This window comes from Amborella trichopoda, chromosome 13 (assembly GCF_054954075.1).
Source record: "Amborella trichopoda isolate Santa Cruz 75 chromosome 13, AtrichopodaSantaCruz75HAP2 v2.0, whole genome shotgun sequence".
NCBI lineage: Eukaryota > Viridiplantae > Streptophyta > Magnoliopsida > Amborellales > Amborellaceae > Amborella > Amborella trichopoda.
In genome coordinates, this window is record NC_142348.1 from 778144 (window position 1) to 920758 (window position 142615).

Sequence of the window (142615 nt, forward strand, 5' to 3'; positions counted from 1 at the left end):
GAGAGAGAAGGAATGAGTCAAGAAGATATGAGGGGGAAATATAAGTCTTCCATAAGAAGGGCTAGAGGGAGATCGATGCTTTTCTCGAGGCTTAAGCATGGATATGCCAATCACAAAGAGAACCGTAGAAAGTTGTTTCCTTGGGGACATGATTGGGATAAAGAGAAGGTAGAGGTTGAGATAGGAGAGGAAAGGCCAAAAAAAACTCATAGAAGATGTAGATCAGGTCAAATTGATCATGATTCTATATTGAAGGCTCTTGAGCAAGCACTTGAAGCAACTGAGGTAGCATATTTAGAAATGACCGACAAGTTTTTGGACGAGAATCCTGAGCTTGCTTTGATGGGTTCTTGCTTATTGGTGATGTTGATGAAAGATGAGGATGTATACATAATGAATGTGGGTGATAGTCGTGCTATTGTAGCACAATATCAACCAGAAACAAAGAGTTGTAATAGAGTGACAAAAGAGCAAGAAGGGCATGTGATAGAACTAGAGGGTATTGTTGAAGAGGCCCCCGAATCTAGTGAGAGAAATGAGAACTTGGGAAATGATGCTTCTCCCGCGGCCCCGATGAAATTGACTGCACTGCAATTATCAACGGATCACAGTACAAGCATTGAAGAAGTAAGGTTTATGCTCAATGCAATTTGAATAAATACATTTATGATTTGGAATGGGTGAACTAGGTGCAATATAAAACTGAAAAATTGATTGATTTTGCAGTCTCATTTCTTTTCTGAACACTAGCTCTCAAACTTGATATTTTGACGCACAGATTGTGGTTAATGTCATAGGACTAAACCTTATTTGAAGCAATGCTTTATGTTTTGGTGCAAAGTAATATCAATTCAAGCATTGTAGATATAGACTATGGTTGGTCTGTATATATGCATACATGTGCACATTTTTCTTTATGATGTGTTACCATGGTTTGCTGGCTTAGGACTTAGGCTTGCGACAAGTCCAACCAACATTGACTCTGGCTAGGTGAATCACAAAGGCATGACTTAGTATTTTTGGAACTTATTTTAATACAACAGTATCTTTTTTTGGCTCTACCTGGTTTGTGATATAAGACAACTTTCTAAGATTGGTCACAATTTAACACTGAAAAAAAAAAAAGAAAAGTTCACAATTTCACATCTGCTTTAGAGATTTCAAGTGGACTAATCATATTTTGTAGAAATTTTGAGTAGAGTAAGGGATGGGAGTTTGTTCAGATCTCGGAATATTGAGGCTGGGGAGAGACAAGGGTGGCAAGGGGCACTAACCTTGCATAAACTTTGATGGGATTTAAGGTACTATTTATCAGGCTAAGGGATGTAACTGGGATTTAGAATTGAGATGAAAGAGAGTTGTGGTTTATTTTATCTAGCAAAGGGATGGGACATTGATATTGCGAACTTGCCAATGCTGGCAGTTTGTATCTATTGCTTTACTGTTAGTCATGCATTAAAAGCTGGAAGTGTAAGCAAGATTTAAGTCTTCATACATTCAATGTGTGTAGGCTAGGCTCTTTTGGTCATCATCTTATTTCTAGGGATAGGTTTCTCCAAGCTATACCTCCTCGAGGGTGATTTTCTAATGAGAAAATTTCTTTGGTTTGGTGGATTTGTCCTATTGTTGAATGTTGACAACTAACATTAGAGAATGATAAGCTATGCTTTGGGTTATTAGGCTTCCTCAGCCATAGGTTTTCATAGTAATTACTATTTGTTATCAATGAAACAGGAAAAATTTAAAACTTAAAAGTGAGAAGTTTAGGGTTGTGTATGATAAATACTAAGAATAACAAAAGAATAACTTGACTTGGTGTAGATCAAAGATAGTGTATAAACATGTGGACAGTGCAAAACTAGGAACTAGATGCGAAATAATAGTTCTTATTGATGGAATGTTGGAGCCCTCAGGGATTGCATTAACTAATTTGTGAATGATGATTAGACCATAGTTGTTGGGAGTGGGGATTAGGATCTTGAACGGGGGATTGTGAAATGCTAGAAGATCTCTGTGGTTGGAAGCACATATGTAAAATGTATATGTTAGGGATCTAGAGCCTCAAATGTTAGGGATTGAGATCCCAACCTTTTGGGGATCTTGATCCCGACCTTTGGGATCTTGATCCCAACCTTTTGAGGATCTTGCTCCCAACCTCAACGAGTGTGTATAATCTAGGAATATATATACTCTTTAAAGTAAGGATCTCTTTATTGGAAAAGTTTATATAGAGTTGCAATCATATACTTTGGAAGTAAGGTGCACCTTAAAATTCAGTAAAAAAGAGTATTCTGCAGTTGGGAAACCTTCCAAATAATTATCTTGACCTCGATATATATTAATATAAAGAAAAAAAAGGAATTTCATGTCCTAAGAATAGTACATCTTGTAAGAAGTTATCTGGACGGTCTATTTTCAAGTGTTTATTGATCTGTTTGATCTACATTGTTTTTCGAAATTTAAATTTTAGAATTAGAGTTGAACATGAATTTTCAAGCCATAGTAAAGTTATTTTGAAACTGTTAAGTTTGTATTAAGAGAGAGAATCCGCAGGTTGCAAAAAATAGGCATCCCATAGACTGGGTGCTCTGTACAAAATCATGTGAAGTGGTCACAAAAAATGTTATACAACCAGGTAAGTAATTATTCTTAAGATACAAATGGTTTTAGGAACCGGGCTAAAAAAGGCGCCAAAAAGGTTCGATGTTGGTCCTCAGATGCTCCTGCTTCCATGAGGGCAAATTTGCCTCACACCACGTATGCCTCCATAAGACTTATATAGGCCTGCAAATGTGGAAAATTTCGTCGAAGATGTAAACCAATCTCTAAAGGCAAAGACTAGAACGTGAGGCCCAGGAGATAAGAGAACACTTTTCCAAAGGTAAAGAGTAGAACGCGAGGCCCATGCGATAATTTATTGGGAGCTTCATTGCAGAGGGTAAGAAACCAAAACCAAAGCCAAAGCCACAGATCTGAGAACCCTTGTCAGCTTCAGCTTTCGAGCCTACCCAAACGTCGAGCCCACATTCTCATGGCAGCGGCATGAGCGGTGAGGAGTCTTTATGGGGTGGTGCAAGCCTTGTTAGCCCCCACCAACTAAACCAATCACAACCAAGCAGTACCAACAATGGCTACTATGTCCAAAACAGGCCTTCCTCTTACTCAACTGTGAAATGGCCGAGCTCTCAATCTGCAAGAGGCACAACTCCAGCATGAAGGTGCCCCTCATTGGGTTGTTGATGCTATAACTATCTCTTCCTCTCCCTCTCCCTCTCTCCCCCCCCTCTCTCTCTCTCAATACCTTCAGTTCTTCAGGTTAAACTATTGCCATCTCCTGGTAAAATTAGAGGTATGCTTTAGTTGTATAGTATAAGGTGGACACATTACACAAACCTAACCCTGCTTTATTTATAGCTAGCAATCCATGCAACTGTATTAAAAGTATAGTTGTGTTGCTAGCTATTTACCCCAAACATAGTTGTGTTGCCAGCCCGCTGTAAATAAAGAAAATCATCAGTTTGGTTGTTGTCTTTAAGGTTGTGATCGAAATCCTTAACGGTAGGAATCGGGATCCCTAACAATGGGATTAAGATCCCAAAATGAAAAATTCAGGATCCCTTGAAGATCGATTTTCCGGCGTGCCGAAGTGAGATTCCGAAGCGGGATTGCCACCTATGTGGGGATCCCGGTAACTATGGATTGGATTGCTCTTCATAATAACTAAGATGACATGTATTATGTGCAACTACATGCTTGTCCTCACGTGATGCACATTAGACAAATATACCATCTAGAACACATGGACAATGACCATGTATTACAAGTTACACACATATGCAAGATAAGGCGACTTCAAGAAATACTAATGCATGATAAGGCCTTGGAGCATCCTGACATGAACTAAACTTTAAACATGAATTATTTGCATAATGTCGAGGTGAACAATGGTGAGGTAAGAAGGCTGCCCATGAGCTGACAACAAGCACCTCTTTATTTGGGCCATCCCTGAAGGTTGAGTGCCTCACTTAAGGTTTAGTGGTGTCATCATTGTTTTGTCGTTGTGACATGTTTATATAACACCAGCATCCTTGTAGTCCATTCAAGACCCTTGCAATATGTAGTCACCTCTCCAATACATGTGTGCTTTGACCTTGTTAGAGTTCTGTTGACCTTGGGTTTGATTTTATGATTGGGGAATTGGAAACAATGGCCCATGTTGGGACCATCATTATTTTGACATGATAACATGTTTTTGGTATCAAAATTGGGAAGTTCCTTTAAATTAGAGGACTAAATCTGATAAGGTAGGGTAGCAAGAGGGTTAATTTTGGGAGAGTCGATCATCTTCAGATGCATGACAGGTATAACGTTTAAAGTTTTGGAATTCTCCAACTCAGATTGCTGTGAATGTGTGCTTCACAAGATTAGTGGACCAGGAAGGAGTAATATAAGGATGGTGATGAAGGTTTTAATCAAATGGAAAATTTGTCATGGTAGGAATGAAAATTTGTTCTGGCTGCGGTAAGCGACAAGAAGTTGCACTGAACTTTACTAGTTATATAGTCAACTTCTCAGTCTTGTAAAAAAACAGTAAAAGAGGTACGTGTATTCATATCAAAAGGATTATGAGGCTTTGATGCTAGTTGAGTGAGACTGATTAAATGACGCTGGCCTGATTTGTGATGACAGTTCCAGTGTGGATCCTGGTTGCCTATTCTTGAAGTTTAATCTCGAATCTTTAGCCATAAATGCTCCTCTTTTGAATTAACTCATGCTTTTATTGTCCGAGTTACATTGCCTAGAATCTAGAACATAGACCCTGTGAGAATGCATTTTTCGGAACATACTATCTCTGTAATCATGAAAAATCCTTTTATTTATCTGGGAGACCTAACTAGAGATTGGCCTTTAATTGATATTCAAATCAAGGCATGCCTGCCAAGAAATGAGTGTGCTGTTCTCTGCCTTGTGTTCTATGCAAAAAAATTCAGTCAGTGCCATCACAAGAATGGTTTTCCTTTTCTTGTTGCTCCTAACTTCTATTCACTTTAATTAGTGCAAAAAAACAGGTCACTGCCATCATAAGAACGGTTTTCTGTTTCCCTTGTCTTGTTACTCTTAGCCTTTTCTATTCATTTTCATTAATGCAGTTTTTGAGTTACCTAGTTCTCATACTTGGTTTCTAAGATGTATCGATAATATATGCAGGAAGTTTTAAGAATCAAAGAAGAACACCCTGATGACAGTGAGTGCATTGTCAATGACAGGGTGAAAGGTCGATTAAAGGTTACCCGTGCATTTGGGGCTGGATTTCTCAAACAGGTATCCATGGTTATCTCTTTCTGTAAAAATGGTTGTCCTTTATGTTTCAGTTTTCCTTTAAGCAGGATACTTTGTTCTAAACTATATATATATATATATATATATGGAAAATGCTGAGGCTAGCTCACTAACTCACAACTACATATAAGCCCAATGACCCATATTGAATCTGGGTCGATTTGATGGTCACGACCTCATTTTGTATTTGAATTTTAATATTTTTTTTACAAATTCAGGCGTTCATTCTTCTTATCAAAGCGCACCTAATAAAAATATTAAAAAAATAATTCGAAACACTTAAAATTAAGCAAAATATCCTTGAAATATTTCGAGGATATTTTGGTCCATTTAATTTTTTTCAAATTAATTTTTTGATATTTTTATTATATTCCTCAATTTTAAAAGAGTACACGCCTAAAATTTCACATGATTTAGATTTGTAGAAAAATTAAAATTAAAATACGAAATGAGATCGTGGCTGTCAGATTGGTCTAGATTCAATCTAGGCCATTGAGCTCATATGTAGCTATGAACTTGTGGGCTCACCTCAGCATTTTCATATATATATATATATATATATATATATATATATATATATATATATATATATTTATATATATATATACACACACACACACAAACACACACACGTACGTGTGCATGTGTGTGTGCTATTTCTTTTAAAAATTTCATGAAAAGTGCTGCGATAGTGTTTTAGAGAGAGCAAATTCTAGTCATAATGCGAAAATTTCACCTTCTTTTCTCCTCCTGTACATTTTTTGAGAAATAAAGTGGTACTTAAACTAAAACATAACTGTATGCTTTAATTTTTTAAGTGTATGAATTTCAATTTACACTTAAAAGGATATCAACCTTATATTTAACTTTCTTTTCTAAGCATAGGTTATGAATTAAAAATAGCATGAACGAACTTTGTTGAGTTTTCTAGTAGTTCAGATGTTGCTAACTCTTTCTATATTTTATCGTAAATAACAAGAAACTTTTTCCAAAAAATTCCTGAGAAAACCCAAAAGTTTTGAAGACCACCCAATGAATAACCTGGCTAAGTAGCTCCCATGAATGTTCTTACCCTATTCTTCTGCTGGTCTAAAGGAAGAAACCTATTGTTTAAACCTTAAAGGCAATAAACTCAACCCCAGAAATAGGCAGTGGTTGCTATAGTATAAAACTTTAATCTTTAGATATATCAGTTTTTGCTAATCTTTTTCTTATGATCTTTTGCAAAATGGCAAATTATTATTTTGCAGCCAAAGTTGAATAATGCATTGTTGGAAATGTTTCGGAATGAGTACATCGGCTCTGCCCCATACATATCCTGCTCCCCTTCACTTCGTCACCACAGACTTGGTCCAAATGACCAGTTCTTAGTCCTCTCCTCTGATGGCCTATATCAGTATTTGAGCAACGAGGAAGTGGTTTCTCATGTTGAAAATTTCATGGAGAAGTTTCCAGATGGAGATCCTGCTCAATACTTGATTGAGGAGCTTCTATTTAGGGCAGCCAAGAAAGCAGGTAATTTTTTATGTTAATTAGTATTCCCTCATGTCTCTGCAAATTACAAACTTTAGAAAGTTCATGTACAAGCATATGAAATTTCTCAATAGAAAAAAAAGAATACTCCAATGACTATGGACACAGTCCTAATCGATGGCATGGAGTGACTGTCTGACTAAGTGGTGGACAGTAGCAGAGAGAGAGTGTGTGTACCCGCCACTACTACATAACCCGCAACGTAAGTACCATTCTCTCTCGGACTGTCATCATGTCCATTCCATAGTCCCAATTGGACTATGGTTTCCTGTTGCCGATTCATGGTTTTCCAGTCTTGGACAGTTGGACCTATTTGGGCACAGTTGACCAATTTTATTCATGTAAAATGGTAGTCGGATTGCGTCGAATACCTGGTGGGTTGGGTCCGGGTCTAGCAGATCCCGACCCATCTGGGTCTCGGTTTATGCTAATCCAGTGGCATCCAGGTTGTTATCAACTCGAACCATTTAAAGCTCGGGTTAGATCAGTGAATATTGTGATGGTATCGTGGAATTCAAAAGAACTGGAATTTCTATTGTAGCATCACCTGATTCCTTGAACATATGGCAAATTTTATTGGTGAAATCTGAATATTTTATGCATAACCCATGTGGGTTCTTTTCTGTAGCATAGTCTTCCTTGATTGCCCTAGTTATTTCAGCCCTGTTCTGTTATTATCAAAATAAATAATCAATCTTATGAGCATTATATGTTGATCACCTTAATGTTAGCAGGCATGGGTTTCCATGAGTTGTTGGACATACCACAAGGGGACCGTCGAAAGTACCATGATGATGTTACGGTCATGGTAATATCACTCGAAGGAAGAATATGGAAGTCCTCGGGTAAATACATATGAATATCTTTAACTAGACGGTTCTTTTTTGCCTGCCATCGAGAGAGAGAGAGAAGATGAAGACCGCATTATTTTCAAGTTTGGACCTCTGAAATCTCTGATACGTGGCTTCAAGATAGCAAAGTTGGGGATATCCGTCTTCCAATTGGCTATTTATCTCATCCCCTTTTCTGGGCCTGGCCCTGGCCCTTGAGGATTTATTTGTGGGTTCAGATGTGGATGAAGGGAAATTTTTGAGAAAATGCCAGAGCCGTTTGTTTGCTATTTACTTGAAAATGTGAGCATTCTCACTGTTAAATAAAAGTTCAGAAATGGAGATGGAGAAAGCAAGATGAATATGGTCGCAGGAGCTTCTTGGAGGAGGTTGCTGATGGGTTTTGTTATAGGGAGCGCACAGGGATGCAGGCTGTCCATCCGGGCTCTCTCTCTCTCTCACTCACTTCTAGAGATGGGAATGTCAATCTAGAAGGGAATATCTGTTGTCCACGTTCCCTGTTTGTTAAATTTTGAGCATTTAATCATTGTGGATGGTTTTCATAGAGCTGTTTAAAAAAAAAATCTGAGATAAAAGGGGGAAAAAAAACTCAATTGTGTTGCTCAAAATTTCCCCAAAATTATACACCAGTCTCAAAAGCTACCACTCTCTCTACTTCTTGACTAAGCACAAAGTTGAAGAATATGTGCGTTATCTTAAACACATTTTAACCTTCTCACTTTGATAACTCATTCATGAGAAAGAGATCCGCAAATTATATTCATCTGCAGCATCTTTTTGTTATGAATAGTTATCAGGTGGGGCTCTTGCCCAACCAGGTACGTATTTTCAGCTAAATTTACCAAACTCCAATTCAGGGTTATTCTACTTCATACTCGTTTACATGATTGACTCATACATGGTTACGTAGAGGTGCATTTACAATGACAAGATTGTTGGGCACTTTGTTGAGCCCCAAGTGATTTGAGTGGTCATGCAAACTTGGATTTTATGAGAATTTCTTTATTTTATTAGGTGCCCTTCTAGGGACTACCTGGTTTATGGAGATTAGAGAATGTTGTCTAGATATTTGTGGACTTCCTTTCAAGCTGGTGATGCCAATTGTTTGTGTTTGTCTTTTTCAGTGTGGGTGAGAGAGTGAGAGATAGAGAGAGAGAGGAGAAGAGCTACAGTATGAAAAATAACATATTTAACATAGAGGTCATGGAGCCTACACTTCTTCTGGACTATCATTCCTGAAAGGGAACAGATGAGATCATGCCTGTCATTGAAACCAAATAAACTCTAAATTTAGATGCCGTTATATAAGCTTGAAGATAACATACAGTGTTGCCACAATGCCACAGGTATAGTCTAATTTGTTCTGCGAACCATAGAACCAAGTGTTCTCAACACTAATACAAGTGCCGGTAGTTTAACATGAACTTGATCTGCAAAACAGCCGAATGAGATCTAAAAGACCAATTCAGAGACATGGGAAAGAACTAGAAAGAACAACTAAGATAAGCATTGTACACATCTAGATTTAGATATCTAAGCAACTAAGATGAGCATAGTACATCTCTCGATGTAGATATCCCAAGCAGGGGAATTTGAAAATCTGATAATCCAATTGTACTCTTACTATTTTGAACCGCAGAGATTGATTCATTCTGTTTAATGGTTAAACCAAAAGCAGCACCACCCAAACCCTCCTCTCTTTGCTTTGAAATGAAATCTACAAACTTAATCTTGCTCCTCCCATCTGAATGCCCCTTCATGTTGTAGCCAAAAGAGACTTTGAATCTAAAGACCGAACCCACAAGACCACTTCCTCTCTCGCGGCAACAAACCACCCCGCTCTCTCCTCGCTCTGCTGAAACGGGGAACCCATCTTCTTCAAATGCAAAGAGAGAGAATCAGCCAACCCTTGAGACAACTTTCTCCCTCCTACACCAGTATGAATAGCAAAGCACTTTGGCAACCGCTCGTTGTGTTCAATCCCTTCAATCAATGCCCTCAACCACTCCTCAAATGCAGTGAATGCAGCACCAACTGATAGAGACCTAAGGTTCAAAGACCATTCCATCTCTGTCTTCGTGTTTAAGTTTGAATACAACCCGAAAAGGTTCCCTAAATAGAGCAATTCATGTGCTCTCTTTGTGAGACCCCTATTGCAGCAAATATCAATCAAACAATTACAGTAAGGTCTCCTAACTTCCACAACTGATTCGTTAAGTATCTCTCTGAATTTTTCTTTAACCATATCCAGAGTTGCTTCCTCTTTATCAAGAATATCAATAAAGTGAACCAACCTTCGATTCGCTTTCTCTAAGCAAATCAAGACACTCCCAAATTCACCATTCTTGGAAAATGTGAGCACTGAGAGAAGGCAGCCACAAAGCCTATCATCAGGTCTGACTCCTCTCTCTACCATTATATTGAATACCTCCACAACATCATCAAACCTCTTAGCTCTTCCATAACACTGGATCAAGCAAGTGAAACTCATCACATTGAGCTTATTACCAGATCCTAGCATCTCTCTAAAAAATTCATGGGCCTTCTCCACTTCCCCACCATTGCAATATATGTTGAGCATTGCAGTATAGCTCCAACTATCAGGCTTACACAGCTCCGACTTTTTCATATCATCAAAGAGCTTCTCAGCTTCTTCCTCTCGTCCAAGATCGGCACACATGCTGAGCAATGTATTATACAATATGAAATCGACAGGCCAGTTGTTTGATTTGATCTCTTCCCAAAGTTCAAAAGCATCCCTAGCCCACCTAGCCTTCCCATAAATCTTAATCAGAGCAGTTAGTGTGATCACATTAGGCTGTAAACCAGAGCGAATCATTTCATCGAAGAGGCTCCTTGCTAGGCCTGGCTTTCCAGCCTTTCCCATGGCCTCTAACAAAGTATTGTACACAATCAAATTGGGTTTTATCCCAATTCCTCTCATTTCTTGGAGAACATATTGAATTCCATCATAATCTCCTATTTCACCATACATTTTGCCCAAAACCGAGAATGTCACTGCATCTGGTTCCCACCCGTCTGCTCGAGCTCGATCATATAAGCTCAAAACCTCTTCAGTTTTACCTAATTTCGCATAGACATCGAGAATTGCAGAGTAGGTCACCTCATCAGGCATCAAGCCAGTCCTGTACATTCTCTCGAACCATTCGATGGCTTTATCAAAAAAATTGCATCTTTTAGCACAGGTGATAATGGTGGAGTAAGAAACATTATCGAGCTGGATACCTTTTTCAATCATCTCCATCGCCAGTTCCTCAAGGACTTCCCATTGCTTCCCATTCCTCAGGCTCTTCATCATAACATTGTAGAAAATGGTGTCCATGGCAAGGTCCTCCTGTTCCCTCAACCAGTTAAAAAAAAAGTGGGTTTTTTGCCATGTTTTCAACAAATTCATGATCAATAGAGCATTATCTTTTGTGGGTTTTTCTCCAAGCTCTGATAAAACCACTCTGAAACCGTCTTCAGAGAGTTCAGTCTCACCCAGTTTCTTCGCCAAGAGCCGGAGTTCTTTTAGGTGGGGGTTCCAGGTATAGCCAGGGCGTTTATGCCTTTGCAGAGAGAGAACAGAGGGTCTTGGCCTTGTGGGGTTTACCCATGTGGACTTGGGTTTTCTCACAGATTGGGGAGATGGGTTTTTTGCAGAGAGGAAGGACTCAGAGAGAGGTTTTAGCTGTTCAGAGAGAGAAGGTGTTGCTGTGGTTGGAGGAGGTTTTGGGGCTGACTGTGTAGGGATGGACTGGCAAAGTACGCTAAATTTGGAGGAAGTTTTCCTCCTCCATTTTTGTGGGTTTTTGAGGATGGATTTTGGGGGATGGTTGGAATGGAGATGGGTACCTGCAGGGATTGAAGCCATGGTTGGATTCCCTTTCTTTAGAAAAAGAAATAATTTTGAGAAGTTGGGTAAGCTGTTCAGTGGGTCTTTAGATATGTTATCACCTGCAATTGCTGAATGAGTGTGTTTTAGAATTTGGGGTCTATAGATGTGTTATCACCTGCAATTGCTGAATGAGTGCGTTTTGGAATTTGGACACGAGATGTCTAGAGAGACAAGATTTCGTTCTCGGTCGAGTCGAGTGAGAGATTCTAATGGTTATCCGCAATACTTGAATGGGGTCTCTAGTGGACTATAGAAGTTCAGACAGAGATACTTCTGCTCTGTTTTAGAGAGAGAGTGATTGCTCATGGTCCATATAGGAAGAGATCTTATCCTGTTTCCCCATGAGGCCTTATGAGATATTTATTCAACGTTTTTTCATTATGCTACCTGTTTATATCTTGCTAAATACGAACAGATATCTCAACCATCCATTATCAAGGGTGAACGGCTGAGGGGCTTCATACATCATTCTTGAGGGATTTCAGCAATGATAACATGTGACAATCTATGGAGTTGCTTATATCTATGCAAATATAAAGAGGTACTATCTTATAAACAAGAGCGGGGACATAATATGTACTTAATCCCTTAGTCAAAAGATTTACTAGGGAGGATATTTTCAATCTTAATTTTTGGGAACTATATAAAAATAACTAGATGATTATTATCAAAAGAAAAAATTTGAAAATTGAGTTTTTTAACACTCAACTTCTAATAATTTGACGGTTTCTATTCAATCTTGAGATATTTTTCTTTTCAAATACATAGAGGGTGCAATTAGGATTTTAGTTTTCTTCTATTGAAGTTAATGTGCATCAGAGTGATAAAAGCCATGTCTTAAATAGGTAAACCTAGCTGAAGAAGGTCTCATGACATTGGGCACCACTCACATTTAGCATCCGTTTTGGTACATAAACAAGGACGCGGTTAGCATGCGGGCCACGGACTCACATTTAGAAATGCGGGCCTCTTAATAATTTATTTTTAAATAGAACTTGTTCCTAATTTTTAGGAACTATATAACTTTTAACATGGACATTATTAGTCTGTGAAAATAAATAAATTTTAAAAACTAGAAATGATATTTTTTTGGAGAAACTATTTAAACCGTTGATTTTACTTTTTATTTGGAGGACTATTACTAAAGGGACCCGGTTTTGTTGGACGGTGTAGATCTCTGGCCTGCATAGTAATAGGAGCGACCTTGGCCACATTAAACAATTTTCCTATAAATAAACCATGTAATTTCTATTGGAAAAATAATTGGCAACGGCAGGGCTTTAGCAAAAAATATTGCACTCCTTCATTTCTCTATATTTTGGATGATTGAGGATCTAAATTCAATGAATCTTCTTAATCCTCAATATTAAGTTGTAGAAGAAAATTTATAATTTGTGCCCCCTACCCCCCCCACAAAAAAAAAAAATAAAATAAAAAATAGAACTCCTTCGTTTCTCTATATTTTGGATGATTGAGGATCTAAATTCAATGGATCTTCTTAATCCTCAATAATAAGATTTGGAAGAAAAATTATAATTTGTAGCCCCAAAAATGCTCTATCTTGAACACCATTTCCACTTGCAATCCAGATATCTAATTAAATAAGTGAAGTTATTATTATATTGGAAACTCAAAATCCTTTTTTCGGAGCACAAATGGATTTGCAGGGATTTATACTTTAAAACGATTTTTTGTCATCAATCTATGGAAAATATAGATTTTTGAGAGGGCTTCATGGTGTTACATGAGGCAGGGCACTCATGCTAATGCTCCTGCCGCACGTACCTTGAATTGCATACAACAAGAACGTTAGCTTTCATATATTAAACTACCCCAAACTGTCATTTATAATGTTGGACAGTTAGGGTGCATCATTTCTTTTCATCAATGGAAAATGTTTTCATACTTCAAGTGCAGTAATGGTACAAATTTAGTTGCGTGATTTCATATTTAACGACTAAAAGTGATTGTGTCCTAACTCATCAAAGTTAAAAAGCAATTTATTTTCTAGTGTGAACTGCTGCTCTTCATCATTATCATATCTCTTTGTAAATGAAGAAAATCCAGGCCTTTAACCGGCTCTAAAATGAAAAGCAGCAAGTGGGCAATTGGATATGGATAGAGGAAAAGGTGAGTTAAAGGAATAATAGTGCTCGATCGTTATATTACATACCTAGTAAGAGAAAAGTATAAAGATTCTTTTGCTTTATGAAATAAATAAATAGCTCCAAAGATATTAATAGAATCTAATCTGTTGAATATCTATTTGTTTAATCGAATTGTATTTTTCTCTCAACATCACCATAAACTCCATCTTTCCAATTATAGTAAGAAAGAAGACTTAGGGGAAGATATGAATCTAATATCTTTTGAGAGAGAGGGGGAAGATGTGAAATTCATATATTGAGAGAGAGAGAGAGAGAGAGAGAGAGCATGAGGCATATAAGTTCTATTGTACTGCATGGGCTAGGAAACCATAGTCCCTTGAGGCTATCACAATGATGCATCACAATGCTAGCAGTAGATTGAGAGAAACCAAGGCGTGGTGCTCTGGTTCTCACTTTCTTTCTTTCAAGGTCCAAGGATTTGGTGAACATTCATGACCCCAGTGACAAAGTTTTCCATAGTCCATTGAACTATAGTGGGTTTTCATGGTCCACTTTATGATTTACTTTCACTAGAAATATTGGCTTAAGGAAATTACCACAAATTATGGCACTATCAATCTTAATCTAAATCCCATGTGTCATCATTTTCATTGAAGTTTTTTTTATGTGAAATTTATGAAAATACACAAGTGATGAACTAGTTAACGTTTTCTTTTGATTTAATTTCAAAATACTCAAACTGCATGTAACGACGAGTTCGAATAGTTGAAATAGAGTAAATTGTTAAAATATTTAAAAATATAGGTGTGTTTTGACAAATTTCCTTTTTCAATTCATGAGTATCACTTGAGAAAGTAAACAATGAGCATTTTTTTTTTTTTTACCACTCTCAATAGACTGTTTATCTTTTGGTACAAAAAGGTCATAATTGTTTTTAGCTGTTGAATTTAGACACATCGGGCTGTATCGTTTACTATGCTCAAAATCTGAAAAAAAAAGAAAAGAAGAAATAAAAATAAATAATATATATAACAGCAACGACCGTTATATCTGTTCTATAACAGCAACGACTGTTATATCTAGAAAATCGCGGTTCTTAACCATAAAAAGGTTAAAGTCGACAAAACAAAGGGAGAAGCAGATGAAAATATTCCAAAAAAAGTCATAGGAAAATATTCCAAAAATGTAGCATTTTATTTCTGAAATAAACTGAGAGTGTAAACAACGGCCGTTATTTTGTTATTTTATAAATAAGCTGTTATTTCCATGCATTACTTTTATTTAATTATTAAATTTGCAAACCCGATATCACAAGAATTACCGATATCACGTGGTGTTGAAAATTAGAAAATTAGAAAATTACATTCTGGGTTCGTATCCCATGCCAACCTACTCGGACACAAATTATCCAGCATTGTTTTTATTGAATAAAAATAGTTGTTTTTGCAGTACAGGTCCCATATATAACACAGGCGCGAGCCACTAACGTTATAACAACCGTTATTTTCATTTTAAGAACTATTTCTTAGATTTAGACAGATATATTTTTTTGACGAACTTATTTTATTTTATTGGTTATAAAAAGGAATAATACAATACAGACATACATGAATCAAATCCTCAGAGACCATCAAGTCCGCCATGTTAGACCCTCCTTTAGCAAGACAATCAATTCCGCCATGTTAGACCCTCCTTTAACAACATGCTGAAATGACACCAATGGATTCTCATACGTCTTGTCCTTCAGCCCAAATTATCAATAAACCCATGGAGCCTACTCACTTTTTTGCACCAATTCACCACATTCAAATAATCACCTTTCGCAGTACATTACAAAGCAGGCCATCTGTCCTTAATGATTTTCAACCAGGTAAAACGGCCCTAAATTCAGCCCCTTTAGACCATGCTTAAGATATAATCTATTATTTATTTTGTTAAGAAGAAGGCAACATGGTCAAGGGAGGCCATAGCAACAGAGTTCTCAACATGTTTTCTCCCAGTCAAAATAACTGCAGTTTACTGTCTAAAAAGTTGCAAATTAAAGTGAAAATGTTGTGGGTTCATGAGGATAGCACGATGATGAGAAGCCACTGGTTCCTTGTTTTTGCAGTACAATGCTTTTTTTATCATCAAAGAAAAAGTGAGACTAGAAAAGGTCACATTATTGGAGTGCTCTATCACAAAAGCACAGTTCAAGAAAACGCCAAAAATGGGTACATAACGGCCAATGTTGATCAATTTGATGTATTTTTGAAATTTGGAAAACAACAAAGCTGTCAATTTCAAGATTGATAGCTAACGATGATTATCACCTCCTGAATGAAAAAGCTCTAATAGTATATAATCCATTTTTTTAATATGCCAAAACATATATATAGTAATACCATGTTATATTTGGTATTTTTGAAACATTTTCAGTTAAATTGTTTGTATTTTTCAAATATTTCCCGTTAAAAACCCAATATATTTAAAATAATTATTATTTTCTTTTTGGTGATGAAACCATATATATGTATATGGAAAACACTACGCAACTCCTATAGGTGAAAATAAACAATGATTTCGCCTACTTCCATCACTGTTCAAAATTCATCGTGTGGTCACGATTGTCCGGTAGTGCTTCATTTTTAATTTTTTTTTATATAAATCTAAATGACCTGAAATTTGGAGCATGTATTCATAAAAAATAGAGGAATCTTCGAAAAATATAAAAAAATATTTTATATGAAAAAAATTGACCAAAATACCATAGAAACTTTTCGGAGGTATTTTGATCAATTTTTTTTCGCGGATAATTTTTTTTTATATTTTTATTAGATGCGTCTCAGAAAGATGTACATACCCTCCAAATTTCAGGTCATTCCGATGTATATAAAAAAAATGAAAAATAAAACACTATTAAACAATCGTGACCGTACGATGAAACTTGGATGGTGATGAGGGTAGGTGAAATCACTATTCATTTTCGCCTATAGACGTTAGGAAGACTTTTCCCCTATCTATCTATCTATCTATCTATCTATCTATCTATCTATCTATCTATATATATATATATATATATATATATATATATATATATATATATATATAAGCTGATGCCACCGTATATTCGTTCTGGCCTCAATTGGTCCAACCATTTATGCATATATTTCGAACCTTTTTGGAACCATTTCTTGATAAGAAAATGTTTATATAAGTTGTCAACCTTAAATTATAGAATTGAGCACCTCAAAAATCATATAGATAGCACCGTATATTCGTTCTGGCCTCAATTGGTCCAACCATTTATGCATATATTTCGAACCTTTCTGGAACCATTTCTTGATAAGAAAATGTTTATATAAGTTGTCAACCTTAAATTATAGAAATGAGCACCTCAAAAATCATATAGAAGAGAGTTTTCTAATATTGGAAAACCCTCCAATTGATCTTATTGACCTTGAGATATATGGATATGATGAGAAAAAGAATTTCAAATTTTATCAATTGTGCATGTTTTAATGAGTTATGTAAACTATTTATTTTCGAGTGTTATGAATTTATAAGATCTGTACTATTTTTTAAATTTGAAATTTTATAATTAGGAATAAAAATAGATTTTCAAGCTGTCATAAAGTTTATGATACTGGAAGTCTAGAACTATACCTCCTAGCAAAATTAGAATATGTGCAAGCGCCTTACTTGTAGAGTACAAAGAGGGTGCCTGATATAAACCTCACCCTTGTCAAATATTGCCCATTAAAATTTTATATTTTAAAAATAATATTTGATTTGATTATCACACTAGACATCGATATATCGGCGGATAACATCGGTTCGGGCCCCACCTGGTCGAAACCTTTATACCAGTAATTTGAAGTATAGAAACTACTTCAAATTTGGAGAAACCTTTATACCAGTAATTTGCAATGTATTTTACCTCAAAACATTGTGAAGAAAAAAGAGAATCAGAAAATGCTTCGTATGCAAAATATCAATATTAGATTTCAATTGCAAGTGTACTTTATTGTTCTAGTTTCTCCATGGAGGGTTAAGGATATGGGAGTGGAAAGAGTTCTGATTCTCTTTTTTCTTCACAATGTTTTGAGGTAAAATACATTGCAAATTACTGGTATTGTTCTAGTAATTTGGAGAAACTAGAACAATAAAATACACTTGCAAATGAAATCTAATATTGATATTTTGCAAACGAAAAGCATTTTTTGGTGTGGTGTGGTGTGTGTGTGAGAGAGAGATGCCATTTGTTTTTAGCATGGTATCCAAAGCTTATCCATCTCCCCTAGTATCTCAATTTGAGAGAAATTGGAAAAATGACTTTTAATAATCACCCAAGTTTCTCAAATCTTCAAGATTCAGCATTTAATATGAAACAAAATGAGAGGGAGGGAGATTGAAAAATAGGTTTTAATAATTACCCAAGTTTCTCAAATGTTAAAGATTGATTTGAGCATGGTGTGAAACGAACCCATCTCTCCATTAGAAAGCCACAAGTTGTCACTTCTCGTTATCCAAAGAAGGACTTTTTCTGTATTCTTTTTTGTTACTGTCCATTCATACCCACGTAAGCCACCAACTTTTGAAAGATGCCACCAACTTATTCCACATAACATTGAAAATTATCAATATGGTGGTCGGACACCTTCTACAAATAAACTAGGTGGTCAACTAAAGTCATTTATAAATAACATGGCGACATTTTACAAACTATTTCATTAAGGTACCTCTTGAATTTAGTGGTACCTTATTCCACCAACTTATTCCACATAACATTGAAAATTATCAGTATGGTGGTCTAACACCCTCTACAAATAAACTAAGTGGTCAATTAAAGTCATTTATAAATAAAATGGCGACCTTCTACGAACTTTTTCATTAAGGTACCTTTTGAATTTAGGGTTGGAAACCCATCCGGACCTGGACCGAAAAAATGATATGGGACTCGAACCTGGATCCGACCATACCCAAAATCACTAAACCCAAACTCGGACCCAAAAATATATTGTGGGAATGGACCCAGACCTGGACCCGAATAGTGTTCGGACCCAAGATTTGGACCCGAACCCGACCCGTTGGGTCCAATTTTTGGACCCATACCTGGATCCAATCAAGTCTTCCCCCTCGGATCTTGGGTCAGGTTCGGGTCCATTGCCACCCCTACTCCAAAACCATTTTATTCGAGTTTGTTTGGATGCTGTCGTTATCATTATAATTCACTATTTCAATAAAATTAATCTTGATGATGAGTTATCCATCATTTAGCAGCTTGGTCGTGAAATTATCTTTGATGGACCTTTAGGCAGTTTTATGTATAAATTTAAGTTTTTGGAAATTTATTTTTATTCAAAAGAATTCACAAAAATTATATTTTTTGGCGAGAACTAACTAAAGATAGCTAAAAGCCTAAAACCATGGAAAAGTTAAGTAATTGAATAACAAGCCACGGTATTTACAGGACTCCATCTTTTGGTCGTGCGACTTAATGGGAATAAGGTTTCAAACCTTGAGCAATATTTTTTAACTGTATTTCACAATGTGGATTGGTGGGGCAGATAGATCACCTGCAAATTTATGCCAGATCATTGAATCGGCAATCCGAATTGGGTTGGGTTCGGTCCGAATAAGTGATATATAAAAGAATAACTGAAATAAAATGAATTAAAATAGAAATTTATGGGGCAAGGGCTTGAGGGTACCTAAAAAGGCATTAGATAAGCATTCTTTTAATAATAATAATAAAAAAGAAATATGTAAAGCATTTTTGAGGCAAAATTAGACGAGACCTATACCATCCATAACCAGTTTAGTACCGATCAATTCCCATCTAGATAGACAAATCCGGATTGAAAATTACTAGGTTTTAAAATATTGTCTTTTTAATAAAAAGCAATTTCTAAGTTTTGGACTCAAGGATAGAACAAGTAAGGATATTTAAATCAATAGGCTCAAGTGACTAAAATAGATCAAATTATCAAAATGACCTAAATCTTGTTCTACTAAATAAACTTGGAGCAATGATTAGGATCATAAACATATAACACAAGCAATTTGAGCATTTTTTTTGACTAAATTCTAGAGGAGGTGTCCAAATGAAATGAATTGTTAAGGGGAATCATTGTGTCGATAAAATTATCGATTTAACCACCTCGTTGATTTTTTTTGAATGGTTTTACTTCTTTTTTTTTTTGGATATTTTCCCATAAAATTACCAAAAATGAAATTTCATGAAAGTGAATTTCATATTTTCTTAATTATTTTTCTTTTTATTTTCTTCATTTTTTAAATATTTTATATGGCCATTTTTGGTGATCGTTGGTGGCACATCTCACTAGGGAAGTGGGAATTGGACAAAAGACCGAAAGTTCACATCCAATGGTGACAAGGATAAGGTGCTTAAAGTCCAAAAGAAACACACAATTAATAATATTTTGAATATTATATACTTCAGTTGGAATAAAATCCTGGTTTTATAATAAAAATTGTATGTTCATTGTTAATAAGAGGGAGGCTCCCAAATGAGTTTGTCTTTTTCCAATAAATTACATCACACATTTACCTCTTTTTCATCTAGGGGCAACACTTCTTGTGGAAATAACAAATTGCCCTTCAAGAATCTAAATTAATGGAAAATTAATATCCTTGGGAGTTTATATGTAGTTATTGTACACCGCTCAATTTACACATATATTTTGAATTAAAATTCATTGTGCCAAGCCTTCTTGTTGCTTTGGATCATTTCTCATTATGTTTTCCAAATTTGTGAACAATATTTTTGGATAATTATTGGTCTCTTCCATTTAGTGACAAACAATTCTCCCATCAAGGAAATTAGTCATGAAACTGAGATATTATCATGGCAAAACAGTCCTGAATTAATTTATTATAACACTTGATCCTACAAGACTTCAAGTTTTAGCAGAGTGGGAAAGCCTGGCTAGTTCGACTCGGACTCGCCCAAGTTAATCAGACTCAGCAAAGTCCTAATCCAAAATTAGACTTACGGAATGAGCCGAGCCTGGCAGGTTATCAACATTTTACTATTATTTTTTTGTTTGGGCTTGGCCCAACTCTGACTCGGAAGGCAAACGATTCGTGACGAGAATCCTCGTTTTACTGCACTGGAAGTTTTAGCATCACTTCATTATATTGGGATTAAATGGAATCGGTTATCTTGTAAATTGCAATTAATTCTTCCAATAATTATAAGAGCAGTAATGATAAATTCCAGCTATGGAGGGTGCATTTAGAAGCACACAATCCTCATTGTCTAATAACGTCTCACTCTAAAAGAAAGTGCATGGAAGCTTTCTCTGTCTCTCTCTCTGTTAAGAAAGTAGAGAGAGAAAAAGTGCATAATAGCTTAGACTGGCCGGTAAAAGCTTAGAGGCAAGTAAGAGAAAGGTACCAGCAATGCAAATAAAATATAACAGAAAAAGAACCATAATATGACAAAGAGAAGAGACTGAGAGTGTGAACTGGGTTATGGTTTTGGCCCACTCTTATGGAATTTTTAGTGGCTTAAGACAAGAAACCTGCAACTTTCGGCCTTGGATCTCATATACCCATGCTTATATAAATCCCCATGAGTTGCTTAAATACTGGCATCAAGCTTTGGAGTTTGAATATCTCTTCTAGGCCATTTGGGTACCTTGGTTTTTGGGGTCTAAAACTGATCTTCTTGTACCGTGTGCTGGAAAAAAAATAAAATTCAATTCTTGGAAGCTTTGAAGTTGGTTTCTAGTTTCTGCTATTGAGCTTCAGTTATCTTTGTTAAGAATTTTAGATATCTGAGTACTCTGTTTTCTGAGGTCTATTGGTGTTTGTTTAATTAGTGTAACTGTAACAGAAGTGCTCCCATATTTTGAAAATTTTGATTGTGATTTGTGCGGATGCTCAGCTTTAAAAGATTCTGTTTTTGAGATTTAGAAACTGTTTTTGTTGTTTGGGAAGATTGAATTCCTTGAGAAATCACTCTGTGCTGCAAAAAGATTCCAAGATTGGAATATTTGGTTGAAGTTAGCAGAACTTCTTTTGGTGCAAAGAACAGGGTTTACTATTTTTGGCAACTCTTAAACTCCTTGGGGGCAAACAATGTATTATATAAAGTATCCTTTTCTAGAAATCATGAATTGGTATTGGGTCTTCATGTTGTTAAGAGCTTCCCATTTTGGAAATATCAAAAATTTGCAATGGGAGCTGTGGGTCACCAAAATTTTCTAAAATTTGGGTGAACACTTGCAAATGTCAAATTGTTTATAGTGGTGGGTCTTTGTTGAAGAGAATTTTATTTTATTTTTTGGGATTTGATTTATTTTTTTGAGGGGTTTTTCAAGAATGGGCCCTATGTCATTGCCTCCTGGTTTTAGGTTTCACCCCACTGATGAGGAATTGGTGGGTTATTACTTGAAGAGGAAAATTGAGGGGCTCAAGATTGAGCTTGAAGTTATCCCTGAGATTGACTTGTACAAGTTTGATCCTTGGGAGCTACCAGGTAGGTCCTCTCTCTCTCTCTCTCTCTCTCTCTCTGGCTGACTGATGAATTATGAAGTATTTCTCATGCAGTAATCTTTTATAATACCTGCTCATTGAAAGATATTTTTGAATTTTACAGTTTTAGAAACCATTACATGTACTTAAAAACAGAGTGAAATTCAGAGTTTTTAGTAGTAGCAAAATACTAGTTTTTTTTTCCAAAGCACTGTAGTTTCTTGGGGATTCTCTGTAATAGATTTTAATCTATCTTCCTCTTGTGATGTTATGAACACTTTCTTATGAAATTTCAGACAAGTCTTTCCTTCCAAAGAGAGATATGGAGTGGTTTTTCTTCTGTCCTCGCGATAGGAAATACCCGAATGGCTCTCGAACAAACAGGGCCACTTCAGCTGGGTATTGGAAAGCTACAGGTAAAGATCGAAAGATCACTATGTGCCATTCTTCAGTGACTGGGTTCAAAAAGACCCTTGTCTTCTATAGAGGGAGAGCTCCTGCAGGAGATAGGACTGATTGGATCATGCATGAGTATCGCCTTTCTGAAGATTTGGCTCGAGGTGCTTCTTCTGTTCAGGTACTCTCTCTCTCTCTCTCTCACACACACACACAAAAGGGGGGAAAAACTTCATGTTTTATGATTTAATCTTCATTCAACTTCATTGGAAGTTATGGAATCTTTTGTTGATATATTCACAACTTTGTGTCTGATATATTTTTTTTGGGATATAGAGTGGCTAGTGAATACCTAAGTGCATCCTATCTCTTGCATTATTTGGGTCTTGGGATATTGAATGCAAGTTATTTTTAATCGCCTGGTTCACATCCGTGCTCTCTGGGGAGAAACATTTATTTGTATTGCTTCTTCCTTAGTATAACTTACCCTTCTACTGAGAAAATAAAAATCCGTATTTAATTTCAAAAACTGTTTGATTGCACAATTTGCAGAAGAGATAAACTAAAGAATCAGCTTAAAAAAGAGACAGAAAGAGGGAGAGGGAGAGAGTAGGATGTGGATGGGGGAGGGGGAGGGGGTAATCATATAAAACGATTAAACTACCAAATTGTTTGATTGAATATGGTATTAAACAGGGGATGGTTGGTTTCTGTTAGTTTCAGGATGCTTTTGCGTTATGTCGGGTAATTAAAAGGCATGATCAGGGGCAAAAGGGTCCTAATCACCAAGATGAGCCCAAAACAAAGAGGACTGCCATTCCCCCTCTCACTCTTGATGTTAATAAACCCCTTATGGAGAAGCCACTTCAAGAGTGTCGACAAGGAAGAGGCCGCATCGTTAAAAATCCCCGGAAGACTATTAAGAATCACATTTTGCTTCAACCAGATAATCCTTCTGACATATCACAGGTCTATAGCGTGTGTGTGTGTGTGTGAGAGAGAGAGAGATGTGACTGTTGAAGCTCTGTTCTCAGTGGCTTATTACTTGGTGTCATGGCAGAGTGGATATGCTGAGTCATCTCGAATTGGGTCGATGAAGGAAATGCATTCAGGTGATGTCATGGAGTTGCCTAGTGGTTTTCCCTCCCCAAACATCTCAGATGAAAATGAAATAACTAAAAACGATCCAGCTGATCATTTTGAAGATATGGACTGTTTGTCACTCTATTTCAAGCCTACTCTTGGTTTTGGAATGTGTGGAGATGAAGATATGGGGTTTCAAAGCCACGAACTCGAAGACAACATTCCTTTTAGCACTGGTATTTCAGGTTGGCCCTCAAATCTTATTTTGTATGTGTGTGTGTGTGTGAGAGAGAGAGAAGGGGGCAGGGGATACTTTGGTTTAACAGAGTAACCACTGCTCTTTAGGGAGATTAAAAGTTTGAGCTTTCTTATGAGTAGATGGCTATTTTACAGAACTTTTAAAACAATCTGTTTAATGCAGGTTTCGAATTTCGAAACTCCATACTATCCCCCATTTGTAGACAAGCCAGTGGAGATGGAAGCACTGGTGAGCTTAGCAGTTTATGGCAGTTAGAGGATAGTCAAGTCATTGTGATATGAGAGAGAACTTCACACCAAGTTCTTAATGCTGTCATGGGTAGTGGCCTTTTTGGTGTTCAGAAGTTATATACCACCTTTTAACCGTTGTGCTTGGAGAAGAAGAAGAAAAATTCTCAACCTTTTAAAGAGTCATATGTAATATTTGCTATTGCATTAAATAAATACAAGTCTCCTGGTGGAGGTAGATCTATATTACTTGTTATATGGGCCTAGCGGATTGTAAAACTCTTGGAAGTATCGATGGGTACTTCTGCATGTTGTAATCATATTGCTCGAATTTTATATGAGCACTATTAATGGGGGTCTTCCTGTTCTTGCATATTGAACCATGACATCCTTTGATATCTCTGTCTCTCCCCCTCCAATGTCAAAAAGATTGATGTTGCCTCGCTTTCATGCATTTACATGGATATAACTTTTTATTATTCGATGAATAAGTTGGGTTGCGAACCTTTCTTTTTTTCTTTGAAATCTATCATCATTGCATTAACTCTCTCTCTCTCTCTCTCTCTCTCAGTCAGTTGGAAAGCTGGATACAGGCCTTGGATGTCTGAGTTTGATGGGCCTATAATGGTCATGAACTTACTTAGGATGATTCGATAAACTTATAAAGCAGTGGGAATAATTCAATGAAGCAGTGGGAATGGTTTTACAGTGGGGTTTATTCATTACAAAAATAAATGGGTGATTAGTTGAATCAAAGTGGGTGATGAATGTTTCAATAAAAATGCTTTGTCACATTATGTTATGGGTGCAGTGTGCATACGGATGCATCCGTAGGTGTAGGGGTAAGGTGCACCTTCAAATTTTATCATGGTATATAATTTTGATGGAAAATGTTCTTAGGATTATCTTCAAATCTATTTTTATATCTAATTATAAAATTTTAAATTTCAAAAATGGCTAAAATCAAGTAGAACTATAAACATATGAAAATCTTGAAAATAGATGGTGTAGATAATATGTTGCAAAATGCACTATTTCTGAGACTTAAAATCTTTTTATTATTCATAGTCATACATCTCGATGTCAAGATGATCAATCAAAAGAACATTAAAAGTACCTTTTACGATGGATTTTTGAGGGGGCATCTGTAGTTCTACATTATAAGGTAGCATCCTTATATAAACTTTTTCTTGTGTTATTATGTTTTATCTGTAGTTCTACATTATAAGGTAGCATCCTTATATAAACTTTTTCTTGTGTTATTATGTTTTATGACATTATGTTACTGAGGAACAGAGCTTTCCCTTTTGTTCTTCTTGTTCTTCTTATTTTTTTAAAATCAGCTACCTCGGGTTGATTATGGATTTTATTCTCTCATTTAATCTTTTTCCAAAACCGTGACTCCATTAATCAATCTAGAAACTACTGCTTTTTCTGATCATTCCTAATACTTGAAAAATGGCTCGTTTTATTGTAATTTTAATTTATGTAATTCAACTTGAAAGCTTCCTTATAAAGCCATACTGTCTTCATAAAGTCCCTAAAAATATCATTGGTGCAATTTTCTCAAGCTTTTAGGACTGTAAGTTCATACCATTCATGGCTCCCTTACATGTGCATCTTCTTCTCCCTCCACCTCATCTCTCTTCTTTCTACAATTGAAGAATCAGTGTCAAATTTTTAAAGGTCAGGTGCCCTGTAATCCTATCATTCCATTAGCCCTGCCATTTGATTTCAGTTTCTCTCCAGTACTTTCTCTTTTTCATGGAGGTTTTCCGGTTCACTTAATAACTCTAACTGTGTTTTATACTGTGTTTTATCTATCAGACTTAAATGTTGTCATTTTTCTTATAATTCGTACTTTGTAGTAAGTGAAATGTTTTTCTTCTCATGCAGTTTTTGGAGCTGATGGTGGAGATGGATGGATTTCATAATGAGAGAAGGGTGAGGAAATGTCTACCAATCAATGGTTTAAAAAACGGATCGGTGACCCGGATAGGGCTTCCAAAAAACCGATCCGGATCGGCGAATCGGCGATCCGGATCTGAAATCGGGTGAATCGATCAAAATAAAGCTTAAAAAAAATCCTAAAAAATTATTAAAATTCATTATAAATATTGTTTTTTAGGAATTCAATAAGAAATGAGGGTACTCCATTAAGAATTTTCATGTTTTTGAATGAATATGCGAATATTGATATGTTCTTTCCCTGCATGAACCGCTATTCAGCATTTAATTTACATCACACAAAAGGATAAACATAGAATTATCATGGAATAAGTATATCAACATACATGGACTACAATAAAGCATAAAATTAGTAACATATGATCTAAAAATAAAATGATAGACGACGTTATTGTTCTTCTTGGTCACGCTGGTGCCATTGATTGAATTGGTTTAACAATTCATTGATTCGATCTAAAAACGAATCATCGATATTAGCAGGCGTCTGACTATTCTCAAATCCCTAAGTGTTAGTGTTTTGTTGTGTTCCCAATCTAAAATCCCCGAAGATTGTCCATCTTTCATGCTCACCTGCACTGTCGTGCTCATCCCTACACTGTTGCTGTTGGGACTTGATATGTGAATAATATGGCTGGGATAGGGTGGCCTCAGAATCATCATCTCTCTCATTTTTTCTTTGAATAATATGGATTAAAAAAAAAAAAAAAACAAATTTTCAAAAAAATCGATCATGGATTAAAAAAAAAAAAAAAACAAATTTTCAAAAAAATCGATCATGGATTAAAAAAAAAATTCGATCATGGATTAAAAAAAAAATCACAAATTTTCAAAAAATTCTATCATGGATTACAAAAAAAATTTGATCATGGATTAAAAAAAAAAAATCACAAATTTTCAAAAAATTCAATCATGGAGTACAAAAAATTCGATCATGGATTACATAAAATTCGATCATCGATTACATAAAATTCGATCATGGATTACAAAAAAAAAAAAACAAAAAAAAACAAAAAATTCAATCGTGGATTACAAAAAAGAAAAAAACAATTCGATCATGGATTAAAAAAAATTCAATCATGGATTACAAAAATCTATCATGGGTTACAAAAAAAACAAAAAACAAAAAATTCGATCATGGATTACAAAAAAAAAAACAAACATTTCGATCATGGATTACAAAAAAAAAACAAACATTTCGATCATGTATTACAAAACATTCGATCATGGATTACAAAAAATTCTATCATGGGTTACAAAAAAAAAAAAAAAAACAAAAAATTCGATCATGGATTGAAAAAAATACAAACATTTCGATCATGGATTACAAAAAAATCGATCATGGATTACAAAAAATTCTATCATGGGTTACAAAAAAAAAAAAAAAAAAAAAAAAAAAAAAAAAAAAAAAAAAAAAAAAAAAAAAAAATCCGTACGGGACTCGCCGATTCACTGTACTGACTTGCCGATCCCGTACAGTGAATCAGCAAGTCACTGTAAAGAATCGTCCGGCTCTCTCTAGAACCGGACGATTCCCGTTTTTTTCGCCGATTCGATCCATCCATAGCGATTCTCGAGTCGAACCGGGCGAGTTCGGTTCGACTCGGCGTTTTTTTAAACGCTGTTACCAATGATAAGGGGCATCCAATTTTTAATTGTTTTTCTTTTTTTAGGTTTTTTTAAGCATTAGACTCAATTTGAGCCGTTGGGCTAACTATTAGTTAGTGGACTAGCCTCAGCTTTGACTGCCACTTTTTAGTGCCACAATTCTTAAATGGGGATATTTCCGTTGGCTCTATTCTCTTTTTAGATTTTTGCATCTTGTCTTCAAAGCAAGATGACCCAATTTGAACTAGGACATTTTGTTATGCACAAACACTGATTTCCCAAAACAATATCTATAATAGTGCCTATACAATCTATATTGCAAAAATTTCAGAAGAAATCTCAAACAATCCTTAACAGATAAAAGAGACGTCATCAAGACTGCAAAGTGCAAATTGTAACTAATAAACAATAAATATTATTGGGAGGCAATAGTGCAATAAGAAAATTCTTTTGCAAATTATGGATAACAGATTGAATTAAAGAAAGACACGCTATTTATAGAAAGACACATATCAAATTAGAGCAGAAAACAACATTCATATAAAGTAATAGATTCAATAACCCAATTATTTGAAGTTTTGTATAAAGAAGAAAGCAACAATTATAAATGAGCACAAAAAACCGAACCATTGCACCAAACATAGGATCAAAGCAACAAATAGAAATGGGCTCATAAAACCAGAATCATTGCACTAAATATGGAATCACAAAACAAATTATTTCATTATAAGAAAAGCTCTATATAAACCCTCGTACCAGTACAAAAGTTTCACAGTAAGTACATTACCAGCCTTAAATCAAAACAATATCCTTGAAAAATTTTGGGTAAAAAATTCAAACTTCAAAATTTGGGCATATCACAAGCATCCTAAAATTTGCTCAGTTCTAAATTTATTTTTGTTTCTGCATATCACAGAGTTTGAAACCTAATGGTTTACATAATCAAACAAGGCACTGAGGCCGACAATAGAGACCCCAATATATAACGCAATAACCATGAGAATTATCACGCAGCCTAGTTCACCCTTTCTAATAACAAGGTACACAAGAGAAAAGAATACACCCACTTATTTGTCCTATTGATTTCCAGGAACAAATGCCCACATAAAGAAACTATAAAAAATGAAATGGGTAACCAGCTAATTTCTTGTAAATTTCTGAACTGTTGCTTTCACTTCATAACAGACAATGATAATGATAAAAAAAAAATGAAATGAAAAGAATAAAAGTTACAGGTTGTTATACATTATAACACCACATTTTATTATTTCAGATGCTTTTATTAAGGACTATGGTCCCCATTGCTCTAGGTGTCCCTTCTTCGATAAACTTAGCACAAAGAGAAACTGATACCCTAACCATATGTTTCTACAAGACTCAACAAAAATGAACAATAATAAAAATCTGATTTGAATAACAATAATTAGGAAATTTTGGAAATCATATATTTCTCTTCCTCAGTAAATTTGCTTTTGCTTTTGATTTTGAAAGTAGCAAGGTCAAATGATTTTTAATAGAAGTAGATAAGTTGTTTTTCTCATGTGATTAAATCAGTTGCAAGGAACTTGTATAAAGAAGAGAATCAGGGAAAATCCTATTTTTTTCTTCCATCTAATCTATATATCAAAGGAAGGAACTTGTAGAAAGAGAAAACTCCAAAAATTTGAGCTTTTGGATCCCATACCTGAAATCGATCGAGAGAGGTCCCTGGCTTTGACACCCATAGGATTTCTCTCTGTATGGCTAAGAAGGCTTCAATGGCCGCCAGGGAGACATAGGGATGCCCAAGCGCATGGGTTTCTGGCTGTAAATAGAGACAGAGGGATGCGCAGCTGCTGCAGCTAGCGCGAGGGAAGCCTTGCATAGAGAGGGGAGGTCGTAGAGAGAGTGCGCAGTTGTTGCAGGAAGCTTCGCAAAGAGAGTGAGGGGAGTTTGACAGAGCAAAGAGAGGGAAGGGAGCGATCGAGAGTGAGGGGAACTTAGTAGAGCAAAGGAGACAGGAGGGCAAGCGAAAGAGAGTGGAGGCATACAGAGCAGAGGAGAGGAAGCGGGAGGAGAGGCAAGCTTAATTTTTTTTTTGGGGTTTGAAGCATTTCATGAATCAGATCCCTTAGATTTCAATTTCCTTGAACAGACGGTTGGATAGGGTGGGGCGAAATCACTATAGATTTTCGTCTATAGGCGTTTGTAAGGATCACCATTAAATTTTGACACAGATATCTAAAAAAGTTATCAATAAACCATTCACCCAAATCCCACACCCATGTGATAACTTTTCTAAATATTTGTGTCAAAATTTAATAGTGATCATTTAGGTCCTACTCACATGTATGTGGGAGGGTTTCATAGTGTTATATATATATATATATATATATATATATATATATAGAGAGAGAGAAAGAGAGAGAGAGAGAGAGAGAGAGAGAGAGAGAGAGAGATTCATGTATGTGATTGTTTTCCAGTAGGGGTCAAAAAAAGTGGAAGTAGAATTGAGGTGCAAGAAGGTGGTGGTGAGAGGACATGCAAACAGTTCCAGAATTGTGAAGGCTTTGAGGAGAAATGGGTGCAAATCTGATTGCCTGAAAAACTGAGATGCTGCTCAATGCTCATGTAAGTCACAGCAGCTTCTGGTTTAATTCCCATGTTTCTTTCTAATTCATCTTATCATCCCATGCTTAAAAAGCACCAGGTCTTCGATTTTCAATGATGTTTCCTAGTGGTTGAATCGATCCTTAGTACTTCCGTGGGTTTATGTGTGTATGAGCGCAGGTGCGTGTGTGCGCATGTCAGAGGGAGAGACAGCTCTATTTTCAACTAAATTTTATTTGGTTATATTGGTCCTAAGGATATTAATGATTTATTGTGTGTGTGTGCATACGTGCATGTGCTTTGAGAGAGAGCTCTACTTTCAACAAAATTTTATTCAGTTGAGTTGATCATTAGGATATTAATGATCTATTGTTTGTGTATGAATTTTTATGATGTGTTTTGTGTGAGGGAGAGAGAGAGTCCAAAACATGAAATTGCATTTCCCTCCAAGAGCAGGAAGTGTTTTAAGTGATATGAGGTTTTGTTTAGAATAAATAAACTTTAGGGAATCAGTTTTTAGTGAACAAGACCTTTCAAGAAGTGTGCTTTTTCTGTGGTTTCATGAGTGTCTTAGAATGTTTATTCACTAAGGTCCTTCTCAGTGGGCTGGCTTGCTTTTGCTGTGATCAGTAGCACTCACAAACAAGAAATATGCCCCTTTGATTCTACTAGCTTTCCACCTTTTCAAGAGGCTTCTACAAGGTTTTACTCAAAAGGAACATTCTCAGCCTCCATTCCTAAGTTCCTATTATTCATCACAAACCCTCGAAAGTTTTTGATTCTAGGCTGGCCCCCATAGCTTTCTGATAGCAGGCTAGCCTGACTAATTCCCATCTAGATTGACAACCCGGATCGATAATCGTTGGGTTTTAAATTGATATTGGGTAAGTAGGGGTGGCAGATGCCAATGGACTTGGACCCAACCGAGTTCCACATATGGTCCAAAAATTGGACCTAACGGGTAGGGTCCGGGTTCAGATCTTGGACCTAATCACCATTTGGGTTAGGGTCCTGGTCCAATTGGGTATGGTATGGTCCCGATTCGGGGCCCATAATATTTTCTCAAGTCCCACTTTATAAAAATATTTAAATAAAATCAAAGGGCACAGTTTGTGTAGAATCGAGGTTCTAAACAATCAAAATAAAGCACACCTTCGAATGGTATAAAAAAATATAATTTCAATATTGAAAATGTTTGTGATAGCTTTAAAATATATTTTCATCTTCAATTATAAATTTTAAAGCTTAAAAAATAGTGTAGATAGAGCATATCTATGAAAACTTGAAAATCTTAAAAATTGACGGTCCAAAAATACATTACAAGATGCACTATTTCCAAAACTTGAAATCTATTTTTTTTTTCTTATGTCCATGCATCTTGATGTCGAGATGATCAATTTGAGGATATCTGAGCATCAAAATAACCTCTTCTAATGATATTTTTGAGGTGTGTCCTAATTTGATTGTCTAGAGCCTCGTACTTATATAAACTTTTTCTATAGTTAAATACATGGATATTTAATTTTTGGATCAGGTCCGGGTCCCGACTCAAGTCCCAAGTCCAGGTCCAGGGCCAGGACCAGGACCTACAATATATTTTCAAGTCTGGCCGGACCCGGACGGAGACCCGACCCGTTGGTAAGTGAGGTCTTCAGCCTCCTTGGTTGGACCTCTCTTTCTCTCTCTTGAAGGGCAATTTAGTCCTTTTGGGTTAACAATGTCGCACCCCGCTCTCTCTCTCCCCAGGTATCACTGTACTGACATGGAGGGGGCGAGTGCAGTGCTTTACGCAGAACGCCATTGGAGAAATTCAAATTTTACAGCCAAGAAAGTCTCCATTTTTTTACCTTTGGCAACGGCTATTCGTTAGCAGTTGAGATGCGGCGTTCATGGTGGACACAAACATTTAACTGACCAAAAAAAAACCCTAAAAAGCCTCCCAATTTCTGTCTTTTGAGCCTTGTCCTAGGGTTTACAGGGAGCATCCATGGAGTGAGCACTTTACTTTGTAACAACGCCATTGAGAAATTCCACTCTTTCCTGGAAAAAAAACATTTTTTTTGTTGTGCTCGTCATGGCTAGGGCGAGTTTTGCCAGGGGGTTAGGGTTTTCTGTCATGGATGCGTCAAAAGGGGGTCGAAGCTGGTTCACTCCTTTGATGGCCACTGCTTCTCAAGCCATTATAGAACGTTTTCCTTTGGTTGACTACATTTTGGAAATTAGGGATTCAAGGGTAAGTCAAGATTTCTTCTTTCCTTCTTTTTTTTTTTTTTTTTATCTTTTATTAAATGTGTTATTTGATTTCTTTTGTTTTTTGTTAACTGATGCTATGAGCTTTGATATGCTACATAATTAACAGTTTGGGTTTCTTTGTATAAATGTTGGTTATGGGCCAACCCATTTTTGCAAAACATTTTCTAGACTAAGGGTTCTTTGCTTAAATTTGATGAATGATTAGGGCAAAGCTTCATGGATTAAAGTGCTCTTTGTGCTTTTATTATATGTGTATACAGGTGCCATTTTCATCTAAATACCAAAATTCTCAACATATTCCATCGAAGTCTAGGCATTTGGTAGTCTTAAACAAGAAGGATTTAGCTAGTCCTTCACAAACGCAGGTACCCACCTTAGTCTAAATTTCTTCTTTAATGCTTAATGTTATATGAGTATTTGAATTTTCATCTTCCGGGGTGTTCCTTTTTTTTTTTTTTTTGCATTATATATTTATGATATGCCACCAATTCAAGAAATGAAAGCGAGGGCTTGAAAATATTGGTCAATCAGAAGATTGATTAAGGACTTGTTCTGTTACTAAGATAGATGTGAATCATCTTAGCTCCTAATGTTGGATGCCTGGCCTGCTTTACATCTCTATTGACCATTTCTTGCTTATTTTTTTCATAGCATCAATGGATTGGTTTATAAGTGTTAATAGAAATCAGAGATTGAAAACTCAGATGAGTCCAACCGGACTCAGCTCTTTGCCGCGCGGAGTACTCAGGTGCAACTTGTGCCATTTAAATTTTTTTAAAAAATGTGGAAATTATATAAAAATGTTGAATTAATGCATAAAAATTATATGTGATTTGGATTTTTTTACGATGATTTGTGAATTTTTCTTGTCATATGCCCTTTCTTTATATTTTCCTCTTTTTTGAATTTTTTTGAAATGTCTCCAGCCATAAATCAAATTTCTTAATTCCCTATTTTATTTATCTTTTAGGATATTTTTTGTTTGTCTTTGGTTTTGTTTCAGTTTTACAATTTTTTTTTATTTTTAAACAAATGTTTTGAATTTTTTTAAAATTTTTAGGGCCTTTTGGCCCTGTATACTACTTGGCTGCATTCACTCGGACTTGGCCGAGTTACTGCCTGAGCGAAGTTTGAAAACACCGGAATAAATGTTGATCAAGTACTGAACTACTCATGGTTCTCTTTTTCATTATTTCTTTTTTTTTTTATAGTTGACAGAAAATACTAATCATTGTTCTCTGAAACTTCTTGTTCTCTTAGAATTGGATGAGGCATTTTGAAGGACAGAACTACAATTGCTGTGGTCTCAATGCCCACAATAAAGATGATATTACAAAGGTACCTCTTCGTCTCATAAATAGAGGCATGTGGAAATAGGTTTCCCAGGTCCTTAGCAAAGGTGAATGGGTTCTCTCATTTATATTAGGGGGTGTAATCCTATTATCAACTTGTTCCTTGTTTAGATGTCTGCTTCGTATTCGCTTTACTATTGACCTTCCTGGAAAAAATTATCTTATGTATGGTCAGTATGGAGCTTTTGGAGATTATCTCAGGGTGCCTCATTATTATGGTTTCATTGTTGATTTATGAAGAAGGTTCTTAAAATGTGTTGTCATTACAGAAACTAGATAGACTTTTTTTTCTTTTTGGTTTTTGGAAGTTAGATTCATTAGTGCTCTAATATTGGGATATTTCCCTGATATTTGGGTATTGTTGCTGATATTTCCTGTTTGTGTTTTGGGTAAAGTGTTTCGTGTTGTTTATGCAGTTGCTAAATTTTATACAAGCACAAGTAAGCAAAATGAATGTTGATCGTTCAAAGCCTACGGCAACTATAATGGTCGTTGGAATTCCAAATGTTGGGAAGTCAGCCATTGTTAACTCTCTGCATCAAATTGGTCGAATTAGTTCTACGGGTATCCAACTTAAATTTGAGACTGGTGTGAAATAGAAAGTAAGATCCAGGAATATTAACCCCTTGTTGGATTATCTTATTTCTGACATGTCTTATTCTTTCTTGCAATTTGTGCTTTATTCTATTCCTAGAGAAGGGGAAACTGAAGCATACAATAGTGAGTCCACACCCAGGAGAAACAAAAGATATTGGTAGTTTTAAGGTGTGTAATGGTTTTTTCTTTTTATTACTGGTAAAATTGTGTTATATTTTTAAATAGTTGTTTTGTTGCCCAATCCTTTCTTTGTGTACATCCAATATTTAGGGGTCATCCTAGACAATATTTTTGAGATTTGAGAACCATTGGCCATCTCATATCATCATATCATCGAGGATGCCAACAAGGTCCCCAGTTCCTTGGTTAGGAGGGTTGTTCTGGTGAAGCCTTAACATTTGAGTACTCTCCAGCTATCTTAGCACTTACCACTATTCTACATGTAGATCTTGTGTAAGAGATCAGTATGTACTGTCTTGACAATCAATAGTAAATTATAAAATTTAAAATATTATTTAAGTTTTCAAGTTGAAGAATCTAATCTACAAATATAATTGAGGTTTTACTTTCAACGTTTTATACTTCTTAGCTTGAGGGGTATGTTTCCATGGCTGCAATAAATGGTGATTTTGATAGTGCGCAAGTTTAGCTATTACTTGTATCTCAGTCGGTCTGTGACTTTTTTTCCTAAGTACTTTAAAGATATCCTATTACAATCACAGGAAGTATTAGTTGTTATTTTATCCCTGCAGATAGCGAGCAAGCCCAATATATTTGTCTTAGATACGCCAGGTGTTTTGGTTCCCGAAGTTCTGAACATCGAGATGTGCTCAAATCTTGCTTTAACAGGTGCTAATCAATTTCTTTTAAGAATACCAAACATTTGCAACTCCTGGCTAAGTCACTAATTGTACTTAGGGAAAGACCTTAGCAGTGTTTTGTTTCACCTTGTATGGATCAAACTTTATTAGATTGAAAATATTGGGGATTATTCTTCCAATTAGTAGTATTGGTGCCGTGGAAATTTTCATTTGACACAGGTTCCACTCCCTGTCCATCATTGATAATTGTTTCAATGGATGGCAATGACGTAATAGTTTGGTTTCTTTATAGTTTATTGGATTATAACATACTTTCTGCCTTTGAAAATCCAAAAAAAAAGATTGCCTTTACAAAATTTATGGGCTCAGATATTTTATTTCATTTTCTATTTGTTTCTGCAAATTAATTTATTGTGTTGTTTGCATCTATTATGTGTTCACGTTCTCAAGTTTTATCAATACCAGGTGCTATAGAGGATAGTTTGGCTGGAGAATATCAGATTGCAAAATATTTTCTGGCCATCCTCAACAGTTCTGAGGAATACAGGCACTGGAAGAACTTGAAAGCCCAAGAGGATAACAATGGGCCATCTCAGAATCACCTCTTGGGCAGAGATTCAGATAGTGCTGAACCAGGAAGGAAGAAAAGGCAGTACCCCACAGATCACACTCAGGTATATCAAAGCTTTTCTCCTTGATTTCATTTGATGGTTCCAGAACCTTGATTGATATGTTAATTTGAAAGAATATATTATTGCGTGTATGAAAATAGAACTTGTTGAGATGAAGGAAATGAGTCTGGATTCCATGGTTTAACAAGTGTAGTTGCAAGTCCTCGAGTTGGGGCATGTTGATCCAAAAGTTAACATGTGAGATTCCTCTAATTTTATTGATTGGAATTATTTTGTCTGGTCATATGAAATTATCTGATCTTTCCAGTAAAGATCCATGTCGATATTCTGATTCTTGTTTCGCAGATGAGGCATTTTGTGTTAGATATGGTGGGGGAGGAAGAGAGGGAGGGAGGGATATGGTGCATTATTTTTTGTTCCTGTCTAAAATTAATTTTATCATTTTCATATGTGCTTGTGTGGATGTGGATGCATGTGTTATTACCCATTTTGAGCCCTTTACTATTGTTGAGTTTTATTTTGGAAATGCTGTCTACTTCAACTCTTTGCCTGACCCAATATTGGAATTTTGAAAATACACACTAATATATCTAAATGTCATTTCTGAATTCGGAAAATATCTCTTAATATTGAATGGAGACTAGACCGCATTCTATTGGACATTCAATTTGAGCATTAGAAAGATCATGAGATATTGACTTCAAACATTTTAGAGTGTTTTCTACGTTTCTCCTCACGGGAAACATGTAGTTATTTTTCCCTCTTGGAAATATCAATCAGTTTCTGATAATTTTGCATCAGTCATGACATAATTGGTTGAATCAAACTGCCATTGAAATATCAAAATCTAGGAAGTCGAATCAGAGAGAATGTTTTTTCTCCCCTTTAGATTCTTTCAAAGTTTTCCTTTTTTTCATCACTTTGATTATAGCATATGGTTGTTGCAATATTGAGTTGCGTATGTACATATTTCTTACAGGATTTCATTGTGAAGGATGTACGTCGCGTCCTGTACAACACAATCTCCACTTTCCAGGGTAATTTGGAACATGAGAGTCAAATGATGCGATTGATTGAATCTCAGCTTCTTGCCTTGCTTGAGGCCTTTCGAATACCTCCAGATTCAGGTAACGATAAGTTACACAGAGTTTCCACCAAGTTAATAAACTTGTATAGAACTGGTAGGCTTGGCCATTACACTTTAGAAACTCCTCTTCCAACTAGAGATCAACACACAATTGTAATTTGAATATATTAGTTCTATACTTTTATGTTTATTTCTCGCTCTCTATCTCTCTCTCTCTATATCATATAACTGTCAGATGACATCACATAACTGCAATACATACCCACACCATACATTGGATGCCTCATTTTTTTGCATGCATTTATGTAGTTTTGTCTCAGTACAAGCTTGCAATTTTAGGGCTACAAAAGACCTCCACTTCTTCTAAGGTTGTCCTATTATCATCTCCAAACAATGACTCCTTCCCATCCTCTCTCTTGGCATAAGACAACCCCAGTCTAGACTTGGCCTGCCTAAGGTCACCGATGCCCGAATTCGTGTCGGGACCTGCAAACCCTCCCATTACGGGTGCAAGTGGGGGCCCGATCAAAAGCCCATCTGCCCCAAATTGGGGTCCACCTCTTGCATAATCAAATAGGGCAGCCCCACTCCCCCCTATTTTTCGCAATTTGATTGGTTTCTCACTCTCTCTAACATTTCCTTTGGTATCTCTCCAATAGAATAGGAATGCATCAAATGTGTCATAGTAGTCATCCGTGCTCCTATAGCCCTCTGGGTTGAAGGCACCAAACTTGAAGGACTTGGTGGTGTACCCCATTATCACACAGGGTCCCTTGAAGTCGCAGCATGCATGGAAGTTGGTGGCACTGAAGCCATCAATGGATGCCTTGTAGCAACACTTCAGCTCTCGACCTTGGGACCATGTTTTATTTAATTTTTATTAGTTCTTAAGAACCAATTTGATTATCAATAACAAAAATAGAGTTATTTCTTCTAGAATTCAAAGAAAAAAAAAAAACAACGTTTCAGCCTCTTGGGTTAGTGTTTTGGGGCTTACTCACCCTTAAGAATGATGATAATGATGATGATGGTGGTGGTGATAGTGATGGTGACGATGATAAGTTACACTTTATAGTAACTTATGAATATAAAATAAAAGCACATATTTACTTAATGCAATTGCTATTAGAAAAATATAAGCTACTAAAAAATGTGCAACATCTTTAAGTTAATGTATTTGTTTTGATGCAATATAATGAACTCACTAATGTATTGCATTAATTACTTTTTGTGTCTCTGTAACCTATGTTTAGAGAAACATGTCACAGTGGAACACAAATTATTTTGGATGGTTAGAAGGATAGTCTCGAGATCATTTTGAGAGGGACTTTTTTTTCCCCCTTTCCTTTGGGATTTTATAGGTATTTACATGTTGCATTAATTACTTTTTGTGTCTTTGCAACCTATGTTTAGAGAAACATGTCGCAATGGAACACAAATTATTTTGGATGGTTAGGAGGATATGCTCGAGATCATTTTGAGAGGGACTTTTTTTCCCTTTCCTTTGGGATTTGTTTTTGGCATTTTCTTTTCACTTCTAACTTTGATTATCTTCAAATATACTCTATGTCTTATATTGATTTCACGTTTTCTATGGTTTCCTTCTTTCATTAATTTTCTCTAAGAAACCTGAGAAAACCCAAAATCTAAACTTGTCCTTTTTGAAAATAATATATTACTGAAAAACAATTGAGATTGTGGGAAAATATGTTTGGAACATAAAGTTGCATGCGGCCCATAACATAAAAACGTTTCTATTTTTTTATTATGAAAGAAAATATATTGAACCTCAAAATGTTTTTACACCTGTTAGCATTTGCCTCTATAAAACATCTGATTAATAGAGGCCTAGACAAAATATCTGTTTGAAAAGTTGAATCGGGCTCTGATTTCCCAGGTTCTCAGTCCAATTTGCCTGGTCTGACTTGGCCTATTCCGGAGTTGGACTGGGCCATATTTAACAAAGAAAAATCTATAAACTGGGAGAATCTAGGGTTCCCCAAACTGGAATCACCTGCACCCGAGCCCGATCCAATTCCGAATTGGGTCCACAATTTTTAAATGACTGCTTAAATTTTTGCAGGAAATAAAACATATTTATCATCATTTCTATGAAATGTGTCATTTCATCTTATGTATCTGAGTTAGAGAAGATAAAATTGGATGGTTTGGAAACTCCAAAAGCATAACATGGAATTCCTATCTACAATGTAGATTTTCAGTCTATTTAACAATCGTGACTGCCCATTTGAATTATTATTATTATTATTATTATTTTGGTTAATTTCGATATAGACTTGAGTGGCCACCACAAAAGAAAATGAAAAAGAAAGAGATGAATTGATATTATTAGTTGTGGGGAGCTTTACCTGCTAAGAAGGTGCCTTGCAGAAGTGAAGGAGAGAAGGGCAGATCAATTTGATGGTATTTGGGCTCAGGTTTTTGGTCTCTCTTGTTTGTATTCCATTGGAAAAAACTGCTAATTCCATTGATTTTAAATGTAGAACACATGAGGGAGCCAGGGCGTCTTGAGCACTTTTACATGTCGTGAGAGAGGGTTCTTGAGCACTTTTATGTCGAGAGAGAGAGAGGTGTTGAGCACTTTCATATGTCTTGGGAGCCATATGAGCCTTATCACATTATCTGCTGCTCCTTGGGGTGGGGCCTACTAAAAACCTATAAATTTTGTCAATAGCTATTAATGTCGATACAGCGTATCCATTCGAGGAGGAGTTACTATTGATTAGGCCAAAACAATCACACGTACTCATCAATCACATTTACCTCATCGATTTATCCCAATCTCATTTGTTTGTGTAGTCCTGATGTCTCATATGTATAACAAATTTCTACCAAAGTATAAAAACATAAATATATTGACATACATACCCAACTCGCTAAAGGGAAAAAGTTTTGGGTGTGATGCGGGGATGCATCTGGTATTGTCCGAGATCTGCACTGTTAACAATGGGCAGCAAGGCCAACCCTCTCCTCGTCAATCTATGGCAACGCTCACCGTGTGACTTAGCAGTTTCTTATCGTTCTTCTCTTTTGGCTTCTCACACTCTATTAAAACCTCACTGACCGGTGCCTCATCGATCTCTTGAAATCCGGCGAGCCTTCCGAGCTCCTCCGCCTCCTCGACCACACATTCGAGCCTTGCAACTGTTTCCACAAGCAATGATACGAATGCAGCGAGAGGCAGGGCCTCCGAAAACTCAAGGGTTGTAAGCATGATTTTACTGAGTGTTGGCCTTAGAACTCTTGGACTTGCTGACTTTTCCCTATCCCTATTCCAAGAAGTGAGCCTCTTGCCTTTCCATTCGAGCAATGCAGAGGTGTCAGTTTTCACTGAGGGTAATGAGACTCCGGACTCTCTAGTCGGAATTTGGCCAGCATGAGGTGAATTTTCTTCATCTCTGGATGAAATTTTGCTGGCGTGAGGTGAATTTCCGGTGTCTTTGGCTGACATTTGGTTGGCATGAGGTGAATTTCCGGCATCTTTTGCTGATATTTGGTTGGCGTGAGGTGAATTTCCTGCATCTTTGAGTGGAACCTTGACTGCAGGGGATGATATTCCCATGTCCTTGATCGGAATCCGGTTTACAGGGGATGAGGCATTGGCATGTTTTGGGGTTAGTTGGTCAACAAAAGATGAAAACCGTGGAGATTTGCGATCAGAGTGGCCATGGCCTGAGCCATGGTTGGAGCCAACGAAGAGGCGGGGTTGCGATTTCAAGGCAGTGTTGAGGTCCTGTAAAGCATCGTGTAACTTGTCCGAGAGAAGTTGCGACGAACACATGCGCTTATTTCTTATGCTGTCGCCCAGCGCATTTAGCACTTTCGACACCTCTCCGGCAAGCCGCTTGCATGGCTCTTTGAACAGTATGCACACTGAGCGTGGTGTCTGGAGAGCACAAGTATTAACTCCAATTAGTAAATATTTTAAATGTGTGATTATAGCATGGCTCAGAAAATCTTACTTTCACTACTATAAAACGGTAGGGCCCCTAGCCGTTATGACCATTGTAACATGTTTTTACAGCCTGTTTCGGTGAACATCTAAATGCTGCACAGTGCCGGCTTATATCTGGCCTTATATACACAAAAAGTCATATAAGGCCGATGGTGATCTCTCTTACGGCGTGTTTATTTTTCAGAAAGTATTCTTTTAAATAGTATTCTTTCAGATTTTGATGTTTCACAATTTTCATGAAAAGTTCAGAAATTTTCAATAAAAACTCACATTACTGTGTTAAAAAGTGAAAGGTTAAGTTCTTAAGGGGTAGGAGTTTAATCTTCTATAATTTTTTTATTGATCACTATTCACTATACATAATATAAATACATAATATTAGTATTATTAATATGATATAATATAATATAATATTATTATAACATATTATTATATAATATATATTGATCATATATTATATGTAATATATAATATTATTAGATATTTATATTATATTATATATTCTATATATTATATATTAATTATATTTTTTATAATATATAAATATTATATATATTTGTTATATTCAATATATATTATATTTATATATTTTATATAATGTCTTTATATAATTATATTATAAATAATATATTTATTATATTAACTAAATATTAAATATAATATAATAAATAATAATATAAATATTATATACATAATATACAAATATATTTATATTATATGTTATATATGATATAAATATGCATTAATAAAATATATTATATTATATTATATATTTATTTATTTATTTATGTGGTAGATATGTAAATGTTATCAAACATAGTACCCAAATTTTTTTTAACATATATATATATATATATATATATATATATATTTATTTATTTATTTATTTATGTGGTAAATATGTATATGTTATCAAATACAGTACCCAAAACTTTTTTAACATTCCAATCGGTTATCAAAGACAGTACTTAGAACTTATTTAAACAGAACAAAGCATTCAACTTTCCAAAAGATTTAAAAACATTCAACTTTTTAGAAAATATCTTTCAAAAAAACAAACACACTTTTAAGGAACAACATTTTGTCTCCTTCGAAGATAGGTCCACAATGTGCTGTAGGTAACATCCTCACATCCAATTACCACATTGTGGTATCCATTCATACTGTTGATAGCTCCAATTAATACTTTCAAAATGTAACTCCCCAATCTATTAAAAAAAAGGGCAGGGGGCTGTTTTCCCTACTCAATTACTCAAAAAAAAAAAAAATTTTTATTTTGTACCATAAATGTCATCACCATTATGACTTTTTATAGTGGTAGTGGTCCTGGCTATTATTCCTTAAGATAAACATTATTGCTTAAGATAAATGTTCTCATTGTATATATTTCTGTTACTTGAAAGTAACGTTACCTTGAAATATGCTTTGGTTTTTCATTATTAGTGGGCCACATTTGTTCTACTCTTGCCCAAACATGCTTTCTTTTGGAACCTTGAGTTTGTCTCCGTGCAACCTTACTTATCGTCACAACCTTATATAAACTTCTTCTTTGTTCAAATGTATTCATGTGTAACATATATTTTCCAATTTTAGAATATGGTTTGAGGTAATTCAAAGGAAAGATTTTGATATTTATTTGTGTTTTTACCAAAATTTGAATATATCAGATGTATTTTTTGAATCAGTACCAACACCTTGAAATAATATCGACAAGTGATTTGTTATCCTTCTGTTTAACTATGAAACTTGATAATACCCATCCTTAGTTATGGCCTATATTTCATGCAAAACAAAATGGAGAAAAGAAGAAAAATGGGAAGAAATTTGATACCTGAATTTCTGATTGAACACAACCATGCAAGGCCACTGTTGTGTATCCAAGGTGTCTGAGGACAGCTCCAAGCTTAACATACTGTTGCCCTGGATATGGATGACAACGTCGAGAATGTCGAGGTTCCCAGCTCGCAAACAATGCCTAAATATCTCAAAATTCAAAATTGGGGTCGAGAGCTTTCTTGATAAATAAAATCATAAACAGATAATGGGATCATATACTACAAGACCATGCACTTTAAGACTCTTTGTATGTTTGATACAGGAAGGTTATGACCATCGTTAGCTTTTCTCTTTCAACACAAAGTTCGAGCAATACTTTATGCAGACTGAGTATGGTCGATGACAATTAAAGATGATTTTGACCTTTTGTTATTTACCTTTAGTAAATAACAAAAAGAACAATGATCTTACAGGACCCTCTCATACTCATGTGTGTAGGACTTCAAAGGATCATCATTAAATTTGGCGCAGATCTTTAGAAAAGTAAGTTTCACATCCATGTGATAATTTTTTTAGAGATCAATGCTAAATTTAATGATAATCTTTTGGGGTCTTACGCACATGGGTGTGGGAGGGTCTGATAGGATCATTACTCATAAATAAAAAATAAAAAAAACACAAATTACCAAAGATTCATCTGAGGATTTCGACTCCAGAATGGCTCGATAACCATTGTATATGGGATCTTCTGAGGACTCTGTGCTGATAATTTCTTGGTCCGGGTCCTCGAAGTACTTGTTCACGCAAGCTGCAAGAAATTCGAAATTTGTCTCAAGGATTTTTATTTGCATGAGAATATAGCACAATAGGGTTCATAGGTATTAGATTCTTGTGAGAGAGAGAGAGAGAGAGAGAGAGAGAGAGAGAGAGAGAGAGGTACCTAGACTCCCCTTTTATCTTTTCTATATCTTTTTCTTTCTCCACTTCAATGTCTCGAGGTATTTTATGTGTTGATACATCAAAAATATTTGTCCTAAGTTTGGATAAAGAGAAAATATACAATGAGATCATTTACCTTATGGTATAAGGTTATAATCACTCTTAGTCATCAAATGAGGCAGCCAGAGGTGAGGCAGCCAGAGGTGTACCATTTGTGTGAACTTTATGTAAAGAAATGATATATCTTGAATAATTTGGTTTCATATTTGATAGTTCAGTGTGATTGTGACCTTATCTCAAAGGTAAATGGCTTTTAGTATACAACACAATAAATTTTGTTAGGAGAGTTTCAATTACTAATATTTGTTATTATATAACTCTCATTAAGGTACTAATGAAGTTACTTTTTATCAAAAGAAATGGAGATTGAATTGGATTAAAAAGTGAGTTAACTTAATTCTGAATTTGTATGCTCTCTTCAATTTAATCGAGTTGAATTCCTTGTGTCCCTACCTTTAATTGTGGCTTAGTATATATACAGGATATATCCATCTTCACCGTTTATTCCAAAGGCTTCTAGAATGGACCAGCTGGTTCTAGACTAATAGTATACACCCTCTAGTTATAAATTAAACACTCTAAAAACATAAGGAGGATTAGAACTATTAATGGCAAGGCAAAAAGCACACAAAACTTTACCAAGATATTAAAGTAAAAACAAAGAAAAGAAATTTAAAAGAATGAAAAGAAAATGATTAAACAAGGGAAAATATCCATATGATCAATAGAAACTTATGGACATAAGTATTATCACCATTCATTCAACTGATGGAGGGTGATGAAGGCAGAGTTGGTCCCGGTAAATGGTTCATCTGATGTTCTTCTGGCTCCCAATCTCTCTCCATCACCATCCTTCATTTGATTGTTGGCGTGATGCATATGACCACAGCTTTTCTATAACCATATGGATCATAATATACTTTTCTGTAAATAAGAGTCATAGAAAATTTGAAATCTCAGACCTTCAAGTGATTTCGCGAGGCCTTCGAGCTTCGAAACAGTAGAATCATGGAGGTCTTGGCCAGACCAAATGGGGAAGACGAGGAGGCTCATCAGAAGACAGAGGCCACAACCTATGGCGATCGTATAGAAGCGTTGGTGCGCCATTTGTAATATGTTATGCACTCGAAAGCTCGAAACCGTAATTAAATTGAAGGTAAGCAAGAAAATTACGACGCCATAGTCATAGTTCTTCTTTATGTAAGGAACAAATCTGATATAGGTAGCCGCTGCGCCTGGACAAAATTGCAAGAAAAATGGAAAATCAGAAAAACAAAAACCGTTTAAATTTGAAAGTAAAAAATGCTAATAGTGTGTCTATGGCCATGAAATTCATTTACTTTCTCTTGTTCTGTATTATGAAACAGATATCTATGCTTCATTTTCTTTTTCTTTTTTCTTTATTGTTTTTTTAGTAACATTTCTCTGCTCAAAAGTCAAAACTAAAACTAAGATTGGTAAAGTAGACTTGTTTTTGTGTATTTCATTTATAAGATTAGCAACCCATGAAAAAACTTCTTTTTCTAATAAATGACAAATATTCCTTGTTTTAGATAATGGAAAAGAAAAGCATCCACTTGTAGGAAAACATCAATATTTGTCTTTAATATTTTTTTTCATCGCTGGAGAAACTTCCAGCTGTCTAATAAAATATGAAACAGTATTTTTACTTATCCATGGAAGGAAGACAACTCATTTTTTAGTCAATGCAAAAGAAAGGCTTCAATGTTGTACAGAGATGTTTGTATACTGGATTTGGAGTTTTCTATGTAACCCTTACTCCACCTATTGAAGATTCCTTCAATCTTTATAGATATTTTCTCAGAAAAAATCTCTCAAATTTTCTGATGATGAATGAGGAAACTGCTGACCAGAAAGATAATTGTTTTGTACCTATAAGAAACACTGCAATGCCGATAAAAACAGCTCGGCCGACCGTTCCCGATTTCTCTGCAATGAATTCGATGAAGAACGCCAACGAACCCGCGATAAGCGTCCCTAATCCCCTGTTTAATCCTTTGCATAATGTTGCACCTAATCCAAAATATTCAAAAGATAAAACAAATATGAAATAAAGTACTCTGTTAAAAAAGAAAATCAGTAATCCAACTTAGGGTATGATTCAGGAAACGACTAAATGATCCAACCCAAATGAATAAAATGCAGAAACAAACTATCGAAATGGATTAAAAAAAATCTGATGAAACAAACAAGTAAATGATCGGCCAAAGTAAACAAAAATCTTTTTTCTTTTGGGTAGTTCAATGGAGAAAAAAAATTTATTTAGGCAGTAAACAAATCATTTGATTTGAATGTAATATAATAAATTTGTTATGTACCAGCTGTGAACTCGAGCACTACAACCACAGTCATGACTGCCCAAATGGAATTCGCCCCTATGCCTTCAAACAAAGGCTCCATGAGATACAAGAAAGAAACTAAAGTTAGAGTTAAGCCAACTTTGAGAGAGTGCACCACCCTTCTTGGGTCTTCTTTCCCAACCTTCCATACGTTCTTTGCTAATATTTTCGGCATTTTTCGGATCCTCGAAACCCATATCGGTGCCTTCGATTCAGTAGCCGGAAACTCGCCGGAAAATGTTTTTCCGGCCATCTCCAAAAGCTAGACAACCAAGAATACTGTAGAAGAGAGGGGAGGCCTTTAAATAGAGCCCATATACTCAGTGCTTTATAGAGGACAAATTTAATGGTTTTATTTATTGTAAGTAAAAAAATGGCAAAAATAATAAGTATTTACAGGGTTCGTACTGTTTTGCCTTTCCCTTTCACCTGAAACTGGGCTTTATGCACATGCCCAGGCTTGTGTCTTATAGGGAGATGTATTATATTAAGGTAGTAGTTGTAATTTAGGGGATGTTAATTATGTACCCATAAGGATGTGCCAGCATTGCATGTGTTTGGTATGTATGCACGTGACATGAATCCATATTACATCATGCCATGTATGTATGAACACCCACTTTCTTATTTAGGAGGAAAGACCCTATGTTGGTGCAGGCCCAGTTAGAGAGAGAGAGAGACATATTTTGTAGAGAAATCTTTCTTGGAGAGAGAAAGACCTTAGTAGAAACAGAAATTTTTATAGAGAGAGAAAGACATTCTTAGTAGAGAGAGAGAGTAGAGTGTGTGTGAGTGGCATGCTTCTTGGCGTGTGGACAAATAAGTACTTTCAATTATTGTCTCTTCCTACCACCTTCTTTAAATTTAGAACTTAAGAAATTTATCAAAGGACAAAATTTATGTAAGATGTCAACTTTTTGCTATTAATTTACATTTTTTTGATGTTGAAAAACTTTTAATTTGATCCCAGTGTATCCTGTAGCAAATTATGTGGACTGCACATTTGTAAGATTTTCAAGTCTTTATAGATCTGCTTGATTTTTGCTATTTTTAAAATTTTAAGTTTCATAAATAAGTATAAAAATCGGTTTCAAGCCAACATAAGTTTTTTGACATTGGAACTACATCTCTAGGCAAAAGTTAGATGTACACCTTATTTCTACAGTATAAAGAGCGCGCTTTGTAGAGAATTGAGTGTCAAAATATCGTGAGAGATAAACCATTTAATATTTTACCTATTTGCAATTACTTTAACTTAAGATCATGTATTTTTAATAGACATTTTGAAATTAAATAAAAAATATTGTTGAAATGATAAATTGTTCACCTCTTATGTGGATTTTAGTACTTTAAGCATTTGTCATAATACTTTAAGCATTTGTCATGGAAGGTTCATGATTGAGCAGTAGGAAACGACCATCATTGAAAGTACCTCTATTTATCTTTTCCATTGAAAGAACCTTTATTTTCATATCTTAAATAGTCCATATACAAGTAGAGCCCAATTACAGGAAATTGTCTGTTAAGCCATTTTCCCTCTCTCTCTCTCTCTCTCTCTCTCTCTCTCTCTCTCTCTCTCTCTCTCTCTCTCTCTAGGCTTGTTTGTTAAGCCATTTTCTCTCTCTTTCTCTCTCTCAGCCCTCAGCTCTCTCTGTATCTCACTCAGTCTCATACATACTCTCTCTTCAGCCATTACTCTCCCTCTCTCTCAGCCCTCAGCTCTCTCTGTATCTCACTCAGTCGCATACATACTCTCTCTTCAGCCATTACTCTCCCTCTCTCTCTACACTCACTCATAAATCTCTCTGTCTCTCTGGCCATTAACTCTCTCTCTCTCTCTAGCCATTAACTCTCTCTCGTGAACATAAAAGTCCTAACTTGTGTCATATGCACAATACGAGTGCATCAGTGCCTAGCCTCTCCCCTTCATACTTTTTGCTCATGGTGTCTCCATCACATGCCTTGCATGCATGAGTGTGAACATAAATCCGTGGATGACACTCAATGCAGGCTCATGCTTACGTATGTGTGTATAGATATATGCTTTCCATGCATGTATACATGCATAGGCATCACGTGACCAAGTGCTAATCCATCCTCATTACTAACCCTAAAAAAAGTGACACATATTAAGTCCTTTATGGTTACCGGCTCTTGGTGCAACCACAAAGCTACACCCCCTCCCTCTCTTTTCACTTCCATTTCACGAGCATCTCCTCACCATCAATTTAATTATTTTTTTTTTTTTTTTTTTCTTTTTTTCTTTTCCTCTCTTTTTTTTTTTTTTCCGGGTAAGTACCTACCTTCACTTGTTTTCCCAAGCAACATATGGGAGTTCACCTTACATGTTGACACTGCCCCCTCCTTTTTCCTCCAATTTTGACTTTTTTTTTTAACGATCCTTAGAGTGCCAGTTGGCATTGCAACATCATGACAAGTAGTCGAACCCCCACAGTCGTCGAAGCGTCACGGTTTGCCACTTGGCATGCACGTGTGAAGCCTTCTGTTTGGTATTGAACAATAGGTGGCGGCCACTTGGCACATCTGGAGAATGGTAGTACTGCCCGTACTGAGTCTTGAGCAAGTTCCAGAAAAGCTCTGATCAAAATCAGACTTGATGAGTAGGTATGTGGGCGATTTGGGTGTCCCCCATAATCGTTTGATATTATATTTATATGGGATTATCTATAAAGAGACCATTTATATTTTGTACATGTACGTTACAATTATTTCCACTCATTATATGTCAAATTGGATGGCTTGGGGTGAGTCAAGAAGTCTCAGATTATTATTTTTTGGAACTCTGTGTCATTCAATGATACTCTTACAACCATCGATTTTGAAATTTAAAAGACAATAATTATTGTGACCTCCATGTACAAAAGATAAATTATCTCTTTATAGACAATCCCTATCTATATTAATATTTTCTATTGATTTTATCCAATTTAGGCAATCCAAATCAATATACTGGGTGGGTGATCCATAACCTGATTCTGAGTTCTAAAACACTGGTATGAGCATAACATGTGACCTCTCCAAAGTATTGTTGTTGAATTCATTTGGGCTTCTGAAACCTCACTTCAGTCATTCGGTTTCCAAATCCACGCTGTACAACAATTTTGATAGCTCATCGAAATCATATATTAACGACTCAAAAAAAAGAAAGAAAGAGAAAATAAAGAATTCATATGACATGGGCCAAAGTATCTAGACTAAGAAACAAATCTGACTCTGAATGACTTAATCAAATTTCATATACTTCATTGAAAAGGAAAACTAAAAACTAATTTTTTTTTACTTTTGTGTAAAAAAGTTACTGTCACCCTTAGTTGTCATTTGTTAAATGGGGGTGTTGTACATACTAGTGACGGGGCTCAAAGCCTCAAAAAATTTCTTTGGACTTTGTGGGGGTAACGACAACTTGGCTATCCTGTGCATCGAAGTGCTGACGGTATTTGTGACCTTCGTGTACAAAAATAATGACCTCCATCATATATACAATTCCAATGGAAAACACTAGAAATGCCTTTAAAATTTTGTTTATTTATATGTAAATTTAAAGTTATTTATTATTTCACCATATAGCATTAGGTGTAATGGCAAGAGACAAAAGATTGTATTAATCCAGCTTTAGAGGGAAACAAGAGCAACAGACTCGCTAATATTGTTCAGGGAAAGAATGTGATTTGTTTGAATTCGCTGAAAAACATGGAGTTTTAAAGAGAAGGCCCCTGCATATTGTACTTTTGTGCTTGCATGTAAGAGGAATGATATCTAGAAAGATAACCTTTTAATCATTTTACTTGTAAAAGTAAGGTTGTGATGTTTTATATTAATTTTTTATTTGAAATATGTAGTTGTATTACTATCATAAAAGATGTGTCATATTTTGACATTATCTTAAAAGACGTATCAAATCTATACCGTCTAATTAAAATATATACTGTAGAATATTAGCAACCTTACTTCTAGAAGTGAGGCTGCAACCTTACATGATATGTACCCTTTATATGTTCATATTTGGTATAAGAAGTTCAGAATTACTTTTAATTGTTAAATGTGAAATTTAATAGCTTGGATGTACTACAAAGTTCAAGAGATTCTTTTGGGTTTTTGAGCCTAAACAACGGCACAAACCCAAGTACCCAATTTTATATCAAATAAATAATGGAAATTGTGACCTTTTCGTACCAAAAATAAATGATCTTATTGAATATTTTTTTTAATAGTGAAAGTGACCTTTTAGTTCTAATACAACTCAAAATATAGGGCCATTTTTCACGCACATGAGTCAAAATCAATGAAACATGATCAAGCGTTTCACAATGGATCGAAATAAATAAAGGAAATTACGAAGATATAGAAAATCAATAAATTTTTGAAGACATCTTTATGACATCGTGAGCTCTTTTATTTATTTACTCAATAAAGGAGCTCACGATGTCATAAAGGGGATCCTTTATTTATTTGTTTATTTATTATTTCACAATAAAAACTTTTGTTTAATTATGATTGTGAGTTCCTTGTTCTCTCTGACCCCGCCGATGCGCCTGAAAATGCTTTGGCCATGATGCTCTCTACTTGGGATTATTTCAAGGATTGGGGTAGGTTGACCTTCAAAGTTCCCTTGATGAGTGTCACTCATGAACAAAGGAAGTTGGCCCTCGTCTTGGCTACTTTCCCTGATATCCTTAGGGTCCCCCCCTTCTGCTGACTAAGTCTCCCACATTCTCTGATGAGGAATTGCCTAAAGATGTTGCGAATTAGTCGATCAAGGAGCACAAGAGGGGAATGGCTAGGATCTACGTTGTTAACCTTCTAGAGGGAATGAAAGTCAAGTTTAAAGGGGAGATCAGGCTCTTGGAGGAGACCATCGCCTCGGAGGATATCCCAGCTCTGTGCCCAAAATGAAGGTTGAGCTTGCTGCGGGTTAGAGGTTTAACCCCCTTACTTTTGGTGCTACAAGTGCCACGAGGAGGAGGAAAGGCTTCCGTCCTTAATGATCGTGCTCTCTTGGAACGTGCGTGAGCTAGAAGGAGGAGGGTGCTACGTCAGCTTCTTCGAAGATATAGACCTAACATTTTGTATTTGTAGGAAATCAAGCTCACCTCTTTTACTTTACCTCTACGTAGATCTTTTGGGGGTTCTCCCCCTATAGACTTTTTCTTTTATGCTTCTAATAGCGTCGAGGCCTTTTAACTATCTAGGACCCTTTTGTATTATCGGGGATTTTGGTTTGTTTATTTTTTTGTCACATTGTTGTATCTTTTACAGACGTTGATGGCTTTGCTTTCTGTGTATATAATATTTATGACCCTAATGTCAATAGGGAAAATGAGGAGTTTTTAAAATCCTTATTGAGTATTATCACTTCGTGTGGGACCTCGTAGTGTAGCGCCGGTGACTTTAATATGGTTAGGAGCCCATATGAAGTCTCTACTTGATCTACTCTCAACCCTTAGATGCTCTTGTTTGATTCTTTTGTTACTTCCCATCGTCTGTTTGATTATGAGATTGTCGACACCAAGTTTACTTGGTCCAACAACTCCTTTTCTGACCCGAAGATGTCCAAATTGGACCGCTTCCTTGTCATAGAAGGATGGGATTCTCATTTCCTGAAATCCCTGGTTAAGGAATCCCCTCACCTTGCGTATGATCATGTCCCTATTCTCATGGACACTTCTGCTTTGGTCTTTGAACCATCCCCCTTCCGCTTTGAATTAATATGACTGGAAGATAAAACTTTCTTTGATATGGTTTGGATATCGTGGGAGTCTATTTGGATCTCTGGCTAGCATGGGTTTATTCTATCTATGAAACTTAAGGGGCTCAAAATTAAGCTTAAAGTTTGGGGGAGAAGCAACTACGGTAATATTGGTGACAAGATCAACTCAGTTGAAAGATCTCGTTTCTCAATGCTCTAGAACAGCCTGTTGCTGGACTGAGCCAGGACCAGTGCCGTGATAGGGAAATGAAAAAAGGGGACCTGCAAAACCTTCTTCATATGGAAGAAATTTTTTGGTTCCAAAGTTCTAGATCCAAATGGGTCAAACATGGCGATTTAAACACCAAGTATTTCCACTCCATGGCCAATTGCGGGCATTGATCTAACTATATTAGCGGTTTATTGATCCTTAAGATTGACATGGATAGCCCTGAGCATATTTAAAATTTCATTGTCAATCACTTCCATACTGCTTTCTCTTCGGAAAGCCGCATGCCTTTTAATAATCAGAATGTTGCTTTCAAAACTCTATCTGCTTCCTCTGCCGAGAGTCTTGAATGTGGTTTTTCTACTGATGAATTTAGGAAAGTTGTCTTCGATATGTCCAAGGACAAAGCTCCTGGCCCGAATGGTTTTTCCTTTGCCTTCTTTCAAGATTTCTAGGAAGTAGTCGAGTTGGATGTAATGGTTTGTATTCATCAGTTCTTTTGGGAAGGCTTTGTGAGCAATGCCATTAACTCCACCTTCATCTCCCTCATCCCCAATATGATTTCCATTGAGTCTCTTCAGGATATGAGGCCTATCAGTTTGCTGATAGCCTTGTATAAAATTCTTGCTAAAGTCCTAACTGACTTTGCAAGGTTTTGAATGAGGTCATTGAGGGCCTTCAAATGACCTTTATCAAGGATAGGTATATCATGGATGATATTTTCTGGCCCAAGAGACTATCCACTCAACCTAGTCTATAGGCTTGAAACATGTGCTTCTTAAGCTTGATTTTGAAAAAGCTTACGATCGTGTGGAGTAAGACTTTCTTGACAACAGTATGCAACTGATGGGTTTTGGGCTTACCTGGCGCAAATGGACATCTGGTTACCTCTCTTCGGCCCATTTCTCTGTTTTCATCAATGGCAAAGCCTATGGCTATTTTCACGCTTCCAGAGATCTTTGTCAAGGAGAACCTTTCTTGCATTTTCTATTTACTTTGGTAATCGAGGCCTTTAGCAAAATGCTTCAAGGGCTGGTTGATAGCGGTATTGTCCAAGTCCTTCTTGCCTGGCCAAATGGAATCATTCTCAGTCATTTGCAGTATGCTGATGACACATTGATTTTGCTTAAAGGCAAGGATGACAACATCCATAAGATCTGGTTGTTTTTAAAGCTCTATGAACTAATCTCTAGAGCAAGGATCAATATGGGTAAATCCAAAGCACTGGCAGTAACTGCCTCTCGACAGAATTGCGGACTAGGCTTCGTTGTTGGATTGTGATGTGGAATCCTTTCCAATTAAGTACTTGGTCCTGCCTCTCGTTAATGGCTCTTCTCCCAGGTCCCTATGGGACACTCTTATTCAATGAGTCCAAACCAAGCTTGATGGCTGGAAAGCGAGGTCCCTACCATTTGCATGTAGGTCAACCCTCATCAAAGCAACTCTCTTTAATCAACCGATTTATTAGCTGTCGCTGTCTCAGGCTCATGCTTTAGTGATCCATAAGATGGAAACTTTACAGAATTTTCTTTGGAGTGGGTCCCATCATAAAAGGAAATTTCATCTTGTCAAATGGACCTCTGTATGTCTCCCCAAGAGAGATAGGGGTCTAAGCATCCGCAGCTTAAGGGCGGTCAATGAATCTTTATTAACTAAATGGTGGTGGAGATTAGCAACTAACAAAGATCAACTTTGGCCGAGGGTTATTTTTGGGAAGTATGGGATGGATCCCAACGGATTCATTGCCAAGAAGTGCATCAGGTCGGACCGTCTTTCTCTTAAATGGAAAGGGATTCACGGTGTGAGATCTATATTCCTTGGCTTCTCAAGGATCCTACTTGGCGATGATCATCGTATTGTTTTTTGGCATATGTTAAGTGGTTGGATGACTACCCTCTGAAACTGCAATACCCTGACCTGTTAAATGGGTCTTCCCAAAAGCAGGAGCTTGTTGTTAATAGGGTTTCCTTCTCTGGGGCAAATGGTGTGGAATGTTTGCTTCAACATCAGAAGGGTGGACAAGATCGTGGCAGACCAATATCAGTCATTACTTGCTAGACTGTATAATTTTTGCTACCAACCCCACATCGTAGATAAGATTATTTGGAGTTTGGAACCTTGTGGAGTTTTCTTGGTGTGCTCTCTCTACAATGTTATTAGTAGATACCAATATTGAGGACTATCCTTATATTGCTAAATTTTGGAATTGCAATGTGCTTCACAGAGTTAAGACCTTTTGGCTCCTTGCCCTCAGGAGACTGCTTACCATCGACGACTGAGACGAAGGGAAATGATCCTCACCAATGTTTGCATCCTATGCAAATCGGAGGAAGAAACCATAGACCACCTCTTTATCCACTGCCCTTTCGTGCCGGCCTTGTGTGACTGGCTAGCCCTCACTACCAACTGAATTGCCCCAAGGCAAGATAACATTCTTGCCTTTCTTCAACCGCTTTGGGCTCCACCTTTCTCGTCCTTGGGCATCAAATTATGGAGAATTGCTACTGCAGCAGTATTATGGAACTTGTGGAAGGAACGAAACCTAAGGACCTTTGAAAGTCGGAGACGTGACCTCCCTACCTTCCTCCTGACCATCTAGTGATCCATTATGACTTGGGCTTACACTTTCTTACCTGTTAATGTCATTGCCAAGGAGTTCTTCTTTGCCCATTTCAAGAATCTTATAGTATTCAAATCTTCTTCTAGGTCTTTGAGAGGTGTATGGAAGCCTCCCCATGAGGGTTAGGTTAAGCATAACTTTGATGACAGGTTTGGCTGTGGGTTATGAGGGCTTTCTTCGTGATCACTTGGGGACCACAATTTGGACCATCCCAGGTCGACTTCATTCTTGTGAAATCAATGAAGCTTAACTTTGGGCCTTAACGATGGGAATGTTACATCTTGATCATTCTAACCTCAGAGTGCTTATTTTAGGTGATTCGACTAATCTTATAAATTGGTCCCTCAACCCATTTTCCACCCCGTGGTGCCTACATGCACTCATGCATGAAATCTTGCTCACTTTGAGAGATTTTCAAGTCCAATTCACCCATGTTGTCAGCGGTTTTAACTTCGATGCTGATTCCTTAACGAAATTGGCAACCTCTTGAGCTTGTTGTTGTTGTTGTTCTCTTTTCTTTCATTTCTTTTGTCATTTTTTTCTTTTTTTCTTTGTTTTTTTACTTGTTTGTATTTCATTTCATTATCTTAATGAAGCTCTCACTTACTCGAAAAAAAAAAAAAAGACAAAAATCCATATCACTGACACCAATGTATTATATATTTATTTAGGGTGAGGTTTGTGTAGCCTTAAACAATCAAAGTTACGCACACCTTTAAATAGTGCCAAAAGATTTTTTTTAGTATAAAAACTCCTTGTAATGGTTCGACAATCTATTTTCATCTCTAATTTTAAAATTTAAAGGTTCAAAAAATAGTGTAGATCTATGAATACTAGAAAATCTTAAAAATTGATAGTTTAGATAATATGTTACAAGATTCACTATTCTTAGGATTTGAAATCCGTCATTTTTTTTTCACACTCATATATCTCAAGGTCAAGATGATCGATTGGACGTTTTTTTTGGCAACAAAACAACCTCTTTCAATGAGTTTTTAAGATGCGCTTTACTTTAATCATCTAAGGTTGATAGCTATAAGAAATAGATCATATATATTCTATCGCATAAATTATGCAGAACATAGTGAATCTAGGCCATAATGAATCTAGGCTGCTAGCTTACCACTACAGAAAACACTCAATAGCCCATAATGAATCTAGGCCGATTTAAGAGTTGCGATTGCATTTCGTATTTAAATTTTCATTTTTTTTATAAATCCAATTCACTTGAAATTTTGAGTGGCTATTTTTAATCTAATAAAACTATTTAAAAGTAATTTATAAAAATAAATTGATCAAAATACCCCTAAAATTTACATGTGTATTTATTTTTTGTGAATAATTGTTTTACTATTTTTATTAGGTGCACAATGATGAAAAGAGTGGACAATTTAAATTTCAAGTGATATGGATTTGTGGAAGAAAAATTAAAATTAAAATACAAAATACATTATTCCATCAACCACCAAATTTTACATCTAGTGGTCAAGATTAATTGTGACCACCTTGTACCAAAGGTAAAAATGACCTCATTATTTACTTTCCCATATAACAAATCTCATTATATACTTTCCCAAATAATTGACAAATCAAAGTATTTATGTAAAAAAACTAAATATAATTGTGCCTGATTTCTCTAATTTGTCTGGATGGGTGCAGTCACTTAAAAAGCGGGTGTCAAGGCTAAGGTTTAAAAACTCGATGGTTCGACTTGGAGCCGCCGGAGTCGTACCTGGCAGGTACCTAGTCCCGATTTTTCTCCCCAACTTGGGGCCTCAGCCTAGAACACCAAGAAATTATATTAACAAAAAAATAATAATTCTAGGACTACAATTTTTAGGATAAATTACAAGCTCCTAAACGTTGTTTAAACATTTTAAAAATGTAGAAATTTTGTTGCATTGTCTTATGCTTTCTGACATTGTTAGAAGTAGTGAGAAACTGAAAATGATATGACAACTTATAACCTCACTATGAGTATGATCCTTGATAGAGTAAAATAACGGACCAAGGTTTATATGACCGACCCCAAATAGTTAGGAAAAAGCTATGATGATGACAATAATGCCTCATGCTCTTTAATTTGCGTGAGTGCTAAAACCGGTGGGTGACCCATCCAACCCACTGGTCTGATTTTTTAAACACTATAACGACTATACCACTTAGTATATTCTATCAGTATGGTAACTATCATATTGTTACTATCCTATTTTGCTTCAATACTCCTCATGAAGCCTCTCAAAGGAAGAAATCTATCTATATCTATTATCCAATTGGTAAAGCAAATCTGAAATATTTGTTGAAGCCTCTCAAAGGAAGAAATCTATTCTATATCCATTGTCCAATTGGTAAAGCAAATCTGAAATATTTGTCGAAATCCAACTGTAATTCTCATTGTACAAACTCAACAAGAATGGCAGAGCTACGAATCGGACATGGGCTTGATTGTTTAAGGTGCGTCGCCTGCAATGCTTCTTCCCAAGTTTGAATCCTACTGTTGAACCGCGAAAGAACAGAAGATAAGAATGGTAGAACTTGTAATCCACCTAAAACTTGGCTGACGAAATCTAGTCATACAGTTTCCGCTAAATCAGTATTTGAAAATAACAGATCCAGAATGGGACTCAACTGATCCGGATCAGAAATCAGTGTTCACTGGTCTAATTCGTGGACAGGATCAGAAATCACTGGTCTAATTCCTAGACTAAGTTGGCGAGTTGGCCCTATAGCTGGTCATATAAATATATTTACAAATATCATATCTTTTATTTGAATATCTGAAGTAATCAAGGAAACACATGAAAGAGTTTCCCCCCCCCTTAATTATCGCTTTTATTTATTTATTTATTTATTTTCTTCATTGGATATTGAGGTTCCCAATCTGGATCGTTGATCTAGCTGATCCAGATCAGAATTAGTTAATGAGTGATCCCCCCCACAGATCCGTGTTTTCAAACACTGCTCTACATTGTTCAAAAAGAAATCCTCTGCATCTCCCTTATCCAAACCTAAGGCCCCTGTGATTGCAAATATCCATATTTCAAGATAAAAACACCACAGGTGCAATTGAAAAGGACCCTACTTTCCACACTTCATAAATGCTCACCACCCTTCCATATGATCACCCCATCTCCTCTCTTCTGTTTGAAGTCCCTCATTGCTTCCATACCCAGGCATTTATCAAAGTTAAAAAAAAAGAAAAAAAGAAACATGAAATGCAAATAATAATAATAAAAATCATAATAATGAAGAACATGCTATTATCAATTTGACTGCACACACACGTACGCGCATGGGCACGCACACACACAAAATTTTGCACACCATGTTTCACATGGATTATTGCCAAATAATTAGATCCTTTTTAGTATTTGAGTAAACAAATCAACTCAGAGATGACAAGCATCTCGAGAAAAGTTGTCATCATTTGCAATGCATAACTCGAAACGTATGAGCACCAACTAATTACCATAAGCATTTGAGTAACTTTTGAGTCTTTGACTGTTGAAAAACTCAAATAATAATAAGCATTTCAGTTTACTAGTTGCATGAGTCGTCCAAATTCCCTCGAAACTAACTGAAATATCAGCTGTAGACTAAATTTTCTAACGATAATAAGGTTTAGTTTTGTAAAATTTAAGAGCAGGGCAAAAGCTCAACATATTTGCTAAACTTGCACAAGAGGTGACAATCATATATTTTTCTTTTCTTGTTATGAATGGCATAAAGCCCAAAGTATATAACAGAGCAACTTCACAGGATTGTATAAATGCATGTTCTCTTCAGCCAATTTATTATAGCATTTCCTTCACCAACACCACCCATATCAGGAGCAAAAGAAAGGATAGAGATACCCACACAACTATAGGTTTTAGGGTGCCTATGAGGTTACACCAAAGACACGGATCCTCTGATCAATCAGGACACCACAAGAAGGGCAACTCTTCTTGGCCTGTTTCTCATGTGATTCACTGCAATCCGCACACAAGATTTGATGGGCACATGGCAAGAAAACAACTGAGACTTTGTCTCTCATGCAAATTAGGCATTTCCTCTCGCGACCCACTTCCCCTTTTGACGATTCTTGAAGCTCCCAGAGTTCTTGAAGTATCTGATTGTCTGTTTCTTTCCATGCCTTTGTGCCATCTCTATCAGAAGAGTTTTTGGAGCCATTCATCTTAGCAGATTCAGCATATGATTTGAGGCGTGAATGTTCTTGTTCCAATCTTTGGATGTCATCCTTGTGTCGTTGAAAGTCTATCTCTATCTTACGACGCAAAGCCTCTTGCCTTCTTTTGATGGAAACCTCAGCCGCTTCCTTGGCCCTTCTCACCTCCTCAGCCTGTGCAATTGCTTCTTCTCTGGCCTTCATGTCCAGCTTCCATTTTATCTGAGCAGCAATTGGGATTCAAAAATAGGTCCGAAGACAGCTCCAAAACCATATAAGTGATGAACCTTTGCAACGGTTCTCAAAGTGGCATTGCATAAAGCAATAAGATATTATATCCGACTAGGAGAAAATGTGTGGAAACAAGAAATAGCTAATATTTTCCAACCTCAACTCAGCCCAAAACCCTGAAAAAGAAAAAAAGAAGAAGAAGAAGAATTGCAAACATCTAGATCTAGACAAGTGAAAGAAAAAAGATGAGGAGAAAGTGGATTCTCCTGCAATTCATGAACTCGCCATGTCTGTGCCATATCTTGTATCATCTGTTTCTGCAGGCACGTGTGTGTACATGTGTGTGTGCTGTATTTATTGCTTGTTAGCATCCAATATTTACTTAGACATAGTGAAGGTGTGATATCTCAAGAAACCAATTTAGAAATCTTGCCCAAGAAAGAGATCCTTTTAGACAGAAGGAAACAATCTTATGCACAAAGTGTTGCAATCAAAGAACATGCATAACATAAGCAAACATATGAACTAGCAAAAACTCATGAATTTGGGAGTTAACATAAAGAAAATAAATTTCTTGAGTTTGTGAGCTGTGACTTGATTGACTCACCTCAGTTTCTTTATGTAACTCCTTCGTGAGAGACAACTGCTGCTGCAACTGTATGATCTTCTGTTTTTCTGCGGCAACCTCTTCCTGCAACTTAGTCTTTTGTTTCTCCCATGCCAACAGCCTCTTAAGACACTTCTTTTCTCTCTTTGCAACCTCTAAACAAGTAGAAACTGACTCCGCTGCACTTAATTTTGATGCCTCCATTTCTGCCCTTATCTCTGCATTCTCAGTTTCTAATTTCCTCACAGCCGCATTTGCTCGATCAACCTGAGCGCTTGCTTTCCTCAGGGCATTTTCGAGGTCTGAGAGCCTCTTCATGGTTGTGTCCTCGAGAGCCTGCTTTTGTCCTTTCTTAAGAAGCAAAGTCTCATCCTTCTCGATTCTCAGGGTTTTAAGCTCTGTGAGATCATTGCTCAGCTTTCTCGCAGCTTGCATTGCTTTCTGATGAGCCCAATCAATCCTCTCTTTAAGCTGCCCCTCCAAATCTCTTATCTGATCCATCAACTTCAATAACATCTCATTTCTGGGGTCATCTGATCCATTTTCTAATTTCTCATCTAAATTCATGTTCTCTAAGCTACCCAACAGGTAATTCACCATATCTGAGAACGAATTAGCCCTTGATTGGTCATTTGCGTCTGGTAAATCATTATCCAAATTCTTCATAGGGATAGAATTCTCCTTGCCAGAAGCCACCCATGTCTGTACTTTCTTGTTTAAACAAACAAGAGGAGAATGCTGGCAATTTGGCGACGGATTCGAGGAAGCATGAGCTCCCAACTTTGAATCTCCTAAACCTCGATGATTGTAACTTGCCATGGTCCTTTTCAATACAAGCTTCATATGAGGTGATATGCAAAAACTTAGTGGGAATTCAGTAAGAGCAGTACGTTTAAAAGTTGAATTACGTGGAGCTGAACTACTCATAATTCCATTAGAAGGAGTTGGAAGGGAATCAGGCTGTTGGGTATTGCTGGTTGTTTGAGAATGCGAACCAAGGGAGGAAGATGGGTTCATTGGTAAAGGAGCTGTAGGGGAATCCAAATTATGGGTATCACAAGTCTGAGATTGGGAACCGACTGATGAAGATGGATTCATTGGTAATTGCATCAAGTCCCCATTTTCAGGGCCTGAAGTATTACCTTCAGGTTCGAGAGTGCCCCTATTGGTACAAGGGGGAGGCAAACATGGTATGTCAAGAGTGCTTGCACGACCCACATGGAGATCACTCATGAGTAAGCACCACATTGCATCTCCCTTGCTTAATTGGGGTCGGACCTGTTGAAGCAAGCACACCATGCCTGCTAAAGAGTACTCCTCTAATTGCTTTAAATCCGCAAAAACCAGTTCAGATTCATCAGTGGTTCCATTACTGTTCAAATACGATAGAGTGTTTTGAAGGATATTCGATAGCACATCCGAGCTTCCATAGCAATGGCCTTTCTGGAGAACTGCTTTCAAAGCAGTTTCTTCATCATATCCTAAAGAAACAAGCTTGCAGAGAGCTTCATTGTAGAGGAACTCCAGATTTTTCAGTAATAGGTCTTCTAATTGACTCTCAGTGCAGTAACCCCAGTCGCTCTCATCCATTTCACTAAACTCATGCTTTCTTTCATTCCCATCTCCAATATCAGTGTAATTAAACAGTTTGGGCAGGCCCATGTCCAATGGAAATGAGGATTGTTGCAAACTCGATTCTGATAAATTTGAGGAGCACAGAAGACCCAATTCTGAAAAATTCGAGGAATTTTGAAGACCCATTTCTGATAAACTTGAGGAATTTTGAAAACCCATTTCAGATGAATTTGAGGAATTTAAAAGGGAAGGATGCAATAAATTTGAGGGTTTTTTGTCACTTGTAATGGTTTCATTGGCCTTCATTGCTATACCTGAACTCGGTCGATGTTTTCTACTGTTTCTGATGATTTTCTCCCTTACTGTAATACCCATTATCCTCAAATACAAAAATTTTATTCTTTATGAATAATAGAACCAAGAAACCTGATAAAACCAAAGAAAACAGATCAGAGATGGAAATGAGTTTGTAACTGATATTATATGAAGAGAAACTCAAAAGAAAAACTCAATATCCGAATTCCCCAAGAAAAACAGGAATCCTTTCTTATTTATGAAGAAGAAGCTTAATCCCCCAAAAACTCGATTTATTCAGATTAAACTAAAAAATCCAAGACCAAGATAAAAAACGCAATTCAGAACTGATTCTAGAAAATACAAATCAAAATCACAATCGCAAAGTCCCTGACATTACTGATGGATAACAGGAACCAACATCAAATCAAAAACGTCAATTATGTTTCTTTATCAAAGATATAATGAACAACGCCAAGAATTAACTCATTTTCTAATCAAATTAAAAAGAAGAAATGCCGTCAAAATATTCACTTCTATGACGATCAACAATTGGGGCAGATAATCATACCTATTGAGCTCGAGATCAGTAGATAATTCTACGGATTTTTGCTGAAATCGCAGAGAAAATCATTCAATAATTAAACCAAAATTTAGAGACAATAAAACAAGAAAGTTTTCAATAAACGCATCAAATTCAATGGAAACTTCAACTAAGTTAAAGAGAAAATAAGAAGAAAAACTTACCGGTAATGGTTTTGAGTATGAGAGCGAGACAGAGAGAGAGAGAGAAAGAGCATGGATGGGGAACCCTAAAAAGACGAGAGACGCAATACAATATTTACACAAACATTACCGAAACTAGCCATAAAGAACCAATCTTGTCAGGCCCATTTAACAGGACAAATAAAAGGGTACGCACCTTGAAAAAGACGACAATGCCCCTCACATGTTGGGCTTTTTAAGCCCCAGAACCGGAAGCCCATTTGTTGAGCGTTATTGCCCTCAATAGTTAGGCATTGAATTTGCTTAAAGCCCTTTGGGCCTTGGAGCATTCGCCTTTGTGTTGGGCCTTTGCTAGAGCCCTAGGAAAAGGCTCATATTAAGTGCATGCATGAATGGTGTGGGTACACAATAAACTGGACTGAGCCAATGTGTGCGTTTGACCTATGAATCATGCAAGTCGGTCTACAGTGTACATGCCAACCTCTTCATTTTGTGTCGTCTCTAGCCACATCTTTATAGCTTCAACGTCTTGGTCGCATCGATTACAATTTTTATTTTCTCATAATGTTTGGTTGCAATAGTTCTCGATTACAATTTTTATTATCTCGTAATGTCTTTGGTACTATTGGATGTTCAACATTATAATACTTATATACTTGCTAAATCGCATGCTTTATCTTTCTCTGGAAATAATTTCATTCCATCTTTTATATTTAATCTTGTAAGTCCTAATATGTGGGGTCCTGCATCTATTCTATTCTAAAGAACGCATGCTCTCTCTCTCCCCCCTCCACTACAATTGCATGATGTCTAATGAACTCTTCAATCTCTGTATGAGTGCAAGAGCTTTCTCTCATGTTTCTCTAGGAATGCAAGATTTCTCTCTCTCCACACCCCATGAATGATCCTATGAATGCTTGATGTCTCTCTCTCCAAACACCTATGACTGGGTGACAACTCTACTCTCAAAGAAAGAATGCATAATATCTGTCTCTCCATGAATGCATGATCTCTCTCACACAATGGCTTCTCTCTCTCTCTCTCTTTTTGAACAAGACACTCATTTGAAAGCTAGATGGAGGCCTCTAACCAAGTAATACAAGTCGGGTAAACATGCTCAATAAGGACACCATGACCTATGGGTTTATCGCTAACAAATTTAATACGTTGCGATGCAAAGAAATAAAGGTTTCTTTCTCTCTGTTTTTTTGGTATTTTAACGGAGGGAATGAAGGGTGGGACGTTATCTTGAGGTATCAGCTCCCCTAATTACTTATGCCTTAACTCAATTCCTGGAAGTAGGGGATTTTTTTTTTTTTTTTTTGAAAAGTACGCAATAGCTAATTCATTAAGGTAATGAAATTACATAACAAGTACCAAAATGAAAAGTAGGGAACTATCCATTAGTTGAAATTTATCCAGTAGGACTCTCTCTTCCAACGTGCCACTCAACAATTGATAAGACAGTGATAACCACTAGGTTATAAAGTTTTTATAACCATATGCTTGCTTCGTATATTCGGTGGGGCCTCGTAAGGCATGAGCTCGTCCAATCGAATATTGACAAGTGCACAGAGCACCTATGCGCTTCAAAACATTCAGGACTAATCAACATTCGGACCCGAATGTCATCCAGGAATGTGTTTCATGAGCATACATGTTGAAAACTTGAGGGAATAGATGGACCTACTCCCAAGATTAGGGGCAGTATAGTGAGACTATCGATTGCAGCGATCGGGCTTTTACCAGAACTATGAGAACTCTATAAATTTCTGTATCTCTCTCCATGGCCATGAAACCCTTCTTAAAGAGAGATGGAGGAGGTCGTCCTCCAACGTTCGGCTTCATCCTGAAATCTCTGAGAAAACGTGGCCCTGTAATCCTGGGAAGTGGGTGGTTACTTTCTAGCTGTTCGATAACGGCACTCTCTCTCTAAGAAGCCTCCCTTTTTAAGAGATAAACATTAAATTATAAGAGAGAGAAATATTGGACGTTTAAAGGCCCCATGGCCACACATACGTACCAACATCTCTCACTTGACCATGAACGCCAGATATATTGAAATATTATAAAGTCTTTACCACTCAATGAATTTAACATTTATGTGCATATTTTTGTCATGAGGCTTTCACGCAAGTGCGGTTATATATCTCATAACAAAAAATATTCGAAGCCATGCCATGGTTTTTTATGCTAATGTAGTTTTTCCTCTCATGACTAAGACATCAAAAAATATCCCATTTAGGAGTTCCTGACTTAAATATTTTCAAGTTCCATCAAAGCTACATACTTTGAAAATATTTCTGCACTCAATCCCTTTGTTAAGGGGTCTACAATCATATCTGAAGATGACATATAACTTACAGTTATTTCATTCTTTTCAATAATATCATAAATATAATGATAATTAATTTCAGTGTGCTTACCTTTGGAACTATAAGCTCCATTTCTAATTGATGAAATAGCAGCCTGATTATCACAAAAAAATTTAACAGTTCCGTCAGCTATATCCTGCTTCAAATCATTTATGAAGCGTTTAATCCAGACGGCATAAGTTGTAGCAATGCTACAAGCAATATACTCGGCTTCCATATTATATCGAGCTACACAACTTTGTTTCTTACTAGACCAAGAAACACATTCACCTCCAAAGAGGAATACAATTTATGAGGTTGATTTTCTATCATCTGGGTCTCCTGTAAAATCTGCATCAGAGTACCCAGTAACCTTTAAGTTGTCAGCTTGGAAGCACAACTTGTAATTTTTAGTTTTCTGAATATATATGAGTATCCTTTTTACAGCTTGCCAATGAGCTATCCCAAGATTACTCTGAAATCTACTTACAAGACCATATGCATGACTCAAATTAGGTCTTGTACACAACATGACATAATTTATGCATCCTACAACTTGAGCATATGGAATTCTTTCCATTTCAGCTTTGTCACTATCATTTAATGGACACATTTTCTTTAATAATTTCAAGCCTTTACAAATATGTGTATCTATGGGCTTGTAATTTTTCATCTTAAATCTCTTTAAAACACATTCTAAATTATTTTCTTGAGATAAACATAGAAGTCTTGAACTTCTTGTTATATTAATGCCCAATACATATGAGGCTTTTCCCATATCTTTCATCGCAAAATGAAACCTTAGCCATGATTTGGTATGGTTAATCATGCCAATATCATTACCGGCAATCAAAATGTCATCCACATATAGTGACAATATAACAAAATTGCTCCCACTATTCCAGACGCATATACAATGATCTAACATATTGGCTATATAACTAATTTCAGTGATTGGATTATGAAAAGTAAAGTACCAATGCCTAGAAAACTGTTTTAAACTATATAAAAATTTATTAAGTTTATATATATATATCATTCTGATTGTTTCATGTATATATCTTTCTTTAATTCTCCATTTAAGAAAGCTGTTTTGACATCCAACTGAAATAATTCTAGATCATAATATGCAACTAATGCAAGAATGATCCTAATAGAGGAAAATTTTGCTACTGGAGAATAAGTTTTTACATAATTTTTGCCCTCCCTTTGGATAAATCCTTTGGCTACCAACCTAGCTTTATATTTATCAATAGATCCATTTGCATTAAGCTTTTTCTTTAGGACCCATTTGCAACCGATGACTTTTCTATCTTTAGGGAGGTCAACCAACTCCCAGACTTGATTTCTTTTAATAGAATCAAGTTCATCATCCATGGCTTGAGTCCACTCAGCTGAGTCATATGAGCTAATAGCTTCACTTTAGCTACAAGGTTCATCTAATGTATCATCACTCATTGAAGAGTAATTATCTTCATTCATAAATACATAAAATTCTTCTAAAGTCGTAGGTGGGGCTATAGTTCTTTTAGGCATATCTGGTATACTTGATTCAATTGAATCATTCTCACCAAATGTAGAGGGAGTCTGAGAAACAGGGTCTTCTAGACCCTTATCTTTATCAATTTCATGTAAGTCAATAAACTTATTTAAAATATTTTCATCATCTATATTTTCTAAGAAATGAGCATCACGACTCTCTACTAATGATCTAATATCATGGTTATAGAATCTATACCCTATAGAATTTTTTGAATAGCCTATAAAAGAGCATTTTATAGTTTTAGTTTGTAATTTATATCTATTTTGTGGTGGTATAAGCACATGTACTCAAAAACCCCAAACTTTCAAGATAGTAAGGTCAAGTTTCCTACCTGTCCATAATTCATATGGGGTCAAGTCTATAGATTTAGTTGGAACACGATTAATGATATATATTGCAGTGTTGAGAGCATCTCCTCAAAAATGAGGTGATAAATTTGAATGGCTCATCATGGACCTAACCATGTCCATTAGAGTTCTATTTCTCCTTTCAGCTACACCATTTTCTTGTGGTGTATGTGGCATAGTTGTTTGGTGAATTATACCATACACCTTACAAAATTCAGAAAATAACGTGAAGCAATATTCACCTCCCCTATCTATTCGAAGAATTTTAATATGTCTACCTAACTGATTTTCTACCTCAACTTTATATTCTTTAAATGTTTTTAATGCATCTGATTTCTTACTAATTAGGTATACATATCAATCGTCTATAAATGTTATAAAATATTTCATACCTTTATGTGTTTTCATATTTAATGGGCCACATATATCAGAGTGAACAATACTAAGTAGTTCACTAGACCTTTTCCCTTTAGGAAAAGGCTTCTTAGTTAATTTACTAGAAATACATGGCTCAGATGTTTTGAACACAATTTCTCCTAAATTGGGGAGCAATCCCCTTTTAACCATTTGATTCATTCTGTCTTTATTTATATGTTCTAATATTAAGTGTCATAAATATGAATCATCCATACACATAAAAGCATCAAAAGAAGCATCAATATAACCAGAAAATGATGAACTTTCATTAATATTCTGTCGGTACAAATTGCCAACTTTAGTACTGCACACCAAAGCTCTAGAATGCTTCCCAATAGTTACCTGACCAGACCTGAACCTTATTTTATAACCCTTGTTGTCTAGCTTTAGGACAGAAATCAAATTGCACCTCATATTTGACGCATACAATGTATCAGTCAATAAGAGATTTGTTCCTCCTGGTAAACACAGCTTGAAAGTACCAACACCTAGTACATCACAGTATGTGTCATTTCCTATATAAATCCGCTGATTACCAGCTGCAATCTCTTTCAATTCTGCGCATCCATCATTGGTACTTGAGACATGTCGAGTGGAGGCTGAGTCGACCCACCAATTTCTTAGGTCATGATCGGCAACTGTTGATTCTAGGACTACGCAGATCAAATCATTTCTCTTATTTTGATTATTTCGAACATGGTTGTTATTTTGGTTTCTATTTTTATTTTTCAGCTTAAGACAATTAAACTTGATGTGGCCAATTTCCTTACAATAAAAACAGGTCTTCTCAACCTTATCCTTTTGACTTTTAAAATTTCTCCTCATTCCCTTATACCTATTATTTTTCTGATAATTGAAAGGTTTCTTGAGGATCTGAGAAGATGAACTTTGGGCAAAGTGGAGCTCATTTGACTTCTTCCTTAGTGAAGCTCATTTGACTTCTTCCTCATTCTTCTCTCATCTTTAATACTAAGATGCATAGGAAGATTTAACATGGTTATCCCTTGTGCAGAATGGTTCAATGCAATTACAACAGACTCCCAAGATGGAGGGAGACTGTTAAGGACAATGGACACTTGCATGCGATCGGGGACAGGATTCTCAGCTGCAGTAAGGTCCTTTGCGAGCACTCTCATTTTATTGACATGCTCGGTTACTGAGTCTGTTTCTTTCATTCTGCAATAATTGTATTTTTCTAACAACAATTGTACATGGGCTTCAGAAGTGGTCCCATACTTTTCAAATAAGAAGCCTATCATACTTTGAGCTATGGTGTAATCCTCAAAGACTTTAATTAAATCATCTTCCATAAAGCTCAACATAGCAGTCCTAGTTACTTTGTCATCTTCCGGAGTGCATTTTACAGATGTCGGACTGCTTATTTAACAGTGAACATTCTTCGGAGTGCATTCAGAAAATGCCGAAGTGCTTCTTAGTTTTGCCGGTGCGGGTTTTTTAGATTCCAGACTGCCTATTAACAGTGAATCAATCTCCATAGTGGATTCAAGAAACGCCAGAGTGCTTTTTAATTTTGTCGGAATGCTTTTTACATATGCCGGACTGCTTTTTTATAGTGAACTAATCTCCGAAGTGCTTTCAAAAAATGTCGGAGTGAGTTTTAGTTTTGTCAGAGCGCGTTTTACAAATGCTGGACTGTCTATTTTACAGTGAACTGATCTCCGGAATGCGTTCAAAAAGGTCGGAGTATAGCAAAAAGGACTCAAAAGAATGTGGAAGCAAAAAATCTTTTTCGTGAACTTGAATAATCTTTTACCAAAAGGGCTGATGTATACAAACGAGTATAGCAACAGTAGAAGATTGACATCCATTAGTGAATATGCTGGGATGGATCTTGGCAAATGGACTCAGAAGAATGTTAGCTCCCTTACCGTGTCCTTTGAAAAAATCTGTTGGAATTATTAAATCTTTCTATAATTTTTATCCATATTAATCATCAGCAATCAAAACACGCGACAATTTAAATGAAGGCATGTACATTTAGCCCCAACCTTTAATATCCCTCTATGTTTCTTAAGCAAATTTTTGGGTTGATGGACACTTCTTAAACCATCTTTCACCATCCGTTATGAATCAAAGCTCCACATTCCGAAATACAATTTCCAAAGCTAAAGGAAGAATAGTGGAGTGCAGCATTTATTTGAGAGAAATGACTATGCTAAAAGCCGTGTTTCCACTGCCTAAAAATTGAATGATTAACATATTATGAACCTCTAGAATTCCCCATTTGTGTTGAAGGAATTAATAGCCAGTTGTAATTCTTAACATAACAATGATAGAATCGCGACCCCAAGGGAGAGGCTTTCATACAAATTTCAGCAAACCACTTTGCCCAGTGACCCAGCAACTGAGATAGCAGCCTGAAGACCATCAGCTCTTCAACAAAGAAGAAAGAAAAGAAAAAAAAAAACCACCTCAAAATTAACCCCAAATAGAATAAATTAGGAAAAAAAAAAAAAAAAATGAACCCATTAAAGCAAAAAACATGATGAAACTCCACATACAAGAATATAACCTTTTTTGATCTTCTCTAAAGTAGCCAAGGGAGCCTTTCTCTTCGTCCTCTGCAACCACTACACAACACAGGAAAAAAGAAAAACAGAAGCAAGAGAGAGAATCAAAGGAACAAGAGTAATATATAACTCTTACCAAGCCAGGGGAAGTCATGTCAGGGGGCTAATGAAGCTAATTCAGATATAATTCTTACCACTCTAACATGAGAGACCCCCACAGTTGAGGTTGTTATGTGCTCAAATGCAAAAGCCAAAAGGCAATAAAACTTGATCGAGATGAAGTTGAAGTGCTTATACAATGATCTAAGAAAGAATATATTGGCATATGCTTATGCAAAGATGAAGTGCTTATGCAATCATATCAATCTTTATAAACTCATTCATAAAGAATGGCATATGCTTGACCAAGTTTCAAAGCAGTTTCCATTAACATAATGACATCAAAAAGAACTTTAAATGGTATTGATTCCATTAACATAAAGACAACAAAAAGATTGAATATTTCATTAATTGGCTATCATGATAGAGTAGCTTCAATTGTACAAAAATAACTTAACAACTTAACATTAGTTTCAATCTCGATACTCAACTTCTATCTTAAAAAGTGTTCATACTTTTTAATTTACATTTGTTCCAAAAAAATACATCAGCGTTCACTTTCTTAGCCTTAACCATTTCTTTGGTCAACTTGTTATACCCTTGCCTTTATCATTTTTTCTCTTTGTACTTCTTTCATTTTCCTCATCAATCTTGATCTCTCTTTTCTTATCATTTATTCTCTTCGTTCTCCTCTCATCTTCCTCATCAGTCTCGCACTCTTTCCTCATCTCCACCATCGCCCTCTTTAGTCTTGCTTTCCTCATCAGTCTCGCTCTCGTTGTCGTCATCTCCACCATCTGTCTCCTCGCCCTTACTTCCACCATCTCCTCGGCATTATCATAGGAGTGTGCTGCATTAACAAATCGTGGGTCGCCTGTACCAAACGTATCGATTCCCCTACTAATACTTCACCACCAAGTGCAGTTTGTAGCATCCTTATACAGGTTAATCGCTGCAAGTTGACAATCAAATCATATAAATAACTGCTTTGAATAGATAATTATTTTTTTAAAAAAATAAAAATATATAAAAATAATAATATACCAATCTCCTCTCGTCATCATGACCTGCGAGGGGGGCACATTTGATTACGACTGTGAGGGGACGCACAATGGAGTATTTCCATATCTATGAGTGAACATGCCGCACCAGACCATATAATCCTTTGTATGCATTCCACCATATTTATCTATGGCTACCTTGACAACATCGCATTCTCATTGCCGTCAGTCGCTTATCTCGCTAGCCAACTCATCAATCCAACTAGTGGGGTATAGACTCACCTTCTCCCTCCTCTCCCACTTAGGAGGCCCCATGAGAATAAGTTGCGACTTCCCAAATTGCCGTAGCACATGACCCGGCATATAATACTGTACAATGTGAAAACTTATCAGATATGACTGGCACAACGTGTTCTCTTTATTAAGTGTATCTAGTGGGGTGTACTCCTCATATAGTTGTCAATTCACCTACAACAATAATATAACACAACACCGTTAATGGGTCTTTGCATTAAACACTATCAAATTGAGATGTCTTAACACTAACCATATCAATTGCGATGTCATGAAATGCTGCTAATGGGTCTTTGCAATGTGGTTGTTTCTTCCACTTGCAAGCTTTAGGCATTTCTATGGTGATAGTTTTAGGTTTGGTGCCTATAGCTGGGAAATACTCATAGAATCAACACTGCACAAAAAAAGAGTAGAAGTATTAGTTTCAAGCTAAAAAGATTGTAAATATGTAAATATTGACACAAATATGTAAATATGTAAAAAAAGGTAGAAGCATTACCTGTAGTAGTGTTGTTGACCCACTAAAATGTGTATCATCGTCCACGACCTTAAACAGTGAACGACACAGGAAGGCAACTGTTGCTGCACCTTATGCATACTTCCCAGCCTCATCGAGATCTCAGAACAGTTGTAGGTAACTTGTAAGCTTGGACCCTTGAGATGCATCGGCAAATATCGTTGTGCCGACCAAATATAAGAGATATGCTCGAGTTTGTTGAATGAGTTTTAATTTGTAGGCTTTTTTGGTAGTTGACCAAATTTCATCCTCAACCAAGTATGTTTAATATGGAATAAGGTATCGCCTTTAGGGCAATCTCCCAAGTACTCCATGATGAAAGCCTTGTAGTCTGTAGGTCTGATGCCGGTTACATGCTCTCCAATCACGGGTATCCTCAATATATGATACACATCGTACAGGGTTGAAGTGATCTCACCAACAGTTAAATGTGCAGTATTTGTCGCCTTGCACCATTTCCCCATGAAAGCCCTCAATAAACTGCAATCGATATTGGAGACCCCAATGTCTATCAACGAGCTTAATTTGGTCTTCTCGACCAAAGCTACCTGTCATGAATCTAGCTCCTATTTTCCTAAGGTCTTAGTTGATTCATTAATACGAAAAAAAAAAATTCATCTGAAATGAAGTTCAATAAGAAATGGCATACATTAGTTATAAACAGTATAAGAGTTATCTAAGTAATGTAAATCATGAAATAGAGTAATAGACTATCGTACCTTTTCCATATGATCGAACGAAGTGGATGGGTCCCTTGTTCCTCTTAAATATTCTTGGTCTTGCATCGTTAAATCTATTTTATATTCTCAGAGTTTTACTTGTGCATATCACATCAATTAAGAGGATATGTACATATGAATTGACAATAAAAACAAAAAAGAGAGTAATAACAAGAAAAGAATATTAAATGTGCCCCAAAAGAATAACAATGAAAAGTCTATCAACAATAAAAAGTCTATCAACAATTGGATGGTTGTTGCCAAATCTTGATGCAATAATATGAAGTCTATCGACAATATAATGGTTGATGCCAAATCTTGATGCAACAATAAGAAGTCTATCAACAATAAGAAGTCTATCAACAAAAGGATGGTTATGTCAAATCATTGGGGCACTAGCAAAATGTCCTTTCAATCCAAATTTTGCAATCAATAAAGAGCCTCTGTGTATACATGAACTATTGGTTTTGATATCAAGTTCACAATGCAAACTCCTTTAACTATAGATAGGAAGAAAAAACAAACAAGGAACCATTTCCTAGATAAATTGAGAAAATAATAGCTCAAGTCACATGGTGTAAGACAACATGGAAAACAAATGGTATAGAGAATATTGTTTGTATTATCTCGGAAAGCTAAAAACACATCCAACTGCACTAAAAAAAAGAACTATTTATGTGCCCCACAAGCGCAAAATTTATATAAATAAAATAAATTCCAGTATTTCTTACAAAATGGTTGCTACAAATTAAAAAAGACCAAATAAAAAAAAATAAATACAATCACCTGCCTTCAAGTAGGTGTTTTACATGTTGCACTTTTATGACCAGTTCTTTTGCAACGACTACAGTGCATAGGTCTCACAGGTCGATGCACTTCTTAAAACTCAATTGCCTTTTTTTTATGTCGGTCAAGGGGGTGTCTTAGGTGAGGTGAAAGCACTCTTACTTCCTCTAGAGAAAGCTGTCCTCATAACCTACACCCAAACAAGCCGATCAAGGTAACTGGCATGATAACTACAGAATATGTTTCACAAAATTTTGCAACTGTGAAATATTCTTGACAATAGTCAACATCCCTAATCATTACTTGAAGGGCTTTACTAGCATACTTACAAGGCAAACATGTTATTTGTCAACCCCGGCATTCACATTCTCATGTAATAATATTTATCGTATGATCCATGCGATCACCCCTTGCTTCATACATTGCTCCATATGATACCACAGTTACCCTCATGGAAAGGGATTGCTTAATGATTTTTTTAATTCGTTTTGAGCTTTTGGGGTAAGTGTTGTACTCCAAGTTTCAGCTTTCAAACTACGAGTGACTATTAGATTCATGATTTGTCTCCTAATTAAGTCAACACACTGGAGAATTGGCATATCTCGTGCTTCTAGAATCCACTTATTATATGACTCAACCACATTGGTTGTTACTTGGTCATAACGATTACCTCTGAACTGTGATGTGGCCGAACAATTTGGTGACGCTGTTATGAACCACTTGAATGCATCCTCAAAAAATGATCTAATTTTCACCATCTTATCAAAATACTCTTGTTGCGTATATGCTCTACATGCTCCGATAAAGTCACATACAACTGCCTTCTTAACGTCATTAGGTATGTGTTTGCATTCTTTCTTGAAATTCTCCGCTAAATGACGCTCACAGAAGGCATGATGAGCATTATAAAAAACTTGACAAACTGTATCAACTAAATCAGGGTGTCTATCTGACAAAAAAATGATTTCACAATCCATCCTAATAGCAATTTTTAGAGATTCCATAAACCATAACCAGTTATCGGTACACTTGGCGTCCACAATTGCGAATGCAACGAGAACATTTGACCATCCCCATCAATTGAGTTTGCAACAAGTAGAGTCCCTAGGAATCGTACCTTTAATGATATCCCATCAAGAAATAGAAGTGGACGACATCTATTTTTAAAGTTATGTATTGACCCATGAAAGCTTAAAAACAATCGATGAAATCTACCACCTAGTCATACTTGTCATGTCCCATAACTACCAGGATTCGTCTCTAACACACGGTTTACATATGCTGGTAACTGGTTGAATGCCTCCTCTTGCGAACCATGTATGTATTTGATGGCCGTTTCTTTTCCTCGACAGGTCTTCCAACAGAGTACTTCTAACCCATAATCTCTAGATAAATCATTCATGATTTCTCTAGCCTTGTAATGTGCAGTGTCACTTAATTTATCCTTGATTCAGGATGCAACAAATTTTCGTGACGCTCTTCTCTGTACATCATTGCTTGTCTAAATTACATGAGTGATCTTTTGTTCATTTTTTTATTTGAAAAACATTCGTCCTGTCAAGCTTCGTACAATATATCTCTCATTTGTATCCATCACCTTTGCATTTTGCCCTTGTGCGATACCCCTCTTTTTTAATAAAACGGTATACGAAATGGTTTGCCATAGCAAACTTGCTAAGGCCTTTTCAAAAATCTTCTAAAGATTCAAACTGTTGTCCTACCCCAACAAGTGCATCCTCCCATGTGCTAAGCAACCTTGGTACATTACTTTGTTCCGAGACAGATACTAAAGCATTAAAGGGTTCTGGGGGTCTGACCTCTTTGACTGCCATAGTATTACTTGAAGTACTTCCACCCCTACGTTCACTCCCATGAAATACATACATGAGCACTTGATTCTCGCCTTCATGGGTGTTCAATATCCTAACAATATCATCATCAATGAATAGGTTTATCATAACTTAGTTCTACAATCAGTGAAAAAGGTAAATGCATTACCACCGATAAAATATAAAATCTCATCGCTATTTGTTCGGAGTTCTCCACAAAAATATGCAATAAATTAATCTGCTGTCACCCATTTTCTTTTGTCCTGCACAATATTTGTTAGAACATCACCACCAATATACTAGCCTTGAACTTGCCCTATGTTTATTCAGAAAGCTTTTGTAACAAGAATTGGTACTAAATTTTAACAAAAGAAAGATGATGAGCCATCATTTACAAGTTCAACAAAATGTAGTAAAAATAACCTAAAAATTATTACCATCAATGGGATCCATACATTAAAAATTGTTTTCTAACAATAGCTTGATAAATTTTAAGAAAGTTTTTTGTAACAAGAATTTGTACTAAATTTTAACAAAATAAAGATGATGGATGATCATATACAAATTCAACAAAATGCAGTAAAAATAAGGAAAACATTATTACCATGAATCGCATCCATACCTTAAAATGACAAATATAAATACAACGACAATATCCATAGTTTACTAAGAATAATAATCAATACATCCTAAGCCATTATCAATCCATTCCTTCAATTGTTATTGACAAATTAAATTTTAACAAAAGCTACGCAAATATTAAGAAAGATTATTGTAAACAAGAATTGCTAATAAATATCAACAAATAAATAGTATGGAACAACATCTATAAGATCGACAAAATACAGTAAAAAATAAAATAAAAAACCCAAAAATTAGTACCACCAATAACATTCATAACTTAAAATGACAATAGAGACACACTGACAATATCCATAATAATTTTAAAAGAAAATTAATACAAGAATTACCTATCAATTCCTTCAATTGTATAACAAATTAAATACATACAATGTAGCTATCTTTAACCCAAACTTGATGTTACAATATTAATATTAGATAAAAAATATTTTCAAATATTTAATTGAAATATTTTTTCATACCTGGGCCTCAAAAATCGAGCTCAACCTGTGATGAAGCTCGTTTCAAGATAGATGTGCTTTGTGGGACTTTTGTAGACACTTGTGGGCCTTCAATTGTAGAGAAAGAGGGATAGAAAAAATTCGTATAGATAGTGACGCCTTTGATTGTAGAGAGAGATTGGATTGTAGAGAAAGAGAGATAAAAAATGGGTTCTTTCTAGGAGAGAGTGAGTGAGTGGGCCTTCATAGAGTGAGAGATTGAAAGAAAAATAGGTAGAAAGTGGTAAGTAGGGCCTTGGTAGGTCAAAGTGAGTGGGCCTTGAGGAGTGGGGACTCTTTCATCGTGATGGAGGAGATAAGGGATTTTTGCACCGTAATAAAAGATATAATGCAGGTAGGAGAAGGGCGTGAGGGGAGATAGAGGATAGAAAATAGAAAATCACCATAGAAGAGGGAAAGGGGAGATCACCACTTGCTGCTGAGAGAGAGGAAGCCGCAGAGTAAAAATGAACGCGTAAGAAGAGAAAAGGTAAACTGGGAGGTTAGAAAGGGATTGAGGATTAATTTGTCCTTTTTTCATTTTTTTGGGGTTGGGGGGGTATTAGTCATAAAAGTCATATTTTATAAAATTTATGTGAAACAAAATTAAAGTGGGGGTAAAGCATTTAGAAAGTACAAACTGGGGGGTATTAGTAATTTTCCCTTAATCGTATGTTGAGGACTTTAAGAGTATACACCACCAAGTGGTGTAACGTAGAGTATACACCACCAAGTGGTGTAACGTAATAAAACCTACATTATTAAGCAAAAGTTAAGGGGTGGACATGTGTCCCAAAAATAAGAAAGAACCATAATTCTATGGAACCCTAACTCTATAGAGGTTGTAAGAGACATTCCCAAATTTAAGGGATAAAAATATTTTTTGAAGAGAGAGAAAGTCATATTTTATCCTAAAATTAGTGTGTGGAAGAGAGAGACTTTTTGAAAAGAGAGATGTTAAGGGAAGAGAGACTGACTAAAAAAATACTGTGTTGAAGAGATATGGGGAAAGATATCTTTTTTCCCAAAATTATGCGTGGTACAAACTAAACATATTATTCTATATCTAAGGGAAGAGAAAAAGTATACATCTTTTTGAAGAGGGAAAGTACGCATATGGGCATCTATCCCCAACTCAAATTCAAGAGAGTAAGATATGCATACATATCTAAGATTATAATAAGAGATAGAAAGTAGAGATTTTAGAAAGAGAGAGATAGAGATTGTTTCCATATTTGAATTTGAAAAATAAGAGAAATTTTCTTTCTCTATTTTTTGGTTCAAACTTTTTAAAATGAGCACCTATCCCTAACTTATATTTAAGAGAGAAAGATTTGTATACATATCTCATATTGTTTCGATATCCAAGGGGATTCCCCATCCAAGATCATGATAACCCCTCTCAATGCATGAATGCCCCACTCTCTCTCTCTATATATATATCTCACTCTCATTAGTTAGGGTTTTGATGTTATAGAAGTTAAAAAACCCTAAAGCGGATATGCCCAAATCATTTGATCAAATAAACTATATTGGCTTCAACCTAACTTTTATTCTCTGTTTCTTTTCTCTTTGTTGGATAGATCTTCCTTACTCTCAACCAAGTACGTATCTTTTGCTTTTTCTCTGGTATCAATATTTGTGGCAATTTAGTTATTTTGTTTTCTCCATATCACACGATTCATTAGTTTTAGTGTAATTCTCTATTATACTTTTCATGGCATGAAATATTTTAGGTATGGATTGAAGCAAGAGAGAGTTTATATTTACAAAAATATAAAAATAAGTATTCATTGCCAAAATATTTTTTAATCTTAGTCAAAATGATAAAGAATGCAAAAAAAATATTACAAATAGATTTCTTATTTTAAAATTTTTTAAAAATATTCCCAAGTTGGGCCAAATTTTTTTTCAATCTTTGCCACAATGATAGAAAACATAATAGATTTCTTATATATATAGGGTTTGGCAAGAGTTAACAACCCCTCAAAATACAAAGGTTAAAGTTAGAAGGGGTTGTGATGGGTGTATTTATAAAAAATATCATATTTTTTTGTTTAAAAAATTATTTTAATAGGCAACTTAATTATTAAGCAAAAGTAAATTTTAAATTTTTATAAAAGTATAATGGCATTTTGGAAGTTAGTGTCCTGAAATTTTATTTGTAGAGTACCTTTGTCTTTTAGTAAAAATTTCAACTTTACCATTTATGAAGATGATAAAAGTACCCATTGTCTTGTAGTAATATTTACAAAATTTCCCTTACTTAATGATAAAGATACAAAAAGTAATTTTTTTAAAAAAAATAGACTATAAAATTAGTAAATCTACTCGTCACAACTCTATCTATCTTTTAACCTTTGTAATTTCAAGGGTTGTGAAGTTAGATTATCCTATATATATATATATATATATATATATATTGTTTAATAACCTCGAGTAGCTTCTGATCAAATGAACAAACAATGGTAATTTCTTTGCTTTCAAAAGGTATGAGGCAGTAGTAGTAATAAAACAATGAAATAAAGTTTTTGTTTTTTTTTTTATTGTTTGAAATAAATTTTTTGTTTTGTGTTTTATTGTTAAATTTGTAATGATGTTATCTAATAGAAAATAGATCATAACTATTTATTGAATTACTGTTCTATGCATATTCAAAATTTGTAGCAATTATGTAACAGAAAATGGGTCGTAGCCCTAAAAACCATGCAAGAGTTTTTTGTACAAAGATCAACATAGAGATGCATGTTAGCACTACATATTTATATAAAACACATGTAATACAACTAGTAGAGATAGAGTCCTTGTTTTGGCTAGTTGGGAAAATTTTGAGAAAATAAATTTAAAAGAGTTAAGGAAAAAACTCATTTGCAATTATCTGAAAAAAAAAATAAAAATAAAAAAAGAAAAGAAAAGAAAATGTAATCACTACATTGTGATTTCGATTCCCATCGATACCACTTTATTAACCCCTTCAAAAAAACTAACTCTTGAACTATTTGAAAAAATGGGGAGGGGCCCATTTTCCTTAGTAAATTATCCCAAAAAATAAAAATAAAAAATATTAAAAAATTATGAAAATTAAAAAGCCCTGAAGTATAGCATTGAAAGTTCCATCTTCCATGTGCCTCTCTCATGTCTAGTGATTAAATAATTATTTCCCAAAAAATATTAAAATAAATATTGATTACCAGAAAATAGTGATTAAAATATTAGTTGACTGTTGTTTAGTAGATGGCCAATGACGTTATCCCACCATCATTTCAAATAAATTAATGATCTTGAGTAACTCACCAAGTGTTTAAAATTCCAAGGAATTTCATTGGAATTTGCTTCCATGGTTTATGTAAATTTGGATTGAAATTTGAAACCCGTTTGTTATTTTTATTTTTTATTATTTATTTCTTTACAAGTTTGATTTTGTAATCTATTTAACTTTCCCTAATACTTTGAAAGTTTTACCCTTTTGGGGGAAATGAATTTGTGTATTCTATTGAAATTATTGCTAAAATTTGTCAAATATATGAAGGGTGTGGAATTCAATTAAGGCGCATGTTTAAATTTTATCATACCATGTAATTTTATTCTAAAAAATTCTTAGAATTATTTGAAAAATTTATTTTCATATCTAATTATAAAATTTTAAACTTCAATGTACTATTTTTGGGACTCAAAATCTTTTTTTTTTTTTTTTCATATGCATACATCTCGATATCGAGATGATCAATTAGAGGGTACCGATGGATTTTTGAGGTTCATCTTAAATTCTACCTTTTAAAGTTGTAACCTTAAATAAACTTTTTCCATACATGAATTAATGACTTCGAACAAGTGTAATATCTTATAAAATGGGCATCTTCAAAATGTTTTAAAATGAGAATAAGTACATTTTGCTCTCAATTTGGCCTTTTTTTTTATTTTTAATAAAATAGAATAATTTTCGTCCCTTTTTGGCTTTTGCTTCTTAAAATACCCCTTTGAAAGCATTGGCATAATTCAATTATAATGTTCAGACATTCATTAAGCAAAGGTATCATCTCAATGAAAGAGTGAGATTTTGCGTCTTTCTAAATAAATAAATGAACATGTCATATGAACAACATTATAATATTACAGTTAATTAAAAAATGTTACATTGGGTGGATCTCAGTTCCAATTAGTTAAAAAGAATTTATTTAAATGAAGTTAAGGATCGTTGAGCCTTCCAATTCCTCGGCAAAAGCTAGGGTGCTAATTAGCGTGTAGAGTTGGCTTTGGATAACCTTCAAATTTTCCATTTTCTTAGGTCCCCTCTTTAGATACCACCCACACACCTTCCCGCCCCCCTCAAACACAAACACACAAATAAAAAATATAAAAAGAAAAAACCACCTCCACAACCCCTCAATTTTTTTTGTTTATTTATTATTTATCAATATATTTTCAGATCAATGATTCGGACGATCCAGATCAATGACCCAATGATTTGACAAGGATTTGTGAGTGACGATCAAGTTTGTTGATAGGGGTTTTGAAACACTGGTATACAATTTGATAAGAGGTGGTTTACCATACAATGTTAAGAGTAGGTGAGGATTACTAGACGGGTCTGGATCGGACCTGAATTCACTGGACCCAGACCTGAATAGTGTTCGGGTCCAAATCTTGGATCTAGACTTTACCTGCAAGGTTTAAGTTTTGGACCTATGCCCGGACCTGGATCCGGATGGGGTTTAACGTTGGTACAAGAGAGAGAGAGAGAGAGATATGTAGAGTGGGGGTGGGGGGAAGGTCTACCAAAACCTAGGAAACCCATGTCATTAGAGCTGCTACTTTTAACATTTGACAAGACCTAAGACACATCTAACATTGGAAATACAGAGCTATATTTGCCGGGTAATTGGTCCCGAGTAATTGCCGACTAAAATGACCAAAAATCAAGGGGAAATACAAAGTCTGTGGCAGCTCAACCGCCTTTGAACTCATTAAATATAAAAAGTCGCATTCCTCGCCGATGAATCCCAAATTCAAAGGCTTCCAATTTTTTTTTAACAAAATAATAATCTGTTTTTATGAAATAAAAATTGCAATAAGAAGATACGAGGTGGGTTTAGACCAATAAGATATGGGCCAAGCCACAATCAAAAGTCAACACCCAAGAGTCACTATTTATTTAGAATTGAAGTTTCTATAAGGCCTAGGCTTTATAAAGACAAAATAAAGCCTATTTCAAATCTTCATTCGAAAAGCATTTTCAGCAATAGAAATCTCCGTAATGGTTCTAAAATCAATTTTCAATATCGACAGTAAATTTGAAACTCATAAAATATAAAAAACTGTCAACTTTTATTTTTAGGGTGAAATAGACGGTCTAGATAACCTGTTACAAAATATGCACTATTTTTAGATCTTAAAATTCTAATTTCTTTTCACAATCATAATATTCAAGCTGAGATGATCGATGTAAAAGTTTTTCAATACTCAAGTTGCAATTTTTGATGAGTTATGAGATGAGGCTTTACTTAATTTGATAGGGCTGCAGCCCTATCAAACAATTATCCATTTATGGCTAAAAGTAGAGGGAGAAAGCGAGAGAGGCGTCTAAAGAACTCTACTTCTTTCTTGATTCATCAAGCCATGTATGTCATGAGATTGGATTGGGACTAGTAAGATATCTGACTTTTGATAAAATTAATGAGAGAGAGAGAGCTTAACCAATTCACATTTCAGAGAGATAGATTAACCAATTCACATTTCAGACGATATTCAAATTTAACTTACCCCACAAAGTATATTTATACTATAATAATTCTCCCTGGCCATTAAACCTGCAACCAATGTATATATAAATCCATTCTGTGCTCCCCCTGATCTTAGACAAGGAAAAGGAAGAGAGAGAGAAGGGCCAAAGCCATGGAGAAAGGAGGAGAAGCCATGGAAGAAGCTCCACTGCTTTTCAGGTGCCCCATCTCCATGGAGATCATGAAGGACCCTGTAACAGTTTGCACAGGGGTCACCTATGAGAAGAAGAACATCGAGAAATGGCTCCTTGGCTACAAGAAGAACACCTGCCCTGCTACAATGCAGGCCCTTGAGACCCTTGATCTCACCCCGAATCTCACTCTGAAGCGCCTCATTCAATCATGGCACTCCTCAAAGAGCCTCGGCCCTGAGAATTCGCCTTCGAAAGCCACAATTAGCCAAGAAGAAATAGTCGGTCTTTTGAAAACCATCAATTCCTCGCCTTTCAAGGTCTCAGCACTCAAGAAGACCCGATCGGTTGTCGAATTCTCCCCCGAGAACCAATCCCTTTTGATAGAAGCAGGAGGTATTGAAGTCTTGTCTAACATCCTCCTCCAGGTGCTATTGGATAATCCTGATAATTTTTTATCTTTTCGTGCTTGTGAAGAGGCCTTAAGCATCTTGAACTTATTGCCATTCACCGACCACAGATCGATAGCCATTTTAACCAAACCCGATAGTGTTCGATCTTTAGCTGTTGTGATCCAAAGCGGGGCTGCAGAGTCAAGGCTCCACGCCCTCTTGATCTTGCGTAAAATCGCCAAGAATGGATGTGATCTGGGTGCAATCTTTAGTGACCATGATTTGGATATACTCAAGGCCTTGTTAGAGATTTTATCAGATGGGATCGATAACCACGCCATGAATGCTTCTCTAGAGGTTTTGATGGAGCTTATCATAGTTTCAAGGAAGAATCGATTGAAGGCTATCGAGGCCGGAGCTGTATGCTTGATCATTGAGCTTCTTCCTGATTCAAATAGGCCTAGATGTGAAAAAATGCTAATGGTTTTGAAGTTACTGTGTGAAATCTCAGAAGGGAGATCAGCCTTGGCTGATCATGCTATGGGAATTGCTGTTATATCGAAGAAGATTGTAAGGGTTTCGGATATGGCAACGAAGTTGGGTGTAAAGATTTTGTGGCTAATTTGCAGTTTCTACCCTACCCAAAAAATTCTTGATGATTTATTGCACTTCGGGTCGGTTTCAAAGCTCTGCGGGCTTATGCAGGCTTATGGAAATTCATCAACAAAGGAGAAGGCTCTGAAGATTTTGAAATTGCATGGGAAATCATGGAGGAATTCAGCTTGTTTTCCTTCTCAGTTGCAGGATTATCTCAAAATGAACCATGAAAATATACCTCATTGTTGATAATATAGAGAAGAAAAGAAATGAGGTTTGTTTCTCAATGTATTTTGTACTGTATTAATTATCATTTGTTGCATGAAATTTCAATGTATCATTCTTTTCTCTCCTTTCTCCCTTAAAATGTATTCCTTTTCATTTTTCATTGTTGTTGTGGTAGACACCATGTTTAAGTGGACATCTATGATTATGCTTCTTCTTTTAAAGAGAAATTTATGAACGAATGGTCCATTACAATTGTTGCTTTAGTTTGAGTGCTTTAGTGACACATCATTTTAATTATTAGTGCAAAAAGAGAAGGAAGAAATAGGAAAAAAAAATGATTCAACTATATTACTAGTATAATAAATTACTATTACTTCCATTAAAATGACCTATTGAATTCATTTTTTGTTTTTGAGATTATTTCCTATTTCTAGAGGAGAACAGGTGTATTGATTTATTCTCTAAATATGGCTTAGTTCTTTTTTTTCAAATGGTAAACTTATTATTAAGTACTAGAGTTCAAAAAAGAAACAAAAATATGAACTTAGAATTAGAGAAAAATGGCTTTTAAGAAGACCAACTTTTATTAGCGTCTAGATTCATAACCACAATGACTGCTATAATACTTATTCGTTTTGGGAAAGAATACAATGAGGCTATTTACCTTGCACATACAAAAGGTGACAATCACATCAAAGACATCAGATTTGAAATCTGGCGGCTAAGGATGCACAATTGACAGCTCTTAAAGCTCGAGAAAATATTCCTTGTTAGCACTATGTAGAAGAATACTCAGTACTGAAATAGGAAAAGAAAATAAGAAAAACCAAAGGTTACTTTCAAATAGTGTAGATTGAGATGCCACTTCATGTGGGTCAAGGTAAGAGAATATTTGATGTTAAAATAAGTAAAAATAAATAAAATTAAGCCGTAATTTCAAAGAGTATGTTGAGATGCCAATTTAAGTGGGTTGTAAGTAGGAACACTTGAAAATTGTAAAACAATTTTATATATGCAGTGATGAAATAAGAAAAGAAAAAATGATGGATTTTCTACTTGTAAGATGATGCCAAGTCTAGGAATCCGTTGTCATTTAACATATTATTTACAATTTTAATCATAAGATAAAATAATGCCCTCTTGAGAGGCCGACTAAAGCAAAAGAACTTACCTTTTTTTTAATAGGCTTGGTGGAATTAAATTTTTTTATTCAGTTTTATTTTCAAAGTAAGTGAAATACTACAAGTATCTTGAGATGCCCACTAAAGTTGAATTCATGAAGGGTTAATATATAAAAATAAATAAAGATTCGTGTTACTAAAATGAATGAGGTAACCATTTTTTTCCTTATTTTTTTTCAAAATAATTTTTTTGGGTGGATGGGGTTTAGGTTCTGCCCTTCCAAATTTCATCTTGAGATGGGGTTTGGATCCAAAATTTTACGAGTCTAGCATTTGGACAATTATGATTATGAATGATGAAAAAAGATACTGAAGAATTTTGAGCCTACAGAATATTCCGTGAACTTTGCTGGATTTCTAGATAATTCATTATATATTCTTAAAGATTATCGGATTTGTACTATTTTTGGAGCTCAAAATTCATGTATTTATGGCGGAAATGGATTTGATTTGATATAAGACAGCATTTCGGGTCCTAATACATTAACTAGAAATTCTTCCTTTCGGAATAAATTTACTTAAAAAGATAAATGATAGGGTTTAGGTTCATCTATGGCCAACACTTGTTGCATTGAGTCCACCCTTCCAAAATCATATATCTGCATTGTTCTTAAAGCTCCAAACTCATGGATTTTATGTGAAAATGAATTTGCAGTAATTTGGAATACGTTTCACACCATAAAACCACTGAAAACCAAAGCTGTTATGCTCTCGAAAGAGTCACCAAAAATTTTTTTTGAAAAATAAATTACATGCTTTTTTCTTAGCTTCTCAAATCATGGGGGTAATTGGGAACGAGTTCAAAGTCAGGGTGACAAGTGCTACAACATGATGCCTTGAATTTTATTTTTACTACATATAAGAGATTCTTTCAACTACCCTCAAAAAAATACTTTATTCGTATTGTCTGATACTTGAGTTACATAAAACTATGCTAATTGCACTGTGCAGAGTTTGATTGAATCATCGAGACTATTCATATGTTTTTTGGATTTTTAATATAGAGTAAGGTGCATTTATGCAGAGGGTACGGAACATTAAAAGCCCAAAAAACATGGACCTAACTTCTTTTAATGCCCTCATATTTGACCATTTTGGGCCATAATTGTAGGCTTGCAAGGCTGTCACCTGTAGTTCACACGCCTAAAACACAAATCCATTTGACTCGGAAAGCCAACACTACACCATCTTATTTTAATTTTTGTATCATGGTTAATCTGCACAACCGTCAATCCTTGACAAGGGATGGTGGATGTTCTTGTGGTTTGCTGTATATTTCTTTTTCTGTTTTTTGGCGATTGCTGTATATTTTATATACCACTAGTTTATGGTCGGTGTTCTATAGCTTTTGCTTACCTTAAAAATCTAGTATGTATTATACACTGCCTTAATCGTCTATCTTACCCTTTGATATTTGCCTTTCCATCATTTCTAGACATAAATATAAGTAGGGGTGGCAATGGGTCGGGTCCAAGCCGGACCCAAATTCACTGGACCTAGATCCGAAAAATATAGTGTGGGACCCGGACCTAGACCCAATCAGACCTGACCCAAAAATTAAAATATCTATGTATTGACCTATATTTAAATATATCTCATATATTGGAACCCGAAAAGATTATCGAACCTAGTCCCAGACTTGGACTTGATCGAACCTGAACCAAGACCCTATAGGACTCGGACCCAGACCCAGATCCAGGCAATATTTGAGTGCTAGATTTTGGACCCAAACATGATCTGCACTCCAATTTTTGGACCCATACCCAAACCCGGATCGGGTCTACCCCTTAGGTCCCAAATTAGTTCCGAGTCCATTGCCACCCCAAAATATAAGTATGTGTTTGGGTGGATAAGTATTCTTTAGGTCATTTGGCCTACATAACAGCCGGGAGCTGGATGATATATATATATATATATATATATATATATATATATATATATATATATATATATATATATATATATATATATATATATATATATATATATATATATATATATATATATAGGTTTTGTTAGGCTACACCACTTGTAGTGTAGACCTTTAAAGTGCTCAACATTTTTAGACATTTAGATACCATTATCCTATAATATAGTAACTTTTTGTTTATGGGTATTTTAAGTAATTAGTCAATAGAAAACTAGAAATTCTTAATAGAAACAAAAGCATTTATTAACAATAGTGGACAATGATATCACCGATATGATGTGTGACATCACCATGAGATGCATTAATTGTTTTTAACTGCTAATAGAATGCCACTATTTTTTTTATAAAATATCCATTCTATATTTCTAAATGATAAAAAATGCCCTTACTTAAAAAAATTCGTATTACAATTCAAAAAATGTCAAAAAAATGTTGAACACTTTGGACCTAGACCACCAAGTAGTGTAGCCTAACAAAACTCTATATATATATATATATATATATATATATATATATATATATATATATATATATATATATATATATATATATAGCCATTGGCTGACAACTATAATGTTAGTCAACGGCGCATATTTAATCTGTATTGTTCTGACGTTCATGGCTTCATTTCGTATTTGAATTTTTATTATTTTCTACAAATCTGAATCACTTAAAATTTTAGGCGTTCATTCTTCTCATCATGACACGCCTAATAAATATATTAAAAAAATAATTCACGAAATAAAAATTGACCAAAATACCTCCGAAGTGTTGGGGGTATTTTAGTTGATTTTTATTTTGCGAATTATTATTTTTTATATTTTTATTAGATTCTCCTATTTTTGAAAAATAGACGCTCAAAATTTCATGTGATTTGTATTTGTGTAAAAAAAAGTAAAACTGAAATACAAAATGAGATCGTGGCCATTGGATCGGACTCAGATTCAATCTGAGCTGTTGGCTGACACTGTAACTGTCAGCCCGTAAGCTGATAGATTTACAATATACCCTATTATTTTTAATTTTAATATTATTTTTCTTTTCTTTCTTTAACTGGTGTCGGAGTTTTTTATATCCATAAAGATATTCATCCCATGAGGACGGGTATTCAGTATGTATTGTTTTTGGGTGTGGTTTTTTACGAGATTGCAACCTTAACCAATCTAGTTAAGGTGCACCTCCAAATTTTATCATAGAATGTAATTTGGTTCTAAAAAATTAGGATTATATGAAAATCTACTTTCATATTTAATTATAAAATTTTAAACTTCAAAATTGGTTAAAATCAAGTAGAGTTGAAAATGGACGGTTTAGATAATGTGTTGCAAGGTGCACTATTTCTGAGACTCAAAATATATATATTTTTTTTCCATATTCATATATATCGATGTTGGGATGATCAATTAGAGAGTTTTTTAACATTAAAACAACCTTTTTCTATAGATATCTAAACTTGGGAAAATATCTCCTTATGCACTATGTTTAACTTCTACATCTTATGAGACCTATTACTTGGAAGCAAAAGGTCTCCATCTTTTCTATCTTACAACCCCTTGGACCCCTTTGACTATAAATTTTTGACCCAAACAAATACTAAAATGACACCCTATTCAAACTCCATCTCTCTCTCTTTAAAACTTCATCTCTCTCTCTTCGCTTCTCAATGAGTTTACTAGCCAAGGGATTTAGCTTGAGCTCGAACACAAGCACGTCTTCTTATGTGTATGAGAGAGATGGAGTTTTAGAGAGAGAGACGAAGTTTTAAAGAGAGAGATGGAGTTTGAGTTTTAGGGAGAGAGGAGTTTTGAGAGAGAGACAGAGAGAGAGACTATGATGTGAGAGAGAGAGAGATGGAGTTTGGATTTTAAAGAGAGATAGGTTTTGAGAGAGAGACGATGATGTAAGAGAGATGGAGTTTTAGTGAGAGAGAGATAGAGTCATTTCATAAGTTGTTGAGGTCAATAATACATGGTCAAAAGGGTTTAGGGGGTTGGAAGATAGAAAAGATGGAATCGTTTTGCTTACAAGTAATATTTTCAATTCTTGAGTCTGTTGAAATATAGAAGTTAAAAATAGGGGATAATAGGATATTTTCCTTATAAACGTTTTCCATTTTTTCACTATATTGTGGGGTTTGTATGCACGCTCTAACCTTTATATCATTTTCTCTGGAAATTATTTTTAAACAGGAGATGAGCTAGTCTATGTTTATAATAGGCTTCATTACGTCAGGGCAGCAGGGCACTACAATATAACGTTTTAAGTTTTATTCCTATTACAAATAGAGACCCTTTCCATGCTGAACTACACCCATCAACACACAGGCATGTGTACACACACATATATGTACTGTGAAGCTATTTATCTTTGTTAAAAGGATGTCACAAGTACTCCTAACCAGTAAGAGTCAAATTAGATAGCTTGGGATGTGTCATAAAGTTCAAAAAATTTCTTTTGAACTTTGAGTCTAGTCAACAACACACTCACAACCACTCGATTTGATATCCAACGCACTTGTTATCTCTGTATGCTAAAAGTAACGAGTCTCTTTGTATACTTTTCCTCTACATATAGTTTCACTATATTTACTCTAACTCATTCAACATCAATTAAGAGATTATATTTTCTATTTTCTTTACATGATTTTTTGTTTATATATTTGGATAGGATTTTTGAGATTAAATCAAAAGACATGGTTGACTCTACCAATGTCCGATCACAAGCCGGTCATGCTAATTCCAATTATGGATTACAACAGAAAAGAGGAGGGTTGTGTTATATTGGCAACTGGTGTAAAATTTTTGCCGTATCGGTCGATCTTAAATAGTTGGTATAAGACCCAAATGATAACTAAGACGACGAGATACATACATATATGTTGTGATGTGTAAGATTGTCACCCATGACTGTACAAAATATATCAGAATCCATTACTATCAAAGAAGTTTTTGGGTAAGAAACATTCGCATGTTTGTGAGGCATATATGCAGGGCAAGTGATACATCTTACCTTGGGCATTTGGGGTTAAGGGGGCAAGTGCTCCATTCCCACTGTTAACACTACAAAAATTTTTTTTGCCAAATGAGGTACTAGGCAAGATATCGACCATCTCTTTCTCAGATGAATGGTGGAGATAAACCATTGGATGAACATGAGAGAGATTCATTTTGTACAATAGATGATCGCGACCTTCATCTCGAGAATGAACATAGCCAGCTTGTATGAGACACATGATGTGCATGCTATACTTTCACAAGCATGAATATGTGAGGATGTATTTGTAGGTCCATGAGTGTACATGATTATGATTGGATGCTTGCATTTGCATACGTGTAGTGTACATGATTATGATTAGATGCTTGCATTTGCATACGTGTAGTCATGCGTGTGTGCATATATGAGCATGGCACTACATGAAAAAAGCAGACAAAAATTATGTTTTTTATTTTTTTGAAAAATAAAAAAAAAATGTTTTTAATGAGTATAGAATGGGTGTTGATCGAGAACAGGCTCACGGCAGAGGCGGTTGAAATGACATATGCCACAATGTGATGTCTTGAGTTCTATTCTCACCAAATCCCAAGTTAATATTAAGAAAAGCTAAAAAGAAAAAAAAGAGTGTATACTATGAGACCATTTATCTTTGGTAGATATGTTGTTATGAATGTGTGTATACATATATGGAACTTTATGAGACAATCTTGAACGTGAATCTGAAAAAAAAGAACAGATTTTGAATCTTGAAAATAATACGTTCTTAAACGTTATTTCTTGGGAATTTTAATTTAATTTTTCGCATGTCATCAAATTTGCACTGGCTTTTTTTTTTTTAATTATGTAACAAACTCGAAAAATGCATGGAGAGTGGCTTGGGAAGTGTTTCAAATTCTAAATCCATCTCTATGATGTATAGAAGGGAACTGCATTTGACTGGACACACCATAAACTTTTCCAGTACAAAAGAGGAAAAGATTCTACAAGTCATGGGCTGAAATTTAGAGAACTTTGATTAAAAAAAGCACACAATTTAAAGGCTCGATTTTGAATTATTGAAGACCTAGATTTACAGTCACAACTTGAGTGGCCTACATTCACCAAAAATGATGGAATATTTTTTTCTCTATGAACTCATTTTTGTTTATTTGTAATTGCCTAGATGAGATCTACATGTGTATAAAATTTCTTCTCAAATATCAAAGAGCTTATGTTACAATAATACTCCTTTGAATTATATAGGGAGCAGCATGCTCTTGCGGGAGCATGAAATCATTTGGCTTCTATTTTAAACAAAGAGGGTAACACAAGTATGAAGTCGCAATAAAGATGATTTTTTATATGGGACCACCTAAACAAACAAGAGAACAACGCATTTAATTAGTTTAATTAATATAATGATACTTAAAAACCATTAATGAGTATAAAAACACTTCCATATAAACCAAATTTCCAAGCAAACAAACAAAAGTGTCACACTATCGCACCCTAATAAGATCGTATGCACTATGCTCTCAAACACCAAGAATAAGAAGAATCAATTTTTCGGTCCTTATAATTGAAGGTAGTCATGCTACGACTGTCAGAACAAAGGGTCTAAGGCAATTGGATTTAAGGATCGAACGAGACCCGAGCCAGATGAAATGAACTCGGAAGAATGGCCCGTTGCCGGGGCAGTCTTAGTGCAAGTACTAAATTGGTCTAGAAAGCTTGGCTTCATGGCCGGCGCCCGATAAGGCATATAGCTAGTCTCTCTTCTATAGCACTGGTGTATTGATAGGTCTATGGGTACTCATCTAGATAGCACTACTAATAAAATAGAAAGGTGATGTATTGATATGGCACTGAAGGCTCGAGACAACGTGGTCCCCCGATAAGATCCTTTAGAAATAATGGATTGAGGACCCAAAAGTATACAGATCTCTCCGCTTTACCTCGACAATCCTTGATCTAAAAAGAAAAAGGAAAAAAAAAAATTTATGAAGTAACCGTAGGTCTTAGTGGACCCAAACTCCTAAGAATTATAGCTCAAAATTCATTTTATAGGGTAGAAATAGATATCTAGGTATCTAAGATGGGCCAATGTTTTAAAAGACGGTGACCTAGATCAAGAATCACTGATGCGGATTGAATTGGGTGGTGATCTGGTTCTCAAATGGACTAGAATCGCTCAATTCCCACCTCTTTGTATTTCCTTACAACTTTTTTGCCCAGTTTGCCTCCAATTCACAAATTTGGACCACCAATCTGGATAGGTTTTATCGGGACTGGTTCGCTGACCAATCTGATCTGGATTTTAAGACGCTAATATGGGTTTTGAATTCCCCTTATTATTAAATAGTTAATGAGAAGGAGCCTTGGCACTAACTTTGTTTATTTTTATGAGTAGATAACCAAGTGGGAACCACAGCCTTAATTTTTGACGTCCCCTCAGATTTATACTTGATATCTTCCACATCAGCAAGGGTTGTACTTTCAGTTTAGCAAAATTTAAAAATTAATAAAAATATTTCTTTCTATTTTTTTTTTCTCTATTTAAGATTATTAAACTACCAGAAATTGTACAATTACTATTACAGACAGTGAAAGGAAAACCATGGTTGATCAAACATGCTCATAAAATTTCTCTTTGGTGTCATGCTTATCCCCATTTAAAGAAGTTTGTCTTTTTCAAATTTAAGTCAGAATGTATATAGTATGCTACAGCGAGAATATATACTGTTCATAGACTCCCCTGGGCAAAAAGAGCTACTTTGGAGGATTTCTTGTATCTGCAATTTTGAGATGCACCTTAGAATATCCTCGTGATTATTAAAAAATAAAATAAAAGTTAGGTTTTTAGTTCTTCACTAGTATGATCTTAATGTCCAAATCTCAGACAATCTTTATTCGATCTTGGGACATTATTTTTTCATGCACATAGAGTGGGCAATTTGAAATTTTCTTTTCTTCCCTAAAAATACTCTTTTCTTGGGTTTTACTTGAGGGAACAAAGGTGTAGTATGCTCCCATGGGATCAGGAGATCATTTTACTTTAAGTAATCCCATAGAGAAATTGAAATTTATCGATATTGTAATTAACATACTCTTCTTAGTTGCTTCCAATGCAAGGTTACAAAGATGGACTTATCACATTTCTTAATGCAAAATGAGCAACTGGATTTGATGCTTATCCATTGAAATCAGCACCAAAATTCAGCAACCTTTCTTGCGTCATAATCTGTTAATGCCATAATAACCCCGGTTCAAAGCAATATCAGCCGGTTCAACTCAGAATTGAGCTCTAGCCGGCTTCAGTTTTCAACCAATATCCGATTTCGACCTTTTTTTGGTGATCTGACCGGATATTTTTAAAAAAATTATATAAAATTTTAAAAACTAAGAGATACATTTGTAAGATGTAGTTTTAATGTTTTTTTTATCATTTTGGAAAATATTAGAAAGTGTTTTGGTCATGAATACTTATTTTTACATTTTTTTCATCTTTTTTTTAAAATTTCAAAAATACACTTGAGCACAAATGGATTATTTAAAATCCATTTTTTCCATTAATTTTCAATTTCATTTGGATGTGCTTTGTTTAATCATGCTTTAAATATACTTTTCGTATTTTTTTTAGATTTTTTAAACTTTTTTAAAGATTTTTTTGATCGGTTAGGATTTCTCTGGTTAGGCCAGTTGAACCAATCAGTTTAATAATTACTTGAAACTGGCCATTGGCCGGTCCAATTTTTCAAACACTGGCTCAAAGTTTAAGGAAACTAAACACTGACTAATGTGATCATGGGAATAGTATGCTCACAGGGTCATCATCCCATCAATTGATTGAACATTGATGGGAATAAGGGTCGCATCAAGCATATCACATATTCAATTGTATGTTTTAGGATTTCTTCATCACCGCCCAACCTGATCAAGATGTGAAATTTCCAAAGTTCAAAGCGGAAATGTTTAATAAACTTTGACAGTACAGGCCTTTGGCTGTCGATTTCATATACGATGTTTAGGGGTCATTGTAAACTTCTTATACCAAAACTAAACAATCTTATTTTATATTTATTTTTTATGTCCTAATTGAATGTTTATAAAGAGAAATGGTTCTTGTGTTTGAGAATATAAAAAAATATACAATTTTCTGTTTGTTAAATTATAGGAGGAGGTGTCCCTATCCAAGTGGCCATTTATCAAATTCCTTCGAACTTTGCTTTGGGTTTCTTATTCTATCTTGAGTTCTTGTCATTTCAAGTAAGTTTCCCTTCCAACTCGCTTATTTTTCATTCTTTTATCATTCGATGTTTCTCATAATTTCTCATGGAAGTATTTTTTACATTATTATTTTTAACATAATCCACTAAGTTCTTCAAATTCAGTGTTATGTTAAGGTGATGAAACGATTTCATACTACACATGAGTAAAATATTCAATTTATTTTATCTAAATATGGGAGTATGAAAGTCTCATGGAGTTAATCTATCTGTGAGTAAAATATGCAAGTTATTTTATGTAAAATATGGGAGTATGAAAGTCTCAGGAAGTAGATAAAATTTTAATATATTGAAATATTACGAAGAACAACTTATAGATAAAATGTAAATCTATCTTTTAAGAATGAGGTTTCTATAAGGTCTAGGTTTTTTGAAAACAAAACAAAGCCTCACCTCAAATCCTCATCAGAGAAATACTCTCGGCAACATAAATTTCTATGATGACTCTAAAATCAATTTCTAACCCCGACAATTTGAAACTCAAAAAATGGTACAGATCTTGAGGATCTGTGAACACTTATTTTTAATGCAAAATGGATGGTGTAGAAAATTTGATATAATATACTCTATTTTTTTCACAACCATAATGCTCAAGTTGAGATGATTCGATATAATGGTTTTCTAATGCTTGACTTGCAATTTTTGATGATTATGAGGTGTAAATTTACTTATTTTGATAGGACTGCAGCCCTATCGAACCATTTTCCTTTTTTTAATGCTAATCGTGAAAATAGAACTCAAGATGTCACGTTATATGATCACCTATGACTCAACCATATTCCTATATATAAAATAGAAACTTAAGTGCCCTATTTCCAACTCTAAATATTATTTGCTCCTTATTGCTCATCTTACAATCAAAGGGATGAGGGCCAAGACTCCGTACTTATCATATTTGCTTTCAGGGGCTCTTTGTTTTAATTGGAAAAAGGAAGCGCTTTCAACTCTATGTAAGATCCTAACAAAGTCACCACGTCGTGATTTTCATTCTCATTGACACCACTTCACTAACAGTTTCAAAAGGCTAACTCCTAAACTATTTGAAAAAAAACGAATAAGGGCATGTCTTCCCCACTAAAATATCAAAAAAAAGAAAACTAAAAAAAAAGAAAAGAAGATATTAATGAAGTCTTTAGTATTTCAAAGAAATAAATGAATTGTGCTTTATGCGAAGCATATCTACATTTGTAATTTTTGAGGCATCATGCATTCATATTAAAGATGGATGTAAAGTGGAGGTCGGTCTTAAAAACAGTTAAAAATCAATGGTCTACCATTTTTCTTCAAAAATTATTATTTTTAGCTTTTAAAATTTCCTTATTTTAAATATTAACGATCTCTATGTTAGATATTATATATACCTAAAAATCCAAAATCCATCTAAAAAATGAATAGCTATGAGGCGATGTGTATCTCATGAGTCCTGGACTCGTAAAAACTCTGTCCTTTAAGAAAAGAATCAACACAATTTAAAAAGTTTTATACTTGAGATATATATTTCATAATTCTAATTGGAAAAAGTTTATATAAGATTTCAATCATGAAATGTAGAATCACTGATGCACCTCAAAAATCCATCGAAAAGGTTGTTTTAATGTTGGAAAGCCCTCTAATTGATCATATTGACATCGAAATGTATGAATATAAAAAATAAAAAAAAAAGATTTTGAGTCCCAAAAATAGTGCATCTTGCAACACATTATCTAGAGTGTCCATTTTCAATATTTTCATATGTTTATAGATCCATTTAATTTTAACTATTTTTGGAGTATAAAAAGTTTTATAATTAGATACGAAAATAGATTTTCAGATAATCCTAAGAATTTTTTACACCAAAATTACATGTTATGATAAAATTTGGAGGTGTGCCTTAATTGGATTATTTAAGGTTGCAACCTTATAAAAACCACACCATAGACATTTATTAATTTTTAATACTTTAAAGTACTTTTGCATTAGGTTGCAACCTTAAACATTCCAATTAAGGTGCACCTCTAAAATTTATCATAAATGTAATTTGATATAAAAATTATTAGGATGCCTTGAGAACCATTTGTCATCTTTAATTATAAAATTTTAAATTTTAAAATAGTTCAAATCAAGTAGATCTATAAATATATGAAAATCTTAAAAATAGAAGGTCTAGATATTGTGCTGCAAGATACACAATTTCATGGATTGGGAATCTTTTTTTCTTTTCATATTCATACTTCTCGAAGTCGAGATGATCAATTAGAGGGTTCTCTAACATCTTAACAACCTTTTAAGATGCTTTTTTAGGTGCATCTTTAACTCAGGTTGCAATCTTATATAAATTTTTCTTTTTTTAAAAATTTCAGCTATATTTTTATTTTAGCTATGGGGTGATTGACAATGCTGTGGTCCCAAACAGTGTTCGCATAACCTTCCGGGTCAACTAAGAAACGAGCGGTTAACCATTACCTAGTTCATCGTAGATACCGGGTGATTCTTGAGCCATCACCTCGGGTCTCAATTGATTTCTTTTTTTGTCAAAAAACACTTTTCGCCATTTAGGCTTTCGGTAAAGGCGGCAACATGTTGGGTTTATGTGGCCTTTAAAGGCGTTTATGAGTGTGTAATGAAAAACATTTACTATAGTGAAACATAAACTCAGCGGAAGTGTGGTGTCTCGAAGACCATACTAAACAAATGATATTTGCGGATACCGGACTGTGTTTGACGACCTAGGCCAGTCGGTTGGAAAACCTAAGGAACCTGGGTATAAAAAATAAACGGAGAAGGATTTTTGGGTTAGCTCTTGATGAGGTTGGAGCTTATGGTCACTCGCGATATGGTCATGTGTACCTTATTCATGCAAAATCATAAGCCTTAGAAAAATTCAAAGAATATAAGGCCCAAGTAGATAATCAAACCAACTTGAAAATTAAAGTCCTTAGAACTGATAAAGAGAGAGAATATTCATCTGACCTTTTTCAAAGAATTGTGCATTGAAAATGGGATCATCTATCAGTACACCATACCTTAAACTCCTGAACAAAATGGTGTAGCTGAGAGAATGAATAGAACCTTAGTGGAAATGATAAGGAGTATGATGGGGCATGCAAATCTCTCATTGGAGTTTGGGAAGAAGCCGTATTAACGGCATGTTACATCATTAATCGGACTCTCACAACAGCTGCTTCACTTACTCCTAACGAAATTTTCACAGGTCGTACTCTCTCCCTTGAACACCTGAAAGTTTGGGGTAGCTCAACCCATGTTCTTATTCTACATCAAAATAGAACTAAATTGCAACCCAAAACTGTCAAATCTATTTTCATTGGTTACCTAGATCATGGCAAGGGGTATCAATTCTATAACCTTGAAACTGGTACGGTTATTGAAAGTCGCGATGCTCACTTCTTTGAGGAAGAGTTCCTTGAAGCAAGGGTGAGTAGAAAACAAGCCAACTTTTATGATAAGGCAAAAACAAGGATGTAGTTCAAGACCCTGAACTTGAAACTTCTAAACCAACCCAACCTGTTTCTGACCTCCCTAAAGAAAGTGAACCTTTACCTGACCTAAGACGAAGTAACCGAGTCAGTAGACTACCTCTTTACCTAAAATATTTTGTCTACCTTGGAGAACATTTTGATAAGGTTGGGAAAGATCCAAATTCAGAACCTAGAACTCACCGTGAAGCCTTGACTTGTCCTGAAAGGGAATACTGGGTAGAAGCCATGAAAGATGAGTATGCTTCCATTAACCAAAATCATGTATGGGAATTAGCTCCCCTACTTGAAAAACGTAAGGCCATTGGTTGTAAGTGGATTTTCCAAAAAAAGTTGAACTCCGAAGGGAAAATAGAAAAATACAAAACTAGGTTGGTTGCAAAGGGTTTCACCCAAAAAGAAAGGATAGATTATGAGAAATTTTTTTCCCCTGTTGCCAAATTTCCATCCATCCGAATCCTTATAGCTATAGCAGCCCATTTTGACTTTGAGGTTCATCAAATGGATGTCAAAACAGCCTTCCTGAATAGCGATTTAGAAGAAGAAGTTTACATGACCCAACCTGAGGGATTTAAAGAGAAAGAGAAAGAGAACCTTGTATGCAAACTTAATAAATCCCTTTATAGCCTGAAATAAGCATCGCGACAGTGGTACATAAAATTCCAAGAGACCCTTGCTCTTGCAGGATTCTCTACAAATAATGAGGATTATTGCATATATCAAAAGGTCAGTGGGAGTGATGTGGTATTATATCGTTATATGTGGATGATATGCTAATTGTTAGTAGCTCAATTGCTCTAATTGTAGAGAGGAAAAATTTCCTTGCACAACACTTCGATATGAAGGATCTTGGAGAACCTTCATATGTGTTGGGCATCATGATAATTTCATATGTGTTGGGCATCATGAAAATAAGAAACAGGAGAGAGAAGACTATCCAATTTTCCGAAGCAACCTATTGTAAGAGGATACTGGAAAAGTTTGATATGAGTACATGTAAGCTCATGTCAACCCCAATTAACAAAAAGACGAAGCTTGGTAATAAGATGTGTCCTACTGAAGACATGGATATAAAAGTCATGAAGAGAGTGTCATACAGGAGCGCAGTTGAGTCCCTTATATACCCCATGACGGGAACAATGCCTGACTTGTCCTTCATCATGAGTCTGGTGAGCCGTTTACAAAGCAATCCAGGAGAGGAGTATTGGAAAGCAGTAAAAAGAATTATCAGATATTTAAAGGGGACCATGAACTATGCGCTAACATATAAGGGGGGAATTGAAATAACAATAGAGGGATATTCAGATACAAGTTATCTCGCGGATCCAGATGATGCAAATTCTACATCTAGGTATGTGTTTATGCTTGGAGGGGGTGCGGTTTCTTGGAAGTCAAAGAAACAAGATATTGTGGCTTTGTCCACCATGGAATTCGAGTATGTGGCATGTTTTCTAGCAGCCAATGAGGCTGTGTGGTTTAAGAAGTTTATTAATCAACTTAATTTCCATCTTATACATTGTGAGGCAGTGCGAATTTTCCGCGACAACACAACGGCTATTTGTGTCTCTAAGGAGCTTCGGTTTCACAAGAATTCCAAGCATATCAAGCCATACTTCTATCACCTGAGAAATGATATGAGATTGAAAGAGATTGAGATCATCTACATATCTACAGATTTGATGTTTGCAGACACTCTGACTAAGGGAGTTGTTCCTAATATTTTGGTAAGACATGTGAGAGAGATGGGGCTGAGAGAAAGTGATGAAGAGATAATATAAGGCTTTTAAAGGCCAAGTGGGAGATGTTGGGTTTATGTAGCCTTTAAAAGCCTTATGAGCGTGTAATGAAAAATATTTATTACAGTGGAACATAAACTCAGTGGGAGTGTGGTCCCTTGAAGACCATACTAAGCAAATGATATTTGCGGATATTGGACTATGCTTGACGATTTAAACTAGTCGGTTGGAAAACCCAAGGTACCTGGGCATAAAAAATAAACCGATAAGGATTTTTCGATTAGCCCTAGATGAGCGGTGCTTATGCCTAGATGAGTGAGCCGAGGGACTGTGTGACCCTTGTGTGTGATGGTAAGCCTATAGAGACATGGGCTAAAACTTCATCCTTGTTCCATCACACGGCATGCATATAGATAGATCGTTCGAGAAAGCTAGATATACACCTTTGGGTGAAGTATATGCATGTGCGAGAGATACCTCTATGCGCCATAGAGTTGTGGTCGCATCAGGTCGTGGTGACCTTGACTTATCTCTAGGGGAGGACTTGTAATCCACAGATTGAGATTGCGACTCCTTGGCTCATCGACCAGACTTAGGTGACCCGCTAATGAGCTCCTGCTTGGATTGTGGGTCATGGAAAACACTGGGTCGGTTTGATAAAGCAGTGTGGTCTGTAGTCCACAGTTGAAGGTGGAGTACCATGTGATCGTTGATTGAATTCCTAAACTATATGAATCCACTTCCCATTATATTAATTTAATTGTATTCATTTTATTATTAAACTATCTTAGATTTATTATTTAAATTTTTATAAGTCATTTGATATTTTATTTCTTATTTTTTGACTTATAAAAATGAAGTTATTAATTTACAAAGTTATAATGTTTTAAAACTCATTTTGTTTAATTTTAAAATATTTATTAAAAAATACATGAGGGCTCATAGTGCACATGGGCCCACCATGTGGGTATTAGGTGGGGCCCCACATACCATACATGGGTGGCACACCCCAACCTTGGATGCCTTATCTTGTTGCTTTTGTCTTCAAATTTGTTAAATATGGTAACTATATCTTGTAGCATATGGCCAAATATTGATTAGGAAATATTGACAATATCTTATCTTGATTATTGAAGGAATATCTTGACTTGACATTATTAAAATATTCTTATGGAAAATATGAGATGGAATATACAATTTATGGTTTGCACTATATCTTTAATGGATTTAATTTACCTAAATATATTGATAGGAAAATGGTTTAAAGAAAGGGGGATAATGGTTCATGCATCTTCCATAATGTTGATGGCTCATCTATGGAATGGATGGTTCAGATCTCTCACCCCATAAGTCACATTGATCAGCGGTTCATATTCAATATCAAGAAAGAGGCAAACTATGGGAAACCCTAAATAAACCTTAGACCTAAATTTTACTATAAATAGGGGTGCTCTCCCCATCTCTACACACCTCTCTCTCTCATAAACTCTCTCTCTCTCTTCTTTAGGGGCCACGCCTCTCTCTACTATCTGATTTTCTCTATTCACTCTCCTAAAAAGACCCTAGGGGGCACGCCTCAACATAGACTCTCTCTCTCTCTCTCATGATCTAATCTAAAAGTTGGAAAATTTAGGGTTTGAGCCTAATTATTTTGGAGTTAGGGTTTTGTAGAGATTTAAGGGTGGTTACCTAGTTTGGCCGAAATCAGCTTTCTCGGTTCGAGATTGAAGCTAGATTGTTGATCCCGTGCCATTGGATGTGGCAACTCGATATGAGGTGTAAAAAGCCCGGTTGAGGTAATTTTCGGCATTTTTTCTTTTAATTGTTTGTTCATTTATTTTATATTCTCAAGCACAGTATTAGATTGTATGAATAGCATCAAGTAGTTGAGATTTATTTTGTTGATGTGTTATTTATTTTTAGAATTTCTATTATTTGTAATAAGACCACCTGTGAGTGATCTTGTTGCCAAAATTATAAGGGGTGATGATTATTAAAAAACAAAAAAATGTATTTCTCCAGCAAAAGATTACATAGGTCTTTCTTTCACAACGAGCCGAGCCATCTTTGGCCCTTTTTGGTTTTTTTTGGTAAATGGGTTTTTGGGTAAATATGTGATAATTGGTCCTGGCAAGCCCCTTATCCCCATAGGGTCGTCCTTGGCCTTGTTAGAGCCAGGCCAGGTCAAAACAAATGAAGTAAAAAAAGGAAAAAGAAAAAAAAGACGATCAGGCCAGGCCGAACTTGGCTGGTATTGGGTCTAGCCCAGCCCTCAAGCCATAGTTTGTGGAGCAGGTCTTACTATTCTAAGCGCCAGAATAATGGGGCCAGACCGGGCAGCCCGGCCCATTGCCAGCCATAGTACCCGGTAAATTGACGAGTTCTCGAGTCAAGGGCTTATTATTGCTAATTTTTAAAGAAAAACACTTACAAATATTTGAAGATAGAAAAGAGACAGGAAGGCGTGTGGACTAGCGTGTACGATTCGTTTTGTTCATGTATATTTTCTGTCGAGAGAGAGAGAGATGTCTTTAGGAAAGTAAATGATTTGGCGGATGCGTTAGCAAACAAAAAGATCTTCTCTTGTTGAGTTGGTGATCCGTGTCCTTATGATCTGATTTTTGTAACTCTATTAATAAAAGCATGAAATATGATAAAAAAAAAAGAAAACGGAAAAAACGAGACCAAAACCAGAAAAAAGAGACACTGAGAAGAGAGATGGGTATGCACTCAAGCGTATGGTTCTAAAGTATTCAAAGTTTGCATTCTCTTCTTCTCAACAGTCTCTTTAGAGTGAGGTTTCATGCACCAAGTTGTCAATGCCCCCTCCCAACGACTTCCACTTCAAATAAAAAATTGGCACTTAAATAAAAGGAAAACGAGTTTTGTGCCCTTGCAATAATTTTCAATTAGGATGAGACTTTTTAGGTCACAATTACTATTATTTGTCGGATTTTAAATTGAGTGGTTACAAAAATGCCATTGACTAGGCTCAAGAAATAACAATTTTTTTTGAAATTGATGACACATCCTAACCATCCGTATACCATTAGTCTTTTTCATTACATGCTGATATTAATACAAATAAAACTAATGATATCCTCATAGTTTAATTAAGATAATATGTGACTAATTTTTTACAATTCTTCAATTTTATCATCTTACATTTTATTTACTCTTATCTCACTCCATTTGAGTTCCCATTGATGGCTATAGGAAGTGAGAGGAAGTGATAGGAAATAGGGTTTGTGAATTAATGCAACAAGCGTGGAAGTAGACTTTTATTTTATTTTTTCCTTTCAGATAATTTAGTTGTAGGAATCGAACTCGAGATATAATATTGCTAATATCAACAGCCAACCATTCTATGCCCAAGTCAGACTTCTTGTTTTCACTATTTCTAATGTGCTTTCTCCTTGGCACCCATTTGGGCTTAAAAATCGGGTTCAACCGACATGTTGAGTGGACTTGACTTGGATTTGCGTCATGACATGCCAAGTAGACCCAACACACTAGGATTAACATGAACCCTCCAAATTGAAACATGTATATATGAAAAAAGATTGTTTACAAAGAGAACATTTATCTGTTACATATGGAGATTTATTAGATAACAAATTGGATGGCTTGTGGTGAGTTATTGTGGTGAGTTACAAAGGTCAATTTTTTTTTTTTTTTTTAGAACTTTGTGTCTATGACACTTGTACAACTACCCATTTTGAAATTTAAAGACAAGAATGATTGTAACCTCCATGCAAAACAGATAAATTATCTATTTGTAGACAATCCCATATAAAAAATTATGTGTGTGAATGTGTATGTATGTGTATAATATATATAATACATATAATATACTTTACATAGTTATTATATGATACGATTTGATTTTCATCCGGACCTAACTGCACTAGACTTGTGTTTAGATCCGGGTTGGCTAAAATTTTTTGTTTCAATGAAAAGCTATGTAGGTTTTCGAGATGGAATTATATATAATGTGACCATTTATTTTTGACAAAAGGAGGTCATAATCACCATTGCCCGTCAGATCAAAATACAATTTTTCGAATACTGTGCCACACTTATCTATTGGATTTCAGTTTCAATGGCTAAAAATGATTTTGACTTTCTTGTACCAAAAATAAATTGTCTCATAGTAAATAATTGCTTTTAAGATTAAAAGCTATATAGGGTTTTGAGATGGCAAGATATATAATACGACCATTTAGTTTTGACAGAAGGTGGTCATTATCATCATTGACCGTTAGATGAAAATAAATTTTTTCAAATATTGTGATAATCTATCGAAATTCAGATCCAATAGTTAAAAGTGATTTTGACCTCTTTGTACCAAAATAAATTGTCTCATACAATATAATTGCTTTTGAGATTAATTATAGTTAGTTATAAGAATAAATATATAAAGGAGGAGTATGTTAGTGGAAGTACTTCTACAATAGTATCCCATGTAACATCTGTCTTGGAGATGGATGTTAAAATTGACAATAGTTAAAACTATGTAAAAAGCTATAAGGTTGCAACCTTAAACAATCCAATTAAACCACACAACCTTAAACAATCCAATTAAGCCACACCTCCAAATTTTATCATGTAATTTTGTTGTAAAAAATTCTTAGAATTACCTAAAAATCTATTTTCATATCTAATTATAAAACTTTAAACTTTAAAAATGGTTAACATCAAGTAGATCTATAAACATATGAAAGTCTTGAAGGTGGACGGTCTAGATAATATGTTGCACGATGTACTATTACTGAGACTCAAAATCTTTTTATATATCTATATATTCATACATCCCGATGTCAAGATAATCAATTAGAGGGTTTTTCAACATTAAAACAAGCTTTTCCGATAGATTTTTGAGGTGCATATGTAATTCCACATTTTAAAGTTGCAACCCTATATAAACTTTTCCCATGTAAAAAATAATTATTTTTAATTTGTAAAACTTATTATTTTTATTTTTTACTTATCACTGTTGAAATTATCCTTCTTTAAAAATTATTTCTAAAATAAATTTTGGAGAGAGAACTCATTTAAATAGGTCAGTCAACCGACCCATAGAGACCGTGTCCATTCCTAGATGCATTTCTTTGATTAAATCGCCCCAAATGAAAAGTTTGGAATCCAGAACGGGGATATTTCAATAATGTTTTACAACTAGAAACATTGTAGCAATTTTCACATCCTGGAGAATGATGGCACTCCGGTAGAATGTGGGGGTAATTTTTGGTAGTTTGGTCATCATCAGTGTAATGTTACAGAGCCAGTTCTTGTTCTCTCTCTCTTCTCTAGTTTCATGGCTTAGTGTCAAAAACTCTCTCTCTGAATTACACCACTAGAGAGACTCTGTCTAAGAAATTAGGGTTTTTTCTCCTAATGATAACTCTCTGCAAAAGAATTATAGTCTCGGGTCCTAAATCCTAATTTGAAAGTCTTGAGTGAATGGGAACACAACTAGAAGCAAAACCACCCGGTTTTTCAGGAGTTATGCAGTACTTTCTCTGCTAAATTCATGGGTTGTGGGTTTCCTATTTGGTTGCTTTGTTCTGCAAAAAAAAAAGAAGTGGGTTTTGGATTTTAATCTCAATATTGTAAAATGTAAAGATTGGGAAGACCACCATAAGAAAACTACCTGGTTTTTTTGAAACTTGTTGATTGCTTCCCCCGCATTAAATAAGATTTTTTGGGTTTTCTTCTGAGTATTCTCTCTCTTTAGGGAACTGGTATTTTGGATTTTTGATGAAAAAACTTTGGTAAAATGGGAAAACCATCTGAATCAAACTCATCAGGTTTTGTAGAAACTGTGGATGAAATCATGAGAATTTACAGATCACTACCAAGAAGGCCAAGCCTTGATGAAGTTGAGGCAGCCATGGGTATCATAAGGACTGTCGAAAATGAAGAAAGTCTCAAAATTGAGGCCATTTCTAACCAGAAGAAACCCCCAGATGTGCCAGAAGAACTGTTCATTTTGTTACAAGAGTTTCAGAATAACTCAGTGTTGTTGCAGAGCGAAGAACAAAAGAAAGAAGCTGTGTTTGTTCTTAGTTTGGAGAAGAAATTTGAAGTCTTTGATGGGCTTTTACAGAGGGTAAACAAATTGGTTAATGGTGATGAGTCTATTGCTTCTGTTTTTCGCTCTGAGGAAGTTTTTCATGGGGTCACTGATTCAGTGGCTTCCTCTCTTGAGATTAGTAAAATTGGAAAGAAAATTTTCAGTTTGGGTGAGAGTAAGAGTTCAGAATCAGAAGCTCCTAAAGGAGTAGTGAAGGATTCCTCTCTCAAATCTACTGTTTCGTCAGGTTGGTTTTGCTTTTTCTCTCTAAAAGTTTGGATTCTTACTCTAAAAACCTGATAATTCAAGTATCAAACTCTCTATCTCTTCCTCTAGGGAGATGTGTCTGAGCCTTTGGTGCGTCAAGATAAATAGATTATTTTTATAATTGGAAGCTTTTGTTTCTGGCTGAATATGGAAATTTCATCGTTTAAGAAGCAAATACCAGAACAAATGAATGTCTTTTGAAGTTTTGATGGTTCTTATGAATGCATGAATTGATACTGATTACATTTGATTTGAAATTGAAACTATTGTTATCATATTTTTGTGCTAATTATCTGAACTTTTGTTTCTTTCACAATAAGTCATCAAACACAGTAATAATTTCTTTTATATGCTCTCCTTTCTCTCTTAAGATACTACTGTGTTTCTCCAGTAAAAAGTTGCAAACCATTTAGTGTTAACATAAACCATGAAAAAAAAAGATCATTGAATACGAAGTCTTTTGAGATAAACTAAATTGATCTAGTAAGTTAAATGACCTCTGTTTTATTCTTTCTATTGATTAGCTTTAGTCTGTAACTGAATAAGAATATGATTAAATTGTTAGCAATTTAAATATTGGTTGGGAAGATACTTATTTCCAAACTCAGTTGTCCCTTTCAAATTCCTTAATTTCTTTTTTTAACAAGATTGATATGGAATTGATAACTGCTTTTAAGGAACACCAATGCGAGACTGTGTTCACAAGAAAAACTAAAAAGGCTTTCAATAATAATTACTGTCCTAGACAGCAAAGAATACTTAGATAACCCAATTTCAGTGAGAATTTTAATTAACGAATAGCTCATTGCAATTTCAGTAGTTATCTCTTTAGTTAGGGACACTGATTTAATATTGGTAATTTGACTTTTCGAATTCTGAAAAGAACTGTGTTTTGGACGATGTGGTTGCAGATTTGGAAAAACTTGGACTGATGAAGGTGGCGAGTTTGATTGAAATATGTGCAAAGGATGGTGCTAAAGACATCAACCTTCAAGGGAAGTTGATGGACCAGATTGAATGGCTTCCTCTTTCAATAGGGAAGTTATCTGAAACTCTCTCTCTAAATTTAGCGGAGAATCGAATCATGGCCCTTCCTACGACAATTAGTGGCCTCAAGTCCCTAATGAAACTTGATCTTCATTCGAACCAGCTTATAAACCTTCCTGCGTGTTTTGGAGAGCTGTTCAACTTAACCGATCTGGATTTACATTCAAACCAATTAAAATCTTTGCCACCCACATTTGGAAACTTGACAAATCTGGTTAATCTAGACTTGAGTTCTAACAAGTTCTCGTACCTTCCTGAATCAATGGGAAAGCTCACGAGCCTAAAAACTTTGGACATAGAAACCAATGAGCTCGAAGAATTTCCATACACTATTGGCCATTGTACATCCCTGGTTCAGTTGAGAGCCAATTTCAATCAGCTCAAAGCCTTGCCAGAAGCCATTGGAAAGCTCGAGAATTTGGAAGTCCTAACTTTACATTACAACAGAATTAAAGGGCTACCGACTACTGTGGCTTCTCTCTCAAGCCTGAAGGAGCTGGATGTGAGCTTCAATGAGATAGAATCAGTCCCTGAAAGTCTGTGTTTTGCGACTAGTCTTGTGAAGCTGAACCTAGGGAAAAATTTCGCAGATTTGAGAGCCTTACCCAAATCAATAGGGAACCTTGAGATGCTTGAAGAGTTGGATATAAGCGATAATCAGATAAGGGTTCTGCCCGATTCTTTCAGATTGCTTTCTAAGCTGAGAGTTCTTTACACTGATGAAACTCCTCTCGAAGTGCCACCAATACAAGTTGCCAAACTAGGAGCTCAGGTTATTTATTTCTTTTCTAAGAGCGTTCTTTTTCATTAGTACATTCCCAAATAAATTTGATTTGATCCATTGTTTATGGTTAGAATCTTGTTTTTCTTCTTGGCCTAATTACTTGGTGCTTCTCTCTATGGTGTGGACAAAAGGCAGTTGTTCGGTACATGGCTGAGCTCCATGAGAAGAAAGATATGAAATTGAAAACACCTAAAAGGACTGACTTTTGGGTTTGGTTTTGCATACTTTTCTGCTCTCCGAGAAGAAATAATGGCGACAAGGACAGTGGCAAGGTTTAGATGTTGCAATTGGGATGCAAATTTAGGTATAAGGTCCTTTTGCCGATACTTGTATGGGAAAGTATATAAATACCATTTGCCTTTCCTGCATGGCCACAAACATCCCTAGCTGTCATATTTGAAATTGAGAGGTTGGGGTTTATCCAAGGAAAATTTTCTCAAACTTTGTACAGAAAGAGTACCCACCCTAGCCGCCCAATTTTACATCTGGTGGTGAGGAATGGTCATGCACTTCTTGTCTTATAGTATACAATCCCATCTGTGTGTGTGTGTATATTGTGTATTGGTGTTTGTGTGTGTGTGTGTGATGAAAAAGGTTTTTATGTATGCAAATGGTGGTTTTATATGTTGTAGGGTTGTTCATGAATTAGGGGAGAAAGGTGGTTCATGAATTAGGGGAGAAAGGTGGCACTTCTCTGAAGCAAATGATACTTTGGAAGCTTTTTTGCAGTAAGAGTTCATTCTATCTGGTATGTGCTTTCAATTGGGGAGCTTACCTTTGGAGATGGAACTTGATATTTGTGAATAATTAGGCAATATATTTTTTCCTTGTATACCTTGATGTGTAGCATTTGTTTGTTCTTTCTCTGTTCAATCTTGTACATACTATCATGCCGAAGATTCTTAATAATACATGTGGTTCATGAGCTGTTATCTCTCTCTCTCACACACACACACACAGAAACACACTCACACATGCACACACACAGAAACACACACACACACACTTTTATGCGTGCAACGTGCACACCCGAGCACACAAACAGGAATCATACCATCATGATTAGCTTCTTTCAAACTTTAAAGAATGATTTGAAGGTCTAATAAATTTCCAAAGTTCCCCTTCTATATGGATGTGCATTATGGATAGAAGCCACTTTTTCTGTGATCTCATTCATTCATGGTAGGTATGGCACTATGAATATCCATGTGAAACGAACCCCTTGCTTTATGGAGTTCCCCTGTCTTCAAGGAACCTTGCCTTCAATTCTGTGGACCAAAATGAGGCAACTTGGATCGAGGAAGGAACTTTGAATTACTCATTGAAATATTTTTACAAGATGAAAAGGACATCAATTCCACATAGGGGGTACTATATGAAATTGGTCATCCCTAGCTCAACTCTGCTAATCTTAAGTGATGAGAGCAAAGTTATAAAACTAAATGTATAGAGGAAACATTCTTCACATTTAATCAATCCAATGTTTTTTTGTTGGTTTGGAAAAGTATAAATTAAGATTGTTTTCCTTTGGTTCAAAGAGATCATAGTTTTCCATAACTGTCATATGTGAGTAGGGCACTTGGGGTGTACACACCAAACTAAAAAAATTCAAGAAAATTTTTCTAGGGACACACCTCAGCCATCTGCTTGTCAGAAACTCTGTCGGCAACACATCAGCCATCCAAAGTAGACAGGAAGGGATATTGCTAATTCGGATTCGACTACCATTTCAACTCAGTGAAATTAGAGAAATTAGGACTATTGCGTTGCAGCCGCAGCAGACGTTTGTCATTCTTGAATACACTGGGCATCATAGACGAGATCGAGACTTTATATACTACAGAGAGGGTTGTATGGACTGAGGTGAGGAAGTGAAGAACCTAGTTAACTACATTCAGTTTTCTCAGTTGACATGAATGCATGCATAGTGCAAGTTCCGACTTTAACAATAAAGGTAGTTGTCGTAATCATCATCGTCAAAGTCTATTCCCAACGGTAAAAGTATAGCGAAAAAAACGAAGTTTTTTTAATCAGTAAAAGGAAAACTTGCAGCTGGTTATCTACCTTCTTGGGTGGCTATTTACATTAATGCCCCTAGTAGATTGTAAAGATAAGGCTTTTTGAACGCTATGAAGACATCCAAACATGGTGTAATAATGTAGTGCTTCTATTAATTGTAGGGCTTCAAAACGTAATTAGGGTACACCTTCCAAGCAGGTCCTACAAAGTGGTTTAGAGTAAAAAATTGCATCATCATTAGGGGTGGCGAATGGGTTGGGTCGGGTAAGGTCTAGCCAGACCCAGACCTAGACCCAAAATTATAGTGTGGGACTTGGATTCGGACCTGATTGGACTCAATTCAAAAATAAAAATATCCATGTGTTTAACTATATTGAAATGTATTCTATATATTGAGACCCGAAAAATATTACCGGACCCGGATCCAACCCGTCGAGTCCAATTTTTGGACCTGGATCGGATCTACCCCTCGGGTCTTAGGTCGGGTCCGGGTCCATTGCCACCCCTATGATCATCATGTACCCTCTTAGAAACTTCTAGTAGATGAGATGACATTAGAAAAATCAGTGATTGGCACCACGCACCTTTTGGAAATTTCTTGTAAATGAAACATATTTAAGGAAAAAATATTCAAGGAATTGCATGTGAGGCTCGCACTAAATAAGCATGCTATGCATGATCATGTAATGTACCAGGAAAAAGCTTTGATGGTTGATGAATAAATGCTAATGGAACTCAAAATCAATCAGCAAATTAACAGAAGAATCCTTTTTTATTTTTAAAATTTAACCCACTTTTTATAGTGGATATTATATTTTAATTTTTTTTCTATGTATATCCCATTAAACTCAAATTTATACACCCTACAATTTCAAAATTTTGGGTATATGTCCTTTTATTTGTTTTAAAAGGTCTTTATTTATTTATAAATGATAAATGGTGACACGTATCAACTTTTTAAATTTGAGCTCAATCTAGTAAATAGAAAAAAAAAGAAAATTAAAGTATAATAATAATACGTTCTATCAAAAAGTGGGGCTTGAGTTTAAAATATAAAATATACAAAACTATTCTTTAATTTCAATAAAATTAGGATTTTTCATATATTTTTCAACTCAATTTTATCTTCAGCTACTTTTTTGCAAGCAAAGTTATATTTGTAACTATAATAAAGGGCAAAGCATTTTGTTAAGCCTCGATTTGTATAATCGCATTTCAAATTTCACTAATAAAGGCACTTCGACTACTAATTTTTTTGCAAATTGATCAACTCCAAATCAAAAAAGAGGACAAAAAGCAAAAGGAAAAAGAACAAAAAGCAAAAGGAAAAAGTGAGAGGTTAAGTCAGCTTATTGTGGTTTTTTGGGTCAAACTTCAACATTTGCAACTCTTGACCTCCCACACCCAAACCAATATGTATCCCTCTAAACAGATAGCTTTGAGGATTCCATATGCATAGAGGACAAAAAACAAAAAAAAAAAGAAAAAAAAAAAAGAAGAGGGCTTCATGCCCGAATAATAGCCTATCTTGCAATACATTTTTTTTACCGTCAATTTTTAAATATTTTGTTGGCATCATTTTTGGAACTTCCAATCCCAGGATAAGGTAGAAATGGATTTCTAGTCATCACAAAGGTTTGGCTGCACTAGAAATGCATTTTCCTCTAGGTTTTGAGGTGCGGCCTTACCAAAATTCACAAAGTCGTGGCCTCATGAAAATTGCGTGGTCTGAAGCCATTAGTGATCAGTTAATTAATGTTCAAAAGTAGGTCAGAAAGGATTCAAACCTATGGTTTGAGCAAACCGACATTTCTCAGCCCTTTTTGCCCATTGTCTTAAGAAATTGTCTATTATTATTTTTGTACACGAATATCACAATCATTCTTGTCTTTTAAATTTCAAAATGGGTGGTCATAATAGTATCATTAACTAGATACAAAGTTCCAAAAAACATTTTTCAGACTTTATGATTTACCCCAAGCAATACAATTTGACTTCTAATGAGCGGAAACAGTTGTGACTTCCTTGTAAGAAGATAAATAGCCTTTTTGTAATCAATCCCATGTCTTAATTGACCAAAAGTCCATAATAACATTAAAAAAATTTAAATCTTTCCCCTTTCCCCCAGTCCCATGGCCTTCTTCAAATCTTTAATAGACAATGGGTATCTTTTTTTCTTGGGCTGTTCAACAACAAGAATGGAACACGAGATGTAGTGTTCCTGACATCAATTAATTGCTAACCTCTAAAGCCCAAGTCCCCTTCCTAATGGATACTCATGAGGTAGTATTCTGCGTTTTACTTTGCAGTGAGCAACTGAGTACAATGTTTTTTTTCCTTAAAAGTTGTCATTTATTATTATTTTCATGTGTGCAACAGTGCTAAAGCTACAGAGATGGTAATGATAAAGCTAAAGCTAAAATCAGAATACAAAGTTATAAAGGTTACCAATAAAGTAATAAACAAGGAGGAACATCAGAAGGATACATTTAAATGAAAAAGTTTATATTTAAGGGTGAAGTCCTCAACCATCAAGGTAAGACGCACTCATTGGAAGAGGGTATTTTGATGTTGAAAAACTTTTAATTCCATCATCTCGAACTCAAGATATATGAACATAAGAAAAAATAGATTTCAAGTTTTATAAATAGTGCATCATGTGATATAGTATTTAGATCATTAGTTTTCAAGATTTTTAAGTGTTCATAGATCTGCTTGATGTACACTATTTTTTAACACTTACATTTTAAAATTAGAGATAAAAAGGAATTTTTAGGCCATCAAAAATATTTTTGATTCTGAAATATTTGACATTATTCAATGGTGTGCTTTACTTTAATTGTTTTGAGCCTCAGCCTTATACAAATCATACCCTAAACTATTTAAATTCCTTATACTCATCATAATATTTCATTTCATTTCATTTTCACCAAACATATCATACATTTACACGTCCAAGGATCACTTGATCCATAAAGAAAGAAAATGATAGAAATGGGAAGAGTATTTTGCACCCCTTCTCCCTTGTTAGTAAAGGATTCGTTGATTGTATGGTCTAAAACTTTTAAAACTAATCTTGTCCGCATATACATATGGGTGCGGTTTGGGTAGAGCCGAGGATCTAGACAATCAAAGTAAAGCTCAGCTTCAAATAGTGTCGAGATTTGTGATTTTAATATTGGAAATCTTTGTGGTAGCCTTAAAATATACTTTTATCTTCAATTATAAAATTTAAAGCTTCAAAAATATTGTCGATAGAGCAGATATATGAAAACTTGAAAATTGACTGTCCAAAAATACGTTGCAAGATGCACCATTTCCAAAACTTGAAATCCATTTTTTTCTCAAAGCCATGCATGGAGTTGATCAATTTGAGATAAATTTGGGCATCAAAACAACTCTTTTAGTGATATTTTTAGGTGGGCTCTAATTGATTGTTTAGAGTCTCGGCTTTATATAAACTTTTATTTTTTTTGGAGCATTTATTTTAATATATATTGAAATATATATAAAGAGACCATTTATTTTATGGACATGGTTTCTGCGGCCAGCAATGCGGGCTTGGCAATAAATACATTTTTAAAAATATAATTTGATCTTAATTTTTAGAAAATATATAATTTTTAATATGGAGATCATGAATATGAAAAAATAATACAATAATTCTATTAAAAAAACATTGGGACGGCTAGTTACACTTGTTTTCAAATGGACCACTTATTTGCCTCCATCTTTAAGATGGATGCTTTATACCTCTGGACCGCATATTGTAAAAATGCAATCTAGCCCGCATGAAACAATTTTTCTTATTTTATACATATTGAAAAATATATAAAGAGATCATTTATTTTTAATATAAGGAGGTCACAATTAGGGATGGCAATGGATTATGGTGTGGGGAACCAAACCAAGACCCAGACCCGAATAGTATTCGAGTCCAAAATTTGGACCCATAATTAGACCCATTAGGTCCTGGGTCTATCTGTCGGGTCCCGGGTCTGGTCGGATGCATTTCCACCCTATGACTATGAGCTTGTTGTTATTTTTGTCCCCCTTCTTTTTACCATCATATACCTTATGACTATGAGCTCTTTTGTTTTGCCAATAATACTGTAAATGTCATCAATATTACGCTAATATGAACCCCAAGTACACACCTAAAAACACATGATTGCCATCATATACCCTATGACTACGGATACGGGTTGGGTATGGTTGGACCCGAACTCGAATACAATAGTATCGGGTCCAAAATTTGGACCCCTAACCGGATCTGTGGTCGGGTATAGCCGTCGGGTCCCAGGTCTTGTCGCGTCCATTGTCATCTCTAGTCACAATCACTCTTCTTCATGAGATTTTAAATCGGATAGTTGCAAATGTGTCATTGACTAGATTCAAAGTTAAAAAAAAATTTTCTCGAACTTTTTGACACACCCCAATCATCCAGTTTGACATCCAATAGCTAGTAGTAGTTGTGACCTCTTTATAACAAAGATAAATGGTCTCATAGCATACATTTCCTTTAAGTATTTGTGTGGGGGAAAGAGTTAATGATAGGTTGAGACCCATTTTTCAAAGTAATTTAGATAATACTCTTCTCACTTGAACTCGATTGTACAATTGAGAGATCAGGTGACTGGGAGCATGTTACCATTGGAGTTGTATTTTTATTTTTTACACATCGGGACCGAGATGTTGGTCGTCCTGCGCATCATTATCACACACCTAGAAAAATATAGCGTACTAAAAATATTTTAGCACATAGATTTGGACCATCGATAGGATTTCACACACATATGCACATTATATGCCAAAATAAAATGACAGAAAAATATTTCTATGTAAAAATAACAATAATTCCATGAAAATAAAATGACGAAAAAGCCTCTTAAATTTATTGAAGTTTGGACTTTTTTTTATTTTTTATGTTTTATCTAGTTATCTAGTGGCATTTTTGCATTTTCATAGGTAATGTGTAAGTGAGGAGTATGCATGCCCCGAGATTGAGCTCCATCCAATTTTGTAGAAAAATAATTAAAATAAAAAATTTGATATAGACTCTCAACCACTCAATCAATAACAAAGGCTAGAAGGAAGAAAATAATATCTAGAGTAATAAATAAATTATTTTATATATAACATTAAATTCCGGGCTTTATTTTTTCTATAATTTAAAAATGCAAAAGGTTTATATAAGGGTGATGCCCTAAACAATCAAATTGAGGCGCACCTCAAAAAATCTAGAGAATAGGTTGTTTCAATGCTGAAAAACCCTTACTTCGATCATCTCGACCTCAAAATGTATGAACATAAGAAAAATAGATTTCAAGTCTTGAAAATAGTGGATTTTGTAATGTATTATTTAGATCGTTAATTTCCAATATTTATAAGTGTTTATAGATTGGTTCGATCTACATTATTTTCGAATCTTTAAATTTTATAATCAAAGATGAAAATAAAATTTTAAACCATCACAAAGATTTCTGGTACGGAAACAACATATTTTAGCACTGTTTGAAAGTGCGTCTTACTTTGATTGGTCAGAACCTCAACCGTATATAAACCACACCCTTTAAAGATAGGAAACAATTTATTTAAGAGTGAGGCCCTAAACAATCTACACCTAAAAAGAAGTTGTTTTGATACCCGAAAATCCTCAAATCGATCATCTTGACCTCAAGATATATAGACATGAGAAAAAATGGATTTCTTGTCTCGAAAATAGTGCATCATGTAATGCATTTTACAAACATTAATTTTCAAAGGTTTTCAAGTGTTTATAGATACGTTCGATATACATTATTTTTCAATATCTAAATTTTATAATTAGATATAAAAATAAATTTTCAAGCCATCACAAAGATTTTTAGTACTGAACATCTTTCGATACTATTTGACGGTGGGCCTTATTTTAATTGTTTAGGGCCTCATCCTCATACAAACCACATTCTAAAAAAAATAAGAAAAGGTTTACATAGAGCGGAGGCTCTAAACAATCAAATTAGAATCCGTCTCAAAAATTCCATTAGAATATATTGTTTTGATACCCAAATATCCTCAAATTGATCATCTCGACATAAAAATGTATGGACATGAGAAAAAAATGGACTTTAAGTTTTAGAAATAGTGGATCTTGTAACACATTTTTGGATCATCAATTTTCAATACTCTCAAGTTTTATCAGATCTGTTCAATTTAAACTATTTTTGAAGCTTTAAAATTTTATAATTAAAAATAAAAATGTATTTTAAAACTATCACAAAGATTTTCAATACTAAAACCACATTTCTTGATACTATTTGAAGATGCATTTTACTTTTTACTTTGATTGTTGAGGGACTCGGCTCTATTCAAACATTTCTTGATACTATTTGAAGATGCATTTTACTTTTTACTTTGATTGTTGAGGGACTCGGCTCTGTATAAACCACACCCAAAAAGCCCAATATTTAATATTTTACCTCTATCATGCTCCACTTTATTGAAAGTTGGAAAGGCCAAAAAAAAAGAGAAAGTCAAATTGTCCCATCTTCCAGAGCAGTTAAATCCTTTTCTTTCATTTTTTAGAGAGAGAGAGAGAATTTTCTTCTTTCTTATTTTCTTAGAGAGAGAGAGAGGGAATTTTCTTCTTTCTTATTTTCTTAGAGAGAGAGAGAGGGAGCGCGAGTGAGAGAGAGAGGATGGCTGAAAACTTGGAACCACTTGAGCCCGAGGTAATCAGAAACTGACCCAACTGACCGAAATTGGTTTCTTTCTTTTATTACGCAGTGAAAAGAATAATTGAGCCCAATTCACTGTAATCTTTTATTTTCCTGCGGTGATATATATAGGTGGGAAATTGGGCATAATTCGTTTACCTTGCTTAGGTTAAGAGGATCAAGAGGGAGGACAATAGCATGGTAATTTCTTCACTTTCTTCTATTTTGAAGCTAAATACATTTCATTTATTTGTATGAGATTTTTTTTTTCCCTTTCTTTTTCCTAGTTGGGTTTTAGACTATTTGTTCTGATTAATCTTTGATGAGTTTGATCGCTTGTTAAGGACTGAGAGATATGGATTTGAAATTTGTTGGCTTCTGTTTTGTTTTATTGGAATTTGTTGGCTTTTATTTGTTTATTGGATTTGTTGGCTTCTATTTTTTAAAAAAAAAGTTATCAGAAACGACCTATAATCTAAACTTGATGAGGAATTTGGATTTTGGCATAATTTATTATATCAAGTAATGCGGTTGATTGCTTTTTTAATTTTTTTAAATTAATTTAGCTTCTTGGCTTTCCAATATTCTAAATCAATTCACTATTTCATTTACCAAAAAATATTTTTCTTTGTAATTTACAGTAGGCATGTATCACAAACCTTTTTTTATGATTACCCTTGTATTTAAATTTATTAAATGATTCTAATATTATCATCCAAGAACTACTAACTTATCAGAAAAATTATTCAAGAACTAGTGCAGAAATGGACCTTTTCATTGGCTGGACTCGAAATACTGTCTGATATAAGTTCTTGATGACTAAAGTTCTATGTGCAGTAAAATAACATTGAATTCCAGCTGACTTGAAGCTTTCACTTTTTATGGTGAAAGATAATTATTTAGTGTTGGCTGAATTTTTTTTTTTCACTTATGAATAATACCACATAATTTTGTCCATACTTAGTAAGTAATTACTTATCTTGGGCTCTGTAATGTGTTATAATCAGAGGACTGTGTCTGCCTATTAATTTTATATTCTTGTGGTTTCATTATTGGGTGCGGTTTGTATAGAGCCGAGGCTCTAAACAATCAAAGTAGAGCGCACCTTCAAATAGTGTCGAGAAATGTGGTTTCAATGCTGGAAATCTTTATGATAGCCTTAAAATATATTTCATATTTAATTATAAAATTTAAAGCTTCAAAAGTAGTGTAGATCGAGCAGATCTATGAAAACTTGAAAATCTTGAAAATTGACGATCCAAAAATGCGTTACAAGATGCACTATTTCTAAAACTTGAAATCCATTTTTTTCTCATGTCCATGTATCTTGATGTCGAAATGATCAATTTCAAGATATTTGAATATCAAAACAACCTCTTATAGTGAAATTTTTGAGGTAGGCATTGGCTCTATATAAACTTTTTCCTTTATTATTTGTACACTTTTAACTATTTGTTGGTTAGTGAGAACTGGATTTAGCTTGCTAACTGAATTGATTTTACTTTATCTTCCAAAACAGAGCATTTGAGTGAGAATGGTTCATGCCCGTCTTTGTTATAAAGGGCCCTAACTAATTTAACTTAGTAATATTAAAATATGGAAAAGTACAAAAATAAAATTTCTTAATTTTGGAGAAGGTCACAATCACCCTTAGCCACCATATGTGAATTTGGCAGCTGGGTTTGTTCCATTGATTGCACTCAGAGTCTAAGAAAAACTGTTTTCAAACTTTGTGCAGAAAATGACACACTCATAGCTGTCAGTTTTCACATGTGACAGCTAGGGGTGATTGTGACCTTTTTTGCATGACCTTCTTGTACGCAAGGTAAAAGGTCTTATAATATCATCATCATCATCCAAGCTTTATCCCACCTATTTGGGGTCGGCTACATGAATCAAGTTCCACTATTTTGGTAGGTTCATGATTCATGAAAAGAAGTGGCAAAGTTTTATGCTGGCTTCTCTACCTAACACAACCCTTCTCCTTTATCCGGGCTTGGGACCGGCATGACTGGCTTGGGTAGGCCATAGTGGAGTTGAAGCATCCTATAGTATCATCATCATTAGAGCCTTTCCCAACTATTTGGGGTCGGCTACACGAATCTTAGTCCGTCATTCTGCTTTATCAAGAGCCGGTCCCTATGTCTTTTCTCACAACTTCCAACCATGTCTTTTTAGGCCTACCCCTTACCCTTTTCGAGCCTTCCACTTGGGGTAAATATTACTGCAACATGAAGTGGCAGTAACATTCGAGGATTCCATTGTTTAGTCATTTGGATTTAGCCATAAGGCTTGGTGGGCTCTAATATCTTTCTTGGATCATGTGAAGGTGAGCTGACAGAGATTTGTTAAAACCCACAAAACATGCTAAAACCAATCAGGCATACTAATGGGGAGGGCTCAGCAACTCTCACCTATTGTTTCCATTTGGATTCATTGCTTAATTGGAAATTTTATTTGTGAAGTTCTCTTTGTTTCTAATAAATTTTGTTAGTTATTCATGTATTCATGTTTCAGGGTACAAATGTTCTTTTGTCCGATGCACAAGATGCTGCTGCAGTCAATGAGAAAAGAACTGTTTTCGTATGGGACATGGATGAGACCCTTATATTGTTGAAGTCTTTGTTGGATGGCACATATGGGAAGTCCTGTGATGGTGCAAAGGACATCGAAAAAGGAGTGGAAATTGGGAAGTGCTGGGAGAAACACATTCTCCAAGTCTGTGATGAATACTTTTTCTACGAACAAGTATGTTTTAGGCTTTTTTCCAATTATACACTTCCCCTATGTTGCAATAACATGGTTTAGATGTGCTCAATAAAATGTGTTCAGCTTTGCATCTTAGATACAGTTTCTATCAAGCGTAGTGTTTTTACCTCCAAAAGCATTGGGTTTCTTAGTGATTTGGCATTTTTATTTAAGCAGATTGAGGAATTCAATGAGCCTTTTGTTGATTCTTTGAGTGAGTATGATGATGGTAGGGATCTCTCAGCTTATGATTTCAGCAAGGATGGGTTTAGTCAACCTTGTGATGATGCCAACAAAAGGAAACTTGCATACCGGTACCGTGTGATCGCCCAGAAGTATGCACAGGTGTTGGTAGAGTTTCACTCTTTAGCATGGGCATTTTGGTTTTTGTAAGTCTGATTCTTGTTCTTGTCTTCAGTGCTTAGCCTTATTAATCTAAATTGTTAAGTCTTATTGTCGAAGCGAGTCTTTATCCTAAAAGCATTGATTCAATAGCATATAATTTTGTATTTGTTGTTCCTTTTTATTGGATAAATTTAAGATCAAATAATATTTCCTCATCTGTGTGAGTGTGAACTTATTTTAATATTCAATTGTTCCTTTTCATTTCAACGCTTTTAAAACAGTTTGAATTGGAAGTAACCAAGAAAGGTATCCGTGGAATAATAGTTACATAGTAGTCTAACAAATGTTGGAACTCGGAAGACAATGTGATTAACTTGAACGAAAGTGATTAAACTTTTTGCTGTTCTCTTTGGAAGGCAAGCATTTGCTTTTGTAAAACTTAAGAGATTTATGAGGGCTTAAGACTGCATTATCACCATCTAATGCCCCATCTGACAACTCAATTATAATTTCTTATACTCTTTGGGTGTTCATTGTTTGGATCTCCTTCGATTACTTTGATGCTTTTTCCTGTTGGTTCTGTGGACATACCTGGCTGAAATGTTGTTATCCAAAATTTCAGGCAAGGGTCTGTTCTTGGTTGTGTTTTATTTTTGGTCTTTCGGAGCAATGTTGACCAGTTCATTCATAAAAATAGAACCCTAATTTCAGAAATTCTTAACTGGGATGATCAGGAGTGATCCCAAATAGATGAAGTATCATGAGGGTGATAAGTTTGACCATTTTAACAATAAATTTCTGTCACTAATTACAAAAATATATGTGCACTTCAGACTTCATCGCATTGATTTTTTAAGCAAAAAATTTGGTACAGCAATTGATGTATCCAAACGGGTAAATGTCCATGTATCGGGTCTCTTTCCCTCTTTTTTGTATTCACTGTAATCATTAATAATGAGGAAAACAGTCATTGGCACTTTGAGCTGCTCTAACGGTTTCGTTTTTCTTTTTACCTAAATTTTGATACTTGGAAAAACCTTGACACGGAAGGCCTAGGTAGCTTTTTAACTTAATCATGTGATATTATTCTGTAGTTTATGTTGAAAGTCTGCTTCCTATTATTTGAATGCACTTGCTAGATTGATACGCACAGAGTTCCTCACAATTAAACTTTGCCAAGAAGCCCAAAACCCTCAAGCATTTCTGCTATGTTTCTACTTGCCATATTTATTATTCCTTATTGGAACTGATTGTTTATCATAATTTTAGCATTTTAGCATTAAGTTGCCTCTTTTGGATGTTGATTATTTGTATTACTTGATTTCAGGGTTTGCACTGTGTTCTTGACCAAGAAACATTGAAGCTTTGGGATGATCTCTATGATTTGACTGATGACTTTACAGATAAATGGCTTTCATCTGGTATGTATTGATTATTTCTGCAATTTCTTCATATACTTGGCTTACATATCGAAAGTTTTACAGAATTTTAGGGGTAGTTGACATATTCTTGCTAAGTATCTGAGGAATGCTATTTGGAAAGTAAAGGTAATTACTGTTATAACATTTTGTTTTTCTCATCACAAGATCCTTGTAAACAACATGGAAGTGAAGTAGTGAACACAAGTGAAACTTCCAGACAAAATGATTGGGCAGCAATCCGGTCCAGTCTGAGACTTGAGTTGGAATCTTGAAATAAATGCACAACGAATAAACAACCCATAGGGCTATTGTGTCTTTGTTTGTCTAGTGCTGATTGACATCACTGCTCGAGGTTTCAAATTAAACTTGTTAATCACAGAATTGTTTTTACTGCGATGGCATCATCTGGTATCTTGCAACTTTTATCAATTTTTTAAGAGAATTGATTGCTTTCTGGAGCATGCTATTTGAAATGTGAGTTGAATGTTTGTCTTGGAGGTATAATTATTTATGTCAATGAAAACATCGCAGTAATTTCTTTAAGTAACTGAATTTTTGGTGGGGAATTAACGATTGCCCAGGACCATGACAAAAGGTCTGCATTAAGCAAGGGCTGACAATCCTTGTGACATCAGCCTTAATATGTCAGAGCAAATATTAACCAAATGTTATCGCCTTTGGCAAATCAAGATGATTGTCCCCATTCAAGGAGTCGCATGGAACTTAGGGGGGTACTTTACAGTAATAAAGATCCGTATGTTGAAAAACTCACTTCTAAAGGAATAGGTTAGTATATCATATAGATCTTTATGGTATAATATCATAAAAATGTAATAGTATGCTATAATTCTTTCCATTGAGTGTGCAGGTGGGTGTGAATTATGTGGTAAGTTGATGGATTTGGTGCGAAAGGAACCATGATTGCGTAGCGAACTTTAGAATAGAATGCATATGTATATGCATCTGTGTGCTTAGTTACACCTACGCATTTAATCATTACAATAGTTGCTGAGATGTCTTTTTTCAGCACGGGCCCTCTTGGAGCAATGTTTGGAGGGGGACTTTTTCTCGAGTTCTGCTTCCTTCCATTCAAGTTCCACAACCAGTTCATGCCATAAGAAAGGCGAAAAAGTGAATGTTTTGGTTACATCTGGATCTCTAGTCCCCAGTCTTGTTAAATGCTTGCTCTTTCGTCTCAATGGTTCTATACCATATGACAACGGTCAGTTGGGAAGTTCATATCTCTTTTTGTTCCCTTATTTGAATTGTTACATATGCTGCTGATACAGTGGGGTATGGGAATACTTTGGTCTATTTGGATCATTGACATCGAATGAATTATGGATGTTGATGGAGAGAGAGTGCCTCCTCTTGTTCTAGTGGGTTTGATTTTCTCTTTATCAGCATTCATTATTTGATTGGTCGGTGATGACCCCAAGGACTTTGGTTTCCCATAGTCTACTAGATTATAATATACTTGTTGATGTTCCTTTTCAAAATAAAATTAGCCTCTAGACTCGTTCGTGTTTTCTTTCGGGAGTCCTCACATTTAATTTCGCTACTGTTATATACTTAGTCTTTTATCACCTGTTATTTCAAACACAGGTTGCACATCAAGTGTCTTCTAAGTAATATTGAGACAATACTTCACCATTGACTGGCAAAAACTCACTAATTTCGTGAGAGCAACTTGAGCTTTTGGTGATAAAATGACAAAGGAAACCAAATTTCCTTTGTATTTTCTCATGGATGGTTAAAGCTTTTCATTTGTTCTTTTTCCTTTCTACCACAGTTTACAGTTCATGGGATGTGGGGAAGCTCCAATGCTTTTCATGGATCAAAGAGCGATTTGGGTCCACGGCTTCTCAATTCTGTGTGATCGGCAATGGCTCAGAGGAGTGTGAGGCTGCCAAGGCCATGGGCTGGCCATTTGTGATGATTGATCTACAGCCTGGATGTTGGCACAGGTTTCCAGGTCTATCTCTAAAAACAATCAAGCAATATATTGATGTTGTGTACCCTGAGGAAACAAAGGATGAGAGCTGATAAATTTATATCTTCCCCTTCTCGATATGTCGTAAGCAACGTTTTGAACAGTTAAAAAGTAGGAGTGTGTTCATAAAGCCGTTTCTTTCTTTTTCATTTGTCACGTAGTTTTAGATTCTTGCCGGTGTGAGGTGCAGATGTTCTTCTAAGAAGTAGTATTTGTTATGTTGGGGTCATTTAATTTTTGTCTTTCAATTGATAATTCTTGTCTTTATTGTAACATATGGATTATATGTTGACTTTACCATATTTACATGGGTATCTATTCATATTGCTTGACAAAACATTCCCTTGTCCTATATTGGAAAAGTCTTTTGGGTGGAGATAGCTTTTTGTTTTATGTCACACTAGTGATGAAAACAATTGATGAAGGCTTCTTGTTAATACATAATGAAAAATGGTTTGATAGGGCTGCAACCCTATTAAAATAAGTAAAGCCTCACCTCATAATTCATCGAAAATTGCAATTCAAGCATTAGAAAACCTTTACATCAAACATCTCGGTTTGAACATTATGGTTGTGAAAAAAAAAAAAGATTTCAAGCTCTAAAATAGTGTATATTGTAACAAATTATCTGGACTGTTCATTTGGCCCTAAAAGTAAGTGTCCATAGATCTGTACTTTTTTTTGAGTTTTGAATTTCATTGCCAGTATTGAAAATTTATTCTAGAGCCATTATGGATATTTCTGTTGTCGAAAGTGCTTTCCGGATAAGGCTTGAGGTGGTGTTTTTTTAGTTTTCATAGAGCCTAAGTCTTATAGAAACTTCGTCCATGAATAATAGGCCTTAGGAGTCGCATCCAAAGAATTAAATCAATGTCATGCTTTTTTTTGTTTTTGGGGTTAGTGTTCATAGATCTGTATCATTTTTTGAGTTTCGAATTTCATTGTCAGTGTTGAAAATTTATTTAAGAGCCATCATGGAAATTTTTGTTGTTGAGACTGCATTTTGGATAAGGTTTGAGGTGATGCTCAAGTGTTTTCATAAAACCTAAGCCTTATCGAAAATAATAGGCCTTAGGAGTCACATCAAAAGAATTAAATGAATGCCATGCTTATTTTTGGTGCTAGTCTCCATTAATCTGTACTATTTTTTTTCAAATTTCATTGTTAGTGTTGAAAAGTTATTTTAGAGCCACCATGGACATTTCTGTTGCGGAAAGTGCTTTTTGGATAAGGTTAGGTTTGAGGTGATGCTTTATTGTTTTCATAAAACCTAGCATTTGTAGAAACCTCATCCATGAATAATAGGCCTTAGGAGTCATATCAAAAGCATTAAATGAATCTCATGCTTGTTTGTGGTGATAGTGCTTACTTTCACATATATGATTAGAACTGAATCTGTTTAAATGATTATTAGTGCCATTTGACTGCATTTTTTGGATTACAAGATAGACGCAAAACATCATTAAAATTGCAAGACCACCTAAAAACTTAATGAGATGGTTATCTCAACAATTTACGCGACGAGGTGCTTACTTTTTCCAAATTCTTTCGGTTAGGTAGCGTTCCAAGAAATTTGTTAAAACCATCAAAATTGCATGTTCGCAGTTTGTAAGACTGAACAAGTGAGGTTAATTTGGTCATTTGATCCATTTAGTTCCTTGAGTTAGATGACTTATCTTCGTTTGTTTCGAGATTCAAACTAAAGTTTTTTCAGTAAAATAACTTATTACGGTTTAGGAAACCAGAATAGGTAGAGGCATTTTTGTGATTTTTTTTTTTTTTTTCTAGCAATTCAATGGGGAAGACAGGCCACCACCCATTTTTTTTAAATAAATTGGGAGTTAGCTTTTTTGAAGGTGTTAATAAGGTGGTGTTAATGATGGGAACGGAAACTACAACATGGTGACTAAGGTGTGGGGTGCTACCACCATGACCCCAGCCCTTTTTCCACGTTTTGGTGATGACCCACTTAAGTTGCTTGATCATAAGAGATATTAGTTGTTATGGATCCTAAACATGGAAAAATAATGTTTTTATGAAATACTTTTTAGGTTTTGGAAGCCAAAATGAGTATTTTGGTCATCTAGCTTGAGGAATTTAAGTGGATAAATTACCTGTCTTTAGTTCCAAACCTAGAATTTAGGTAATTTCTAGTTAAATACTTGATGAGGTATTGAGCGAAATAGTTTTTGAATGATAATCTCTTTCTTGGTAAATTGGTTGCTTTAATTGCATTAATTTTATAAGGTGGTTTAACCATTTTATCGATATTTTATAAAATAAATAAATAACCATTTATTTTAATAAAACAAGTAATAAATGACATCACAAAAATAGCACAAGATATTTAATGATTCTCTTCAAGAAAATATGGGAATTCTAAGACGCCATTGATTAAGAAAATTAAGTTTTCACCCAAACTTCATGTATAAGAATTTGGGGTATGAACTTGGACACTTAAACTAATTTGTAATAATGCTCTTCAAGAAGGTGGAATGCTAAGACACCTGTCTAAATTTACACAAAATTCCTTTGAATGGAGGAAAACAAAAATCAATTTCCTCAAAAAAAATAAACTTAGATCTAAGTGTAAATTTGGAGAGTGTTTTGTGGCTTATCAATCCTTACTTCTTGAAGAGTATTATGACATCATTCTTTCATCTTCATGTCCTCTTTTCCATGGCTGCTTGTTTCAATAGATGCGACCATCCACTTCCCTAGCCTCTTAAATTGACTTCTTTAGTGCATCTATCTCTCTCTCATCCTTCATCCATCTGAACTGCACAAATGACTTCAAACACTAACAATGGAGAGAGAGAGACTTTTGTCATTTTGCCAGAGTTTAGGGGCATTTAGATGTGGGACACGGTTTCTAGGAGCCTATGGGCTCAAATGTAGAAACGCGGGTCCCCTAATAATTTATTTTTGAAATAGAATTTGATTTTAGTTTTTAGAGAATATATAATCTTTAACGTGAAGATTATTAATATGTATAAATAAATACATTTTAAAAACTATAAATGATATTTTTTGAAAAAAATATGTGAATCGTTGATTTTACTTTTTATTTAAAGAACTATTATTTACAAGACCCGGTTTTGGTGGACAGTGTAGATCTCCAAGCCTGAATAGTAGCAGGTACGGGCTTGAACGTACCAAAACAATTTTCCTCAAATGTGCAATTGTCATTGTCTCATTCTCAAAAGAAAAAACAAAAAGAAAGAAAATCGATTGTAGTTTCAGTCACTGTTCTTTCAATTAACTTTCCAGGTTATTGAATGAAATAATTATAACAAGTACATGTGCGTTACATAGTGGCAGATATAAATCTTAAGAGGTATCCATATATTATTATCTGGAAGGAATTTTGATGGAACGGTATTGTATACTTTTTTTGTTGAAAAAAGTTGGGTAAAATAGGGGCAAAAATTAGCACGAATTAACCAAAATTGAAACTTGAATCCTTATTGTTTTCGAGTATACAGGAGTGCTATCTCAAGACGGTATTTTACCTCTTAGATACTGTAAAAAGTGTGCATAAAAAGGACAACTCGTTTCAAGATATAGGAAAAGAGAAATGTCTTTTTTTTTATGCTCTAAAACTCTATGCACCCGAGCTTCAAGCTCATAGGATGACCCCTTTTATAGAGCACTTAGAGAAGTATAAAGTGTGCCATCAAACGCCCTCGCCCACGTACGTGTGTGGTACATACTTTGCATGCTCTGTACATACATCATCACTCTCACATTTGTACTAAGAGTATAAGGCATGAAAATGTTTACAATTAAATACCACTCAATTCACACTCTCATCTACAAAATACAGTTTAAAAAAAATCACAAAGAAACATATTGTTATTTTGAAATAAACGTAAGTATTTTTCAAAACAAAAAATACTAACAATCTTGACAATTTATTGGGTATTTATTAAAAACTGTATATTTGAAAATTAAGAGAAGCGATGGGAGCACAAATCATTGCCTTCCAAGATAGGCTAAAGTTTACCTATCCTTATTCTAGTTCATTGCCTTCCAGGAAAGGCTAAAGTTTACCTATCCTTACACTAGAAAATGTCATGAAAATGATCATTCAATGGCCACAAAGTCATTGAAGGCGATGTATTAATCAATTCATCAACAAATTGGTTTCTTAGAAATGCTTAAATGCTCTATCTCAATCTTAGGATCCTAAGTAAGTATGGGTATTTTGTTATTTTTTGCCAACTTAATTACCCATGCCAAATAATGTAAAGAGCCTTGTTTCTTATTCCAATTTGAGAACCTGTTTCTTATTTAAAGCCAAAACAAATAGATTATTTATGTCATTTAGCTTACCGCATCATATGACATAAATAACCCTACTTATCTTTGGTTCGAAACACAAAACATGTATCTTCAATTAATATATTTTGTCCTAGAGTTAGAATCTAGAATAAGCCTACTTAGCTATTTTAGCCCCATTATGCTATAGGTTAAATTATCAAAAAATAAATTTGTAGTTATCAAATACACCTGCTTGTTTAGTGTTCCAAACCTTAAACATAAACATATTTTAAGTATTTAGGAACGGAATGCTCGAAGAGGTTCTCGAGTGAACGAGCTTATTAAAGGCACCACTATATTGATAAATTGGTTGATTTGACTGCCTTAGTGATTCTTTGAAGTGGTCCAATCATTTTAATGATATTACCCCTATTTAGACCTAATTTTTAGCAAAATAAACATTTATATTACGAAAGCATGACAACAAAATGGGACGCGATTCGAGGCTCGGAAGAATTTTTGGATTTTTATAAAGTTCGAAATAATTGTGGTGTGTTGACAATATCCGCATAAATATTAGACAGTTCACAAGGAACTCCCTGCTGAAGAGGAAGTTTTTGGGATTATTCTGAACCTGGTCCCCCCTCATTTATTGAGATATCCAAATTGATCCCCTCTATCTCTCTCTCATAAGTATATAGTGGCTACCAGCAAGGCTTCCAAGGACTCATTATTTGCCACAATTTTGTAAAAGGAATAAGTTTATATAAAGATGTAAAACGCACCTAAAAAATCCATCCGAAAAAGGTAGTTTTAAGGTTGAAAAGCCCTTTGATTGTTCATCTCTACATCGAGATGTACGACCATGAAAAATAAAAAGATTTTAAGTCTCATAAATAGTGCATTTTCAAGATTTTCATATGTTTATAGATCTATATGATTTTAACTATTTTTGAAATTTAAAATTTTATAATTAGATAGAAAATAGATTTTTGAGATAATCCTAAGAACATTTTATATCAAAATTATATGTCATGATAAAATTTGAAGGTGCACCATACCTCTACAGCTACGGATGCATCCGTATGCCAACTGTATCCTTTGTGAAATCAAAATATCATAAAGGAAAAAATTTATATAACATATCAACCTTATATGTACGAGTAAAGTGTACCTAGAAAACTATTAGAGAAGATTGTTTCTATATTGGAAAAGCCTCAAATCGATCATCACGACTATGAGATTCATAGAAATGAAAAAAGGGGTTTCTAGTTCTAAAAATAGTTTATCTTCCAACACATTATTTAGACCATCCATTTTCAAGTGTTTACAGATATGCTTGATCGTTACCATTTCTGGTACTTTAAATTTCATAATTAAAAACAACAATAGATTTTCATAACATTACAAGGCTTTGCAATACCAACCCAAAGTGCACCTCAGCATAGGTTTGAGGTGCACCTTACTCCAATAGTATAAGTTTGACCCCTTATACAAACCTAAACCATATATAAATTGTTATGCTATGGAAATGGGATACTTTTTTGCTTTTGATTAAAGCAAAGTAAAACTGTATAGAAAGAAAATTAAAAGGAGGAGATGGTTTTGAAAAGACATCCTAACACCCAATGTGGAGTACTAAGCACATGAAAGTGCGATGACCCTATCTTCCTTCATCTCTCTCTTAACATTCACATAGAGACAGCATATAAACATGACCTCTCCCTCTCTCAAACACTTACTGAGACAAAGCATATAAACATTATCTCTCTCACACACACAAAAACACAATCAAAGCATATAAATCCTGACCTCTCTTTCTCTCTCGTGACAACTATTTTGGGTACATAAAACTTATATACTTCCCCTTGTCCAGCCGTTCATCTTGAATAAACGGCTGAGATGACCTCAATCACAACGTCATGTTTTTACATTATTTTATTTTTAATTTTGTTTTTATGAACTATTTTGACACCAAGTTTTGGGCGTCAACTGCTCTCTTAAACTGACACTTGTAAAAAATACAAAACAAATATTTTCAATAAAATAAAATAACCAAAATATCCCTGAAAAATTTAAAGGGTATTTTGATTATGATATCTTATTAAAAATTTCTTTTTAATATTTCTTTTAGGTGGGTCCCATTGAAAAAATGGTACGTACAAAATTTAATATTCATAAAATTTATATAAAAAAATTAAAAATAAAATACTCTGAAGCGTCAGATCTAGATCAAACGATGAGTGGGTAACTTGATCTAATGGATGGAGAAAATATATCTTTAGGGGAAATATAAAAATCTCTCTCTCTCTCTCTCTCTGGCACAATTTGACTCTCTCTCTAACACACAATGAATTAAAGCTTAGAGCTCGTGACCTTACCTCATATATCTCTCTAGGGGTGGATAAGGTTGGTAAAGAAAGTGGCGTGTGATGAATGATTGAAGCTCCAAAATCCAACCGCTCCTCCCTTCCAACAACTAACACATACACCCAAGCTTGGCTGCAAAAACCTAAAAATCCAACATGTCTCCACCACAAACAAAACCTTTAATCACTTTGCCTCATAACACTACACCTTTCTTTTCTCTCTCTACATTTATTTCTTCATTTTAACACCCATTGAATTTATTTCTCAATTCTCTTTTATTTTTATCTTTATTTTTACTAAGATATTTATTTTATTTTTATTTCTATTACTTTTTTTTTTTGCCTGGCTAGGAGTAGGCCAGGAAATTGACATGCAGCGTGCACCAGAAATCCCTGAAACACTTTATGCCTTTCATTGGATTATTCACAATAAGTCTCTGACATGTGGGGTCTTTGGCTCCTTTGGATAATATGAATAAATAATGTTTTTCTACGTACTTCTCGTATCAAAAGTTTGAATTTTATATGGACTCGGTTTTTATGAGTCTTAGGATTGATATGTAGATATGCATCACCTTTTTTATGATTCATTTTTTACATGAATTTTGGACTTGGTTTTTTAGATATATATAATGTATAACATGTAGACCATAAATATGAAAAAATGAATAAATTTTAGAAACTAAAAGTAATGATCTTTGAAGAAAACGTTTAAATAGTTGATTTTTTATTTATTTATTTATTTTCTTCTTTGGGAGAGACCACAATTCCGCTTCCATCTTTAAAGATGGACGTGTGATACCTCGGGGGACCCAAATGTAGTTATGCATCCCTTGTGCATATACCACATTTCCATTTTATATATTGTTTTCAAAGTGCGTTGGGTCATTTTCTTTTGTTATGGTTCCCACTTTATTGGTTTCTTTTATATATTCATTTATGTGAATGTTATGCATGTGATTCTTCGATGCAGCTCCTACATCTAGAATAAAAGCTCTAAATCACAAGGTTAGGGACGAGCTTCACATGACAATTAAATATGCACATGAATATATGTCCAACAAATCCATTTTTATTTGCATAAAATATTAATTTAGTAAAATAAAGAAGGATAAAATTTGAAATGAATACATTCGAGAGAACTCAAGACTAATTTTAATAGGTGGTAAAATAAGAGAAAGTAGACTTAAATGATTTGGTCATGTACAGCGATGACCTAAAATAACATTAGTTAATAAGAGTAATTTAGTTCAAGTAGAAAGCTCTAAAAAACAAGATGAAAGCTCTTAAATGACATGGATGGAAGTAGTGAGAAATGACATGATGACTTATGGCATGAACGAGAGTATAACCTTAACTAGAGCAGAATGGCAGAAATTGATTCATATAACTAACCACAAATAGTTGGATAAAGCTCAGATGATGATAACAACAATGATCATAATTGTTTTTTTTTTCAATGGGGATGGGAGGAGAGGAAGAAAGAGAGAGAGAGGTAGGTGGGTGTATTATTGTTTTTGGTGTGGGGGACTTTATAAAATACTTTGCGTATGGTTTATTATCTTGAGCTTTTATATTTTTCTACCGATCAAATTTACTTTAACATTTGAAGGTATATATGCCCCAATAAGCACACCTAAGAAAAATATAACACATTAGGCAAAACAATAATAATGACTAAAATAATCCTATAAATATCTCAAGGGTATCATTGTCATTTTAGTTTTTGATAATTTATGGGTGGTAATGGTCAGAAGAAGACACGACCAAAATTTTTGTTGAATCGATTGAAACAAGGATGAGGTTTCCATAAGGCCTAGGCTTTATGAAGACAATATAAACCGTCACCTCAAATCCTCAACTCGAACGTACTTTTGGCAATGGAAATTTATATGATAGCTCTAAAATCAATTTTCAACACCGATAATAAAATTTGAAACCAAAAAAATGATGCAAATCTTATTGATTTGTGAACACTTATTTGTAAAGTAAGATAGATGGTTTAGATAATTTGTTACAATATACACTATTTTTGGAGTTTGAAATCACTTTTTATTTTTTACAACTATAATGTTTAAGTCGAGATGATCAATGTAAAGGTTTTCCAATATTTAAGTTGTAATTTTCGATGATTAAAAAGTAAAAATTTGAACACCACTTGAGGATTGTGGTATCTGATTGAATTTGAATAATGATGAACTACAAACGTAGTAGTACGAAGATGAGCCTATAGACATTTGTAAATGTGTGTATATTAAGGGGAGAGAGAGATGGAAACTGTTACCAACAAATAAAATATGTGGGTCTGGCACAAAAGAGTTGATTTTCTGTGAAAGAACCACTTGTCCCTTTCAAATACTCTCTCCCCCCCCCCCCCCTCCCTCCGAAAGAGTAAAAATATGTAAAAAGTTTCTAAAAAATTAATAAAAAGAAAAAGTCACCAAAAAGGTGAGATAAAAGAAAAACCAGCAGAAAAGCAAGCAAATGTGGAAATCAAGATAAGATATCTAGGGGTAATCTTATCCTATATGCCTGAAGAAAAGGTTTACTTTGATTAATATATGACACAACAGGACAAAAATAACACAGCTTTCCTGTCCAAGCTGGTTAAAAGACCACTTTAACATTAATATATACATAAATTATAATTTTTAATGCGTGTGGTTTCTATAAGGTTGCAACTTTAAACGATCCAATTGAGGCGCACCTCCAAATTTTATCATCACAAGCAATTTTGGTGTAAAGCATTTTTAGGTTTATCTAAAAATTTATTTTCATATCTAATTATAAAATTTTAAATTTTAAAAATGGCTAAAATCAAATAGATCTATAAATATATAAAAATCTTGAAAATAGACGGTTTAGATAATGTGTTGAAAGATACATTATTTTTAGAACTCAAAATCTATTTTTTTTGTTCATAGTCATACATCTCAATGTCGAGATAATCAATGAGAAGATTTTTCATTAATAAAACAATATTTTCAGATAGATTTTTGCGGTGCATCTTTAATTCCATATTTTAAGGTTGCAACCTTATATAAATTTTGTCCATTTCTAATTTGCTCAAGTAACTATACATTTTTAATTGAGAGAGAGAGAGAGAGTAACATTTTTTATTTCACATTGGGGTCCCATTTGTCATGGTCACCTTTTACACTACTCTGTTGGGCAAATTATCCACACTACACTTCAGCATGTCATCCTTTCTCTATTACACTTTGTTCTGAACTCTGCAATCTGCAACCCTGTAAGTGACCACATCATCTTCAAACTTCTAAAAGCCAAAACTCACTCATTTCCGATTATTCTTGTTAATGAATTAGTTATACATATTATTTATTGGTTTCTCTCATCTTTGGCATTAAAATTTCATGACCATGGTTCCTTGTCTGTGAACTTTTAAAGGGCTTAATTCACCCCAAAAATAAGGAAAAAGTTCTAAAGGGCTTCAACGCATTGACCCGCTTTCTCTCCTCTCAAATTTTCTTTTTGGGTTTTGGGTTCTTTACATTCAATCTTGGAAGAATTTCTGAATTGTGGGTTTTGGAGTTTGGTCCTGTTTTAATGCAGTGGTTCTTCTTCATTGTAGATTGCTGGGGAATATGGACGATTTGAATTTGTGGAGTTTTCAGAGTCTTTAAGTAGAAGGGAGGAGGAGTGGAAAAGAAAAAGAAATCTTCAAGAAAATAAGTAGCTAATTCGATACAGCAATGCCGGTTCCTTTGGCACCTTATCCCACTCCTCCGGTTCCATTTACGGCCCCGAATGGTAGGCACAGTTGAGCTCTTCAATTGTTTAACTGTGTACTTTTGTTATTGCAACTCTTAACCTTTTAGATCAAAAGATTTATGGTGAATTAAGTATTTCTGTATTTGATGTGTAGGATAAGATTCTCACTGACCCAACAGTCAGGATTTAGAACATTGATTTCATCTCTCTTCAGCTTCTTCCCAATTTTTATGGATAAGAGAAAAGACATTTTAAGAGTTGGATGGTTGGTTTAGTGCTGCATTTGAACATGGATGGTGTAATTAAGTATCCACCTACTAAGTTAACAATGTCCTAATGACAATTGTTGAATCATTAATTACTTTGATACAAACACAAACAAAATGTGAGTGTATGCATGTTTCTATATACATAATAGTTTCTTATGAATTATGACTTTCTTAGTAGTCTCTGTTCCCATGGACCAGCATTAAAAAAATCGCAGCCCACTTGGAACTTGCCGAGGAAGCCTGGATCAGAAGGCAGCCAATTCCGGGTCCAAAATCCCCTGAATCACCTGAGTCTGCCATTTTTTTACCATTTTGAAAATAATCTCATTAAAAAACTGCTCTGTCTGACTTGGATTCACCCGATTAAGACCAGGGGTCTGGCCCCTGGTTAGTGGGAACCTGAGTTTGAATTTTTAAGCACTTTTATGAACTTTGCTTGGCTTATGATAGATTAATACAAATGATTTGTTATAATAGGCTGAGGTGGTCATGGATTATCATTCTCATGAATCATAAGTAAGAAATTTTGTGTCCTCAGGTTAAGTAAGAAATTTTGTGTCGTCAGGTACACAGGGCCAACTTGTGTGCTCCGGTTGCCGTAACCTTCTGCTCTATCCAGTCGGAGCTACATCTGTATGTTGTGCTGTTTGCAATGCAGTAACAGCTGTCCCACCTCCTGGTTGGTTTTCTATGTTTTTCTCCATTTCCCCAAGTAATTAATTTATTTGTGTATCATTAAGAACAACTAAACTGTGGTGCAAAGGTTTAAATGAAGCACCTTTGTCTGCTGGATTCTGGTAATGAGATGCACAGCGTAATTCTTGAACTGGTTGTAAATTACTTGGTATGAATGGAAAGAATTAACAGATCTCAAAGCATAAGAACAAAGAAACGACTGGTGAACTGTGTTTTATTCTTCAATATCAATTGTTTGATTTTTCTTCAAGTTACACTAGTGAAAGAAACAAAGGAAATGGGTTTTAGTCTTCACGACCAGTTATTTGATTATCGGTTCTTTTTATAAATAAATGGAATGGTATGTACTTACTAATATTTCAAGAAGAGGGGATTTGATTCTTATTCTTGTCCATCAGTTCGTCAATTCTGCATCTGTTAAATCCATTTTATCTTCATGATAGGGACAGAAATGGCTCAATTAATCTGTGGAGGTTGTCATACTCTTCTTATGTACATTCGTGGGGCAACGAGCGTGCAATGCTCTTGCTGTCACACAATCAACCTAGCTTTGGAAGGTAAGAAAATCTTAAATTAATTGATCAGGATCTGCAAGGTTCTGCAGGCCTTGAGGAGATTGGTGAACTGCTTGGCATTCTAGACCCCTACCCCTAGGTTTATAGTTGATGTGCTTTGCATCCTAGAGAAGAAGATAGTATATACTTCTGGCTTTCAATGCACTAAATTCTCCTGGCATGTTCTTGAACACCATCCCCCACCCCCCAAAAAAATAAAAAATAAAAGCATCCCTCCTCTCTCTCTGTCTCTCTCCACACTGAGGCATTCATATTTGTTTGCAGCAAATCAAGTTGCACATGTGAACTGCGGGAATTGCCAGATGTTATTAATGTACCAATATGGAGCACGATCGGTGAAATGTGCAGTTTGCAATTTTGTAACATCAGTAGGGGTCAGTATCCATGTCTTTGAAACACAAGCATCCCTTAAATTTAGTTTTCTACTTATTTAATCTAACTGGATGTTAGCAAATTAAAAAATACTATAGCTATAAATCATTATACATATGTATGTGTATTTGGAATCGACATAAAAGAGCTTGATAGAAGATGGAAGAGCACCTAAAATTGGCCTGTGCATTCAAGGAAATTAGCCTATGTAAGCATATTTAACATCTCTGCTTTATCCATCTTTTCTATGATATACCGGCTGTCTTTTTTAATATAATCACCAAATAAGCTAAAAAGCTTTGAGATATCTCTTCAGTATCATAATATATTAAGACTAGCAAGATACTTCTCATAATATTAATATTTGTAAGAGATTAGCCATTGCCCATATATTTTTATCATTATTTTTTATTAACTTCATGCAAAACTGAAGTACGTATTACCACCAATTCATGGCTCATTGCAGGCTTCTCCCAGTTCTGAACAGAAGTTCACTAACTGAAATCCATAAGCTTTAAACTGGTATGTATGAACCTCTTGATAGAATGCTGAGATACCCATTTATTTTCTTTCAGGACCTTGAATAGTTGATTTCAATTTTATAATGATTCATGATAAAGCCTGCTTCATGTGATAGATAATTAAGCCATTGACAGGTAAAGAAGGTTTGTCTCTGTGGCTAGTCAACTTGCCAAAGGAAACCTAGGGAGCCTTGCTATTTTCGGAGAGTGAGAATAAAAGCAGTTTTGGAAGTGTTAAAGATGTCTGTTAATCACTTGCAAAGGTCGCTAATTAGTATTTGTATAGGTAAGTTTGGAAGTGGAGATAAATATTGCTGAAATGCTTGGGGTTTCGGCTAACGAATCCATGCTATTAGCTGACTATTGATCATGAGACATGGGAACATGAGATCAGAGCCTCAAAATTGCACAATTTCATGCATGTCATATAACTGGGACATGCATGTCCAAGGTTTTCAGCACGTAGTTACTTTGGGAACATGACACTCGTATCTGACACTTTAAAAGCTTGGACATGTTCAACAATATATTTTCATTGAAAGTTAACTCTAAAAGATTTTTATTGTTACCTCCCCCATCTCACTGCTTCTAGATGATCTACAGATGTGTCTGGTCTCAAATGCTACATTTGATGTTGATTTTTCTCACACACCCATCCACATCAGATGCTAATACTCCTATCCATGCCCACATGGGTACGGATACACGTACATATGAACAAAGATATATACATAGATGTAGGTCCATATATACTGCATGTATGTATGTATAGTCATTTGTATCCTTGCATCTAGTTCATACATATATGTGTGCCCATTCATTTATGCATATAGTAATACAAGTCATGACTTGAACATTTTCCCAAGTGACAACTATGCATTTTATTTCACGTGAACTATTGCAAGCATAACTTAAAGGGTGCAGTTTTCGTAGTGCCATGGCTTTACAACGTTTGGTAAAGCTGCAACTCAAAACCACGTCGCAAAATGCAGTTCCAGTGCTAGAAACCCTTTCGACAGCCTGCAAATCTATTTTTGGCCCTGCATATGGAAATTGAAACTCCAAAAGTGGTGCAAATCTGGTGGATTTGTGAAGCCCTGAAATGAATAGTCCACAAAATATGCTGCAAGATCGACCCATTTTAAGGCTTAAAATCTACCTTTATTTTCTCTTTTTCATATTTATGACAATTGAGGAGGAGATGATCAATTTTCATGTTTCCAAACTATTTTATCTGGCACAATTTGAGTCGTGGCTCAGTTTTTAATCTCTCTTCCCCACCCCTCCTCACCTCCCCCCCCCCCTCTCCCCCACACTCTCCCCCCCCACCAGTTTCTATATATCAATCTTAATCACTCTCTCTTTCTCTCTTTTTTTCACAGAAGGTAACAATTTTATTGATTAAATTCCAGAGTACAATCAATACAACAATCTCAAATGCCAAAAAACACTATATACTACAATCACAAACAATAAAAGTAGGAAACAGTAAAAACCATATCTATACAACCACGAATGCTTCCACAGTAAACCCCATTTTTGGCAAGGTTATCAGCGTCAGAATTCTTTTCGCGATATGCATGTACAAAAGTACATTCCACTTTAGCACAACAATCTTGTACCTCTCTTAGCATGTCACAATAAAACCATGGACATTCCATTTCCTTCTTAAGCCATCTAATCACATTCAACGAATCCCCTTTGACCACCAATTCCATACTGAACTCTTTAGCTAAATTTACACCTTGAAGCACAGATCTCAGCTCAGTCTCATTAGACGTTACTTCACCAATAAGACCATAAAAGTTCTTCAACACCACACTATTATTATTTCTAATGAGACCACCTGGGTTCCTGAAAGAACTCTCATCAAAATTCAATTAAATCCATCCATCTGAAGGTGCTTCCTAAATCCCCACTCTTAACTTCTTAATAGATATATCCCTGAGTACAATATGAGCATTATACGTAAGGTCCATTCTAGAAACGCCCCACCAGTCATCTTTTATCGACAACTACTCTGCAGCAACCACCCTAATCTTCTCACATATTTCATAAGTTATTTTAATAACATCTTCAAAGCATCTTATTTCTCTCCTTCCATAACTCCTACAGTTACTTCAGCAGCTTTCCAAAACATATTTCCTTTTGTGTAAACTCCTTCTACATTCCACTATGAAAAAAATTCCATCAACTTCTAAGGACATTACAGATTGCAACCCAAGCCACGCTAGACACCACTCCCAAACAATCATTGCATAACTACAGTGCACAAATAAATGGTCCGCTGTTTCTTCATCATTTATACATACATTTGGCAGTATTTTGCCTCTCTTCCTTAACACATCAATTGTTAGAATTTTCCTCAATGACAACAACTATATAAAAGCCGTTATCTCCTCCAAAGGTATAGGCAATTTCCAGATCCTTGCTAAAATAGACTCCTTCCGTGTATGTCGATCGCTTCCATGTATGTCGATCATCGAACACTAGCTTATATGCAGACCCCACCGTGAATGCTCCTTTCTTATTTGGCTTCCATATCACCTTATCTTCCATTCCTAGACAATGGTAGTGTTGTTGTAGTAACACAAGACACTATATATTCCTCAGCAACAATCTCATTTACTCGTTTATAAGAATATCTTATATCCCAATTAGTTCTTTAACCACTTCCTTCTATCATCTCAGACACCATTTTACTCTTTGAAGTTGCTTTGGCAACAAATTTGGAAACTGGGTTTCTTTAATGGTATGTCTCCTATCCACTTTTGTTGCCAAAATTTCAAAGCGGTCCCCTTTCCAATCTGCGTCCTCATATTACTCAAGAAGAAATGTCTATGTGATACAATTCCTTTTCAAATCAATGATCCCCTTTTTTTGTTATTCCCCTTTGCATGATGGCATGCTCCTTATCTATCCAATACTTTTCCCCCAAGATACATCTCCATAACTGATCTTTCTCAACCGCACATCTCCACCACCACTTGGTTAGTAACACACTATTCATCACTTGACTGGTATACACACCTTTTCTCAGCTAACCAAATTAAACCTCTTCTTATTTTCACTTTCTCCCCATAAAAATCTCCTCATAAGTCCTTCCAGTTTCTTCACCTCTCTCTCTCTCTAGTGGGATTAGGCAGGACTTTTAGCCAAGATAAATTGTATTTTTGCCTTACACTAAATTCAGATCCTTCTTATGAAACGACTGAGATGGTCAATAACAAATATCCATCTGCATTATTATAACTGAAATATAGAAAGAGATAATCACTATTGCACCAAATTTTGAATAAAACTATCTTCTTCTTTTTTTTAATGTTTTGAATAATATTATCTGAAAGGTTTTTGCATTCATGGGGAGAGAGAGAGACATATGTGGAGGGATGGATACCCATACCCGAAATTTCCCACATGCAAAATGCCAGCCTGAAACGACATTGTTGCTGAAACTAAAGCAAATACTAAACTTCCATGGTATGAAATCATGGAAATTTAGCAGGTCAGCCATCATTATGCATTACCATCATCAAAGCTTTTTCCCATCGTCAAAGCCATCGATAGACATCCATATAGAAAAATTATATAGTCAATCTCTCTCTCTCTCTCTCTCTCTCTCTCTCTCTCTCTCTCTCTCTCTCTCTCTCTCTCTCAAATCATTGCACATATTAATATCCAGCCAGAACTATTGACCTAAAAGCTTCTTCAGATATCTTCAAATCAATTAACAGTATGATGTCTGCATCTCTCTCACTTCCACACAAACTGATACCAACTTCTGAGAGCAACTCCCTGTCTATGAAAACCCACCATCTCTTTCCACTTTTAGAAACAAAGTTCACTGAAGTTAAGCAACTCCAACAAGTTCATGCTCAAATGACAGTAACAGGACTCATCAAACACACCGGTGCCCTCGCCAAGTTCATCTCCTCCCTTTCCAATTTTGGAAACTTGGCCTATGCCATGGTGGTTTGCACCTATGTAGACCACCCCAAAGTAGTAGCATGGAACACCATTATCAGAGCTTCTCTGGTTCAAAACCTTCCAAAAATGGCAATCATGGTATATTTGAATATGATCCATGAATCCATCACTTACCCAGATAACTACACATTCCCATCATTACTCAAGGCTAGTGCCCAACTAATGGAATTCACAACAGGCAAGGCCTTACATGGCCAAACTGTTAAATTTGGACTCAATTTAGACCTTTACATAGAAACCACTCTGATCAAAATGTATACAGATTTTGGGGATTTATACTCAGCTGAAAAGCTATTTGGAAGAATGGGTGCTAAGAATTCTATAGCATGGACAACTTTGATCACTGGTTATGCACAAAAAGGTTATGCTAAAGACGCTTTGCTGCTCTTCTCTGAGATGGAATTACAAGGTTATGAGCCAGATGAAGTGACCATGGCTACTGTTCTTTCTGCCTGTGCAGAATTGAAGGACATTGAATTTGGGCAGAAGATTCATCATTATATCAAAAACCGAGACCTCAAAGTTTGCACGGTTCTTGGGACTTGTTTGGTAGATATGTATGCGAAATGTGGAAGGATTGATGAATCCAGAAATATGTTTGATGAGATGCCTCAAAGAAATGTGGTCTCTTGGTCTGCCATGATATTGGGTTATGTGCAAAATAACCAATGTTTCGAGGCTCTGAGATTGTTCAAAAAAATGGTTTCTGAAAGTGTAAGACCCAATGAAGTAACCATGATAGCAGTGCTTTTGGCTTGTGCACAGGCTGGAGATTTGAATTCTGGCACGTGGGTACATGCCTATATCGATAAAAACCAGATAAATTTGACTGTAAATTTGCAGAATTCTCTAATAGACATGTATTCAAAATGTGGGTCAGTTGATTTAGCTCACCATATTTTCGAAAACATGAAGGCAAAGGACTTGGTTTCTTGGAATGCCATGATTTCTGGCCTAGCTCACCATGGCCTTGTCAAAGAGGCTCTCAATGCCTTCTCTTCAATGCAAGAACAGGGAATCAAGCCAGATAATATCACATTTATTGGGGTTCTAACAGCTTGCAGCCATGGAGGTCTTGTTAAAATGGGGTGGCAAAAATTCAAAGAGATGAGAGAGAAACACAAAATAAGTCCAAAAATCGAGCATTATGGATGCATGGTTGATTTGCTCGGCCGAGCTGGTTTTCTCGTTGAGGCCATGGAGCTCATAGACAAGATGCCAATGGAACCAAATGGTGCGGTTTGGGGAGCTTTGCTTGGTGCATGCAGGGTTCATAACAATCTCGAGTTGGGTGAGCTGGCAGCAAAGAGGCTCCTTGAGATTGAGCCCCAAAACGATGCAAATTATGTGCTTCTCTCGAATATCTATGCAGGGTTTACTCGATGGGAGGATGTAAAGCTCATCAGAAAGATGATGCATGAGAGAGGAGTGAGAAAGATCCCGGGATGTAGCATAATTGAAATCGAAGGATTTGTTCATGAATTTCTAGTGGGAGATAAGTCGCACCCTGAGTCAGAAAGCATTGAACCAATGCTGAATTATGTCATGGAGAGATTAAAATTGGAAGGGTACGTTGCAGAGAGGTCTCAAGTCTTGTTGAATCTAGATGAGGAAGAGAAGGAAAGCTCACTTTATTGGCATAGCGAGAAATTGGCACTCTGCTTTGGGCTTATCAAGACAAAGAAGGGGGATCCAATTCGGATACTAAAGAACCTTCGGGTTTGTGGGGATTGCCACACTGCATTTAAGTTGGTTTCGAGAGTTTTCAAAAGGGATATTATCATAAGGGATCGAAGCAGGTTCCATCATTTCAGAGATGGGTCTTGTTCATGTCGGGACTTTTGGTAAAAGAGGGCATCAGTCCACCCTGTGCATTATCATATTGCTTTTTCAAGAATTCATTTAGAATTCATATTATTTTTCAAATAATTCCTTGAGACATTTCTAAGAGTTCGAGACAAGCAACCATTACTACAACGGAAAGCATGCTATAATCTAGTAGCCTGAGAGAGAGAGAGAGGCCTGCCAACAGGGCCACACACCCTGTTCTTGTAGGTCTCATTGTTTCTACAACCGCCCATCATTTCATTGGACAACTATGACACTAATGCATCGCATTTTCCGTAGTTCACTGAATTATAATTATCTGCCTTGCAATGAAATCCAGCTATTGAGATTGGGCAACTAATTAATTTTATTAAAGAACTCGAATATCCATGGCTTCAATACAAGATACATTTTTACTTATTTTAATAATGCATACATAAGGTAGTAGTGTCACCCCAACATCTTCAAAGTCTAGGTCTAGCAAAGATGTCTTTTGTGTTCTTCCTTCGAGGGAGTTCCAAATCTCTCCATTTCTCTTCATCGACCTTGGAGAAGTAATGATCGACCATTTTCTCACTCACTAGCTCCAGCTTGGAGGGCTCCCACTGTAAAATAAAAGAACTTATCATATTAGATACACTCCAAAACTACACGTTCCAATGCCAAGTATTTGCTTTTGTTACTTATGGTGGGATTTTCTAGCTTTCCTGGCTTTCCTTTATTCTTTCTTGATGTGCAACGAAAAATAACTAAATAGCTGTAGAATGAAAAGAAAAGACAACGAAAGAGAGAACAGACAGGTATCAAAATCAGATATATATCTTACCTTTGGGTTTCTGTCCTTGTCTATCAAGATTGCCCGGCAGCCCTGCAAATGAATGTCACTTTTATTTGACATCATCTTTCGATAAATGAATACTAATTCAAACAACTGGAATAAGGATTTTATTCAAAGTACGCAGAAGCCTGACATGTTTAAAGGACGGGGGTATAGAGAGAGAGAGAGGAGTGCGAATGAAAACTGGTATTGTTGGCTACCTCATAGAAATCTTTACTAAATTTTTTGCGCAAGACATGGCAAACCATTCTGTACTCTTGGATGAGGCACTGATCGAGACCTTGCAGCCTACCTTCTCTGATCTGGTTGACAAACACAGACAGAATACTAAGTAAAAAAGCATTAGCAGATTTTGCAAAGTGAATTTCACAACCAAAAAAAAAGAAAAGCAGGACCCTGTAGCGATTCTATGGGGCATCCTATTGGAACAAAAACTTATTTAAGCTGACCAAGATAATCAAATTTCTCTTTTTTTTTTTTTTTTGCTCCGTCTGTTCTACCTTCCTTTCCCTATACAATCAAATGATAGTCAAATTCTTATTTTAATAAATCATTAAATACCAATGCAACAATCTGCCCTATCAAATATGATCGTCCATTCATCCATAAATGTCCTATCTTAACTGTTCCCCCACAGCCAAAATTCCCAATCAAGAGAAGCAGGTAATTACCGATCTGAGAGAAATCTTAAGGCTCGTTGGTGACGCAGCCTTTAATGACTTAATTGTGGCAGAAAGCCATGCATCTGCTCCATTGGCAGCTTCCTTCTCCTAAACATGAAGGTAACATTCAGATTAAAAACCTAAAAGGGGTTCCATAGTGAATATTTTTCTGCTATTAAAACTAGATAATAAACCATGAAACTTATAAAATTATACTGCAATCCAATAGACTATCATATACTCTAGGTCCACTGGGATCATCAGTGGTTGATCAAATACTGAACAGTAGAGGAAATAGAGACCACTCAAGAACAGGATACGACCCCAATAATGGATCCCACTGCCCATCAACATCCATCATTGCAGTAAACGTTTATGAACCTAATGAACTATGGTTTTCCATACTCCCAAATTAGAGATTAGTCGGCTCTTCAAATTACATACAAGAGCAGATAGAATTTCCTCAACTGTTCTTTGAGAGAAGAATTTA

At 35.2% G+C, this 142615-nt stretch overlaps 13 protein-coding genes and 1 pseudogene across 36 annotated transcripts in view; 9 read left to right on the top strand and 5 right to left on the bottom strand.

Moving 5' to 3' along the window:
• Nucleotides 1-8731, top strand: part of PLL1 (poltergeist like 1) — an 11632-nt gene extending 2901 nt beyond the window's left edge. Inside the window, exons 1-4 of the mRNA XM_006847635.4 lie at nucleotides 1-627; nucleotides 5209-5322; nucleotides 6591-6855; nucleotides 7608-8731. The exon at nucleotides 1-627 is cut by the window's left edge and continues 2901 nt beyond it. Coding sequence (XP_006847698.2) covers nucleotides 1-627; nucleotides 5209-5322; nucleotides 6591-6855; nucleotides 7608-7732 — 1131 coding nt within the window. The 3' untranslated portion in view covers nucleotides 7733-8731. The remainder of the gene's footprint in view (nucleotides 628-5208; nucleotides 5323-6590; nucleotides 6856-7607) is intronic.
• Nucleotides 8732-9006: 275 nt separating this feature from the next.
• On the bottom strand, nucleotides 9007-13056 carry LOC18437428 (pentatricopeptide (PPR) repeat-containing protein). The gene has a single exon (XM_088856085.1). The coding sequence runs from the start codon at nucleotides 11596-11598 to the stop codon at nucleotides 9481-9483; it is 2118 nt and encodes a 705-aa protein (XP_088712211.1). The 5' UTR covers nucleotides 11599-13056; the 3' UTR covers nucleotides 9007-9480.
• An 8277-nt stretch (nucleotides 13057-21333) lies between these two features.
• LOC18437430 (NAC domain-containing protein 96) lies at nucleotides 21334-24552 on the top strand. 3 transcript variants are annotated; one of them, XM_006847638.4, is made up of 5 exons: nucleotides 21334-22218; nucleotides 22511-22791; nucleotides 23328-23579; nucleotides 23671-23938; nucleotides 24115-24552. In XM_006847638.4, exons 1-5 carry the CDS (start codon nucleotides 22062-22064, stop codon nucleotides 24231-24233), a joined length of 1077 nt encoding a protein of 358 aa, XP_006847701.1. In that variant the 5' UTR covers nucleotides 21334-22061; the 3' UTR covers nucleotides 24234-24552. The 3 variants fall into 3 exon arrangements, with proteins under 3 accessions (XP_006847701.1, XP_011624570.1, XP_011624571.1); XM_011626268.3 differs by having other exon boundaries at nucleotides 23334-23579; XM_011626269.3 differs by lacking the exon at nucleotides 23328-23579.
• Nucleotides 24553-32026: 7474 nt separating this feature from the next.
• Nucleotides 32027-37273, top strand: LOC18437431 (P-loop containing nucleoside triphosphate hydrolases superfamily protein). Of its 2 annotated transcripts, XM_006847639.4 has the most exons (8): nucleotides 32027-32574; nucleotides 32855-32959; nucleotides 33855-33932; nucleotides 34363-34510; nucleotides 34641-34711; nucleotides 35296-35392; nucleotides 35830-36038; nucleotides 36976-37273. In XM_006847639.4, the coding sequence occupies exons 1-8, from the start codon at nucleotides 32416-32418 to the stop codon at nucleotides 37243-37245; spliced, it is 1137 nt and encodes a 378-aa protein (XP_006847702.2). In that variant the 5' UTR covers nucleotides 32027-32415; the 3' UTR covers nucleotides 37246-37273. The 2 variants fall into 2 exon arrangements, 1 of the variants encoding a protein (XP_006847702.2); XR_016047844.1 differs by lacking the exon at nucleotides 35296-35392 and having other exon boundaries at nucleotides 32030-32574.
• Nucleotides 37274-37357: 84 nt separating this feature from the next.
• LOC18437432 (TLDc domain protein) lies at nucleotides 37358-41241 on the bottom strand. Its single transcript, XM_006847640.4, has 2 exons — nucleotides 39453-41241; nucleotides 37358-37935 (listed from the first exon to the last, which is right to left on the bottom strand). The coding sequence occupies exons 1-2, from the start codon at nucleotides 39592-39594 to the stop codon at nucleotides 37400-37402; spliced, it is 678 nt and encodes a 225-aa protein (XP_006847703.1). The 5' UTR covers nucleotides 39595-41241; the 3' UTR covers nucleotides 37358-37399.
• On the bottom strand, nucleotides 39848-46516 carry LOC18437433 (aluminum-activated malate transporter 12). Of its 2 annotated transcripts, XM_006847641.4 has the most exons (6): nucleotides 46174-46516; nucleotides 45728-45868; nucleotides 44797-45069; nucleotides 43522-43643; nucleotides 42891-43034; nucleotides 39848-40990 (listed from the first exon to the last, which is right to left on the bottom strand). In XM_006847641.4, the coding sequence occupies exons 1-6, from the start codon at nucleotides 46445-46447 to the stop codon at nucleotides 40079-40081; spliced, it is 1866 nt and encodes a 621-aa protein (XP_006847704.3). In that variant the 5' UTR covers nucleotides 46448-46516; the 3' UTR covers nucleotides 39848-40078. The 2 variants fall into 2 exon arrangements, with proteins under 2 accessions (XP_006847704.3, XP_088712212.1); XM_088856086.1 differs by lacking the exons at nucleotides 44797-45069; nucleotides 45728-45868; nucleotides 46174-46516 and adding an exon at nucleotides 44589-44684.
• Nucleotides 46517-52976: 6460 nt separating this feature from the next.
• On the top strand, nucleotides 52977-53411 carry LOC105420912 (uncharacterized). The gene has a single exon (XM_011626284.1). The coding sequence runs from the start codon at nucleotides 52977-52979 to the stop codon at nucleotides 53409-53411; it is 435 nt and encodes a 144-aa protein (XP_011624586.1).
• Nucleotides 53412-58435: 5024 nt separating this feature from the next.
• LOC18437434 (RING/U-box superfamily protein) lies at nucleotides 58436-62494 on the bottom strand. 2 transcript variants are annotated; one of them, XM_006847642.4, is made up of 4 exons: nucleotides 62373-62494; nucleotides 62197-62237; nucleotides 59757-61757; nucleotides 58436-59140 (listed from the first exon to the last, which is right to left on the bottom strand). In XM_006847642.4, the coding sequence occupies exons 3-4, from the start codon at nucleotides 61704-61706 to the stop codon at nucleotides 58631-58633; spliced, it is 2460 nt and encodes an 819-aa protein (XP_006847705.3). In that variant the 5' UTR covers nucleotides 61707-61757; nucleotides 62197-62237; nucleotides 62373-62494; the 3' UTR covers nucleotides 58436-58630. The 2 variants fall into 2 exon arrangements, with proteins under 2 accessions (XP_006847705.3, XP_088712213.1); XM_088856087.1 differs by having other exon boundaries at nucleotides 58436-59325.
• Nucleotides 62495-81525: 19031 nt separating this feature from the next.
• On the top strand, nucleotides 81526-83289 carry LOC18437436 (E3 ubiquitin-protein ligase PUB22). Its single transcript, XM_006847644.3, has one exon. The coding sequence runs from the start codon at nucleotides 81802-81804 to the stop codon at nucleotides 83056-83058; it is 1257 nt and encodes a 418-aa protein (XP_006847707.2). The 5' UTR covers nucleotides 81526-81801; the 3' UTR covers nucleotides 83059-83289.
• A 20509-nt stretch (nucleotides 83290-103798) lies between these two features.
• On the top strand, nucleotides 103799-108681 carry LOC18437437 (plant intracellular Ras-group-related LRR protein 5). 4 transcript variants are annotated; one of them, XR_002281526.2, is made up of 5 exons: nucleotides 103799-104939; nucleotides 105871-106778; nucleotides 106922-107094; nucleotides 107423-107538; nucleotides 108417-108681. XR_002281526.2 is itself a non-coding variant. In XM_006847645.4 (4 exons), exons 1-3 carry the CDS (start codon nucleotides 104396-104398, stop codon nucleotides 107066-107068), a joined length of 1599 nt encoding a protein of 532 aa, XP_006847708.1. In that variant the 5' UTR covers nucleotides 103799-104395; the 3' UTR covers nucleotides 107069-107094; nucleotides 107423-107717. The 4 variants fall into 4 exon arrangements, 1 of the variants encoding a protein (XP_006847708.1); XR_016047845.1 differs by having other exon boundaries at nucleotides 107035-107094; XR_966778.3 differs by lacking the exon at nucleotides 108417-108681 and having other exon boundaries at nucleotides 107035-107094; nucleotides 107423-107717.
• A 6525-nt stretch (nucleotides 108682-115206) lies between these two features.
• Nucleotides 115207-122351, top strand: EYA (eyes absent-like protein). 8 transcript variants are annotated; one of them, XM_088856090.1, is made up of 7 exons: nucleotides 115207-115522; nucleotides 115640-115708; nucleotides 118025-118255; nucleotides 118433-118600; nucleotides 119928-120021; nucleotides 121049-121243; nucleotides 121814-122351. In XM_088856090.1, exons 2-7 carry the CDS (start codon nucleotides 115706-115708, stop codon nucleotides 122065-122067), a joined length of 945 nt encoding a protein of 314 aa, XP_088712216.1. In that variant the 5' UTR covers nucleotides 115207-115522; nucleotides 115640-115705; the 3' UTR covers nucleotides 122068-122351. The 8 variants fall into 8 exon arrangements, 7 of the variants coding, with proteins under 7 accessions (XP_088712216.1, XP_020524856.1, XP_088712217.1 ...); XM_020669197.2 differs by having other exon boundaries at nucleotides 115208-115522; nucleotides 118433-118606; XM_088856091.1 differs by having other exon boundaries at nucleotides 115290-115522; nucleotides 118433-118644.
• Nucleotides 122352-131381: 9030 nt separating this feature from the next.
• Nucleotides 131382-135379, top strand: LOL1 (lsd one like 1). Of its 5 annotated transcripts, none has more exons than XM_011626271.3 (7): nucleotides 131382-131896; nucleotides 132239-132417; nucleotides 133213-133326; nucleotides 133787-133900; nucleotides 134183-134292; nucleotides 134757-134812; nucleotides 134928-135379. In XM_011626271.3, exons 2-6 carry the CDS (start codon nucleotides 132360-132362, stop codon nucleotides 134790-134792), a joined length of 432 nt encoding a protein of 143 aa, XP_011624573.1. In that variant the 5' UTR covers nucleotides 131382-131896; nucleotides 132239-132359; the 3' UTR covers nucleotides 134793-134812; nucleotides 134928-135379. The 5 variants fall into 5 exon arrangements, with proteins under 5 accessions (XP_011624573.1, XP_006847710.1, XP_020524799.1 ...); XM_006847647.4 differs by having other exon boundaries at nucleotides 134947-135379; XM_020669140.2 differs by having other exon boundaries at nucleotides 133793-133900; nucleotides 134947-135379.
• An 808-nt stretch (nucleotides 135380-136187) lies between these two features.
• Nucleotides 136188-140937, top strand: LOC105420913 (pentatricopeptide repeat-containing protein At1g08070, chloroplastic pseudogene; annotated as a pseudogene). Its single transcript, XR_016047847.1, has one exon. The product of XR_016047847.1 is annotated as a pentatricopeptide repeat-containing protein At1g08070, chloroplastic pseudogene (transcript).
• Nucleotides 140938-140968: 31 nt separating this feature from the next.
• LOC18437440 (3-hydroxyisobutyryl-CoA hydrolase 1) overlaps nucleotides 140969-142615 on the bottom strand; it is a 6820-nt gene continuing 5173 nt past the window's right edge. For 2 of the 4 annotated variants that reach the window (XM_011626272.3, XM_088856093.1), the window contains 5 exons: nucleotides 142570-142615; nucleotides 142135-142233; nucleotides 141664-141765; nucleotides 141452-141493; nucleotides 140969-141230 (listed from right to left, as the gene is read on the bottom strand). The exon at nucleotides 142570-142615 is cut by the window's right edge and continues 15 nt beyond it. In XM_011626272.3, coding sequence (XP_011624574.1) covers nucleotides 141090-141230; nucleotides 141452-141493; nucleotides 141664-141765; nucleotides 142135-142233; nucleotides 142570-142615 — 430 coding nt within the window. In that variant the 3' untranslated portion in view covers nucleotides 140969-141089. The remainder of the gene's footprint in view (nucleotides 141231-141451; nucleotides 141494-141663; nucleotides 141766-142134; nucleotides 142234-142569) is intronic. The other 2 variants (XR_016047848.1, XM_088856092.1) reach the window with 1 other exon arrangement.

What these genes read in the sequence shown, in the direction of transcription:
- LOC18437428 (XM_088856085.1), bottom strand. Translation starts at nt 11,598, where the DNA reads ATGGCTTCAATCCCTGCAGGTACCCATCTCCATTCCAACCATCCCCCA.
- LOL1 (XM_011626271.3), top strand. Translation starts at nt 132,360, where the DNA reads ATGCCGGTTCCTTTGGCACCTTATCCCACTCCTCCGGTTCCATTTACG. An exon ending in AACAGCTGTCCCACCTCCTG is followed by an intron (nt 133,327 to 133,786) that starts GTTGGTTTTCTA and finishes TCTTCATGATAG; the next exon opens with GGACAGAAATGGCTCAATTA. An exon ending in AATCAACCTAGCTTTGGAAG is followed by an intron (nt 133,901 to 134,182) that starts GTAAGAAAATCT and finishes ATTTGTTTGCAG; the next exon opens with CAAATCAAGTTGCACATGTG.
- LOC18437436 (XM_006847644.3), top strand. Translation starts at nt 81,802, where the DNA reads ATGGAGAAAGGAGGAGAAGCCATGGAAGAAGCTCCACTGCTTTTCAGG.
- LOC18437437 (XM_006847645.4), top strand. Translation starts at nt 104,396, where the DNA reads ATGGGAAAACCATCTGAATCAAACTCATCAGGTTTTGTAGAAACTGTG. An exon ending in CAAATCTACTGTTTCGTCAG is followed by an intron (nt 104,940 to 105,870) that starts GTTGGTTTTGCT and finishes ATGTGGTTGCAG; the next exon opens with ATTTGGAAAAACTTGGACTG. An exon ending in TTGCCAAACTAGGAGCTCAG is followed by an intron (nt 106,779 to 106,921) that starts GTTATTTATTTC and finishes TGTGGACAAAAG; the next exon opens with GCAGTTGTTCGGTACATGGC.
- LOC18437432 (XM_006847640.4), bottom strand. Translation starts at nt 39,594, where the DNA reads ATGTGTTCTACATTTAAAATCAATGGAATTAGCAGTTTTTTCCAATGG. An exon ending in GCAAGGCACCTTCTTAGCAG is followed by an intron (nt 37,936 to 39,452) that starts GTAAAGCTCCCC and finishes CATGGTCCCAAG; the next exon opens with GTCGAGAGCTGAAGTGTTGC.
- LOC18437431 (XM_006847639.4), top strand. Translation starts at nt 32,416, where the DNA reads ATGGCTAGGGCGAGTTTTGCCAGGGGGTTAGGGTTTTCTGTCATGGAT. An exon ending in TGGAAATTAGGGATTCAAGG is followed by an intron (nt 32,575 to 32,854) that starts GTAAGTCAAGAT and finishes ATGTGTATACAG; the next exon opens with GTGCCATTTTCATCTAAATA. An exon ending in CTAGTCCTTCACAAACGCAG is followed by an intron (nt 32,960 to 33,854) that starts GTACCCACCTTA and finishes TTGTTCTCTTAG; the next exon opens with AATTGGATGAGGCATTTTGA.
- LOC105420912 (XM_011626284.1), top strand. Translation starts at nt 52,977, where the DNA reads ATGGGTTTTGGGCTTACCTGGCGCAAATGGACATCTGGTTACCTCTCT.
- EYA (XM_020669196.2), top strand. Translation starts at nt 115,490, where the DNA reads ATGGCTGAAAACTTGGAACCACTTGAGCCCGAG. An exon ending in AGAAGTATGCACAGGTGTTG is followed by an intron (nt 118,607 to 119,927) that starts GTAGAGTTTCAC and finishes ACTTGATTTCAG; the next exon opens with GGTTTGCACTGTGTTCTTGA. An exon ending in TTCTATACCATATGACAACG is followed by an intron (nt 121,244 to 121,813) that starts GTCAGTTGGGAA and finishes TTTCTACCACAG; the next exon opens with TTTACAGTTCATGGGATGTG.
- LOC18437433 (XM_006847641.4), bottom strand. Translation starts at nt 46,447, where the DNA reads ATGGCCGGAAAAACATTTTCCGGCGAGTTTCCGGCTACTGAATCGAAG. An exon ending in AGTGCTCGAGTTCACAGCTG is followed by an intron (nt 45,869 to 46,173) that starts GTACATAACAAA and finishes ATTTTGGATTAG; the next exon opens with GTGCAACATTATGCAAAGGA. An exon ending in GTGTTCAATCAGAAATTCAG is followed by an intron (nt 40,991 to 42,890) that starts GTATCAAATTTC and finishes TGTGCTCTCCAG; the next exon opens with ACACCACGCTCAGTGTGCAT.
- LOC18437430 (XM_006847638.4), top strand. Translation starts at nt 22,062, where the DNA reads ATGGGCCCTATGTCATTGCCTCCTGGTTTTAGGTTTCACCCCACTGAT. An exon ending in GAGGTGCTTCTTCTGTTCAG is followed by an intron (nt 22,792 to 23,327) that starts GTACTCTCTCTC and finishes GGTTTCTGTTAG; the next exon opens with TTTCAGGATGCTTTTGCGTT. An exon ending in ATCCTTCTGACATATCACAG is followed by an intron (nt 23,580 to 23,670) that starts GTCTATAGCGTG and finishes GTGTCATGGCAG; the next exon opens with AGTGGATATGCTGAGTCATC.
- LOC18437434 (XM_006847642.4), bottom strand. Translation starts at nt 61,706, where the DNA reads ATGGGTATTACAGTAAGGGAGAAAATCATCAGAAACAGTAGAAAACAT. An exon ending in AGTTACATAAAGAAACTGAG is followed by an intron (nt 59,141 to 59,756) that starts GTGAGTCAATCA and finishes ATTGCTGCTCAG; the next exon opens with ATAAAATGGAAGCTGGACAT.